The 139,823-nt window shown below is 49.5% G+C and overlaps 4 protein-coding genes, 1 long non-coding RNA gene, 1 other non-coding gene and 1 pseudogene across 14 annotated transcripts; 3 read left to right on the top strand and 4 right to left on the bottom strand.

Annotated features, from left to right (window-relative positions):
- The first annotated feature begins 7,875 nt into the window (after positions 1 to 7,875).
- Positions 7,876 to 8,091, top strand: LOC136390066 (U2 spliceosomal RNA; annotated as a pseudogene).
- Positions 8,092 to 10,619: 2,528 nt separating this feature from the next.
- On the bottom strand, positions 10,620 to 25,963 carry SPC24 (SPC24 component of NDC80 kinetochore complex). Its single transcript, XM_066345988.1, has 6 exons — positions 25,772 to 25,963; positions 14,993 to 15,189; positions 14,946 to 14,957; positions 13,465 to 13,565; positions 13,267 to 13,343; positions 10,620 to 11,826 (listed from the first exon to the last, which is right to left on the bottom strand). The coding sequence occupies exons 1-6, from the start codon at positions 25,929 to 25,931 to the stop codon at positions 11,723 to 11,725; spliced, it is 651 nt and encodes a 216-aa protein (XP_066202085.1). The 5' UTR covers positions 25,932 to 25,963; the 3' UTR covers positions 10,620 to 11,722.
- Positions 25,964 to 26,269: 306 nt separating this feature from the next.
- On the top strand, positions 26,270 to 33,955 carry LOC136389216 (uncharacterized). The gene is made up of 3 exons (XR_010748284.1): positions 26,270 to 26,308; positions 27,289 to 27,340; positions 33,860 to 33,955. It is a non-coding gene; the product is annotated as an uncharacterized lncRNA (long non-coding RNA).
- A 4,846-nt stretch (positions 33,956 to 38,801) lies between these two features.
- On the bottom strand, positions 38,802 to 70,196 carry KANK2 (KN motif and ankyrin repeat domains 2). 6 transcript variants are annotated; one of them, XM_066345937.1, is made up of 13 exons: positions 70,173 to 70,196; positions 68,184 to 68,409; positions 67,142 to 67,256; positions 65,536 to 66,759; positions 52,620 to 52,796; positions 52,421 to 52,523; positions 49,572 to 49,811; positions 48,904 to 48,991; positions 48,233 to 48,452; positions 47,209 to 47,351; positions 44,484 to 44,684; positions 44,319 to 44,408; positions 38,802 to 40,864 (listed from the first exon to the last, which is right to left on the bottom strand). In XM_066345937.1, the coding sequence occupies exons 3-13, from the start codon at positions 67,176 to 67,178 to the stop codon at positions 40,811 to 40,813; spliced, it is 2,577 nt and encodes an 858-aa protein (XP_066202034.1). In that variant the 5' UTR covers positions 67,179 to 67,256; positions 68,184 to 68,409; positions 70,173 to 70,196; the 3' UTR covers positions 38,802 to 40,810. The 6 variants fall into 6 exon arrangements, with proteins under 6 accessions (XP_066202034.1, XP_066202018.1, XP_066202023.1 ...); XM_066345921.1 differs by lacking the exon at positions 70,173 to 70,196 and adding an exon at positions 69,967 to 70,017; XM_066345926.1 differs by lacking the exon at positions 70,173 to 70,196 and adding an exon at positions 69,963 to 70,007.
- Positions 70,197 to 70,977: 781 nt separating this feature from the next.
- On the bottom strand, positions 70,978 to 113,175 carry DOCK6 (dedicator of cytokinesis 6). Of its 3 annotated transcripts, XM_066345900.1 has the most exons (50): positions 113,047 to 113,175; positions 106,643 to 106,730; positions 105,808 to 105,983; positions 105,471 to 105,539; positions 105,078 to 105,207; positions 103,610 to 103,822; positions 102,558 to 102,643; positions 100,769 to 100,835; positions 100,519 to 100,668; positions 99,550 to 99,630; positions 99,288 to 99,441; positions 98,968 to 99,095; positions 98,769 to 98,862; positions 98,215 to 98,377; positions 95,038 to 95,155; positions 94,897 to 94,967; positions 94,549 to 94,687; positions 94,362 to 94,463; positions 93,522 to 93,608; positions 92,895 to 93,126; positions 92,496 to 92,657; positions 90,992 to 91,155; positions 90,165 to 90,269; positions 88,119 to 88,211; positions 87,770 to 87,865; positions 87,004 to 87,144; positions 84,401 to 84,514; positions 84,118 to 84,288; positions 83,542 to 83,681; positions 83,286 to 83,455; positions 81,278 to 81,438; positions 80,952 to 81,134; positions 80,500 to 80,626; positions 80,121 to 80,205; positions 79,881 to 79,977; positions 79,610 to 79,744; positions 79,149 to 79,301; positions 78,851 to 79,009; positions 78,627 to 78,727; positions 77,363 to 77,555; positions 77,134 to 77,277; positions 74,820 to 74,951; positions 74,716 to 74,730; positions 73,304 to 73,429; positions 73,117 to 73,206; positions 72,573 to 72,809; positions 72,114 to 72,257; positions 71,925 to 72,031; positions 71,597 to 71,758; positions 70,978 to 71,199 (listed from the first exon to the last, which is right to left on the bottom strand). In XM_066345900.1, the coding sequence occupies exons 1-50, from the start codon at positions 113,088 to 113,090 to the stop codon at positions 71,157 to 71,159; spliced, it is 6,342 nt and encodes a 2,113-aa protein (XP_066201997.1). In that variant the 5' UTR covers positions 113,091 to 113,175; the 3' UTR covers positions 70,978 to 71,156. The 3 variants fall into 3 exon arrangements, with proteins under 3 accessions (XP_066201997.1, XP_066202001.1, XP_066201989.1); XM_066345904.1 differs by lacking the exon at positions 88,119 to 88,211; XM_066345892.1 differs by lacking the exons at positions 70,978 to 71,199; positions 71,597 to 71,758; positions 71,925 to 72,031; ... (4 more) ...; positions 74,716 to 74,730; positions 74,820 to 74,951 and adding an exon at positions 76,835 to 76,869.
- Positions 93,015 to 98,105, top strand: ANGPTL8 (angiopoietin like 8). Of its 2 annotated transcripts, none has more exons than XM_066345975.1 (4): positions 93,015 to 93,117; positions 96,931 to 97,092; positions 97,631 to 97,740; positions 97,842 to 98,105. In XM_066345975.1, exons 1-4 carry the CDS (start codon positions 93,091 to 93,093, stop codon positions 97,867 to 97,869), a joined length of 327 nt encoding a protein of 108 aa, XP_066202072.1. In that variant the 5' UTR covers positions 93,015 to 93,090; the 3' UTR covers positions 97,870 to 98,105. The 2 variants fall into 2 exon arrangements, with proteins under 2 accessions (XP_066202072.1, XP_066202065.1); XM_066345968.1 differs by lacking the exon at positions 93,015 to 93,117 and adding an exon at positions 96,360 to 96,758.
- An 8,085-nt stretch (positions 113,176 to 121,260) lies between the features above and the next one.
- LOC136390350 (U7 small nuclear RNA) lies at positions 121,261 to 121,323 on the bottom strand. The gene has a single exon (XR_010748753.1). It is a non-coding gene; the product is annotated as a U7 small nuclear RNA (small nuclear RNA).
- Positions 121,324 to 139,823: the final 18,500 nt, after the last annotated feature.

Genomic DNA, 139,823 nt, shown 5'->3' with positions numbered 1-139,823 from the left:
CTCCAACAAACATTTTTATTGGGCACCTATTATGTGCCAGGTCCTGTTCTAGGTGTGTAGGGCACTGCAGTGAATAAAAGACAATAAAAGTGACTAAGAGTCTGGGCCCTCAAGGACATGACATTTTAGAAGGGTAAACATAATATTACTATATTTTAGAAGAATGTTAAAGACGGTAACAGGACAGACAAATAGCTGTCAGGAAGGATTCTCTAAGGTGACATTTGAGCTGAGTCCAAAAGAGTAAGCACTGGCCATGCGAGGCTCTGTGGGGAGCAGTGAGTGGAGCTGAGATATACACGAACATGACATTTCTGAAGGGTATGTTCCTTTAAAGTTTCGGAGCCTCAGAGTGGTTGGCATGAGGTCATTTTAAAGGATAAGACAAAGACTAAAAAGGTGACTAGATTCATTGCTGAGATAAAAAATCAAGATTTTGCCTGACCAGGTGGTGGTGCAGTGGATAGAGCATCGGACTGGGACACAGAGGACCCAGGTTCGAGACCCCAAGGTCGCCAGCTTGAGCACGGGCTCATCTGGTTTGAGCAAAGCTCATCAGCTTGGACCCAAGGTTGCTCTGGCTTGAGCAAGGGGTTACTTGGTCTGCTGAAGGGGTTACTCGGTTTGCTGAAGACCCACAGTCAAGGCACATATGAGAAAGCAATTAGTGAACTAAGGTGTCGCAATGAAAAACTGATGATTGATACTTCTCATCTCTCTCTGTTCCTGTCTGTCTCTATCTATTTCTCTCTCTGACTCTGTCTCTGTAAAAAAAAAAAGAAAAAAAGAAAAAATCAAGATTTCACATCTCCAAATAATCCTGGGTTTGGAGAACCTGACTTCAGACTCTATATGAAAATATTTGTCTAGAGCTTTGAGGGTCCGTTATGCATGGTATGGTTCATCTCAGTACACTACACCCCATTCTCTTGTGCACCCCAGCTTTACCTGAGCCTGGGCCTATGGGCATTTCATATCCCTGTTGTAAAGCTGGTAGTTGTAGCCATGCAGATTTGCATTGAATTTGGAAAGATGGTAAAGAAACCGCGCAGGCAGAAAACGGTGAGCCATACCAATTTATTGGAGGCTCGCAAAGACAAGGCAAGCCAAAAGAAGAAAGAAGAGAAAAAATAAAGGAAAACCTGCTTTTTGCAGTGGAGGACAAGGTATCAAGAAACAAACAGCACCTATCAGTTGCAGGGTGCAATCTGATCTCATCACCCCCGAGGGGAAGCACTTTTATTCTTACAATAATGCTGTCACGTGTTCCTGCACTAATTGCACAAAGTGCTTGCAGCAGGTAAACCAGCAAGCAAGCCAAACACAGCTCTTTTCCTCACACCTGTCCTTGGGCATGGGAGTTAAACCACAAATAGTCCTGGTGTGTCAATTAGGCACGGTCAGAGCCCACAGCAGGTCTTTGGGCAAAAATAATTTAATACAGTGACCTAAGGCCTGACCTGTGGTGGCGCAGTGGATAAAGCGTTGACATGGAAATGCTGAGGTCGCTGGTTCGAAACCCTGGGCTTGCCTGGTCAAGGCACATATGGGAGTTGATGCTTCCAGCTCCTCCCCACCTTCTCTCTCTCTCTCTCCTTTCTCTCTCCCTCTCTGTCTCTCTCTCTCTCCTCTCTAAAATGAATTAAAAATAAAAATACAGTGACCTAAGTATAAAAGACAAATGAGGCAGACTATGAGAAGCCACCTCACACCCAATAGGATGACTGTAATAATAATAATAATAAAAAGTGGCCCTAGCCAGGTAGCTCTGTTGGTTAGAGCATTGTCCAGATGTGCAGAGGTTGTAGGTTTGATCCCAGGTCAGGGCACATACAGGAACAGATCATTGTTCCTCTGTCTCTCTCCCACCCTCCCTTCCTCTCTCGCTAAATCAATCAATAAAAATTTTTTTTTTCATTTTTCTGAAGCTGGAAACAGGGAGAGACAGTCAGACAGACTCCCGCATGCGCCCGACCGGGATGCGCCCGGGGATGCGCCCGACCGGGATCCACCCGGCACGCCCACCAGGGGCGAAGCTCTGCCCACCAGGGGGCGATGCTCTGCCCATCCTGGGCGTCGCCATGTTGCGACCAGAGCCACTCTAGCGCCTGAGGCAGAGGCCACAGAGCCATCCCCAGCGCCCGGGCCATCTTTGCTCCAATGGAGCCTTGGCTGCGGAAGGGGAAGAGAGAGACAGAGAGGAAAGCGCGGCGGAGGGGTGGAGAAGCAAATGGGCGCTTCTCCTGTGTGCCCTGGCCGGGAATTGAACCCCGGGTCCTCCGCATGCTAGGCCGACGCTCTACCGCTGAGCCAACCAGCCAGGGCAATAAAAAAAATTTTTTAGTGTTGGTGAGGATGTGGAGATATCAGAGCCCTTGTGCACTGTACATGGGAATGTCAAATAGTGCAAGCAGTATGAAAAATAGTATTATGGTTCCTTGGAAAATTAAAAATTAGAATTACTGCCTGACTAGGTGGTGGTGCAGTGGATAGAGCATCGGCCTGGGACACTGAGGACCCAGGTTTGAAACTCTCAGGTCGCTAGCTTGAGTGCAGGCTCACCAGCTTGAGCAAAGGGTTGCTGGCTTGAATGGGAGATCATAGACATGACCCCAAGGTCACTGGCTCAGCTTGAGGCCCCCCCCGCAAGGCACATATGAGAAAGCAATCAATGAACAACTAAGGTGCCTGATGCTTCTCATCTCTTTGTCCCTGTCTGTCTCTGGCTAAAAATTAATAATAATAATAATAGAATTACCATGTGATTCAGCGATTCTACTTCTAGATATATACACCCCAAAGACTTGAAAGCAGGGACTTAAACAGTTACTTGTACACCAATATTCACAGCAGCATCACACAGTATTCACAACAGCCAAGAGGTGGAAACAAGCCAAGTGTCCATCAATGAATTAACGGATAATGAAAATGTGGTGCATTCGTACAATGGAATAATATTCCATCTTAAAAATAACATTCAGACACACATTACATGAACCTTGTCCAATGAAATGTCAGTCACAAAATAACAAATACTGTCTGATTGTATAATAGTTATAGAGATCCCAAAGGAGTCAGTCAGAGACAGGAAGTTGAGGGTGGGTGCCGGCAGCTGTGGGAGGAGATAGGGAGTTAGTGTTTAATGGGGCAGAGTTCCATTTGGGAAGATAAGAAAGCTCTGGAGATGGTGGTGGTGGCTGTACTACAACGTGAATTGTACTTACTGCCACTGAACTAAACACTTAAAAATGGTTATGATGATAAATTTTGTTATGTGTATTAAACCACAATTAAAAATAGTGATAATTAGCCTAACCTGTGGTGGCAAAGGGGATAAAGCTTCTACCTGGAACACTGAGGTTGCCAGTTTGAAACCCTGAGCTTTTCTGGTCAAGGCACATATGGGAGTTGGTGATTCCTGCTCCTCCCCCCCTTCTCTCTCTGTCCCAGTAGAGCCCAACCTCTAAGTCTGGATCAGGCGTCCCCAATTCGACTTCCCCGTGCAGTTAGGACACTCCTGCTTATCAGCAGGGCTGGTGGCCTCTTCGAGACTACTTTTGAGGCAGCTATAAGGAATTCTACTTATTGGTACCGAGACCAGTTGCCACCAGAGGAAAGACACGACTGACATACAAGTTAGTTGCAAGAATCACACGGCCAGATTATTACTCACAAATCCTATGGCGTGCCTGGGTACAGCTTAATGTGGCCCCGTCAGCATCCTCCTCTCAGCTGTCCTTGGTCTGAGCGTCATCAGTCCACGCTTAATGTTGGAGTCTGGACGACTACCTGCAGCTGGGGCCCCTCGGTGTTAGTACCTTCTTCTGGCATAAGCCTTCTAACAGGCATCAATCTTCTATGGGATTATCACATCAAACCTTTTTTTTTGGAGGAGGAGTTCCTAGCAGAAAGACCTTTTTTATGTTAATCTACAGAATTGTCACATCAAGCCTCTTATTATCTACTGTATTTTCCCATGCATAAGACTCACCCTTACCTGGAATGCTGAGGTCACCGGTTCAAAACCCTGGGCTTGCCTGGTCAAGGCATATATGGGAGTTGATGCTTCCTGCTTCTCCCCCTTTTCTCTCTCTCTCTCTCTCTCTCACTCTAACTCTCTCTACTCTCTAAAATGAATAAATAAATAAATAAAATAAAAAAATACAGTACTATAGTAAAAAACAACAACAAAGAAAAACCTCACCCTTTCCTGAAAAATTTGGGGTCTAAAAATTGGGTGTGTCTTATACAGTGGTTGTAGATTTTATTACTTGCATTTCCCGCTTTTTCGTGTGGATGTGATATATAAATTTTATGAATAAAACTTTAGTTTAATAACTTTATGTAATACTATTTTTCCCTTCAAATTTTAGGCCTCAAAATTAAGGTGCATCTTATACATGGGAGCATCTTATACATGGGGAAACATGGTATATATAACTTCACACACACTAACTGGGCCCTGCCCAAAAGGCATAATCCGCCTGTCATATCTGTACACACTAGATTAGTTTCCACCCAGAAGATGTAGCCTTATTCACTTGCCTTAAAAACTTATTTATTTTTAGAGAGAAAGGAGAGAAAGAGTGAAAAAGAGGGAAAGAGCAGGAAGCATCAACTCCCATATATGTTCCGACCAGGCAAACCCAGGGCCTCGAACCGGTGACCTCAGCATTCGAGGTAAACTCTCTATCCACTGTGCTACCACAGGCCAGAATAACTTAATAACTTTTAATATTATATCCTAACTGCCTGACCAGGTGGTGATGCAGTGGATAGAGTGTTGGACGGGACATGGAGGACCCAGGTTTGAAACCCAGAGGTCGCAGGCTTGGGCTTGGGCTCATCTGGCTTGAGTGTGGGGTCACCAGCTTGAAAGCCAAGGACGCTGGCTTGAGCAAGGGTCACTTGCTGTGCTGTAGCCCCTGGTCAAGGCACATATGAGAAAGCAATCAATGAACAACTAAGACGCTTCAAAGAAGAATTGATGCTTCTCATCTCTCTCCCTTCCTGTCTGTCCCTATCTGTCCCTCTCTCTGTCTCTGTCAAAAAAAAACTATACCCTAACTTATTTATATATATCTTCTATATTTTTCTATATTTAATTACTGTAACAGTATATTACTGTAATACTCTATTTCCTCTCTCTAAAAATGAGTAAAATCTAAAAAATAAAAAAGTGATAATTATTTTGTTATTTATTAATTTTAAAGAAAGAGAGGAAGAAACACTGATTTATTGTTCCATTTATTTATGCATTTATTGGTTGATTCTTGTATGTGCCATGACCTGGGCCCAAACCTGCAACTTTGAGTGATTAGACAATGCTCTAATCAACTGAGCTATCTGGCCAGGACTGCTGATTGTTTTTAAAAGATCAAACAGGGAACAAAGAGGCAACTAGAAATACACTACAGCTGAGAAAAGGCTTGGCAGGACTCTGGAGCCAGTGACTTGGAGTGTTGGGGCCTTAGGGTGAGAAATCGCAGGCTGGAACAGGCTGCCTGGGTTGAAGTGGATGACCATGGGCCCATCAGAGCTAGTTTCCCCAACTGAAAACCAAGCCTCATGCCTCCTCCCCTGGTTCTCCGGTTGGAGGAGATGGCCAGGAGCCCAGGAACTGTTATCACTTCAGTGTCCACAGGGTGGCACTCCCTTCCTTCCGCCTTTTGTCTTGGGAAGGTCCCAGAATGCCTCTGGGGGTGAAAGCTGAACAGGCTGCACAGGAAGCATCAGGGGCCTGCACACAGGCGGTCGATAATTGGTTGATTGACTGATTCCATGCTCAACCATGTGGCAAACCGGACAAATGAACTTGAATGGTCTGCACACGGCAGGGGCTGAGGGATAGCTGGAGGGAGCTGTGAAGGGGCAGGACTGAGCACATGGGAGAGGCGAGAGGTAATGGGAGTTTCTGGTATCTGGCATTGGTGGTTTTGTTAAAGGACCAGTCACTATGGCCCTTTATCAGGTGCCCCAATGGCACTGACTGTGGCATTGACTGGAGTTAGAGCTTTGTGACAAGTAATGACAATCATGTCTCTGGGATTAACTCATCTGTTCCCCATAATGGTGGCCTGAGGAAGCGGTGACTGGTGCCCACTCCCTGGACCCAGACTCCCTTTGCCTTCTTCCACCAACAACCTGGGAAGGTCACCAAGGGGGTGATTCCCTTTCTGGCTGCAGTTCTCTGGGCTCAGAACAGGGTCCTTTAGTAAAAGGCGTGAATCTCACCCAAGTAAAATTCAGCCCTTGGATGTATGGCCAGCTCCCTGTTGGGCTTGGCATGCATGCCAAGATGCTGGTCCTGGAGAGGTGGGAGTCGCAGTCTGGAGCTTGGGGGCTGCCACCCCAAGTATGACATTCCGGCACATTGGGGTGAGTGGCAGAGGAAACTGCTCTCCCCAGCCTGATGCTCCCTCTCACGTCCTGATACTGCCTGCCACCCGCCCTGGCATCCCAAACCACAGCTGCCTGCGGTGAGTCAGGCCGGAGCCTGCAGGCCTGGGTCCAGGTCCTCTGGAGGGAAGGAGGAGGGGGACAGGGGAGAGTCCTCCCCTAAAAAGTGAATCTCTGAGATGATGAACTAGGCTGAGGCTGTGTGAGCGAGCACAGGTCATACCACCCACCCAACCGATCCAGGCAGCAGGCCGGGGAAATGGACTGGGAACAGCCCTCAGGATCCTGGATCTGGCCCAGTCTTCCCTCAGGCAGTTCAGCTTGAATTCAGGGCAGCTTCCTGCCCTCAGTGGAGGGGTTCCCTCCATTCTGAGCCCCGTCCTCCCCAGCACAGCTGCGCCCACTCACCCTGGCCTCCTCTCCCACGCTGCCTGGAATGAATGAAGGTAGCTTGGGGGCTTATAGTGAGACCAGCCCCCTCCCATCTGAAAATCCTCCCCATGTCTCACTGGACTGGTCAAACATGTTCAAACCCTGGGACCTCAGGGTTCCCTCCACACAAGCCTCTGTGGTCCCAGAACACCAGCCTTCCCCCTGCTGTTCCCTCTGCTTGGATCCTTGTCTCCACACTTTTGTCTCCTGGGCGGTCAGGTCTGGGCTCACATGATACCTAATTCTTGAGCCTCCCACAAAGCCCTCCCCGCAAACAGCATCAATATTTATCAATAACTGAAATGACCGCATTCATAGGTTATGGTTAAGTTCAAATCCTGGATCCAGTTCAAACCACAGCTCTCTGTCAACCATCAGCAGCGACCCCTTACACAAATAACTTGATCTTTCTGTGCCCCTATTTCCTTACCTGTCAGGAAACACGGAGCCCGGCACACAGCCCCTGCTCAGTCTTGGCTTGTCATGGCCTCCACTGGGGTATGGCTTCCTGAAGGGAGGTTTGCAGGTGACAGATGTACAAGTCACCTTTCTCAGTCAGGGGGGCCAACTCAGAGGTCCTGGGGCCACCGTTCAGGTGGACCAATGTGGGCCACACAAGGAGTCCCAAAAAGTCCAAACACCATTGTGTTGATGCCCAGAGACCTGTCTGCCTGACCTCTTCCCGTCTCAGCTCTCCAAGCTTGTCAGAGATCCAGGGTGAGGGGTTAGGCCTCTGAAATGTATAAGACCCCTGGCTATTTTCCCCAACACCACCAACTATCAGCCAGGTTGGCCTGATATCTGACCAGCAGTCTCAGACCAGGAATGACTTTACATGTCTAGAACCTCAACCTGCTTCTGTCACCCTTTAAGGCTTGACCAAGTGCAAGTGTTAGTGCTAGTTCTCACGTGGTCATTTCCTACTTGTATGACCTTGGACAAGGGCCAGACATCTCAGAGGCTACTTCTCATCTGAAAAACTAAGGGATCCTGGGCCCCACAGCTGGGGCAGCACTGTCCTGTGACTGTTTATAAAATAGACATATCGCTTCTCGGCCTTTTGGCTAAGATCAAGTGTAGTATCTGTTCTTATCAGTTTAAAATAGACACACCTCATTGCTTGGGATGGTGCTGGGCCCATGCTGGCCCCGGTGGTGCAGAATTAGGAAAGGGGGCAGTGGTGTGGGATGGACCCTCAGTTCTGCAGGTCAGTGATTTGGTTCCCCACTCCCTAGCCCTGGGGACATGAATCGTACTTTCCTCAGCAGGGCTGGGCCTAGTGCTCAGCGTGCCTCTGGCCAGCCTCCAGAATTCAGAAAAGCTGGTAGCTGCCAACAGAGTGGCTCTCATGGGCGGGGGCACAGGCTGGAGGCTGTGGGCCTGAGCCTATCCTGCCAGCTGTCCCAGGCATCCGGCCAGAACTGGGCAGTGAGTCAGGACCCAAGCATGTTAGGAGGACCAGGGCCTCTCCCAGCCTATGAGCTCAGCCACCTCCCTGAACCCACCCACCCGAAGGGACCTGGCCAGGCCCTAATCGCCAACTTGCTCACTCCTATGGGTCAGTCCCTGGGGCTTCCTGGAGAGGCTGGGGTGTGGGAGAGGACAGACATGGCCCCTCTGAACCTGGGTTCCCACAGCCTTCCTAGAGACCTTCTTCCTCTTAGGAAACAGCTCCAGGCAGGCAAAGGCCTTCATGGTCCCTCCTAGAACAAAGCCAGACTATTGCTTGGGGAGGGAGAGCAGGCCCTGGGCCAGGGAGGATAAGCCTCTTCTGCAATGGAAGCCAACGCCATGCCTCCTCTTTCTCCCAGGCACTCTGGGTCCCAGGGGGAAATATGCTCTTCTCCTGCCCCTGCCTTTCAACTGGGCTGCATCTCTTCTAAAAAGTCTTCCCCGACCCCGAATCCCTCCTTCCTGGAACCTATACCTCCTTCCCACGGTTTGCCCTTAGAAGCATGCTGGCTGCATCGCCCGAGCCTGATGCTGGCATTGGCGCTGGAATCAGCATGTGGCAAGCTCACCGTGCCTGCAGTCCGGGCACACGCTCTCTCCGATAAACATAACTACCCCCCACCCCACCCCACCCCACCCCGCCTAGAATACACACATACACACCCTCCGGTGCATGCAGAACCTTCCACCATGTTTCTTTGTGATGATGTAGCCAAAATAAAGTAGGAGTATCCAGGAATAAAAAAAGTCTTCAGGGCCCTCCAGAGCTGGGGCTCACTCCTGGCATCTCCACCCGCAGGTGGAGACCAGCTGTGTTAGTAGGAATGGCCACCAGGGTGACAGCTGTTACTCAGCTGACCATGGGCCAAAACCTGGCTTGTTCCTGGCTGAGGCCACAAGGCTGGTGGGCAGCCCGTGTGCAAGCCGCCCCAGAAATGCCAGCAATAGTCAGGAACATCTGTGGATGCCCTGAGGGGGTGCTCCTGGCATCTAGAGGGTGGAGCTCAGAGATGTTGCTAAATGTCCTGCAATGTCCAGTACTGCCCCCACCACACAGAATGACCAGCCCAAATTGTCACCAGGCCTGAGGTGGGAAAACCCTGATCTAGATCAAATCTGTCACCCTGGAGGGTGATGTTACAGTTGGGGGCTCTGCTCCCATTTACACCATAGGAATCTACTGACCTGCAAAACAGAAGCAGCCCAGACGGGTCCCGTAAACATTTACTTGAACACATAAAGCTAGGCACTGTCATCAAAGCGGGGCCTCTCAGGCCTGACCAGGCGGTGGCACAGTGGATAGAGCATTGGACTGGGATGCGGAAGACCCAGGTTCGAGACCCGAGGTCGCCAGCTTGAGCGAGGGCTCATCTGGTTTGAGCAAAAAAAAAAGCCCACCAGCTTGAACCCAAGGTTGCTGGCTCCAGCAAGGGGTTACTTGGTCTGCTGAAGGCCCGCAGTCAAGGCACTATATGAGAAAGCAATCAATGAACAACTAAGGTGTTGCAACGCGCAATGAAAAACTAATGATTGCCTGGCCTGTGGTGGAGCAGTGGATAAACCTTCGGCCTGGAATGCCAAGATTACCTGTTCGAAACCCTGGGCTTCTCTGGTCAAGGCACATACAACAAGCAAGCAATGAACAACTAACATGAAGCAACTATGAGTTGATACTTCCTATTCCATGCTCCCCTTTCTCTCCTGTCTCTGTAGAACCAATAAATAAAGTATTTAAAAAAACTAATGATTGATGCTTCTCGTCTCTCTCCATTCCTGTCTGTCCCTGTCTATCCCTCTCTCTGACTGTCTCTGTATAAAAAAAAAAAAAAAAGGCGGGGCCTCTGAAGTTCTTTTGGGAATCTTTGTGAGCTGAAGGTACTGGGGTTTCTTAAACTTCAGGGATTATTAAGCCCTCTTTATTGGGTCCATCTCCTTAGAGACCAACAGGTAGGCTTCCTTACCCCGGGACCTCGAAGGGTCATGAAATGAAGTAGACAGTGCCCACTAGATGTGCTCAGATGTTGCCAGAACTTACTGTTCTCTGCCCAGAATGCCTGCCTGATTAAAACACTAATTGTGCTTACAGTAACCAATTCAGTTGTCCAGTGGTGTATGGAACCAACAGCCATAGGTTCCTGTAACTATCTACTGGCTCCAGGCAAGGCTGTGTCCGGGGGCAACGGGTATCAGTAAGACTCTCCATCCCTCTCCACAGGCAGGCAGGCCACAAGCTTCCCACTTAGTCCCCAAATCACTGAGGATGAGGTTTAGATGACCACATGATTGGCCGACCCTGATCCAGGTTACATGCTTAATCAGTTAGGTTTTATTTTATTTGTGAAACAATAACAATCGCACACACCAGATTAATTTAGGGTCAACCCTCCTGCCCCAAAGAAGTCCAGAGCTGATGATACCAGCTCTACCATCATTAGGGAATCGGTTTCCTATCATCCTTAGAGGACTGCACCCCTCACATGTAGTGATATAGCTGTCAGGCTTCCAGCCATCACACCCAAATTCCAGAAAATAGAGGGGAGGAGAAAGGGTATATTTTCTTTTCTTTTTCTTTTTCACAGGGACAGAGAGAGTCAGAGAGAGGGACAGATAGGGACAGACAGACAGGAACGGAGAGAGATGAGAAGCATCAATCATCAGTTTTTCGTTGCGACACCTTAGTTGTTCATTGATTGCTTTCTCATATGTGCCTTGACTGCAGGCCTTCAGCAGACTGAGTAACCCCGTGCTCGAGCCAGCGACCTTGGGTCCAAGCTGGTGAGCTTTTTCTATTTTGCTCAAGTCAGATGAGCCCGCGCTCAAGTTGGTGACCCCAGGGTCTCAAACCTGGGTCTTCCGCATCCCAGTCCAACGCTCTAATCACTGCGCCACCACCTGGTCAGGCAAAAGGGTATATTTTCTTGCCCTTTAAGGATCCTTCTAGAAGTCTCATATAATACTTCGTTATATTTCATTGGCCTGAACTTAGCTGCAAGAGGCTGGGAAACTGTTTTGACCAGGATAGCTCCAGGGTGGCATCTGTTCACACTTGACTCCTCCACGGGCCGAAAGGATCCTTGTCACCTCATCTGTCTTGGGTACCTAGCACAGTCTGGCTCACTGGCACTCAAAGATATACCCTGAATGAATAAAAACAGGCCAAGTTTGAATAATAAATGGTGAAGACCTGGAATTTGTCATCACATACTATGTTGTCACAGACATGAAGTCACAGGCCTGGCAAGGTAAGTCAGTTCTCTATAGTTATCTAGCTCAGGTTAGTCCAGCATCTAAGGCCAAAATCAGAGGGAAAAAGAAATCCAGTAAAAATCCTATTTATGTACAAACATTTAATTTTAAGCTGATCTCACCACCAAGGCACAACCACACACTGCAAATGATTCCCGCTGTGTGCTGGGCACAGTGCACGAGACTCGGACTACTACTCCATGTCCACCAAACTCCAAAGATAGTCGCTGACGAATTTCTTGGAGAGCTGGGTGCTGTCCAGGTGAATGGGCTGGGCAACACTGGGGCCACCATGGACTGAGGAGGGCATGATGTAAGGAAACTGACACGCACAGCCCTCCCCATGACCCCTCCAGTAAAAGGAGACTGCCCTAAAAAACTTGTCAGATATTTAGAGCCTGACCAAGTCATGAGTGGTGCAGTGGATAGAGGCAGCCTGGGAAGTGGAAGATCCAGGTTCAAAACCCCAAGGTTGCCAGCTTGAGCCCAGGCTCACCAGCTTAAGCATGGGGTCACTGGCTGGAGTGCAGGATCAGAGACATGAGCCCATAGTCGCTGGCTTGAGCAAGGGGTCACTGGCTCAGCTGGAGCCAACTGGTCAAGGCACATATGAGAAACAATCAGTGAATAGCTAAAGTGCCACAACTATTAGGTGATGATTCTCATCTCTCTCCCTGTCTGTCCCTCTCAGTTAAAAAAAAAAGATGTTTAGAGATTGAGAAATTTTTGTAAAAAAAAATTCAAACTTGGTCTTGGCTGGTTGGCTCACCTGCAGTGTTGGCCTGGCCAGGGCACACAGGAGAAGTGACCATCTGTTTCTCCACTCCTCCCCTTTCTCTCTTACTTTCTCTTCTCCCACAGCCATGGCTTAAGTGGTTTGTACAAGTTAGCCCTGGGAGCTGAGGATGGCTCCATGGCCTTGCTTCAAGCACTAAAATAGCTCGGTAGCTAAGCAACAGAGCAATGGCTCCAGATGGGCAGAGCATCGCTCTGTAGGGGGCTTGCCAGGTGGATCCCAGTCGGGCACATGTGGGAGTCTGCCTCTGCCTCCCTGCCTCTCACTTAAAAAAAAAAACTGAACTCTAATGATGCACTATCTTTTTAAAAAATTGTGATAAAAAATATATATAACAAAATTTACCATCTTAGCCATCTTTAAGTGGTCACTGGCATTTAGCACATTCATATTGTTGTGCAGCCATCACCACCATCTATCTCCGGAAACTTTCCATCCTGTAAAACTGAAACTCTGTCCCCACTGAACACTAACTCCCAGCCCCTGGCACCCACCATCTACTTCCTGCCTCTGAACTTGACTCCCCTGTGGACCTCATGTAAGTGCAATCTTACAGTGTTTTCTTTTTGAGCCTGGCTTATTTCACTCAGCATGCCCTCCAGGTTTATCTATGTTGTAGCAGGTATCAGAATTTCCTTTTTAAGGCTGAATACTATTCCATTGTATGTGTACACTCCATTTTGTTTATCCATCCATCTCTCAGAGAATACTGGGGTTGCTTCCACCTCTTGGCTATTGTGGCCAATGATAGTATGAACATAAATGTGCGAGTATCTGTTCCAGCCCCTGCTTTCAATTCCTTAGTGTTTACACTCAGATGTGGGCTTGCTGGATCTCACGGTGACTGATTCCTTTTTAGGCTCCACCACTCTTCCCACAGTGGCTGCCCCACTTCACATCTCATCCCAGTGCACAGGGTTCCTTTTCTCCACAAAGGATACTGCCTTTGATCATCCCCGGTTCACACTCATAATCCCACTCAATTTTACTAATTCGGTGATAAAGTTGAGCCACATACCTATACAAGACAAAAAGAAAGAGAAAAGAAAGTTATCCCAGCGTCAACCGCAACAAAGAGCTGTAGCATTGAACACACACAGACACGGGCATGCACTCACACTGGCATTTATGGGACCTACGTGGCTGCAGGGATGGTGACCGTTGTGTCTTCATCAACTTCCTTCTCCTGTTTTTCAAGATCGGCCTCGATCTCCTTGAGGTCCTCTAGCTCCCTGGTGAGCTGAGTAAAATGAACAGTTAAGGATCCTTGGTTTTGCCTGATCAGGTACTGGAGCAGTAGATAAAGTGTAGGCCTGGGATGCAGAAGATGCAGGTTTCAAACTCCAAGGTCGCCTGACCTGTGGTGGTGCAGTGGATAAAGCATCAACCTAGAACGCTGAGGTTGCCAGTTTGAAACCCCAGGCTTGCCTGGTTAAGGCACATATGGGAGTTGATGCTTCCTGCTTCTCCCCTACTTCTCTCTCTCCCTCTCTCCTCTCTCTAAAAAACAAAACAAACAAACAAAAAAATTATTTCAGCCCTGGCCGGTTGGCTCAGTGGTAGAGTGTCGGCCTGGTGTGCAGGAGTCCCGGGTTCGATTCCTGCCCAGGGCACACAGGAGAAGCGCCCATCTGCTTCTCCACCCCTCCCCCTCTCCTTCCTCTCTGTCTCTCTCTTCCCCTCCTGCAGCCAGGGCTCCATTGGAGCAAAGTTGGCCTGGGCGCTGAGGATGGCTCTGTGGCCTCCACCTCAGGCGCTAGAATGGCTCTGGTTGCAACAGAGCAATGCCCCAGATGGGCAGAGTATCGCCCCCTGGTGGGCGTGCCAGGTGGATCCTGGTTGGGCGCATGCGGGAGTCTGTCTGACTACCTCCCTGTTTCCAACTTCAGAAAAATACAAAAAAGAAAAAATTATTTTTAAAAATGTTATTAAAAAAAACGCAAGAAACTTCAAGGTTGCCTGACGAGGTGGTGGCACAGTGGACAGAGCATCGGACTGGGACGCAGAGGGCCCAGGTTCAAAACCCCGAGGTCTCTGCTTGAGTGCAGGCTCCTCCAGCATGAGCATGGTCTCATAGACATGACCCCATGGTCGCTGGCTTGAGTCCAAAGGTCACTGGCTTGAGCAAGGGGTCACTCGCTCTGCTGTAGCCAACCCCTCCCTCCTCAAGGCACATATAAGAAAGCAATCAACGAACTAAGGAGCCACAATGAAGAACTGATGCTTCTCATCTCTCTCCCTTCCTGTCTGTCTGTCCCTATCTGTCCTTCTCTCTGCCTCTGTCAAAACAAACAAACAAACAAACACAAAGAACAACTCCAAGGTTGCCAGCTTGAGCATGGGATCATACACATGACCCCATGGTTGCTGGCTTGAGCAAGTGGTCACTGGCTCGGCTGGAGCCCCTGGGTCAAGGCACATATGAGAAAGCAATCACTGAACAGCTAAGGTGCCACACCGAGTCGATGATTCTCATCTCTCTCCCTTCCTATCTGTCTGTCCCTACCTGTCCCTTTCTCTGTCTCTAGCTTAAAAAGGAAAAAAAAAAAAAAAAAGGATCTCTGGCTTTGGAGGGAGGGTTGCCTATGTGTGCAAACACCAGCCACACGGGACCCAGGGCCTCTGGCTCTGGCTCAAAGCATTTTTTCTAGTGTGAATGACTCGCACTTCCCAGGCAAGGGTAAATGCCCAGCTGTTTTGAACAAGCAGCAAAGGATATAGGAGGCTGGCCTTCAGGTGAGTGTCCTCCTCACTGGCCTTCTGAAGCTTGGCTTCAATCTGCTGTAACTCAGCAACCCCCTGGCATGCCTGCTCCTTCGCATCAAGAAGACTTTGGGCCACATCCTTCTCTGCATCAAGGATCTCTGCAGGGTAGAAGAATGTTGAGCCTCAACTTTGGCTTCCCAGGGTCTGTCCTTCCCCTGGGAGAGCCTGAGAAGCAGACAGTGGTTCATCAGCCTATGACCTCAATTACCCCCCATCAACAATGAACATTCTTCCTTCCCTATGTACACCTCCCCGACAGGCTCATCCTATTTTCAAACACCCACTTGACAGCTGCACCTGGACCTTGCATAAACGCTGCCTTTCACTGAAACACAACTGAAGCCATAAATATATAAAATTTTAAAACCCTGTCCTTTGCATACTTAGTCTTTTTTTTTTTAGTTTATTATCTCATGCATTTAATACTTAATAATAACAATAAAAGAGGTATACAGAACTAGATTGTTATAAAAAATTATAAAATATTAATGAAAAAATATTAAATCTTAAAACTGTTATTTAAGATATTTCCACATTGCTTCTTTGTGTGTGTGTGACAGAGACAGAGAGAGGGACAGATAGGGACAGACAGACAGGAAGGGAGAGAGATGAGAAGCATCAATTCTTCGTCACGACACCTTAGCTGTTTGTTGATTGCTTTCTCATATGTGCCTTGACTGTGTCGGAATCCATGGGAGTCCAAAAGACCAGAGTAACAGGCTTTATTGAAAGGAAGAAAGGAACCCTGCCGGGCACTTCTCCCAGGGAGAAGAGCGTCGTTTCGACTAGGGGTGAGTTATATAGTGTTTGGGAGAGCCTGAGGGGATACTGAGGCAAAAGTCCTGGTATGTCCAGAATGCTCCTCCTTGGGGGGCTTCGAGCATGTGGGTGTTGAATTAAAAGTCCTGGTATGTCCGGAGTCCCTCCTTGGGGAGACTTGTCAGCTTTTTGGAATTCCTCTGTCTCAGGGGCAATAGTCCAGTAAAGGTGAGGTCTGACAGATAAGCGGAACATCAAGAGGGCAGTTTGGAATACACATATCTATCATTTCTCAACTCTGTGGTTACATATAAAAGAAAGGCAGTTATTGATTTTATAATATATGGTGAGGGGTGATGAGAAGAAAGAGGAGAAAAAATGGGAAAATTATTGCTTCTTCTGGAGAGAACTCAAGAAGGGAACCTTGCCAAGCCAAGTTCTCCATCCAGTTAAGGATGTCATCAATTTCCATGCTGTAAGGTCTGAACCAGGCGATGTCTCCGAAAACCTGAGTGAGGAAGTAAAAAAAAAAATTTGCGAGGAAATAATTGTGAATTCCTTGCTGCTAGTGCCAAGTGGACAGAGTGACATGGTGATACATGGTCTCCTGGATGAGCCTCATGAGACGTGCTGGTCTGGTTCCTCTCGAATGGGAGGACATGTGGAGATTTTTAGAGACAGGGAACCTGTTGGTGTAAGTTTTTAGAAGGACTGGGTATGTGTGGTTTAAAAGGAAGCGGGTTTGGAGAATATTCAGGAGGGAACTTCTTGGGCTGAGGGGCAGCTTCTTCCTGATGTCATCCCTACCTATTTGATATTTCCCTCGTGAAGTTCTCTTTGGGGTATTGGGGAGAGGAGTGTAGGAACAATTGATTGTAGGTAATCCTAGAGATTTCTCTCATCCGGGCCTGTAGGAACTTGATAAAGAAAGGGGCAAGTATTTGGAGATCAGGAATGCAGAGATAAGGAGGGTTGTATAGCTGGGGTGAAAGTTCTTCCATGGTAAAGTTAGAGATATTCTTTCCTGGCAGCCCTGGAGAGAGTAGTTAGTTTGAGCTAAAAGAAATGTTTCATGTCCATTTGTAGGCTCTTCTTCAGCCAAGAAGACCCAGCAATCTTGTCCCCTTACTATGTGAAGGGTAAAAACACTGAGAAGCATTAAGAGGTGAATGCTATTCATTTTCCTAGTTCTTCAGGGATATGGGAGAGGTTTAGGGTTAGGGGACCTGTAGGGGTTGAAAGATAGGATTTAGGAGGTTTGCTGATATAGGGTTTCAGATTTTTCTGCTTCACGAGGGCAGATTTCAGGGTTGATGTGTAGGGTTAGGTAGATTTTCCAATTTTCTGATTGGTGAAGGTCTGTATGTGGTTCTGTAAGAAACTAGTGAACAAACGTAAGAGGCAGGGTCCAAAAGTTAGAAAAATAAATAGGACAGTGAGTGGACTAATGAAAGGCAATAGTCAAGATACCCAGTTTGTGTGAAACCAGATTTCATGTTTACAAATTCGCTGGGCTTCAGAGAAAGAGAGAGTAGGAATAAGACAGAGAAGTGGCCAGTCCCCCTGCCCCTAGACCTACTTTTGTAGAGATTTCTAAAGCAACAAGAAGAGGGATTACCTGTACAGCTCGTTTGGTCCTTAGATTGACGGGTAATGTACTAAGAATTGAAAGAGTCTCATGGGGTGGGATTAGGTTGATATTTGGGGTGAGATAGATTAGGGTACAGGTTTCTGTCTAATTAGTATGGAGACACAGATAGGTGTTGGTCCCACATGAGTAGAAAGTTCCTGATTTGGTGAGGTAGGTTGAGAGGTGCAGTGGGAGTTGTTAGGATCACAGTCTGTGGACCTGTCCATGTGAATGTCAGTCCTTGGATGATGTAATGCTGGAAGCGCCTCTTGGACAGTCTTTGAACAGTTTGCTGAGTGACCTGTAAATCCTGCAAATACTTAGGGAAAGGGTGGTTACATTTCTACACTTTGCCATTAGAATTTTTTTTTTTAATCTAAGTTTTTATTGCTGTTTCTTTCGGTTATTTTTTTTTTAATTTTATTTATTCACTTTAGAGAGGAGAGAGAGAGGGAGAGAGAGAGACAGAGAAAGGGGAGAGAGAGAGAGAGAGAGAGAGAGAGAGAGAGAGGAGAGAGAGATGGGGGGAGGAGCTGGAAGCATCAACTCCCATATGTACCTTGACCAGGCAAGCCCAGGGTTTCGAACCGGCAACCTCAGCATTTCCAGGTCGATGCTTTATCCACTGCGCCACCACAGGTCAGGCTGCCATTAGAATTTAAGTCCTAGTGACCACTGCTTCTACCTGGAATTAGCAGCAGGTCCCAGCCTATAATAGGCATGGGGCATTGAGATAAGAGGAACAAAGGAGATACTATACATTAAATAAAGTAACAAACTCAGACTGTCAATACCCACAGTAGAGATCTTCGAGGGATAAATAAAACTTAAATATTCAAGCGAGGCATAGTAGATGGCCCTTGTGTTTACAAGAAATGAGACCAGTTTATCTGCTACTTGGAAAAAATACCTTAGGTTCGTGAATGATGTCCTTGGGCCTTCAGTGGCAATTCCCAGCATGCTGGGCAAGGTCAGGTCACAGATAGCTGAAACAGGGTTAGAAGAGACTGAACCCTCCCTCCATGGAGCAAGGGGGCAGCTTACCTTCTCGTGTCCCTCTTTTCCACAGCAGAGGTGTGTCCCTTGATGGGGCTAGGAAGCCTGGCAGGCTTCAGTTCAATGGCCTTTTTTCTACTCTTGAAGTAGGGCCCTGATGGAATCCTATGAAGCCCTTTAGGGTGCTGGAGCCAAAAGCTGGTATTTCCTGACTTCTTTTGGGCCTTATTTGCCTTTTCTGTTACTTCCTTGGCCATTATAGACCTTAAAAGCCATGCTCAGAAGATCTCACTGAGGGGCTTGACAAAGAGAGCAAAATTGGGAATTCAGTATTTAAAGAAGCCTATTAGACCAAGGAAAGAAAAGATTTGATCTGTGATGATAGGTGGTTGGAGACTGTGGAGGGTCTGAGTTTGATCTAGGTTGCGACTTCAGGTGGTGGGTGTTAAGGCGATGCCTATATAGACTAGGGACTGAGAATAAAGTTGAGCCTTAGCAGAGAAGACAGGATACCACTTCATAGCGAGGAAGTTAAGAAGGATGGCGGTGTGTCTCCTTGAGGCAGACAGGGAGGGACTGCAGAGGAGTAGGTTATCTACATATTGTAAGAGAGTACTAGTTTTGAGATTGCACGCTGTTAAATCCTGAGCTAGTGCCTGCCGAAACAGGTGTGGGCTGTTTCTGATCCTCTGTGGTAAAATAGTCCATGTAAGTTGCTGGGCTGCATTAGTGTCTGGGTCAGTTTAAATAAAGGTAAACAGAAAGTAAGAGTCAGGGTGTAGAGGAATGGTAAAGAAGGCATTCTTGAGGTCTAGGATTGTAAATGAGTGGTGTTTGAGAAAATGTGTGACAGTAACTTGTAGAGATTAGGGACCACTTGATAGAGGGGAATTACTGCCTCATTGATTAGGAGTAAGGCTTGTACTAGGCAATAAGCCCCTGAAAGTTTTTGAACAGGAAGGGTGGGGGTATTGCAGGGAGAGTCCATGGGGATGAGTAAGCCTGGTTTAAGACGTGGGTAACTATTGGTTTAAGGCCTTAGAAACAGACAGTTACACATTAAACAAAGACTTCAGATACACATTATGAATTAAGGAATTTAAATGAAGCACGCTTTACTTGTTTCAATTCAAATTATACTAGAGATATTTTCTGACAAAGAGAAAAGACGGATTACTCACATAGCTTAATAGACAATTTTGTTTTTTTAAGCTTTTCAAGATGGCAGGGAGTTGCCAGCATAGAGGGGAGGAAGAGAGAAAGCAAATGGATGGACAGTGTGAGCAGCTGGATGGAAAGAAGGAGGGTCAGAATCTGCAGGAGGAGGAGGAGGAGGAGGAGGAGGAGGAGGAGGAGGAGGAGGAGGTTAAAGTATTGGTGTGGCGCCACATAGTCAGAGGAGTCAAAAGCAAGGGTCCCCAAACTTTTTACACAGGGGGCCAGTTCACTGTCCCTCAGACCATTGGAGGGCCACCACATACAGTGCTCCTCTCACTGACCACCAATAAAAGAGGTGCCCCTTCTGGAAGTGCAGTGGGTGGCCGGATAAATGGCCTCAGGGGGCCGCATGCGGCCCGCGGGCCGTAGTTTGGGGACGCCTGATAGAGCTTTGGGGAGAGGGGATGGGGCGAGGAGGAAAGAGGCACAGTCACAGTTTGTAAGGAGGGAGGAGGGGTTGGAGAAGAGACAGACAGAACTGCAGTTTGTAAGGAGGGATCAGAGAAGAGACAGGCACCGCAGCCAGAGCCACAGCTTCTAAGGAGGGGGGAGGAGATGAAGAACACAGTGGAGAAGGGAGAGGCCCCTGGCCAGCAGGGGAGGAGAAAGAGAGACTGGTGAATGAGAAAACAGGATTTAGTGAAGGGAGGGGGCTTTCTGGAGGGAAGAGACTCCAGCAAAAATGATTTGCTAAGGGACTAGAGAGGGGTCCCGAGAGAGAGGGATGCCCCTGGGGGTCAGGCAGGAGGGAGAGAGTTGGGAGTTCGTGGAGAAGGAAAGATTAGGAGCAGAGGTTTTTTTTTTTTTCTTTTCATTTTTCTGAAGCTGGAAACAGGGAGAGACAGTCTGACAGACTCCCGCATGCGCCCGACCGGGATCCACCCGGCACGCCCACCAGGGGCGAAGCTCTGCCCACCAGGGGGCGATGCTCTGCCTATCCTGGGCGTCGCCATGTTGCGACCAGAGCCACTCTAGCGCCTGAGGCAGAGGCCACAGAGCCATCCCCAGCGCCCGGGCCATCTTTGCTCCAATGGAGCCTCGGCTGCGGGAGGGGAAGAGAGAGACAGAGAGGAAAGCGCGGCGGAGGGGTGGAGAAGCAAATGGGCGCTTCTCCTGTGTGCCCTGGCCGGGAATCGAACCCGGGTCCTCCGCACGCTAGGCCGACGCTCTACCACTGAGCCAACCGGCCAGGGCAGGAGCAGAGGTTTTAGGTGAGGTTTCTTTGGCCAAAAATGGCCTGCGTGTAGAACAGAAGGCACAGAAATTAAGGACAGGAGAGAAGAGAGAAGAAAGCCTGCACGTAAGGAATTTCTGATGCCCTCCCCGTCCGGTGGCAGAAATTGTCAAGATTTCTTAGGATATTGTAATCGAATGTCCCGTTTTCAGGTCAATGGGAGCCATTGTCTAATTTGTACTGAGGCCATGCCATGTTACAGAAGAAAATGAGTTTTTTTGGCTTAAGGGCAGAGAGGCCTAACTTAGTGAGGTTTTTATGAGACATCCTAGAGGAGTCTGGTCGGAAGGCTTAGACCCTGAAGAGCCCATAGTGGAGATAGGTGAGCAAAGGGGGAGTCCCCGCCTTTTGTCACTGTCCCAAGAGGAGAGAATCTCCGTGTGGGAGAGTCGACCCTGATAGAGGTCATCACCACCTGTCAGGGAGCTCCGAGGACAAGAAGTCCGAGAGAGTGGAGAGGTTTGGCTAGGCGCATAGTCTTCTGTGCAGTCCACTGAGACTGAAAGTCAAACCCCTCAAAACGTGAGGCGTGTCAGAGAAAACCGTCCGATCAGAAGGGGTGTTTTTAGAGAGAAATTTAGAGGCCAACCGGGGAAGGGGAAGGGAGAAACTCCTTACCTTCTGGTCCAGCAGGGGTTCAGGACAGGGTTAGACTGCCGGCCAATCGACCTACAATTACACATCCAAACAGAATTGGGGAGTAAGCCTGGGATGAGCTGCCGTTGCCCATTGCTTCCCTGGTTGTAAGTTTGGACAGCAAAGAGGGATCGTCCAGGCAGTTAGTACCCTGACTGGGTTTCTGCACCAAATGTTGGAATCCATGGGAGTCCCAAAGACCAGAGTAACAGGCTTTATTGAAAGGAAGAAAGGAACCCTGCCGGGCACTTCTCCCGGAGAGAAGAGCCTTAGTCATTTTTTATTTTTAAAAAGAGAGATTTAGTGATTTTGGAGAGAGGAGAGAAAGAAAGGCTGAGGGGAAGAGCAGAAAGCATCAACTCACAGCTGCTTCCTGCACCTGCCTTGATCAGGTAAGCCAGGGGCCTCAAACCAGTGACCCCAGAATTCCAGGTCAATATTCTATCCATTGTACCACAAGTCAGGCCATTTAGTCTTATTTATAATGTCCCACTCCATTTATTGCCTCAGCAAGAAGCTTGAGAGTGACTCACTTTCTGTACCCAGTTGGCCATCCAGGCTGGGCAGATCCTCCTGCCTCCTTGTGCAGGTCCTTTGTCCCTCCAGAACTGCCCTGGACAGCCTCCCTGCTGTGCCTTCCTACTGCCAATCTGCCGGTTCTTCGGCCCTCTGCCTTCCGAGTGGCTGTGCTAGAGGCCAAATGCGTAGTCACTCTCCTACTCAAAGAGCTCCCACTGTCTCCGGTGTCTCCAGGAAAAGGTCTAGGCCCTTTTGAGCATCTTCAGCGTCCGTGCTAGCCTCCTTTCTCCTTACTTTTTACCTCCTCACATGCTTTCCTCTCTGCTCTGGGCACAAAGATACCTCATTCTACAAACACCACATTTTTTCATAGTCCCAGGTCTCTGCCTGCCTGTCCTCCATGGGACACATCTATTGATAGATGTGCTGGGTAATGCCTAATTCGAACGGTAGGACACTCTACCTCCCAGGGCATGACGGTGCTCCTATGACAGCCCTTATCACATTGAATTACTTATTCCTTGTCTTTCTTCCTCAAATCAGAGATAGCACCTACTCAGAATAAACACATGTTGAGACTGACCAGGCGGTGGCGCAGTGGATAGAGCGTCGGACTGGGATGCGGAAGACCCAGGTTCAAGACCCCGAGGTCACCAGCTTGAGCGCGGGCTCATCTGGTTTGAGCAAAAGCTCACCAGCTTGGACCCAAGGTCGCTGGCTCCAGCAAGGGGTTACTCGATCTGCTGAAGGCCCGCGGTCAAGGCACATATGAGAAAGCAATCAATGAACAACAAAGGTGTCAAAACAAGAAACAGATGATTGATGCTTCTCATCTCTCTCTGTTCCTGTCTGTCTGTCCCTGTCTATCCCTGCCTCTGACTCTTTCTCTGTAAAAAAACAAACAAAAAAAAAACACTAACAAAAAAAAACATGTTGAACAAAACATCAGAAAAATTAAAAATACTTTAAGGTTACTGTGCTCTTTCTCATAGAGTTGGAAGAACCTGCCAACTCAGAGAAAGCACAGATAAACATGCGTCCCAGCTCTGGTCAGATAGCTCAGTGGATTAGAGCATCATCCCAATTTGCCAGGGTTGTGGATTCAATCCCCGTTTGGGACACATGCAAGAGTCAGCCAATGAATGTATAAACAAGTGGAACACTGGATCAATATTTCTCTCTCCAAAATTAATACATTAAACCAGTGGTAGTCAACCTGGACCCTACCACCCACTAGTGGGTGTTCCAGCTTTCATGGTGGACGGTAGCAGAGCAACCAAAGTATAAATAAAAAGATAGATTTAACTATAGTAAGCTGTTTTATAGAAATTTATTCTGCCAAACTTAGCAAAAATTCGACATAAAGTACTTGGTAAGTAATTATTATTATATGCTTTAACTTGCTGTAACTCTGCTTTATAAATTTTATAAAGTAAAGTTACTTCCCTATTTTATAAATCACCATAACTGTGGAACCGGTGGGCGGTTAGAAAATTTTACTAACACAGATATAAAAGTAGGCAGTAGGTATAAAAAGGTTGACTACCCCTGCATTCAACTTTTTAAAAATGCTTTGAAACAGTTGGTATTTAAGTGTTTACAAACTGAAATTAATTTTTAATCAAGGTATTATTATTATATATATATATGCTTGTGAAAATACACACACACACACACACACACACACACACACACACGCCCCTCCCTAAGCCTCTCCATCCCTCTGAGGCAGCCACTTTAAACACTTCACTGTTTTCTTAGGCACTGACCATCATATTTCTAAATAATGTGCTTATGCTGCTATTTTTTGATTTGCTTGCTTGAGATGGTGCCTGCTGATTTCCGGTTATGGAAGCTGAGGGTCTGGCTTTCTTATGAAGCCTTCCTGCCCCTTCTGCACTCTCCCTCCTTAATGTGTTAAGCGTGCAGGACAACCTGGAAAACCCTCAATGCGCTCTCACAACCCTTTGAGAGGGGCATCTTCCCCTTTCCCACCGTTTGAGAGGTGAAGAACAGAAGCCCTGAGAGATTCAGGGACTTGTTCACAGGCACACAGCTCCAAACCCTGGATGTGAACCAGGTTCATTTGCTTCAAAGCTCCAGCTCCCTAGAACACTGACTCTTCTCTCCGGCCCCAAATCCATCCATTCCACTAAAGCAGGCTGAGTGATAACGATATTCTCCCCACATCATTCCTGGAGGAAGAGTTAAAAGGAGAGAAGGAAATAAAAAAAGAGGAAAGGAGGGCCTGACCAGTGGTGGTGTAGTGGGTAAAGCGTCTACTTGGAACACTGAGGTCGCGTTCAAAACCCTGGGCTTGCCTGGTCAAGGCACATATGGGAGTTGATGCTTCCTGCTCCTCTCCCCTTCTCTCTCTCTAAAAATGAATAAATCTTAAAAAAATCCCACAAAAACCCAGACACAAATGTATAAATACTGCACAATCCCATTTATATGAGGTCCCTAGAAGAGTCAAATTAAGAGACTGAAAGAGAAGGGTGGGTGCCAGGGGTGGGCAAGGGGCAATGGGGACAAAGTGTACAAAGTTTCAATTTAGGATAAGAAAAAAGTTCTGGAGATGGATGGTTGTATAACAATGTGAATGAGCTTAACACCACTGACCTGTATTCTTACAAATGGTTAAAATGGTAAATTTTATGTTATGTCAGTTTTACCACACACACAAAAAATTTTTTGTAGCCTTAAAAACAAAAAACCGTGGCACTGAGAATAACAGTGACAATGCTATCAGCAGTCCCATTTCACAGATGTGGAAAAAGGTTCGAGAGGGAAGCCACCGGACTGACATTTCCTGGCTTATGAGTTTACAGCTGAAACCTAGGTTAGAGGCTCTGGGCCTCACTTGTGGCAAAGGCTGGATCTAGCTTTCTCTGTGGCATAGTCACACACTTATTAGCAGAACTTTTTTTCCTTACCTTTTTAAGAGTCTTATATTTGATGGTGTCTTAAATTCAACAAAAATTCATCCAGCGTTCTCTTCACATAAAGTAGGAGGCATTTTATCCACGTCAATTTATTTCATCCTCACCATAGCCCTGACTCCCTCCTTCACCTCCTTGGGGTTCCTGCTTAAACATCATCTCAGAAGGCCTTCACTGACCCAGCCCCCAAAACATCATCACTTCTCCCTACACAACCTAGTTTCTCTCCTTAGCCCATCACCTCCTGACATACCTATATATTTGTCTTATTCTGCGTCATTCCCCCACTAGCATATCAACTCCCCTAAGGGATTTTGTCTGTTTTGCTCCCTGCCGCCATCCCAGGGCTGGCACTATGTCTGAGACACAGTAGGTGCTCAGTAAAACATCTGAACAACCCTAGGAAATGGAGGTGCTGGCTTTCACACCTGGCGCTTTGACTCCTGTCTCAGTTTAAATCCGGACTACCCCAAATCCTGCTCACGAACACTCAGAATTGGGCCTGGCGCTCCAAGCTCCTGTATTTACCACTAAAATCCTGGAGGTGGCTGCCGTCCTAAAGCCCATATTACGGGTAGAGAAACTGAGGCTCAGAGTGAGCAGAGCCTGCCTGTTATTCCCATGGGAAACAGGCCAAGGGTAGGGAGCACCCGGGAGGGAGGGAGTTTCGAGGCCGGCGTGGCCGGACCCTCCGATCACAAAGGCCTGGGTCCCGGACGCGCCCCCGCGCTGGCCTCGATCCCCACCTTGCAGCTGGCGCTCGGCGCCGTCTTGTGTCTCCAGCAGCCGCTCCGTCATCTGACCGTAGCGCCTAAGCAACCGCCGCTGCTGCGCCTCGGCGTGGTTGGCGCCCAGCAGACTCAGCAGACCCTGGCACAACTCTTCCATGTCGCGAAAAGCCGCCATGACTACACAAACGCCAAATTTAATTCCGCGCAAATTTAACTGCTTGTGTAGCCCGCCCCTTTCTGAAGGGCCCATTTACATTGGCTTGATTCTCCGTCAGTCACTAGCAAATGGGGGACGGCCCCTTGTGACCTGGCCTAATACGCCTGCGCTGGGATCCTCTATCAGTCATCAACAATGACCAATCAGCGGATGGGGAGGAGGTTGCCTCCGTGATTTCTGCCTGATACGCTTGCGCAGGCTGGAAAGCCGCTGCAACAGGTTAAAGCTGTTTGTTTTTTTTAGATGGAGCTCTTGCTGCATGCAGGGCAGGTTTCGATGGGCGAAGCAGTAAACTTCTTCTAGTGGAGCTGAGGTTCTGCAGTATGCGTGATTCTGTAAGAGACTGCATAACAAGATGGAGTCTATAATCCCAGTTTTGCCACTTATTCTTGTAGCTGGGTTACCTTGAACAGGATCTTTTTAGAAGGAGAACCTGATATGAAGGCAATAAAGCAGGGTCATAGGATTGTCGCTAGATTTGGGGTGGGGGAGGGAGGTGACTTTAGGTCGTATGATCAAGCCCTGGTGGGGTAGCTTAGTAGAGCATGGTTCCAACATGGCAAGGTTGCAGGTTTTGGTCCTGCTCAGGGCACATACAGGAATCAAGCAATGAATGCATAAATAAGTGGAACAACAAATCGATGTTTCTCTCTCGCACTCTTTCTCTAAAATCAATAAAATGGAAGAAAAATAAAAGAAGCTTGTCCTGGCCAGATAGCTCTGTTGGTTAGAGCATTGTCCTGAAGCAGAGGTTACTGGTTTGATCCCCATTCAGGGCACATACAGGAGCAGCTCAATGTTCCTGTCTCTGTCTCTCTCTCCCTCCCTCCTTTCCTCTCTCACTAAAATTAAGTAAATAAATAAAAGTGATAGATACGTGAATTCCAAACTGCCCTCGTGATGTTCCGCTTATCTGTCAGACCTCACCCTTACTGGACTATTGCCCCTGAGACAGAGGAATTCCAAGAAGCTGGCAAGCCCCCCAAGGAGGAGCACTCCAGACATACCAGGACTTTTGCCTCAGTATCCCCTCAGGCTCTCCCAAACACTATGTAACTCGCCCCTAGTCTGTAACTGGTATGCTCTTCTTCCTGGGAGAAGTGCCTGGCAGGGTTCCGAATCCTTTCAATAAAGCCTGTTACTCTGGTCTTTCGGACTCCCACGGATTCCAACATTTGGTGCCGAAACCCAGGACAGGGTACTAACTGCCTGGACGATCCCTCTTTGCTGTCCAAACTTACAACCAGAAAAGCAATGGGCAGCGGCAGCTCGTCCTGGGCTTACTCCCTGATTCTGTTTGGACGTGTAATTGTAGGTCGATTGGCCAGCAGTCTAACCCTGTCCCGAACCCCTGCTGGAACAGAAAGGTAAGGACTTTCTCCCTCCCCTTCCCCGGTTAGCCTCCAAATTTCTCTCTAAAAACACCCCTTCTTGGGCCCTGGCTGGTTGGCTCAGCGGTAGAGTGTCGGCCTGGCGTGCAGGAGTCCCGGGTTCGATTCCTGGCCAGGGCACACAGGAGAGGCGCCCATCTGCTTCTCCACCCCTCCCCCTCTCCTTCCTCTCTGTCTCTCTCTTCCCCTCCCGCAGCTGAGGCTCCATTGGAGCAAAGATGACCCAGGCGCTGAGGATGGCTCTGTGGCCTCTGCCTCAGGCACTAGAATGGCTCTGGATGCTACAGAGCGACGCCCCAGAGGGGCAGAGCATCGCCCCCTGGTGGGCATGCCGGGTGGATCCTGGTCGGGTGCATGCGGGAGTCTGTCTGACTGCCTCCCCGTTTCCAGCTTTGGAAAAATGAAAAACAAAACAAAACAAAAAAAACACACCCCTTCCTGGTTGGACAGTTTTGACTTCGGACCCCATATCTACGAGTGGTCTGCCTCTACTCTTTTATGAACTTCTACGAAAGTCTAGGTGCACCTAGCGAGGCCCCTCTCCTACACCCGAGATCTCAGCCTTGGGGTGATGACCTCTTGTCTGAGACTCTCTTTCTACAGAGATTTTCTCCTCTCTGAACTGTGACTGAAGGCGGGGTCGCCCCCTTCTCTCACCAGTCTCCTCTACTGTGGGCTCCTCTCAGTTCAAACTGTCCGGCCAGACTCCCCTCGGCTGTGTCCTCAAAAATCTTGCCAAACTTGGCCTGACCTCAAACCAAAAAAACTCATCTTCCTCGGTAATACAGCCTGGCCTCAATATAAATTAGACAACGACTCCCACTGGCCAGAGAATGGAACCGTTGATTACAATATTTTAAGAGATCTTTACAACTTCTGCCACCAGCCACCAGACGGGGAGGACATCAGAGATTCCTTACGTATGCAGGCCTTTTCTTCTCCCTTCTCTCCTGTCCTTAATTTCTGTACTGCTTGTTCTACATGCAGGCCATTTTTGGCCAGAGAAACCTCCACTCCTAATCTGTTCTCCACGGATTCTCAACTCTCTCTTTCTCCTCCCCTGCTGGCCAGGGGCCCCTCCCTTCTCCACTGTGTTCTTAAATCCCTCCTCCCTCCTTAAAAGCTGTGTCTCCTGCTGCAGTGCCTGTCTCTCTTCTTAGACCCCTCCCTACTGGCTTCAGCTGTATTTTACCCATTTCCCTCTCCCCACCAGCTTCCGCTACAGCTATGCCCTTCTCCCCCTCGTCCTCTCCCCTCTCCTCAGAGCTCTAGCACTTTAACCTCCCCCTCCTCCTGCAGATTCTGACTCTCTTTCCATACAGCTGTTCACGCTGTCCATCTGTCTGCTTTCTCCCTTCCTCCCCTCTATGCTGGCAACTCCCTGCCATTTCAAAAATCTTTAAAAAGCAGAATTGTATATTAAGCTATGTGAGTAAGTAATCCGTCTTGTCTCTGTGAGAAAATATCTCTAGTATAATTTGAATTGAAACAAGTAAAGCGCGCTCATTTAAATTCCTTAATTCATAACTTTTATGTAAAGTCTTTGTTTAATATGTAACTGTGTCTGTTTCTAAGGCCTTAAACCAATAATTACCCGCCTCTTAAACCAGGCTTACTCATCCCCATGGACTCTTCCTGCAATACCCCCATCCTTCCTGTTTGAAAACCTTCAGGGGCTTATCGCCTCGTACAAGACTTACAACTAGGCCTGACCTGTGGTGGCGCAGTGGATAAAGCGTCTACCTGGAAGTGCTGAGGTCGCCGGTTCGAAACTCTGGGCTTGCCTGGTCAAGGCACATATGGGAGTTGATGCTTCCAGCTCCTCCCCCCTCCTCTCTCTCTCCCTCTCTGTCTCTCTCTCTCCCTCTCTCTCTCCTCTCTAAAAATGAATAAATTAAATTAAAAAAAAAAAAAAAAGACACCACTTTAAAAAAAAAAAAAAAGACAACTAATCAATGAGGCTGTAATTCCCCTCCATCCAGTAGTCCCTAATCTCTACAGGTCCTAGACCTCAAGAATGCCTTCTTTACCATTCTTTTACACCCTGACTTTTACTTTCTGTTTACCTTTATCCGGACACTAATACAGCCCAGCAATTTACATGGACTGTCTTACCCCAGGGGATCAAAAACAGCTCACACCTGTTTGGGCAGGCACTTGTCGGGAGCCGATCCACTAATGCTGGCTAACTAGGTCACAGCAGAAGAAGATCCACAACTGCTGGTTGACAAAGTCACAGCAAAAGAAGATAGAGTCACCGCAGTAAAGACCAACAGCTGCGGGTTGACAAAGTCACCGCAAGGAAAGGCACGATACTTCCCCCTTTAACTTTTTAAATTAATCTGGCCTTATATCCCCCCTTTTTTCTGGGTGTGTGCTATTAATTATGGCACAGGGATAATAGTACCGTGCTTTCCCTGTAGATTCATAGTGATTTCTTTGGAAATGAGACAGAGGGTGTGAGTTCCACAGAAAAGCCTGTAAGCCCCTTGAACTGGGCTCATAGACATAAGAGGCTGGCTATGATATCCCTCATAAAGGGTTAAGTTTGTAGGAGAACTCCTTCTTAATCATGTTAGAAAGAATAGATTGTGACTTGTGACTAGATAGGAGGCAGTGGCTGTGCACAGAGCACCTCTCGGCCTTCACTTAATTCAACATTTTTCCTCCTAGCCTTTTCATGTAATAGAGTAAAGAAACATTCCTTTCTTCTTGCTTATTTGATCTGCAGATAGTGATACACTCTGAGAAGAATAGAGGTAGAACTTAACTAGTGTTTAAATATAATAAATAAGTAATATTTGACTAGACAATAGTATCTTAGGTAAGGTATAATAGAATGGCCCATTGTGTGGCCTAGGATGAAAGCGCAGTCAGCAAGAAAAGAGTGTTTTACTAAGAGAATTGTCTTTTGACTAAAGGCAATTGCTAGGCTTTCTCAATGAGATGTTCTCATAAGATTTACATACTTTCCAAAATTCTTTAATAATGAGAGAAATGTAGGGAAATCCATAGAAGTAATAACAATTAATGTCTTATGTTGCTACTAGGCTATCTTGCAAGTGCACTCTGTATATCTTTGGGTGAAAGCTATTCTTAATGTTCTGTCAATTTCTTTATAGGCAAGCCTTTTAGAATCTTGTGAAAAAAAAAAGTAGGACACTGCTTAAACTCAAAGCTATTTATCTGAGCAAACGGTTGTCCATTGTTAGTCCTTAATAATCTCGTCTGCTAATCTCTCTCTGCCCCTTAACTCACAACAGCAGTAAAGTTAGTTAACTATTAGTACTAATACCTTAAAAGCTTTTACCGATGTTGTTATCACTATTCAAGTTATTTTGTATTTTGAATGATTTGCTACCTGGTTTGTAATTTATAGATATAAATTAACTGTTATCCAGAAACATGTAAACATAGTGAAACAGAAGCAATGATTAACACCATGTAATTGTAACTCAGTGTGTGTGTATAAAAAGGGAGCTATACTAGCATTGAGCAGAGATGCCTGGCAGTAAATGCTAACTAGAGAATAAAGAGAAAGAAAAGAATTCGGCTCTCTCACTCGATTTCGCCGACGCCGTCTCTTCCTGTGGGACCCCTGGATCCCCCCCGGGGCTGGACCCCGGCAGGCACTAGCTCAGGATTCAGTAGCATGCAATCTCAAAACCAGTACTCTCTTACAATATGTAAATAACCTACTCCTCTGCAGCCCCTCCCTGCCTGCCTCAAGGAGACACACCGCCACCCTTCTTAACTTCCTCGTTATAAAGGGATATCATATCTTCTCTGTTAAGGCTCAACTTCATTCTCAGTCCGTAGTCTATCTGGGCATCGCCTTAACCCCCACCACCTGAAGTCTCACCCTAGATTGAACTCAGACCCTCTGCAGTCTCCAACCACCTACCACCACATATTAAATCCTTTCTCTCCTCAGTCTAATAGGCTTCTTTAAACACTGAATTCCCAATTTTGCTCTCTTAGTCAAACCCCTCAGTGAGATCTTCTGAGCATGGCTTTTAAGGTCTATAATGACCAAGGAAGTAACAGAAAAGGCAAATAAGGCCCAAAAGAAGTCAGGAAATACCAGCTTTTGGCATACACTCTTAAAGGCTCCAGTGCCGTAAAGGGCTTCATAGGATTCCATCAGGGCCCTGCTCCAGAGTGGAAAAAAGGTCACTGAACTGAAGCCTGCCAGGCTTCCCGGCCCCATCAAGGGACACACCTATGCTGTGGAAAGAGGGACATGAGAAGAGTAAGCTGCCCCCTTGCTCCATAGAGGGAGGGTTCAGTCTCTTCTAGCCCTGCTCCAGCTACCTGTGACCTGACCTTGCCCAGCATGCTGGGAATTGCCACTGAAGGCCCAAGGACATCGTTCATGAACCTAAGGTATTTTTTCCAAGTAGCAGATAAACTGATCTCATTTCTTGTAAACACAAGGGCCATCTACTATGCCTTGCCTGAATATTTAAGTTTTATTTATCCCTTGAAGATCTCTACTGTGGGTATTGACAGTCTGATTTTGTTGCTTTAATTAATGTATAGTATCTCCTTTATTCCTTTTGTCTCAATACCCCATGCCTATTGTAGGCTGGGACCTGCTGCTAATTCCAGCTAGAAGCAGTGGTCACTAGAACTTAAACTCTAACTGCAAAGTGTAGAAATGTAACCACCCTTTCCCTAAGTACTTGCAGGATTTACAGGTTACTCAGCAAACTGTTCAGAGACTGTCCAAGAGGTGCTTTCAGCATTACATCACCCAAGGACTGACTTTCACAGGGACAGGTCCACACACCGTGATCCTGACAACTCCCACTGCTGCTAAGGGCGACTCTTTCCTCCATCTGGACCAGCTGGAGCTCAGAAACAGAGAAATGAAACCGACCCCTTGTCCTTCTATTCTCTATTCACCTCTCATCCTGTATCAACCAATCAGGGGCTTTCTACTCATGTAAGAACAACACCTACATGTGTCTCCTGACTAATTGGACAAAAACCTGTACCCTAATCTATCTATCTCATCCCAAATATCAACGTAATCCCACCCCATGAGCCTCTTTCAATTCCTAGTACAGTACCCATCAATCTAAGAACCAAACGAGCTATACAGGTAATCCCTCTTCTTGTTGCTTTAGGAATCTCTACAGAAGTAGGTCTAGGGGCAGGAGGACTGGCCACTTCCCTGTTTTATTCCTACTCTCTCTTTCTCTGAAGCCCAGCGAATTTGTAAACATGAAATCTGGTTTCACACAAACTGGGTATCTTGACTATTGCCTTTCATTAGTCCACTCACTCTCCTATTTATTTTTCTAACTTTTGGACCCTGCCTCTTACGTTTGTTCACTAGTTTCTTACAGAACCATATGCAGACCTTTGCCAATCAGAAAATTGGAAAAATCTACCTAACCCTACACACCAACCCTGAAACCTGCCCTTCCGAAACAGAAAAATCTGAAACCCTATATCAGCAAACCTCCTAAATCCTATCTTTCAAACCCTACAGGCCCCCTAACCCTAAAGCTCTCCTGTATCCCTGAAGAACTAGGAGAATGAATAGCATTCACCTCTTAATGCTTCTCAGTGTTTTTACCCTTCACATAGTAAGGGGACAAGATTGCTGGGTCTTCTTGGCTGAAGAAGAGCCTACAAATGGACATGAAACATTTCTTTTAGCTCAAGCTAATTGCTCTCTCCAGGGCTGCCAGGAAAGAATATCTCCAACTTTAGCATGGAGGAACTTTCACCCTCTCCACCCCCCACCCCCCCACAATACAACCCTCCTTATCTCTGCATTCCTGATCTCCAAATACTTGCCCCTTTCTTTATCAAGTTCCTACAGGCCCGGATGAGAGAAATCTCTAGGATTACCTACAACCAAATGCTCCTACACTCCTATTCCCCAATACCCCAAGGAGAACTTCACGAGGGAAATATCAAATAGGTAGGGATGACATCAGGAAGAAGCTGCCCTTCAGCCTGAGAAGTTCCCTCCTGAATGTTCTCCAAACCCCCTTCCTTTTAAACCACACATATTCAGTCCTTCTAAAAACTTACACCAACAGGTTCCCTGTCTCTAAAAATCTCCACATGTCCTCCCATTCGAGAGGAACCAGACTAGCACATCTCATGAGGCTCATCCAGGAGACCATGTATCACCATATCACTCTGTCCACTCGGCACTCACAGCAAGCAATGTACAATTATTACCTCGCAAAATTTTTTTACTTCCTCACTCAGGTTTTCGGAAACATTGCCTGGTTCAGACCTTACAGCATGGAAATTGATGACATCCTTAACTGGATGAGGGACTTGGCTTGGCAAGGTTCCCTTCTTGAGTTCTCTCCAGAAGCAATAATTTTCCAGTTTTTTCTCCTCATCACCCCTCACTGTATATTATAAAATTAATAACTGCCTTTTTTTTATATGTAACCACACAGTTGAGAAATGATAGATCCGTGAATTCCAAACTGCCCTCATGATGTTCCGCTTATCTGTCAGACCTCACACTTACTGGACTCCTGTGTGCCCTGGCCAGGAATCGAACCCGGGACTCCTGCACGCCAGGCTGATGCTCTACCACTGAGCCAACCAGCCAGGGTCCTTGTTTACAAGAAATGAGATCATTGCTCCTGAGACAGAGGAATTCCAAGAAGCTGGCAAGCCCCCCAAGGAGGAGCACTCCGGACACACCAGAACTTTTGCCTCAGTATCCCCTCAGGCTCTCCCAAACACTATGTAACTCGCCCCTAGTCTGTAACTGATGTGCTCTTCTCCTGGGAGAAATGCCTGGCAGGGTTCCTTTCTTCCTTTCAATAAAGCCTTTTACTCTGGTCTTTCAGACTCCCACGGATTCCAACAAAAAGAAGCTCCCAGCCTTTGTCTCATGGACCAGCTAAAAGATGTAGAAGTCATGACACTTGACTTGTTTCCTGCAGAAATACTGGTGTCTGGGCACAGAGCCTGATCCCCAGTTAGCACTCAAGGCCAGTGTTGCTCACTCTCCTAATGGCTGAGCATTGGATGCTGACATTGTTCTGTCACAATCAGCTGTGTGCCCTTGGTGACTGGGGCTTACCTTCTTGCATAAAGGCAGTGGGGTGGATTACTTAATAAAGCAGAGTGAACTAAAGAGGAGATAAGACCTTGGGTTCAGTTTCTACCTCTGCCAAGTGACCTTGGCAAGTTTTAATTCTTTCTAAACCATGGGCTAATGATAGCTCCCTTATCAGTTGGGGGTGGGTATATGAGATAAGCTATTCAAGATTGCACAACCATAGCCTGATGGATATAAATGCTCCAGTCAAAAAGGGTCACTCGGCCTTGGCCGGTTGGTTCAGTGGTAGAGCGTTGGCCTGGCATGCAGGAGTCCCTGGTTCGATTCCCGGCCAGGGCACACAGGAGAAGCGCCCATCTGCTTCTCCACCCCTCCCCCTCTCCTTCCTCTCTCTCTCTCTTCCCCTCCCACCACCGAGGCTCCATTGGAGCAAAGTTGGCCCAGGTGCTGAGGATGGCTCCATGGCCTCTGCCTCAGGTGCTAGAATGGCTCTGGTCACAACAGAGCAACGCCCCAGATGGGCCTAGAGCATCACCCCCTGGTGAGCATGCCGGGTGGATCTGGGTCGGACGCATGCGGGAGTCTGACTGCCTCCCCGTTTCCAACATCAGAAAAATACAAAAATAAAAAATAAAAAGGGTCACTCACCTCCCTTCCAAAAAGCAAAGCTAGAACCACTTCACAGCCATTAGGATGGCTACTATTAAAAAATTTTAAAAACCCCAGAAAATAACAAGTGTTGGCAAGGATGTGGAGGAGTTGGAGCCCTTGTGCATTGTTGGTGGGAATATAAAATGGTACAGCCAATATGTAAAACAATATATGGTTCCTCAAAAACTTAAAAAGAAATATATCACCTAGCAATTCCACTTCTAGGTATATACTCCCCAAATTGAAAGCTGGAAGTTGAAGAGATATCTGTATACCCAGCATTACTGACAGTAAACAAAAAAGGTAGAAACAACCCCGATGTGCATTGTTGGATGAATGGAGAAACAAAATGTGGTATAGACTATGGACTATTTATTCAGTCTTAAAACGGAAGGAAATTCTACCACATGCCACATGAATGAATCTTAAGGATAATATGCTAAGTGAAGTAAGCCAGACACAAAGGACAAATACTGTTTGGTCCTTAGAGTAGGCAAATTCAGAGACAGAAAGAATGGTGCCAGAAGCTGGAGGTGGGGGATGAAGAGTTCATGTTTAATTGGGACAGTTTCATTTTGGGAAGACGAAGAGATGGTGGTGATGATGCACAGCAATGTGAGTGTACTTAATGCTACCAAACTGGACACTTAAAAAATGGTTTAGGCCCTGGCCGGTTGATCAGTGGTAGAGCGTCGGCCTGGTGTGCGGGGGACCCGGGATCGATTCCTGGCCAGGGCACATAGGGGAGGCGCCCATTTGCTTCTCCACCCCCCTCTTCCTCTCTGTCTCTCTCTTCCCCTCCCGCAGCCGAGGCTCCATTGGAGCAAAGATGGCCCGGGCACTGGGGATGGCTCCTTGGCCTCTGCCCCAGGCGCTAGAGTGGCTCTGGTCGCAGCAGAGCGACCCCATGGAGGGGCAGAGCATCGCCCCCGGTGGGCGTGCCGGGTGGATCCCGGTCGGTCGCATGCGGGAGTCTGTCTTACTGTCTCTCCCCGTTTCCAGCTTCAGAAAAATACAAAAAAAAAAAAAAAAAAAAAGGTTTAGATGGTAAATGTTATGTATATTTTACAATTAAAAGAAATTGGATAGTGAAAAAAAAATTGGATAGTGGTGGGGAATGGGTTATTAAGCATTAGCTGAACAAAATTAACAAAGAGGACAAAATGGTCCCGGGCAATTACTTATGAAAAACAATTTTTAAAAAAAAATTTCGGCTTGACCTGTGGTGGCGCAGTGGGTAAAGCATTCAAACTGTAATGCTTGGCTTGCCCAGTCAAGGCACATATGGGAGCTGATACTTCCTACTCCTCCCCACCCCCCTTTCTCTCTCTCTCTCTCTATTTATTTTATTATTATTATTATTATTATTATTTTTTTTTTTTACAGAGACAGAGAGTGAGTCAGAGAGAGGGATAGACAGGGACAGACAGACAGGAACAGTGAGAGATGAAAAGCATCAATCATTAGTTTTTCATTGCGCGTTGCAACACTTTAGTTGTTCACTGATTGCTCTCTCATATGTGCCTTGACCGCAGGCCTTCAGCAGACCGAGTAACCCCTTGCTGGAGCCAGCGACCTTGGGTTCAAGCTGGTAGGATTATGCTCAAACCAGATGAGCCCACGCTCAAGCTGGTGACCTCAGGGTCTCGAACCTGGGTCTTCCGCATCCCAGTCCAACGCTCTATCCACTGCGGCACCACCTGGTCAGGCTCTCTCTCTCTCTCTCTTTAAAAATCAATAAACACAATCTATTTAAAAAAAACTTTTTTTTCCACCTGGCGCAGTGGATAGAACATTGGACTAGAATGCGGAGGACCCAGGTTCAAGATCCCGAAGTCGCTACTTGAGCGCAGGCTCATCTGGTTTGAGCAAGGCTCACCAGCTTGGACCCAAGGTCGCTGGCTTGAGCAAGGGTTACTCTGTCTGCTGTAGCCCCCGGTCAAAGCACATATGAGAAAGCAATCAATGAACATGAACAAGTAAGGTGTCGCAATGAAAAACTGATGATTGATGCTTCTCATCTCTCTATGTTCTGGTCTGTCTGTCCCTATCTATGACTCTCTCTGTCTCTGTAAAAATAAAAATTTAAAAATAAAAATAATAATAATTTTTTTTTTCCAAAGGCCCCTTCTTGGCTCATAAACCCCTCTGAAAAACTGACAAGTGTAATAGACTTTCTGCTTGGAAATGCACAACTTTGCATAAACTCCTGTGACTTCCTAAAACCTCTGCAAGCCACCCATCATCTGGTTGAACAATCCAGAGGTAAAACAGAGGAAATGAGAAGTCAGGGGAGCAGCAATCATGAGTCATCAATCACCTTTGGATGGAGAGAGAGGAAGGGGCCTGGGAACAGGGGGCCAGCCCAGGATGCTCCAGTTCCTGTCCTATGCTAGAGACATGAGGATGTTCAGTTTGTGAAAAACCATGGAGCTGTACATTTTTTACATGACTTATGCACAAAAGTGCATATTATATCTCAAAAAATAAAACAGCAAAACATTTTAAGAAAGATCCAACATATTAGAAAAAAGTTTGGCAAGAGATACTCTCGCCTGACCAGGTGGTGGCGCAGTGGATAGAGCATCAGACTGGGATGCAGAGGACCCAGGTTCAAGACCCCGAGGTTGCCAGCTTGAGCGCAGGCTCATCTGGTTTGAGCAAAAGCCCACCAGCTTGAACCCAAGGTCGCTGGCTCCAGCAAGGGGTTACTCGGTCTGCTGAAGGCCCGTGGTCAAGTCACATATAAGAAAGCAATCAATAAACAACTAAGGTGTTGCAACGCGCAATGAAAAACTAATGATTGTTGCTTCTCATCTCTCTCCGTTCCTGTCTGTCTGTTCCTGTCTATCCCTCTCTCTGACTCACTCTCTGTCTCTGTAAAAAATAAATAAAAAAAAAGAGATACTCTCAAGCGGTTGACAGTGGAGGGTGTTTAAATGGGACCATGGCACCCTCTACTATGCCAATCATTTCTGTATTGTTTGAATTTTGCCTTTTACAATTGCTATAAATTATTGTGTCACAAGGAAAAAGCAGTATGTAAAGATTTTGTTTAAGGTCTGCACTATAGCTGGGTTAGAACTTTCTGGCACAAAGGCAATGCTTTTCTCTCTCTGGAGCCCAATAGCCACCAGCCCCATATTAATTATACCAGGCACAAGTTAATTATAATTAACTTACATTTAAATGGAACAGCCATATGTGGCTAATGGTTACATTATGGGACCGGGCTAGGATAGAGCATAAGAGACTTTATTATAATAGTCTTGTCACTTTTCTTTGAACACAGCTTTGAACACTGTTCAAAATAAGTAAATTCTAGCCTAATCAGGTGGTGGTGCAGTTGTTAGAATGTTGGGTTGGGACATGGACAGCCCAGGTTCAAAACCCCAAGGTTGCCAGCTTGAGCACAGGCTCACCAGCTTGAGTGAGGGGTCTCTAGCTTGAGCATGGGATCATAGACATGACTCCAAGGTCACTGGCTTGAGCAAAGGGTCACTAGCTCTGGTGCAGCCCCCTAGTCAAGGCACAGATGAAAAAGCAATCACTGAACAACTAAGGAGCTGCAATGAAGAATTGATGCTTCTCATCTCTCTCCCTTCCTGTCTGTCTGTCCCTATCTGTCCCTCTCTCTGATTCTCTCTCTGTCTGTCAAAAAAAAAGTAAATTCTAAAAAAGGTACCGATTTTAAAGCTTAAAGAGGACTATACTGAAACAAAGATCAGACAGATGTTGACATTATCATAAAGTAGCTTTATTAAATTCCTTTACTGCCTAAAAAATGATTACAAAAAGGAATACTTCATTTAAATGTAATACTGTCTTTATGGACGTACCGTGGTTGGAAAGTAAAGTTAAAGGTCATGAATACACATGAGAAGAGAATGGGGACAAAGGCTGGGCCCCTGCAGCCTACACACCAAGCCCAGTGGGTACCAGGAGAGAGGGGGACACAGGGACAAATATGGATGTACTGAGGTGTGTGTGTGCAGGGGTCAATGAGCTGCTTCTAGAAGCTTAAAATAAACACAGAGCCTGGCTCTGGGCCAGGATATACGGGCACATAACTCTTTACCACTTCTCAGAGCTGCCCGAAGCTGCAGCCTTCCATCGGATACCAGTGGTCACCCTCACGCAGCTTTGGTTTTGTTTTTTTCTCCAACTTACACACACACAAACTCTCTCTCTCTCTCTCTCTCTCTCTGTCTGGGCTGCCTCCCTCCTTTGACCATCCAAGCTCTTTTGATCCCTTCGATCCAAATCAAAGCAAGCCAGATTCCATCAAGCCAAGAAAGCCACTTCTGTCAGAGGAAAGCCAGCCTTTCACTCTGTTGAATGGCCCTGTGAGCAGAGGGCCTGCTCTCTCCCCCTGTGGTCAACCCTGGCAGCCCGGCCCAGAACTGGACAAGGAAGGCGGGACACCCAGTAGCTAGGGGTCTTATACTCTTGTCACAAAGGCACTTGTGGAGGATCGGAACCTAGCCCCTTTCCTTTTTTGGTTAACAAAAGGAAAGAACAGGAAAGAATACTATGTTGAGATTCTGGGGACAAAACAGGCCATTAAGGAAACTGTGAGTGTCTGGCGAGCCCCATTTCCAGCAGGCTTTGTTCCAGGCAGCTCCGGAAAGCCTGTAGGTTAAAAAAAAAAACCCAGCTGGCCCCCCTTGTTTGGTTTTCAGCAAAGCCCTGCCTCTTTAGGTTTGTGCTGGGAGCCCTCCGGGGGCAGCCAACTTTTAATCGAGCACACATGGGGTTTCTGGAGCCGGCCCCATGCTCTGCCAACAAGTACATGGCCTGTTTTCTTTCCTTTGAAGAGAGAAATTCTGGAGTCTGGGGAGGATCAGGACAACCAGTAACCCCGGTTCTAAGCCCAAGGACTCAGCAGCCGCTCTGGGAACAAGATTCATTTTCTGTGTCTCTAGGTCTGAAGGATTTTCTAGGAAAATTAATATTTGCTGGGGCCTCCATATGGGAAGGGTTCAGATTTCGGGGCAACTTCTTGAACTACTTACACATCTCAGCTGCTGGGTCTTGAGCCATCGCCCCTCCCCGTACTTGAATGGGGGTGACACTTGGCAGAGGCAGTGAGAAAGCAGAAGAAAGGACTAAATTTCCTACTCCAGGTGACAAGGACAGAATCCATTTTGTGAAGAGATCAAAATTCCCCCAAGAAAGCTGTCTGGAGGGAGGGGGGGGGCATAAACACTATTACATACCAGACAATTAAATGTGGGGGGTAGGGGGGAGTTAAGCCACTCCAGATGCCACCCGTGCAAAATGACATTCAGGATTAAAATGAAAATATGCAATTCCAGTGACTTTCAAATCGGGCAACAAATATCCCCCGCCCCCGACGATGATTCAAAAATACAGTATTTTTTCCTCTCCTTCTCCTCCAGTCATCGTTGCCAGTAGATTGTTCTCAGTGTTCTTCATAAACCCACGCCCGAGCACCAGCCACTGGTGCCAATTTCTATGAGAACGTAGCTTTGGTCTGCACTGTGGCTGCTTTGAACTGGAGTACGGGGGTGGGGGAGAACCCGCTTTAAGCTGGAGTCTTGTCACTGTTGGGGGCTCCCCCTGGGAAGCAGAAGAAAAACCCACTTGCCTTTGAGACTTAGGCCTTGGTGGGTGTGGGGTTGGCCAGGGAGGAGACCAGGGACGAGGAACAAGGGAGAAGAATGGTTCACTCCGGGGCTGATTGGCGCCTAAGAGGAGGTGTCTCTGTTTCCCCATCATGGCTACTCTTCTGCGGAGGACGATACAGGACTTTCGTCATCTGCCATTGGGGCAAACTGAAATGAGAAGCAGAATTCCTTGTTTGGCATCCTTGCCTGTGAGGTGCTGGCTCTGTTGGCTAGCCGTGTGGCTGCAGTGAATGACCAAGAGGCTGTGATTTTCTGGCCTCAAGGCGGTGATGGTTTTAGGGGAGATGCCTCAAAGAAGCAATCAATAAATGCAATAGAGGACTGTCATCAGGGAGAAGGGATGGATGGGAATGAAAGTGGACAGTGGGTGGTTAGGGAGGAAGGTCTGAGCTGAGTGATGCTGAGAGGGGCCAGCCCAGGGCATTTCGGGCAGAGGAAAGGGACCATGCAAAGGCTCTGAAGCAGGAGCAGTGCTGAGGCCGGTGTGGCAAGAGCTCCGTGAGTTGGGGGTGGGGTGGGGGGAGACAAAGGAGAGTGGGGTGCAGGTGAGGGCAGTTGTTCAGGGCCTGAAGGGCTTTAAAGACGACTGGCTTTTTCTCCAATTGAGGTGGGAGCCACAGAGGGCTGTGAGTAGAGAAGGGATGGCCTCTTGCTGCTGTGGAGAGAACAGACTGGAGGGGACGTGGGGGCGGGAGCAGGTGGGACCAGGGCAGAGCCAACAGTAGTGGTCCAGGTAGACAATAATGGAAGATTGGTGTTCCTCCCTCAGGAGTCCCTGGGGGCAGGAGCACAGATCAGATCACAAGGCAGCACCGGCCTCATCACCCCCATCTTCCAGTTGAGGGAACTAAGGTCCAAAGCTGATCCCAAGATATACTGAAGCCAGAAAACCTCAGAGCCTCAGAAGAACCTGGGAGCCAGTGAAGACAGATGGTGTAGGTCTCTGCAACCTTCCCTCTCTTGGACCATTTGAAGAATGGCTGTGGTCCACACCCCCTATCATGCTACCCTTAACCCAACCCCAGATGTGCCTCGGGGCAGCCGGGGCAAGGACAAGGTGGGGCTGAGGAGGAAGGGACAGCGAGGCTCCAGGCGTCCCCAAACTACGGCCCTCGGGCCACATGCGGCCCCCTGAGGCCATTTATCCAGCCCCGCCGCACTTCCAGAAGGGGCACCTCTTTCATTGGTGGTCAGTGAGAGGAGCATTGTATGTGGCGGCCCTCCAACAGTCTGAGGGACAGTCAACTGGTCCCCTGTGTAAAAAGTTTGGGGACCCCTGCTCTAGATGTTGGGCTTTCATTAGAATGCCCCAGGGCCTCTGCCCCTTCCTGGTTGTGAGACCTTGAACCAGGGATGTAGCCATTCTAAGCCTAAAAAAGGCTTCACCACCTAAAAAATGTAAATAATAGTACTTTATGCAAACAAATCGGATCATTGTGGAAGGTTCAAGAAATCATGCCTTGTAGGCACTTAGCATACTATCTCCTCCATCATACAAGGGTATCACTTTGAGGCCCTGGCTGGTTGGCTCAGTGGATAGAGCATCAGCTTCGCATGCGGACGTCCTGGATTCGATCCCTGGTCAGGGCACACAAGAGAAGCAACAACCATTTGCTTCTCTCCCCCTCTGCTTCCCCCTTCTCTCCCTCTTTCCTTCCCATAGCCAGTGGCTTGACTGGTTCAAGCATTGGCCCAAGTGTTGAGGACAGCTCAGGTGATTCGAGCATTGGCCCCAGATGGGGGTTGCCAGGTAGACCCCAGCTGGGGCGCGTGCGGGAGTCTGTCTCATTATCTCCTCCTCTCACTTAAAAAAAAAATGGGTATTGCTTTGAGGACCTACAGGGAGTGGCCAGATCCCCCATTAGAATGGAAGGGCTTGTCTACTACACCAGACCAGAGGGACTTTTTCCTCTATCAAGCACTTAGGACACAACTAGTATCAATATTATCCTACTCTTATCCTTTGGGAAGAGTGTTTTGCTAACAGGCAAGATACTTTTAAAACTCAGATTTCTGGCCCTGGCCGGTTGGCTCAGTGGTAGAGCGTCGGCCTGGCGTGCGGGAGTCCCGGGTTCGATCCCCGGCCAGGGCACACAGGAGAAGCGCCCATCTGCTTCTCCACCCCTCCCCCTTTCCTTCCTGTCTCTCTCTTTCCCTCCCACAGCCAAGGCTCCATTGGAGCAAAGTTGGCCCGGGTGCTGAGGATGGCTCTGTGGCCTCTGCCTCAGGTGCTAGAATGGCTCTGGTTGCAACAGAGCGACGCCCCATCGCCCCCTGGTCGGCGTGCCGGGTGGATCCCAGTCAGGTGCATGCGGGAGTCTGTCTGACTGCCTTTTCTGTTTCCAACTTCAGAAAAATACAAAAAATATAAAAATAAATAAAACTCAGATTTCTGTGGTCAAATAAGAAAAATGCTGGGTTAAACACAAGTTAGATTAGGTTGCTTTACAACGAGACTTCTCAAGGCCTTTAATAGACTGTCATGCTTTAAATAAAAGCCAAAGTCTTCACTGCGGCCCACAATGCCCTGTGTGATGTGTGGCGTCACCTCCCTACCCTCATCTCCTCCTGCTAGGGCTCCTCCATGCACCACACACACACCAGGAATGCTCCTGCTTCAGGGCCTTTGCACCGTTTGTTCCTTCTGCCTAGAGAGCCACATGATTTCCTCTGTCACTTCCTCAAGTGTTGGCTCAAATGTCACCACTTCATCAAAGTTGAAAGTAGCTCCTCCATCACTCACTGTCCTTCATATCCTGTTTTATTTATTTATTTATTTATTTATTTATTTATTTATTTATTTTTCATTTTTCCAAAGCTGGAAATGGGGAGGCAGTTAGACTCCCGCAGGCGTCCGACCAGGATCCACCCGGCATGCCCACCAGGGGGCGATGCTCTGTCCATCTGGGGCGTTGCTCTGTTGCATCCAGAGCCATCCTAGCACCTGAGGCAGAGGTCACAGAGCCATTCTCAGCGCCCAGACCATCTTTGCTCCAATGGAGCCTCGGCTGCGGGAGGGGAAGAGAGAGACAGAGAGGAAGGAGAGAGGGAGGGGTGGAGAAGCAGATGGGCGCTTCTCCTGTGTGCCCTGCCCAGGAATTGAACCCAGGACTCCTGCACACCAGGCCGACGCTCTACCACTGAGCCAACCGGCCAGGGCTCATATCCTGTTTTAAATTTCTTCCCCACACTTCCCATCCCCTGGCTATGATATACACTAATTAGCTTATTTTCTCTTTTATTAGAATGTCTGGTCAATGAGGGCAGATTTTTTCTTCCTGTTTCCTTCAGTGCTGTGACTGCCAGGGCCTAGAATAGGGCCAGAGGCAGTTGGTGCTCTGTAAATATTTCTCAAATGACTGAATGATGATTAAGGACATGCACTTGGAACCAGATAGATCCAGGTTCAAATACTGTTATGCTGACCATGACCATACAGTCTCAGCTCTCTGTGACTCATTTCCTCATGGGCACCATGAAGATTCAACAAGCAGATGACTATTAAGTCCCTGGCTTGGGACCAATACACCATCAGCTCTTCATAAACATCTGTCCCCTCCCAGAGTCCCCCACCCTCTGCCCTGACAGAGTTGAGACTCACCGAGCACTTGATGTTCATGTGGGAGTACAGCATGGACGCAATTTCACTCTGCCCCGCGTCCAAGGCCACCATCAAGGCTGTGCTCCCGTCCTGTAAAGCATTGTTGCTATGACACCCAGCACTGAGCTCCTGCCCTCCCCGAGGTGCACCTGAGTGTTGACTTACGCGGTCAGTGAGAGAGATGTCGCAGCTGGGCACGGCCAGCAGCAGTCCCGTGATCTCCTTGTGGCCGTGCTCGCAGGCACACATGAGGGCCGTGGAGCCGTCATCATCTTGCACATTGACGTCTGCCTCGCAGGCCAGCAGAGCTTTGACCACATCTACTCGCCCATGGCTGACTGCCAGCATCAGAGCTGTCTGCCCTGCCTGGGCAGGACAGAAAAAGGCCTATGAACTTTGCAGGCCCCAAGGCATGACATCCCTGCTCTGGAATCTTACAGGGTTCCTGAGTAACCTGATGCTAACAGCACCCTCACTCACTGGCCTTCTTCTGTATCTCAAACCTTCCTACCACCGGGCCTTTGCACTTGCTGATCCCTCCTCCTCCTGCTGTCTCATTTTCACCCCTCAGGTCTCAGCTTAAATGTCTCTTCCTCAGGGAGGTGCCACTTGCCTCCCCACCCCCACACCTAACTCACAGGTGTAAACAGATGTAAAAATTTAACAAAATAAGATTTGTATACTTTTCTGTATGTCAGTTGAACCTCAATAAAAATTAAAAGTGTTCACCAGTAGATGAACAGATAAATTGTGGTAAACCCATGCTATAAAATATTATTCAGGCCTGACCTGTGGTGGCACAGTGGATGGAGCCTCGACCTGGAAATGCTAAGGTCGCCGGTTCGAAACCCTGGGCTTGCCTGGTCAAGGCGCATATGGGAGTTGATGCTTCCAGCTCCTCCCCCCTGTCTCTCTCTCCTCTCTCTGTCTCTCTCTCTAAAATGAATAAATAAAAATTAAAAAAAAATTAAAAAAAAAGAAAAAAGAAAAGAAACTCATTTCCTTCAGAGGAAATTAAAAAAAAAAAAAAATATATATATATTATTCAGCCTTAAAAAGGAATGAAGTATTAATGTATACTACACCATGGATGAACTTTGAAAACATGTGCAGTGAAAGAAGCCAGATGCTAAAGGACACATACTGCATGGCTCCAGTTGTATGATATACCCACAACAGGTGAATCCATAGAGGCAGAAAGGACACATACTGCATGGCCCCAGTTGTATGATATACCCACAACAGGTGAATCCATAGAGGCAGAAAGGACACATACCACATGGCTCCAGTTGTATGATATACCCACAACAGGTGAATCCATAGAGGCAGAAAGGACACATACTACATGGCTCCAGTTGTATGATATACCCACAACAGGTGAATCCATAGAGGCAGAAAGGACACATACCACATGGCTCCAGCTGTATGATATACCCACAACAGGTGAATCCATAGAGGCAGAAAGGACACATACCGCATGGCTCCAGTTGTATGATATACCCACAATAGGTGAATCCATAGAGGCAGAAAGGACACATACTACACGGCTCCAGTTGTATGATATACCCATAATAGGTGAATCCATAGAGGCAGAAAGCAGACTGGTTGTTCAGGGGCCGGGGGAGGGAGAGTGGACAGTGACTGCTAATGCGTGGAGGGTTTCCTTTAGGGGAAATGGGAATGTTCGGGAAGTAAATAGAGGTGATGGTTGTGCAACACTGAATGTACTAGATGACATTGAATTGTTCACTTTAAAAGGATTGTTATGTTAATTTCACCTCAATTAAATAAAAATGTAAACTACAAAAAAACACACTATTATTATTTTTTGAGAGAGCGAGGGAGAGAGATGAGAAGCATTAACTTGTGGTTGTGACACATTTAGTTGTTCTCATATGTGCCTTGACCAGGGTCTCCAGCCAAGCCAGCGACCTTGGGTTCAAGCCAGCAACCTTGGGCTTCAAGCCAGTGACGATCAGATCATTTTGATGATCCCATGCTCAAGCCAGCGACCCTGTGCTCAAGCCTAATGAGCCCACACTCATTTGTCCCAGGTCAACGCTCTATCCACTGCACTACCACTAGTCAGCCTAAAAACCTATTTTTAATTTAAAAAATAAAATCAATGTAAAAAGCAAGCAGAGTCTGCTCCTGTCCTGTGCCATTGCAGCACCCTGCTCCTCTCCTTCACTGTGCTCATGCCCTTGCAATTCCCTCCCTCCTCACTGTCCCCACTGGGTCTGACTGCCCTACTCTTCTGCTCCACACCAGTCCACGCCCCTGTTGCTTTTATTGTCTCCCAGCTTCTGCTCCCCAACATGCAGCTGAAGGGAGATTTCAAATCAGAAAGTGCGCCACACAACTGCCCTGATGAAACACCTCTAGTGGCTTCCTGCAGCCCCTAAGTCCAAATCCACTCCAAGCTGCCATACCGCCTGAAGTGCTAGTGGCTCCCAGAGCCCCTGCTGACTAGTGAGCTTCAGGAGTTTGGGGACTGTGCCTGCTTGTCCACCATTTGAGCTTCTGGCATCCACTTGCTGCCCAATGAATTACCAAGCAGCATGTGCGATGGTGTCAGGTTAAGGAAGGTTGAAGACCCCTATGTCTTCTTCTATCCCTCACCACGTTTCCACCAGAAAGATCCTGCATCAGAGGCAGCCTGACAGGCAGGTCAAAAGAACAAGGCTTTGAAGCTAGACCCCTTGGTTCAAATCCCGCCTCCTCTAATTTGACCTTAAGGAAGTGACAGCTTCTCTGAGCCTCAGTTTCCTTGTCTGTGCAGCAGGGATTCTCCCCTGGGCATGGAATGGATCATGTTTGGGCTTGGCGCACAGCCAGGACTTATTTAATGGGAAAGGCTTCCCAAGTCCGTAGCACCAAGGGCCTGTACCTGGCTGGCTTTGGCATTGACATCTCCAAGCCGGAAGAGCTGCACGAGAGTCTCGATGTCATCCTGGGTTTTCAGGGTGGCCAGGGCGGTAAGCATGATGGGGCTGTAGCCAGCACGGTTCTGCTTGTCCACCTGGCAGACACCTGTGGGAAGGAGGCAGAAGGACACAAGCCCTCAGACCCCGCTAACGCTGGCCAGGCCTGCTACAAGGTGGGGGGACGGTCCCCAAGGACAGGGACACATCTCTGCCATCAGACTAGGAGCCTTGTTCATTCTACTATGATGGGCACTGGGCATCGTGTCTCCATCAGTCTATGTGTGACCTAATTTCTCCCTTTTCTCAGACTGAGAATCCCATCCTGCCCCAAGTTATCTGTCTCCATTCTGACACCGTTAGATGAGTGGCTCCTCAAAATGGAGCCACGCCACTTATAAGTGGCGGCATCCCACTCCTCCCTCAGACTGGGGCCCCTGACACTGGCATCTCCATTTAGGGCTTAGAGTAGGAGCTGTGCCCCCGTTGTTCATCTGGACAGCCAGTCTCCTTCAGACTGGCCTATGCCTCCTCCATCAAACTGTGGGCTCTACCTTCTCTATCAGACTAGGAATCTGTGTCTTCGTAGTAGACTAGGGAAGGGAAAATATTTGCTGTTGAACTGAGCACCACATTGTCTCAATGAGCCCCAGACTGAGGACCCCTATGTCCTCTTCCACCCCTCACCCCATTTCCACCAGACTCTAAGAGGCCATGTCCATCCCTCAGACTAGGGTTCCAGAGATGCGAACTCCATTATACAGGGGTCTGTGTGGATGGTGGAGAACCACATGTCTTCTATAAGACCATGGCTGGCCTTTCCAGAATACTGGGGCTGTAGGAAGGACCTGCATCTCCTCCACCAGAGTGTGATGATGGGATCTCCTCTACTAAACTAGAAGAGCCATGTCCCCCCCATTAGACTACCTAACCAGGTTGGCAATGGGCCCCCTCCTCCAGGGCCCCCTTGTCCTGCCTGGCTGGGCTCACCGCTGTCTAGCAGCTGCCGCACCACCGGGAAGTTGGCATGGGACACAGAGTAATGCAGCGCAGTGTTGCCATTGCTGTCGGCAATGTTGACCACATAGTCCAGCAACCGTGACGACATGGCCCGAAACGTGACCAGGTGGCGCCGCACAAGCTCAGGGTGGGCATCACTGCGGCAGGCCAGGCGCAGCCATTCCTGAAGCACTGTGGTGTAGGCCACTTTCTGGATGCAGGCCGGAGAGGAGAGGGGTGTGAGGGTGGGACCAGGGCTAAGCCCAGGAGGGGAGTATGGGTATCCCTATCCTGAACCAGAGCCATGAGGGAGGAGTGTGGCCACCCCACCCCAATGAGGCCCTGGAGTCAAGTGTTGTATCCCCATCTTGGACAAGGGCTCTAGAGGGAAGTGTAGACACTGCAATCCAAGATCTACTCCCTGAAGTTGTGAGCATCTCCATCCTGGATATGACCCTCAGGAGCCAAGGCCAGGTTTGCCAGAACACCATCATTCTCAGGCCACTCCCCACTTCTCTGGCCCCTCTCCAATGCCATGACTTAAGCACACTCCCCCAGGCTCCTGGGGTCCCCCTGAGGCTGGCACAGGGAGACACTGTAGGTAAGAAACCAGAGTGTGGGGAAGGAGCCGCCCCTCACCCAGCCCCAGGGCCCCACGGTACCAGCTCCCGCTCGGTGAGGGCATTGGGGTTGTCCAGGTACTTTTCCAGGGCCAGGCAGGCTGAGATGAGGTCGGGGCTTAGCTCCATCCTGTCAGGGAGAGGGGGTTTATCTTCAGAACACCTCAGCCTCCTTACTTCCTGCATTCGGCTAGGGTACTCACAGAGGGCCTCAATGCTCCAATCCTGCCAGGGCTCACCTGAGTGGTGGAATCTCAGATGTCCTCTTCACCAGAAACAAATTTTTATGCTATAACCCCCGGGGCAGACATGGAGAACAAATAGACTCCAAGAGAAAGTAGACACACAGGCTACAGTCTCTTCCAAGTGGTCAGTGGTAGATGGAGAATATTTTCCCAATATCAGACTTTTCATCAAGGAAAAAAAAGAGATTCATAGGATAGACAGGTGGGGCAAACATGTCCCCAAAATGTAGGTGGCTCAAAGACTTGACCTGCCCTCTAAATCCCAATGCAACAGCTCAAACTGTCCCCATCAGGCTCTTCATCAAAGCCTCCAGATCTTCAAAATGCCCAGAAGAAAGTGCTTCTCTGCTAATTTAGCTTAAGGTGTGCATGACTGATGGGGTGTTCACTCAAAAGGCCTGGGCGGTGGGATTTGAAGTCACCCCACATACAGCCCTGGCCCTGCCTCCCACCCAGAAAACTGACCGAATCTCCTCCTCCACATTCGATCCTGATGCCCCCTCAGGTGTGGGCACGTGCTGAGACTCCCGAGATAGTTGGTACTCCTCCCGGCTATTCCTGGCCACTGCCGTCCCTGTGGGCCAGAGCTGGGGGGCTTCAGCCACACTCAGCACCCTCGCCTCAGGTTCTGGGGCCTCGTTCTCTGTGCTCTCATTGTCGGAGAAGTTCTCTGCCGTGCTGGAGTCCTCAGATGAGGACTCACACCTGGGGAAGAGGAATGCGCAGGGTGGGAGAGATGCTGCAGATGGGACAGGGAGTGGTGAGGGGGTGGGGGAGGGGCATGGGTCTCTGGTCAATGGACCTCGGTTCCCCCATATGTTGAATGGGGATAATACCAGTATGGACCTCAACAGATCTACAGGAATGTGGGTACAGCACCTGGCACACAGTAAGTGCTCATTAAACAATAGCCACGACTAGGATCACACTGAGGTGGGGGGGGGCAAGGAGGGACTGCTTCTCCCTTCTACCCTTCGGGACCTCTCACATACTTTGCTTCTTACTTGTGGGTTACTGATTCAGACCCTCGGCCCACCTCAAATGTCCGGGACCCTCCTGCATCTTGCTTCCTCTGGATGAAGTCTAAGCTTCCTGGCATTCGAAGCCCCACACTGTCCCCGACCATCGCTTCCCGTGCCTCTGCTTCCTTAGTCTTTACTCAGGGCAGGCCCTCCACCAGGGGAGCCCTCTCGCCCCCTTCTCCCTTCGAGAACTCCTGCTGTCTTGCAGTACACATGCTCCTCCTTCAGCAACTTCCCTGGGGAATACCATGCCTCCCAAGACCCTAAATGGCCTAAGCATCGCCATCATCCCCACTGTTGCTCCAACCACACTGCTGGAACCACCCGGCAGGGCCTGGAGCTTCATCAGGGCAGAGCTGAGCCTGACACCTTCTAAGGCGGAATGAGCATCGTGGTTACAGCACAGGCTCTGGAGCCAGAACTCTGGGGCAGGATCCTCAGCACCATGTGAACTCAGTGGTGGGATTCAGCCGGTTTGCATTGGTTCAGCAGAACCAATACCTAAATTTTTGTTGAGTTCAGCGAACCGGTTGTTAAAATGGCACTTTGTAATGAGGGTTCTCTCTAAGGTGGGTGCCTGGGCAACTGCCCAATGTGGAAATCACAAATTTGGCCCTGGCCGGTTGGCTCAGCGGTAGAGCGTCGGCCTGGCGTGCGGAAGTCCCGGGTTTGATTCCCAGCCAGGGCACACAGGAGAGGCGCCCATCTGCTTCTCCACCCTTCCCCCTCTCTTTCTTCTCTGTCTCTCTCTTCCCCTCCCGCAGGCAAGGCTCCATTGGAGCAAAAGATGGCCCGGGCGCTGGGGATGGCTCCTTGGCCTCTGCCCCAGGCGCTAGAGTGGCTCTGGTCGTGACAGAGTGACGCCCTGGAGGGGCAGAGCATCGGCCCTGGTGGGCGTGCCGGGTGGATCCCGGTCGGGCGCATGCAGGAGTCTGTCTGACTGCCTCCCTGTTTCCAGCTTCAGAAAAACACACACACACAAAAAAAAGAAAGAAAATCACAAATTTACACTCCTTACTTTTTTTTTTTTTTGTATTTTTCTGAAGTTGGAAACAGGGAGAGACAGTCAGACAGACTCCCGCATGCGCCCGACCGGGATCCACCCGGCACGCCCACCAGGGGCGACGCTCTGCCCACCAGGAGGCGATGCTCTGCCCCTCCGGGGCGTCGCTCTGCAGCGACCAGAGCCACTCTAGCGCCTGGGGCAGAGGCCAAGGAGCCATCCCCATCGCCCGGGCCATCTTTGCTTCAATGGAGCCTTTGCTGCGAGAGGGGAAGAGAGAGACAGAGAGGAAGGAGGGGGGTGGGGGTGGAGAAGCAAATGGGCACTTCTCCTATGTGCCCTGGCCGGGAATCGAACCCGGGTCCCCCGCACGCCAGGCCGACGCTCTACCGCTGAGCCAACCGGCCAGGGCTTCCTTACTCTTTTTTAATGTTCATCTGTGTAACAGCAAATTCTAAGTGCCCATAGTAATGTTAATTCCATCATAGGTGAGAAAAACTGCAAGTGAGGATGCCAATCAAGAAGCAATATGGAAATACCTTAAAACAACAGGTTTTTTTTAACCTTTTTTTTTTTTACAGCAACAGAGTCAGAGAGAGGGATAGACAGGGAGAGACAGACAGGAATGGAGAGATGAGAAGCATCAATCATTAGTTTTTTTGTTGCACATTGAGACACCTTAGGTGTTCATTGATTGCTTTCTCATATGTGCCTTGACTGCAGGCCTTCAGCAGACCGAGTAACCCCTTGCTCGAGCCAGTGACCTTGGGTCCAAGCTGGTGAGCTTTTGCTCAAACCAGATGAACCCGCGCTCAAGCTGGTGACCTCGGGGTCTTGAACCTGGGTCCTCGGCATCCCAGTCTGAAACTCTATCCACTGCGCCACTGCCTGGTCAGGCCTTAAAATAACAGTTTTATTGTTTTTTGTCAGGTGCTATTTAATATTTTTCATTAATATTTTAAAACTTTCTTATAATCTAGTTTTGTATACCTCTTTTTTTGTTTTTATTTAAGTATTAAATGCAGGAAATAATAAACTACCTTTTGGTATATTATTTTTTATACTTAAAACAGTCACTAGGACAGAGAACCGGTTGTTCAATTCTTTGAATCCCACCACTGTGTGAACTCCAGCAAAGACATTCAGCCTCATTGGGCCTCAGCTTCCTTACTTATTGTGCTTTAGTTAAATTAGTGAATCAAAGTGAGAGGCTTAGACTCGATCCTTGGTACATTCTTGGAACAAACAGGGGTATGAGAGCTGGGGAGTAGAGTGGGGGCTCCTCTCACCCGCCATTGACCCCCACGAACTGGAGGCTCCTCTGGTGGGCGATGGGATCTGCAGGCTCCTCTTTCCACTTCATGATGGATCGCATGCCCACCTGGGGCCCACCTGAGGGGAGGGGTAGTGTCACAAGGGGCTCCTACAGCCAGACCCCATGCCCAGGCCTCCAGGCCTCCATCCCTCTTAGCGGCCACTCCTACTTACCGGCACCGCTGGCTTCCTCTGGTTCCTGTGTAGCCGCTTGCCTGGGGGGCTCCCTGTTGGTAGTGTTGTGGGTGGGCACCCAGCCTGAATCCTTCTTGGGCTGTGCCAGGGAGGTTGCTGCAGACCCTGAGGGAAATGAGGATGACTCTGCAGGAGCCTGCGGGGGGCCTACCGGGGCTGGAAAGAGGTTGCTCACTGTGGGTAACGACAGCAAAGCAACAGCAGTAATACTGACTGCATCCTTGGGTCAGGGACACTGGGGGCTAATTCTTGCATTACTTCATCAAATCTTCCAAACCCCTGAGGAGAAGTTGGATTATTACAGATGAGCAACCAAAGGAACCAGGGGGTTGCCCAGTGATCAAGCAGCAGAATCTGATTCCAGCTCTAGTTTGTTGCCTGCCCCACATTGGTCAGAGACAGGGAAGACCCTGTGATCCCACGATGCTGGCTCATGACCTCTCTCTAACAACATACTAAGCATTGTCTGGAAACAAAGTTTGATCACAGCTGAGTGTGGTGGTCACTATATGTAACATCAGGCAACTGACAACCTCTCAATGCCTCTGGACAACAACATTCCTACTTCCTGGCATCTGATGCAGATTAAAGACAGTAGGTGGGCCTGACCAGGCAGTGGCGCAGTGGATAGAGCGTGGGACTGGGATACAGAGGACCCAGGTTCGAGACCCCGAGGTCGCCAGCTTGAGCATGGGCTCATCTGGTTTGAGCAAAGCTCACCAGCTTGGACCCAAGGTCGCAGGCTTGAGCAATAGGTCACTCCGTCTGCTGAAGGCCCGCGGTCAAGGCACATATGAGAAAGCAATCAATGAACAACTAAGGTCTCGCAACGAAAAACTGATGATTGATGCTTCTCATCTCTCTCCATTCCTGTCTGTCTGTCTCTATCTATCCCTCTCTCTGTCTCTGTAAAAAAGAAAAAAAGAAAAGCATATAGAGATTGTATTTAAGGAACAAGATAAAAATGGGTTCTGCCCTGGCCAGGTAGGGTAACTCAGTTGGTTAGGCATCATCCTGATATGCCAAGGTTGTGGGTTTTTTCCCAGTCAGGGCACATATAAAAATCAACCAATAAAGGCATAAGTAAGTGGAACAATAAATGGAGGTTTCTCTCTCCCTTCCTCTCTATAAAATCAATAAATAAAATTTAAAAAAAAATTATTTATTTTTTTTTTTTATTCTTTTTTTTTAAATTAAAAGTTTATTCAGAAAGCCACGGAGGTAGAAGAAGTGAGCCAAATAAGGAATGGTCTCAGGGAACAAGTTGCAGAGACAGAAGAAGGGCCCTTGGAGCTTAGGAGAGAGAGGCAAGGAAACTGTTGGGGTGGGTGGGAGGTGCTGGCGTGCTCCATAGAGAGAGCTGCACTGGGTCCTCCAGCTGGAAGGTATTTTATCTGGAGGTCTTACTGCAGGGTCCCAGCAGACTGTTCCTCAGCTTTCCAGGTGTGTCCTTGCAGGGTCACGGTTTCTACTGAGTGGTGGGTGCCAGAACAGGGTTATTAGTCATTGCAGCTGGTCCCATTTTCAACCACGGTGCCTCTTTTCTGCTTTTGCTGTTTTTCTGGGCCTGGAACTCACTTCATAGAGTCTACGTAGAGACACCCAGTCCAGATAAATTTTAAAAAGTTTTATTAAAGGAGGAAATTTTAAATATGCTGGCCGCATATGGCTGACACGGGGTATCTGGAGGCCCAAATCATGCAGTCCCCAAAATAGTTCAGGGGTTCTTTATATACTCGTTAGGCAGATTAAAAAAAAAATTTTAATGAAGGGTTCTGTGGTCTCGGTGTTGCAGGAAAAGACGAGAGAGAGAGAGAGAGAGAGGGAGAGAGAAGCGAGGGGGAGAGGTGGAGAAGCAGATGGGTACTTCTCCTGTGTGCCTTGACTGGGAATCAAACCCAGGACATCAGGACATCCATACCCTGGGCCGACGCTCTACCACTGAGCCAACCAGTTAGGGCTTCCTTTTTTACTTAATTCACAAATTTTTAGAAAATCCACCTATCTCAGTTTAAGGACAAAAGTGACTTTTTGGGTACCAGGCTCTGAGAGTGCCCACTGTCCATCTGGGAATGGAGTTAGTAGGAAGCTCCAGCCCAGACATCAGCCTGGAACGAGGAACAAAAGTCCAATCGCCACTGCAAATGGCTGTCCAAGTCTTAGAAAGGTCCAGGTCCCCCCAAGCTATGTGTGGCTTTTGTGTCATCACTTCCTCAGGACATCCCCATCCTGCCACTGGCCATGGGTTCCACAGACCAATTCATTTTAAATCTCTTTAACAATTAAAACTTTTTTTGACATACACAGTAACTACTTCAAGTCCCTGGGTGATACTCAACTTGAGTTAAGAAAAGAACAGAGAGTAAATATTTGGGACAAGCACATAGAAAAGATGACACACTTGGCCACAAACAGGCCAACAGCACTCCAGCCCAGGGTATGGCTTGGGCCAGGTTGATTCCAGAGCTGCTTTTTATGTGAATCTCCTGATTATTATTTTTTTTTTTTGAGAGAGAGAGAGAGAAACAGGAAGGGTGAGAGATGAGAAGCATCAGCTCACAGTTGTGGCACTTTAGTTGTTCATTGATTGCTTTCCCATACATGCTTTGATGGGGGGTAAGTTCCAGCTAAGCCAGCGACCTTGGGCTTCAAGCCAGCAACCTTTGGACTCAAGCCAGTGACCATAGGATCATGTCTATGGTCCCATGCTCAAGTCGGTGACCCCGCACTCAGGCTGGTGAGCCCATGCTCAAGCCAGTGACCTAGGGTTTTCAAACCTGGGTCCTCAAGATCCCAGGCCGACACTTTATCCACTGCGCACCACCTGGTCAGGCCTGATTATTTTTTATTAATTTTTATTTATTAATTTTTTTAGAGAGAGAGGGAGGGAGGGGAGAGGTGAAAGGGGAGAAAGGGAGGAAGAGAGAAACTGATTTGTTGTTCCATTTATTTATGTATTCACTTGTTGAATCTTTTTTTTTTTTTTTTTGGTGAGAGAGAGAGGCAGACAGACAGATAAGAATGGAGAGAGATGAGAAGCATCAACTCATTGTTGCAGTACCTTAGTTGTTCATTGATTGCTTTCTCATATGTGCCCTGACCAGGGGGCTACAGCTGAGCAAGTGACCCCTTGCTCAAGCCAGTGACCTTGAACTCAAGCTGGTGAGCTGCGCTCAAGCTGGAGACCTCAGGGTTTCGAACCTGGGTTCTCAGCATCCCAGCCCGATGTTCTATCTACTGTGCCACTGCCTGGTCAGGCGGTTTATTTAAAAAACAAACAAACCAACTTTTAATCAGTGAGTTATAGGGCAAATTATTTAAAAGAGAGACAGAGAGAGGATGTGAGAGAAGCATTCATTTGTTGTTCCACCTAGTTGTGCTTTCATTGGTTGTTTCCTGTGTGTGCCCTGACTGGGGATCAAACCTACACCTTGGCATATCGGGACGAGGCTCTCACCATCTGAGCTATGTGGCTAGGGCCAAGTGAATCTCCTGTGTTCTTTTAAACCTTGTCAGTAAATTCACATCAAACAAACAAAAACATTATGTGGCTGAGTGAATTTCATTAGGAGGCAGATGGCACAATCCGCATGTATGTCCCAAATTCACACCCCTGATTTAAATACCTGGAAGGGTAAAAAAATCAGGTAAAGCAGTATTTTGCTAATGAAATAAACCAGGCACGGGCCCTGGCCGGTTGGCTCAGCGGTAGAGCGTCGGCCTAGCGTGCGGAGGACCCGGGTTCGATTCCCGGCCAGGGCACACAGGAGAAGCGCCCATTTGCTTCTCCACCCCTCCGCTGCGCTTTCCTCTCTGTCTCTCTCTTCCCCTCCCGCAGCCAAGGCTCCATTGGAGCAAAGATGGCCCGGGCGCTGGGGATGGCTCCTCGGCCTCTGCCCCAGGCGCTAGAGTGGCTCTGGTCGCAATATGGCGACGCCCAGGATGGGCAGAGCATCGCCCCCTGGTGGGCAGAGCGCCGCCCCATGGTGGGCGTGCCGGGTGGATCCCGGTCGGGCGCATGCGGGAGTCTGTCTGACTGTCTCTCCCTGTTTCCAGCTTCAGAAAAATGGAAAAAAATAAAATAAAAAATAAAAAAAATAAACCAGGCACAACAGGATAAATACTGTGTGATCCCACTTACAGGAGGTAGCGAGAGGAGTCAGATTCCTAGAGACAGAAAGTAGAACAGTGGGTGCCAGGGGCTGGGGGAGGGGCTAGGGATGACTGCACACAATGTGACCACTGAATGTCACTGATCCGACACTTAAAATGGTTATGGCGGGAAACTTTATGTTGTATGTATTTCACCACAATTTAAAAAAAGTAAAGATAACAACAACAGGAAAATGGACTAGCACCATGGCCCATTCTGACCCAGAGAAAAGCAGGCCCTGCCTCCAAAAGCTTGGGTGCCTCCTTCCAGCAGGAAGAGGCCAAGGTCAGACTCTGCAATGCTAAAATAACAATAACAATACTAAAATTGATAATATTTATTGCTGTTATATCACTGGGGGATGGGGCAAACTGGTACCAAAATTTTTAGGGAAAAAATAAAGCCCATGACCAGCTAAGATAATTTTTAAAAATGGGTAGAGGTGGGAAATCCAGCGTAGGACAGAGTAAAACATATTCCAAAGCCAGAACAGTCCAAACAGTGGGATATTGTTATAAGAGATGGGCCAAAGGAATAGAAGAGAAAGAGCCTAGCTCAGCCCCTCTCCGGGAACTGGGATAAGACAGAGGGGTTTCCAAAACAAGTGGGAAAGGGTGGGCTCTGGGCTATGGTGTTGGGGAAAGCAGCTTACTCTAGCCAAGAAAAAAATCAAGCTGGAACCCCCCCTCAGGCCTTACACAGAAAACAAACTCTGAAGAAATAATATGAAGATACAACTATAAAGCCACAGGAAGAAAATGTAGAATATCAGGGGCCTCAGGAAGAGGAAAGATTCCTTTACAAATTCCTCAGCGTCTCACCACTATGTGGTACACCTGAAACTAATATAATATTGAATGACAAATGAAAAAAAAACACTCAACAAATGAAACTTCAAATAAAAAAATTCCTCAAAGCACAAGCCATACAGAAAAATACAAGGTGATCTCACTTATATGTGAAATCAAATAAAACTGAACTCATAGATAAAGAGAACAGATTAGTAGTTACTGGGGATGGGAGCGAGGAATGGGTGAAGAGGGTTAAAACGCACAAAATTCCAATTATAAGGAAAATAAACCTTTGCCCTGGCTAGGCAGCTCAGCTGGTTAGAGCGTTGTCCCAATATACCAAGGTGGTGGGTTCGATAAAGCAGCTTTAGACAGTAGGTAAATGAATAGGATTGGCTGTGTTCTTATAAATTTGAAGTTTGTATTATTTTGCTCATATCACAAAATTTTACTTTTCATATTGTTAAACCATTTAGAAACATAAAAACCATTTTTGGCTGTGAGCCATATAAAAGTAGGCAGTGGGCTGGATTTGGCCCATAGGCCATAAATTACCAATCCTTATTCTGGTATATTCCAGAAACTTCTCAAAATTGCCCAAAGAAAACTGGACAAAGGCTACAAATAGGTGATCCACAGAGGAATCTTATTAAACATGTATGGTGAGCCTGACTGGTGGTGGCACAGTGGACAGAGCATTGACCTACACTAAAGTCTCAGGTTCAAAACCCCAAGGTTGCCAGCTTCAATGGAGGCTCACCTGGCTTCAGTACAGGGTCACTGGCTTGAGTCCAAAGATTGCTGGCTTGAAGCCCAAGGTCACTGACTTGTGCCCAAGGTCATTGGCTTGAGCAAGGGTTCACTGGATCGCTGGTCAAAGTAGTATAAGAAGCAACTAATGAACACCTAAGTGATGCAACTATTAGCTGATGCTTCTCATCTCTCTTTCTCCCTTCTTCCCTCCCTCCCTCCCTCCCTCCCTCCCTCCCTCCAAAAAAACAACAACAAACCAAAAACAAACAAACCCATGTATGGTGATGCCCAACCTCAACAGAAATTTAAGAAATGCAGCCTGACCAGGCAGTGGTGCAGTGGATAGTGTTGGACTGGGATGCGGAGGACCCAGATTTGAAAACCTGAGGTTGCTGGCTTGAGCACAGGCTCATAGACCTGACCCCATGGTCGCTGGCTTGAGCCCAAAGGCCACTGGCTTGAGCAAGGGGTCACTTGCTCTGCTGTAGCCCCCCGGTCAAGGCACATATGAGAAAGCAGTCAATGAACAACTAAGGTGCCGCAACAAAGAATTGATGCTTCTCATCTCTCTCTATTCCTGCCTGTCTGTCCCTATCTGTCCCTCTCTCTGTCTCTCTCACAAAAAATGGATAGAGCGACGGACTGGGATGAGGAAGGATCCAGGTTCAAGACCCCAAGGTCGTCAGCTTGAGCGTGGGCTCATCTAGTTTGAGCAAAAAGCTCACTGGCTTGGACCCAAGGTCGCTGGCTCCAGCAAGGGGTTACTCGGTCTGCTAAAGGCCCGCAGTCAAGGCACATATGAGAAAGCAATCAATGAACAATTAAGAAGTTGCAACGCGCGCAACGAGAAACTAATGATTGATGTTTCTCATCTCTCTCCGTTTTTGTCTGTCTGTCCCTGTCTATCTCTGTCTCTGTAAAAAAAAAAAAAAAAAAAAAAGAAATCAAAGGAATGCAGAATACCACTGTGCAGCAGCACCAGATGGGCAAAACATTATAAAGACATATAAAACTATATGTTGGTGGGGATGTGGGGAAATGGGCATCTTGGACCTAAGCGTGGCTGGTGAGTGACAACAGGGACAGCCAGGATCAGACTGAACTTCTGAAATTGTGCGTTTCCTGTGGCCTACTGGGGAGCAGGTGAGGGTATTCCTAGCGTTGTTCAGCAGTTAGGAGTTGGAAATAAGCCATCTGCCCACCAAGGGAGGATCAGATAAGTAAAGTGTAGCACATACTAGGGCATTGAAAGTGATAAACCCAGGTAGCTCAGTGGATAAAGTGTCATCCCAGCGCACCAGAGATCATGGGTTCGACCCCAGTCAGGGCATGTACAAGAAGCAATCAATGAATGCACAACTAAATGGAACAACTAAGTGAAATGAGTTGATGCTCATTTCTTTCTCTATTTCCTTCCCAACCCCTCTCAAATCAATGGGGAAAAAATGTGAGAAACCAGGCCCTGGCCAGGTAGATCAGTTGGTTAGTTCATTGTCCCAATATGCCAAGGTTGTGGATTCAATTCCCATCAGGGCACATACAAGACTCAACCTATAAATGCTTAAGTGGAACAGCAAATCAATGTTTCTCTCTCTCAAATTAATCAATAAGTAAATAAAACAAACAAAAAAACATTAATAATGCCTGACCAGGCGGTGGCGCAGTGGATAGAGCATTGGACTGGGACGCAGAAGACCCAGGCTCAAAACCCCAAAGTTGCTGGCTTGAGCACAGGCTCACCAGCCTGAGCGGGGGGTCTCTGGCTTGAGCATGGGATCATAAACATGACTGCATGGTCACTGGCTTGAGCAAGGGGTCACTCACTCTGCTGTAGCCCCTCAGTCAAGGCAGTTGAGAAAGCAATCAATGAACAACTAAGGAGCTCTAACGAAGAACTGATGCTTATCTCTCTCCCTTCCTACCTGTCTGTCCCTATCTGTCCCTCTCTGTCTGTCTCTCTGTCTCTGTCACACACATACACAAATAAAAAATTAATAAAAAGTGACAAACCAGATTTATATATATTAGGATGGAGAGTTCGAAAATAGTGTGTACAGAGGAAAAAATTAGAATGGCTTTTTATCTAAAGCACAATACTATTTTAGGAAATTAAACATGCACAGGGCACATTTTCCAAGGACACCCAAATATCTAAATAAGCTTCTGGAAGGTAGACTGCCAGGAATGATACTAGGTAGGGTGGGGGAGGGGGATTGATGATGGATGTGTGTGAATGGTACATGGTAGAGATTGGCCAACTATGGCTCCCGGGCAGGTTTTTACATTTCTAAATGGTTGGAAAAACAATTAAAAGGATTTTATTTGGGACACATGGAAATTATATGAAACTGACGTTTCAGTGTCAGCACATGAAGTTTTCTTGGCACACAGTCTTGCTCGTTTATGTGTGTTTTCATGCTACAAAGGCAGGACCGAGGCACCAAATTCATCAAAATGTATACATTAAAAATGTACATTGTTTGTACATAATAGATCTTAATAAAGCTAGGGGAAAAAAGAACTGAGCAAAACTGAATTGTTGCAACAGAAATCATATGGCCCGCAAAGCTGAAAATATTTACTGACCCTCATCATTGAGGGCGGAGATGAAAGTGAAAAAAGAGTAAAACAACAGTGGTGTGGTTACCATGGGTAGAAGAAATTTCATTAACTCAGGTTTGAGCCTCTTAAGTCCAAAGAAATTGTTAAAAATGTAAATTACTCAAGGCCCTAACTGGTTTGCTCAGTGGATAGAGCATTGACCCAGTGTACAGATATTCTGGGTTTGATCCCTGGTCAGGACACACATGAAAAGTGACCATCTGCTTCTCTCCCTTTCCCTCTTCCCCTTCTCTCTCTTCCCTTCCCATAGCCAGTGGCTTGACTGGTTCAAGCGTCGGCCCCAGGCACTGAGAATGGCTGAGTTGGTCGGAGTGTTGGCCTTAGGTGCTGAGAATAGCTCAGATGATTGAGGCACATCCTAACACTTAAAAAAAAAAGTAAATTATTCAGCCACCCAGTGCTGGAAGGGAGTTGAGCCCATAGGGGAGTAAAGCAATTTGGTAACAGACATCAAGGACCTCAAAAATGCCCTTTCAGCCCTGGCTGGCTGGCTCGGTTGGATAAAGCGTTATCCTGATACGTAGAAGTTACCGTGTGGTCCCTGGTCAGGGAACATACAGAAACAGATTGATGTTTATGTCTCTCTCTAAAAAAAATCAATCAATACATTTTTTTTTAAATGCCACTTCAGAAACCTATGCTGAAAAAACATCAGAGGATATGAGGGGTTCCTGAGGAAGGACCTCTGGGTGGCACCCTTGAGAATAAACGATGTGATTGTTCAAAAATAAATAGCGTGGCCATGGCCGGGTAGCTCAGTTGGTTCAAGCGTGTCTGATATGCCAAGGTTTCAGGTTTGATCCCCAGTCAAGGCACATACAAGAATCAACCAATGAATGCATAAATAAGTGGAACGACAAATCATTGTTTCTCTCTCAAAAAATATTAAATAAAAATAAAAAATAAATAGCACATCCCAAGAATTCTTAACCCTTTGAGTAGTACAAACATTCATGTACATCCTCGTGCCTCCTGATCATCCAGAGTACGATCATACATGTGTAAGGCAACATTAAAAAAAGACAAATGTATGTTTTGTTTGTTTCTATAAATTGGTTATCAAACAAACATGATTTTAAGCCTGACCTGTGGTGGCACAGTGGATAAAGCATCAACCTGGAATGCTGAGGTCGCCGGTTTAAAACCCTGCACTTGTCTGGTCAAGGCACATATGGGAGTTGATGCTTCCTGCTCCTCCCCCTTCTCTCTCTCTCTCTCTCTCTCTCTTTCTCTCATTCTCACTCTCTCTCCTCTCTAAAATGAATAAATTTTAAAAAGTAATTATCCAAACATGATTTTAAGTTAATAAAACTGTAACTGGAACTAATTTCATTTTTTGAAAAAAAAAAACTCACTCCCAAGGGTCAGTGAGCATGAGAAAAACTCACTACTCAAAGGGTTAATAACATGAGATAATGTCCCTGGGATTTTCTAAAATCAAAGAAATTATAATCCTTTGAGAACTGTGGGCAAATATCTTAACCTGCCTGTGCCTCAGCTTCCTTGTCTATAACAAGGGAATTAAAAACACCAGCCCACCTAAGGGATTTAAGTAAGTTAAAATATGAAACAGGAATCAAACAATGCCTTGGTCTATAGTAAGGGCTGACTAAATGTTTTTATAAATAAAATAAAGAGAAACAACAAATTCCACCAGCTCCGTGTTGCCAGACTTGAGAAATAGTTATTATTTTGAGTTAAAAAATTAGGAAGGAAAGAAGCAGAAGTGTTGCCAGCAGTTGTGTTTGGGCAGTGGTAGGTTTATGGGTTTTTATTTTGTGCTCTGGATTTTTCTGTACTTCCCAAAGCTTCCATAAAGACTATCATTTGCTCTCATAGAAATATGTTTCAAATAAGAGCAAAGGAAATTTCAAAGGCTTAACGAGACCCCAGGGGTGCACATGCTTTCTTCCACTGATCTCTCTGTGGTGACTTTGCCAGGTTGGGGGACAGGACTTCGGGGTTCTCCAGGCCTCTAGTAGCCCTACCTACTTTTTTCAGCCTGAGAGGAAGATTACCATTCACCCTCCTTGCCCTTCAACTGCAGTGAGCAAATTCTACATAGCAGAGAGGTTGGGCTCTACCTTGCCTCCTCCTCCAGGGTGCCCTCCGTGACCTATACATCTGGCTGACACACCTAAGTGAATACACGGTCCCCCAACACTGTCAAGTCTTCTTGGTATCTCATTTTATTTCCTGTATTGTTCCCCCCCAGTCTACAAACCATGCAGGATCCACCCCTATTGCTCAGGCTATTCTGGACCTTGCTTCTCTGGTCTCATCCTATTCCAGCTTGTTCAGTGCCTTGGATGCACCCATTCCCCTCCTTCCCTCAGGGCCTTTCCCCCTGCTGTGCGCCCCCTCTCAAAAATATTTTCAGCTTTGCGGGCCATATGATTTCTGTTGCAACGATTCAAATACTCTCTTCCCACCTTTTTGCCACCTAGCTGCTTCTTTCTTTTGACATCTTGTTTCACAGCCAACAGCTAACCCTTGAGCACCCATTATGGGCCATGTTTAACACTTAACATGAATTGAAGCATTTAAGCTTCACATTGATCTGGTGACATCAGGCTGTCAGGACTCCCAATTTGCAAACGAGACACAGAGAGGTTAAATAAATTGTTCAAGGGCACAGAGCTATGGAGCAGGGAAACCAAAATTTCAGGCCATCACCCCATCAAACATGTATCTGCTTCAAACATGTATTTTCTGAAAATTATATTTCTTCACTTATTTATTGCTGTAGCTTTTGGGGCTTTTGTTGGTCTTGTGCACTGCTCTGTCCCCAGTGCCTAGAAGAGTTTGGTACGTAACAAGCACTCTGTAAACTTCACTTATTTATTGCTGTAGCTTTTGGGGCTTTTGTTGGTCTTGTGCACTGCTCTGTCCCCAGTGCCTAGAAGAGTTTGGTACGTAACAAGCACTCTGTAAACATTTGCCAAATGAGTAGACATTGAAACGAATTAGCACATTGGGGTTGGCTGCAGCAAGAGGGAGTTAAGTGAGACACAAGAAAGAACTGCTGGGGGGCAACTTGCTTAGCATGGGGACATTACTATGTCTGTGTCTCCTGTAGGCAGGCAGCCCCATGGCTGCCCTCGGAGGCATGTCTGGAATGGAGGTTGCCTCTCAGAGATCCTGAGGCTGGGCCAGGCGGGGTCCCTGGCTAGAGGCCAGAGGACCAGGGTTATGTGTTTGAAATAGACACAAAACAGAGGGGTGGTGCCTGGAGCTGGCCAGGAACAACATGGAAAAGCAAGAAAACACAGCTGGGTCCCCACCCTCCAGCTGTGCCCTAGAGTCCCACCATGGGGCTCTGGGCACCTTAGATTTGAGGCTGGGATGAGAACCTGGGCCCCACCTCTGAGACCTGCTGCAGGTTCAGGCCAACTTTGGTTTAGATCCTGGTTTGGCCACTTCCTGGCTGTGCGCCACAAGGCAAGTGCAGCTTTTCCCCAAACCCCCCTTTCCTCAACTATAAATAGAGTTGACGTGAAAATCATTAGCAGATGCAGAAGCAAGCACTGATTACTTACTGTCTGCGCTAATTCACTAGTGTACTAGAAGTGCAGCCCGTCATATGTCACTTCATAGATAGGGAAGCTGAGACCCAGAGAAGAGTTGGCTCACCCAGGGACACACAGCAAGAAGTGGAATTTCAGCCTAGGCTGCCTGGCTGCACAGCTCCCTGTCTTTAGCTCCAATATGGGTGAAACACTTAGCACAGCACCCGGCACCAGGCTGGTATCTGATAAAGAACAGCTGTTATTATTGTGAATCATTCTGGCAGCTTCTCCCAGGGTACTCAGGGCGACTGTGGTGGGGCAGCTGCCATTCGGCATATCCCACATCCCCTTTCTCAGCATGAGGACTCAGCACTTCCTCCAGGGAGCATCCCTCAGGACTAGGCCACAGGATTTGGGTGGGGCTCCTTCACCCTCAGGGACTAGAAAGTGAGGGCACAGTGATGAGTTCAGTAGCTCAATATTGGGCATGTAATCCAAACCAGACAATGAGTTCTACCCCTGGGATTTTTATTGGCAATATTTGGACTGAGGGGCTCCCTTTCTACTGAGCTGAAAGCATAGATGCCCAGAGCGGTGGGGCCACCTTTACTAGCCTGAGAGAAAAGCTTCCAGGATGCACAGAGGAAGAAAAACAGTGCAGAGCACCAGGATCCAGCTATGCCTGAAGTTATCACTGTTACAAGAGCAATACATTGTTTAAATTGGCCTGAGATTGGTTCCTGCTACTTACCGAATAAAAAGGGAGGTTTTTTTGCTCAGCAAACCAACAGTCTTGAGGACCCTGTCCCCCAAATCTTCTCTTTTCTGGATACTTACAATGTGCTAGACATGAGGACAGACATTTAACAGACACTCAATTTTCCAGCATGATCCCTACAGCAAGCACTGAGTTGGTGGCACAATTTTGTCCCCTTTTGCCAGATGAAGAGACAGAAGCTCTGAAATGGGAAGTGACCTGTCTGGTGGATGCCATGGCTGGTGTTAGACCCTGATGTTTAGATAAAGGGATGAGCCTCCACTATCCTCCCTTGCCCAGTATGGCTCACCTTGTGTCCCACTGCAGTTTCTCTCTGTGATGCTGATCTTCTTCACCAAGTGGACATTGCCAGTGGATGTGATGGGTGAGGGGAACACTGTCTCCACCACTTCATGGCTTCGGAAAATAGCAGGGCTCTCAGTTCCTCCAGATGTCGCCAGGGCCCGCAGTCCTGCGCCATAGGGCTCCAGACTCTGGGCCCGCTGTGCAGGGGCCCCAGCAGCTGTGCTGGCTGCCACCTCCACCTCCCGAGGCCCCTCTACCACGCGGACGGTGTCCACACGAACTGGGTTGTCTGGTGGTGGCCAGGAATGGGGTTGGGGGGTGGACTGGGGGTCAGCCTGTCGGGCCTGAGCTGCCTGCAGCTCCTGAAGCGCTTTCTTGAGCTGGGTCTCCAGCACTGCGATCTTGGCGGCAAGGGCCACCTCCCCATCGGGCACACCCAAGTCCCGCTCACGGACCCAGGTGCCCACGCTTCGGGTTTCCAGTGTTACCCGATCTTCGGGAGCCTCAGGGAGGTCAAGGCAGAGCTCGCTGCGGCCCCGGGGCCCTGAAGGGTGGCCCAGGAACTTTTGGCTCTTGAGCTGCACCGTGAGCTGCCGCTTCTCCTCTTGCAGCACAGACAGCTTCACCTGGAGCACAGGTATCAGCTTCACCTGCTCTTCCAGCTGCCGCAGCTTCCGCAGAGCCCCCGCCATCTGTTCCCGAACGTGGGCCAGGTGCCCTGCGCTAGGTGGCACTGGCGTGGACACTCCGGAGCCCCGTGGTGTCGGGGGTGGCAGCCCTACACCCACCAATGAGCTGGTGGAGCTGGCCGCGCTGGGGGTCAGGGAGCCCAGGGCGGTGGGCGCGGCCGCCTGGTCCTCAAGGCGGCGCCTGGCGTCCAGCAGGGTGCGCTCCACGCGAGGATTGAAGCCGCCGCGGGCCTCCAGGGCACCGTACTGCGGGTAAAAGCCGCGGCCACAGTAGGAATAGGCGGAGTGGCGGCTATCCCCGCTGGCGTTAGAGCACAGCGACTCGGTGGAGGTCCACCAGGAGCCAGGGCCGCGGGGCAGCGAGCCGAGGCGGGGCCGGCGCTGCACGGCTACCCGCCGCAGCGTGTGGCCCTTCTCAATGTCGTCCACATACTTGAGAAAGTCTAGGTCCAGGCGGTAGCCATAGGGCGTCTCCACGGAGTAGGGAGGGTCGGTATCCTTGGTGGGGAAGGCGGACGGGGAGGCAGGGCCCGGGGTCCCTAGGGCGGGAGAAACACTAGTATCTCTGAACTCTGCTGTCTTCTGATGCCCCCCAGGAGAGTCAAGATTTATTTGCCCAAGGGACGGGAGCTCACTGGGCCCTCAACTGCTCAACAGTGTCTCCAGTCTCAGCCATCACCCCTACCTCCAACATATACACACACAGAAGACCCGGCCTTGTCTCAGGTTTCAGCTCCTCCAGGGCAGAGCCAAGAGGCCTCAGTTCAGGCCCTCAGGGCAGGTTATGTTCCACCCTCAAACCTCATCCCCAATCCCAGGTAGGGCCATTTCTCTCCTCCCACCAGGCCTCCAGGACGGGCCCATCTCCCCGCCCCTTTCCCTCCCAGCCCTAGGCTGGGCCCTCTTCTACAGAAATCTGACCTGGAAAAGGGGCTGGCACGTGCAGGACTTGGGCCATTCTCCCCTCTGTAGACGCTCCTCAAGAGTCACTGGGAGACCCTGAGTCAGACTGCCTTCAGCACAGGCTGAGGCTTACCTGGGGAGAGGAAAAGATGGAGAACTGAGCTAGGAAGGGTCTACAGAGCTTCCTGTAGGGAGGGGAGGAGGCCACCACCCTCCACAGCTATCTTCCCCAAGTAAGGACCCACTCATAGGTGTACACCCAGCCAAGCTGTGGAAAGGGGTGCAGGAGCACAGCCTAGAACAAAGAAACCAAACTTCATAGCCTGCCTGCCCATCTGTCCATCCTCTGGACAGGCTCCAGCTGTTCCCACAGCCCCAGCTCCACAAGGCCCCCAGGCCAGGAGCCCCAAGCCCTACAGGCCCCATCTTTCCTATACCCCATTCTCTCAGATTAGGCCAGGAGTTGGCTATGGGTACAGATGGGGGCTGAGGTGGGCAGAGGGCAGGGGTGCTAGTAGGGGGACAGCCATCCTGCAAGGATCTGAGGAGACAAAGATCCAGAAATACAAAGAGAGCTACAGCTCAGAGTAGAGGACCCCAAAACAGAGCTGGGTCAGGGCAACTGGGGTTGAGGGGATAGGGAAAATTGTGGGGAGGCAGTGAGGAGCAAAGCCTTTCCCCTTTATGGAAACAATTTTCTCTAAAAATAAACAGTTTCACTGCTGGGCTACCCGGGAACTTCCTGCCCCCCCCCAGGACATGTCCGGCTAGGGAGGGGGGCCCAGCAGCTGGGTGGTGGCCCGGGAAGTCATGGGGGTGCACAGAGGAAGTAAGATGGGGTGCCTGGAGGTTGCAAAGGGGAGGGACAATCAGGGCATCTCACTAACTCACGCCCCCAACCCTGGAGTCCAGCCAGTGTCCTTTTGTCCCAAACCCTGTGCCTGAGCTTAATCAGTCCTTTCTACTGTTTGACCTCCAGCTACTCGGCTGCAGAGGCCCAGGCCCATCCTGCCAGCAGGGAGGGCGCTTTCCAGCCTGGGGGTGCCAGAGCAGTGGGTACCTGGGAGGGTGGGCCAGGCGGGGCACCTGCCAAGCATGAAGGTGGGGCTGGGGATCCAAGGGCTGGCAAGCTGGTCCTTCTCTCACACCTGGCGTGTCTCTTGCTTGGCGTCTTGCTTTATCTTTCCACTTCTCGTGTCTCTGTGTCTCTGCGTCTCTCTCTCTCTCTCTACTTCTCTCTCCCTGTCTCTCCACGTCTCTATCCTCACTTCTCCGTCTTCCAATGCCTGGAACACATGGTCACTGACTGTAGGAAATTTGATTTTCCACCTACCTGAAGGTTTACCTTTGAACAACAGTATTAAAAGTAAATTCTGGGGCCCTAGATGGATAGCTCGGTTGGTTGGAGCATTGTCCCAAAGCATGGAGAGAGGTTGCCAGTTTGATCCCAGGTCAGGGCACAGGAACAGATTGATGTTCCTGTCTCTCTCTCCCCTCTCTCTCTAAATCAATGAAATAAACATTAAAAAGAAATAAATAACAATGTCCTGGCCAGATAGCTTGTTGGTTAGAGCTTTGTCCTGAAGCACAGAAGTTGCCAGTTCAATCTCTGGTTAGGGCACATACAGGAACAGACAGATGTTCCTGTTTTCCTCTCTAAAATCAATAAATAAAAAATTTTAAAATAATAGAAAATAGAAAATAATAATTTCTGGGAACCCGAGAGACCAGCAGCAGGGAGGATTGGAATAGCCTGTGGGAGCCCCTGGAGGTAGACAAGGATGGGGTGAATAATAATAACTATGTAATGATCAGACAACCCCACCAGATGGGGAATCTTGGAGCACAGAAATGCACAGTGACTTGCCCAGGGTCACTGGACAGGGAAGTGGCTGGTCCTGAATTTGAACCCAAGCCTTGCAGATTCCCCCACTGCAGACCAAGCCACCCTAACCCCCACTCTACATCCCTCTACCCATTTTCAAGACAGAGGCTGAGGTCTGTGGGTCTCCAGCCATCTGACTGTCTTCAGTGAGGGCAGGTGACTCCAGGTGGAGAAAGACTGGAGGGGGGAATGTCTGGAGTTGAGACTCTATGGTACCCTTGGGGGACGGGTGTGTGTGTGTGTGGGGGGGGGACACACAAGATAGAGACAGAGAGAAAGGAAGACAGGACACTTAAAGAGACAAGGTAAGGGGGCTCATAGAAGGGGCGCAGGGTCGGGGACGATGCCCGAATGTCCGACGGGGTCTCCCTAAAGCCCCACTCGAAGACCAGCCTGGATGTCTCTGAGGTCTTCCCGCCCCGCTCCCCGCCCCAAAGATGGGGGTGAGGAGGACCCCACCCGTGCAGGGAGGGGCGGGGCCTGCGGGGTCCCTGGCTAATGGCAAACAGCTGCCGCTCCCCATGCCGGCCCAGCCACCAGGCCAAGGCCCAGCCCGGCCCGGCCGGACGCCTGGTCGCCTTCCCGCCGCTTGGGGCCTGGCTCCGGTCCGGTCGCAGAGTGCAAAGAGAGACAGAGCAGGGGGAAAGAGGTAGAGGAAGGTGGAGATGGGGAAGGGGGGCAGAGGGGAGGCAGTGATGGGGCAGAGAAGTAGGGCGAGAGATACAGATGGAAGACAAGGACGAGGTTAGGGGAAAGAAGCAGGGACGACGGTCAAAGATGAGAATGGGGCAGAGACACAGGGACCGGGACACTCAAAAGTCCGTAAAGTTTGGTGGAGTTGGAGGCAGCGGCTGGTCAAGACCCGCGAGGTGTTGTCCCGGGGTTGGGGATGGTGTAGGGACCACGCTGAAACCCGGACCCGGACTCGAACCCCGATCCAACCCCGGGTCCTACTCGCCTCCCGCGCTCCGGCCGCCGCCGTCCCAGCGTCCCGCCGCCCGTGCGTCCTCGGTGCGCCGCCGCCCGGCCTCCGGGCCCTCGGCGGTAGCTCCACCCCGCCCCGCCTCCTCCAGGCTGTCCCAGCCCCTCATGGCCTGCCCCGCCCCCCGTCGCCTGCGAGTAAGGCAGAGCTGTGGAGATGCGGCCAGGAGGACACGATCACACCTGGAAGGCAGGTGTGTGCGCGCGCGAGGGGGTATCCGGCCTTGTCTCCCTTTCCCAAGTCCTCGGGGCAGGGGCCTCCACCGCTGTCCTGTCCCGCCTGCGGCAGCTGGGCCGCTGCGGGGGGCGGGAGGGGGAGGGACTGGTCAGGCACCAGCTACTGTAGGGCGCGGAGGGATGGCGCGGCGGCGGCAGGTCACCCCACCCCCAGCAGGCCAAGGGCTGGAAGCGGCCCAGTGCAGGCCTGGTATACGGTGGCGTGACCGCCGCGGGGCGGGGAGGGGGCTGGATCAGTTCAAGGCTGCCCAGGCCATGGCTAAGGCCTGGGTTCCCTGGCCAGCCAGACCTGGGCTCCAGTCTTAGCTTCGCCATGCCTTTAAGTGCTCAGTGCCTCAGTATCCCCATCTGTAAGATAGGGCTAAGCGTATGCCTAATAATGGTGCTCAGAAGATTCACCAACCATGAGGCAGAGGCCAACTGCAGTTCCATTGGGCAAAAAGACCCATAAATGGGGCACTGTCTTTCTGGGAGCCTTTTAGCACAGGGGTGGGCACTTATCAAGGATTTAATAAATGTTACTTAAAAAAAATGTTACTGTGATTCCTAGTTTACATATATATGTGACATTTTCATTTTTGTGTTGCCTTCCCTACCAGAATGTCAGTCCCACAAGGGCAGGCATTTGTGTCTGTTGTCACTGCTGTGTCCTGGCACCCAATAGGGTCTCAGTGTCTGTCAAAGATCAGGGTGTGTGGATAGACGGCATACATGACCCAGCCCCTAGGGAGAGGGAGTACACCACACAGGCTGCTCATAAAAAACATTTTAAATTAAAAAAGGTAAGTATCAGTGCATAGACAGGAACAGAGGGCCCAGCACCATGTGCAATGTGGTCACCCCAAGTGGGTGGTGGGACAGACTCCCAGAAAGGCACATAGCTGAGGCCAGGGTGCTGGTTTCTCTGGGGTGGTTTCAGGCCCTGTGAGCTCAGAGGTCAGCCTTTCGGAAACTTGCTCTGTTCAAAGAGTTCCTGGAGGAAGAATGAGATGGGTCAACATGGACACAGGGCCCCCAACTACATAGTGCTCCCAGCCTGTACCCTCCTCCTCCTGCAGAGCTCCTTCTAGTCTTCCCTGCTCTTTTCACATCTGTTCTGATCCAGCTGTGGATTCATAGATTCTCTCCTGGAACCCACCACCAGAGTCTTATCTTGCCCATTTTATAGATGTAGCAACCAAAGCTCAGAAAGATGAAGTCACATGCCTAGAAACTGACCCACCAGGATCCTAAATGGCTACCCAGAGCATTCATTTGTACACATATCCAAGTATTCACATCCTTGTGTGCAAAGCCAAGTGCATGTGTTGACGTGCACAATTCCCATCCTGAGCCTGCCTCCTCTATAGTGGGGAGCCCAGGTCAGGCACCTGAGGCTAGCTGTGGTTGGTGCCATCAACTGGGGCAGGCGCTGGGTGAGCAGAGGCTGCAGAGACTCCCGTAGGCGGGCGTAGTTGCGCTCCAGCTCACGATGGTATTCCTTCTGGTCTGGCCCAATCAGGGCTTTGTTCTTCCGCAGTGCGTCCTCGCACCTGAGGGCCAGATGGTAGCATGGTCAGGGACTGGCACTCAGGAGAGAAAACAAGACCAGAGGCAGAGGAGTTCATGAGGTGGGGTCAGGAGCTAGAATGGGATATAAAGTAGGCCGACAGCCATGATGGAGGTTAGAGGGGCTCTAATGGGTGAGGTCAGGCCTACTTCTTGCAGAAGTCCTTGAAACAGAGCCGTAGTTTATTGTGATGCCTGAAGAGCTTGGGATCTTCTGGGATATCTGCCAAAAACACCTGGGCCACCTCCAGGGGACCCTGTGGGGTGAGAGGGGCTTGTGAGGGTGTCTGCATCAACCATGGGGCACCTCGGGCAGCCTGCATCCCCCACCAGCCATGCCTGGTTCACAGTAGGCCCCACAGAGCCCTGTAGCACCATCTGTAGCATCTTGGCATCAGGCGGGTCCTGCTCAGTGGCAAAGGCCAGCTCCCGTGTCTTCTTCTGCATGTCTTCGATGGCCACCTCCACTGGTGTCAACACTGTCTGCAGGGTCGGGGAACAGCATGCACTGATTGAGGCCTGAAGATATCCTGGCCCAGGCCAGCCCAGGGCAGCTGGGGTGGGAGGGGGTCTGAGCAGCTATGTAATGAACAGTGTGTGGGGCCTCCTGCCTGCCTGGGTCTGCCAGGGCCTGGCTCAGCTGCCTTTGTCTGGCACTGAGGCCTTTGGTCTGGTTGTAGTCCAGCCTTGGATCAGCTGGGTCTGAAGGTAGAGATTTGAAGCCAAAGATTGTGGTCTGGAGGTTGGAGCTTGCAGTCCTCTCACCTCCCCTAACCCAGGTTTGGGACTCCTACCTACCTCCTCCCGGTGACACACTCGGATGCGTGTCTTGATGTAGGGAAAGGCATGGTCTGTACTTAGCAGCGTCTTGCGCTTGTGTTGCTCATGCAACTCCCCATGAGCACGCCCATCAGGCGTGAAGGGTGTGCAGAACAGGAAGGTGCGCAGCCCATAGTTGCGGTCGAAGTAGGTCACCCGGTCCTTGAGCTCATAGGTGTCAAAGTGCGGTTCCACATAAGTGATCTGGATGTAGGCCTGGGGCGTGGGGTTCAGGTGTGAGGTTCCCACAGCCCCAACTTTCCCTTGGGGCTTGCCAGCCTCCTAGCAGGGCCCTTTCCCTGGAGAAAGGGGATTTGGGTCTCCATGGGTCTGGGGGTTTTGCATCTGGGATTCCCAGGTCTCCTTATGTTTGGGAATTACCTGAATTTGGAGGGTCCCCAGGGGAGATAAGCTTTGGAGTTTCCCAGAGAACTGGGATTTGAGGGTTTCCAGGAAATAGTACTCAAAGATTCCCTGACCTTAGAATTTTGGGGACCCCAGGGAGATAGTCAGGAGCCCTCACCTTCTGGGGGTCAAGCTTGGTCTTGTCAACAGGGTTTGAATCTTTGACAATCTCAACCACGTCTTCCCCAAACCTCTCCGTGTAGAACTCCTGGGGACACAGGGCTGACTCGGGCTGCAGAGGTGCAGCGCCTACTCCACCCCAGGGTAGCCTTGTACCCGATCCATCCCCCACCACCAGGACGTGCCTCTAGCCGGTGTGAGATCTCGGCCAGCTTTGTGATGGATGGCTCCTTGTACACAAACTCCTGCTCGTCCAGGTCACCAAAGCGGCCACCGTAGAAACCCACACGGAAGTAGGTTCCAAAAACACGCTGGGGCTGTGGGAAGGGGTTTTGTTGCCCAGGAGGCCCCGCTGGAGGTACCCCTGCCCCAGAGATGCAGGTCCTTGGGCCCAATATATGGATGAGGTAGGTATGGGGAAGCCACCCAGAGGACTTTGGGTGGCTATGTGAGGACCCTAAGAACATCGTATCACAGGCACAGGCTAGAGGGAATCTCTTGAATATTGGAATGTGGACCCAGATGACTGCCAACTGCCCACACTGTTGCTTTCTCCCTAGCTTCTTTCTCCTACCTCCCCCAAATCTTCCTCTTCATTTCTATAAGGCCCTACTTTCTCCCTTTCACCCCATGCAGTTCTTCAGAGCCCAGATCCCAATATGAAATGAGGACTAGGGCTATATTGCTCATAGCTGTGTCCTAAATGCCTGTGGGCTAGGTATGGAGCAGGTGCTCATAAATGTTTGGGACAGAGGCTCTGCCTCCTTTGTTCCAGGGCAACCTCTCCCCTTGAGCCCTAAGTTTGGAAGGGGGACCTCCCTACCCCCTACCACCAGAAGGGAAGAGGTGGCTCCATGTTCACTCACCAAGGCCGATCCAGGAGGGGTGGGGTGGGCATCAGGAAAAGGGGGTGGAGAGACAATGTCATGGGAGAGGTCAGAGATCAGAGCCCCCAACCCCCAGGATCCTAGTTACATTTCCCCATAAGAACCACGTGAAGAGCAGAGACCAGAGATCCAGGGAGGGAGGAGACCTCCCCACCCCACCCAGCCCCCACTTAGTCCTCCTGCCTCACTCTGGGTTCTTGCCATCTTTGGCCAGAAAATTCTCCCCAAACTAGGAGATGCCTAAAAATAGATCCAAGTGGGGAGAGGCAGGAGAGGGGGATTATTAAATGGCAATGAGCAGAGATCCTGGGGGAAGTTGGGGAGATGAGACAGAGAGGGCATGATCAAGACAGGGAGAGAGACGGAGACGGAGAAATGAAGGGAGAGACCAAGAGGTACAAACAGAAAAAGAGAAACAGAGACAGAGAGAAGGAGTCAGAATCCCCCCCTCCTGGGCAATGACTGAGCAGGCCCTGTCTGAGGGAGGGGTGTCCCTGGAGAGTTCCCAGCTGGGTGAGTCACAGGCTGCCGGGGAGATCTGGGCCAGGGAGGAGGATCTGGGGGAAAACAGTGGGGGAGCGTCATCACCCACTGAGCCCGGACTCCTATGTCCAGGCAGCTGTGCTCCTCCAGCGCCCCCTAGTGGTTGTCCCTGACCACCTCTGACTAGCTGTCTTGCAGGACCCCAGATGGCCACCAGGTTGACTTACCTCCCAGCCAGAGCTCTGTGGGGAAGAGAAGGGTCAAGATCAGTTGAGCATGGTAAGGGGGACCCAGGCCAAGGGCAGGGTGTCAGAGGGCATCCTGGACCCACCTGGTGCATAATCTTGGTGAAGGCCTCCTGCAGTTTGCCATGCACGGCAGCCAATTTCTTGTAGTCACGTTGGGCTTCCAGGATGGGGATCAAGGTCTTGTATACCTCGTTCACTGCCTCATAAAGCCCACCCTGGAAGTGGAGGTGGAGCCAGTCTAGATTCCCAGCAACCTCCCTGGTTTTCTCCTGCCTGGACCAGCTCTCCCCTATGCTCCTACACACCTTCCAAGGCTTTAGCCTCCATCACCTCCTCTAGGAAGCCCACCCTGACCACCCCCATCCAGATGAAGCACCAGCTTAACCACTTGTCCCCTACAGATCCCTCTGTGGTCTTCACCAAGTTTATTATGGACCAGGCACTGTGTCCTTTGCCCATATTCCTTCACTGGCGGGAGGAGGTGCTAGTCCCTCCCCCCACCCCATTCCTCACAACCTCAGAGACATGGAGGGGCTCACCAGGCCCCAGGTCCAAACACCAGCCCACCTGGCCTGGTACCTAAGACCTTCATGATCACTGCCTCATGGCACACAATAATGGCCACTCATGGGTGCCCCTTATACCCAGATGGTGCCAGCATCAAGCATAGCATACAGCAGGTGCTGTCTGTATGCTGACTGTCAGAAGCTATGTCTACCTCCCCCAAGGCCTTTGTCTGTGAGACTCCAGCAAAGTGACAATAACGAAAACATCATCACTAGGAGGGCTGGCACAGGAGAAAAGAAATCTTGCTGGGTAAACGGACCCTGAATTTGAGTGAGGCCCCAAATGTAATTACCAGTTGCCAAAAATGTGGGACCTAAGGAACAGATCAAGCAATAGCACAGGGACACAACCGGCCTCAGGCAGGCCAGAGACCCTTTTGAAACAAAGTCTCTTATCTCCAACAAATGAGATGCAGAAACAAACAATTGCTTTCACATAAACAAGCAAATTAGAGGAGAAAGCCCTTTATAACAATAAAAAATAAGTGCTCAGGCATCAACTTATCAAGAAAACCTCTACTGCAAAAAGAGGGGAAATTAGGTTTTTAGTCTGCATCTTCTTCTCTTTGATTAAAAAACTTAAGAGATCATCAGTCACAGCCATTTGTAGGTCTTATGTGGAAACTGATTCAAACAAAACAACTGCAAAACATGTTTTTGAGATAATTGGGGACATCTAACCATGGTCTGGTATTTCTAAAATTCCTGTTAATTTGGTCACACAGGGTAAGAGTCGCACCAAAGGTAGTTTCTCAGTGGGAGCTGCACACCGGTACTCATGGGTGTGACAGTGTGATATCAGATTTGTTTTAAGCTGGAATTTCTCTGATTCTAATGCATACAAGAATTTGAGATCTTGTTAAATGCTAAGTTCAGAAGGCTGGGCAGCCCAGGACTCCGTATTTCTAACAGCCTGGGTGATGTCCACACTATTGGTCCTCGGACCACACTAAGTAGCAAGAATTTACAAAAACTCCAGCGGTATAGTCATGTTAAGTTTCATTAATTTGTGAAAACCGGGATCTTGTTTTATCAGATGGTTAAAAAAACCACAGGCTCGGGCTGGTTGGCTCAGCAGAAAAGCATTGGCCTGGTGTGTGGATGTCCTTGGGTTTGATTCCCAGTCAGGGCACACAGGAGAAATGACCATCTGCTTCTCCCTCTCCTTTCTTTCTATTGCTCTCTTTGCCACCCGCAGCCATGGCTTGGTTAGAACAAGTTGGCCCTCAGCGCTGAGGATGGCTCCATGGCCTCACCTCAGGAGCTAAAATAGCTCGATTGCTGAGCAATGGAGCAACAGCCCCAGATGGGCAGAGTATTGCCCCATAGGGGCTTGCCCAGTGGATCCCAGTTGGGGCACATGAAGGAGTCTGTCTCTTTGCCTCCCTGCTTCTCACTTTAGAAAAATAAAACCCAAAGAAAACCCCCCAAAAAACAAAACCCAAAAATGCTAGAGATAAAGAAGAGATGAAACAAGATGATAAATGCTGCTGGTTGAGGAATCTGAGCGCTGGCTACGGGAGTGGTGGGAGTACAACTTTCTTTTTTTATGTGTGCTTCAAATGTTCTATAATAAAAAAAGTTGTTTTAATAGTAGCTAAATGTGCAAAGGCTTATGATATCCAGCCTGTGTGTCAAGGGTTTAACCAAGAGAAAGGCAGGTAATGGGGGCCTTTGAGGGTCCCCATTCTCCTTCTCTGCAAATCCTCCACTTGGAAAGGGTCAGGCAGAAGCTCCCCCTTGAATGACCAAGAACAGGCACTGGGCCATCAACAGATCTAGGATGCCACCCAGCCGGAGCCCTGTGTCCTGCAGCAGCCCTAGGCCTCACCATGGTGAAGTAGGCGGCCGCCTGCTCCAGCAGCCCCACCAGCCCCAGCTCTGTGAACTGCTTCCCGGAGCAAAAGCCCTCCTCGTCGGGCGACAGGATGTCATCAGAGATGGCCGACTCCTCCAGCACATTAGATGAGATGTTCTGAGGTGGGAGGTGGTGTCAGAGCCTGGTCCCTGCCCTACATGTGCCACCCCTGCCCTTGCCAACCACCCCTCTAACCACTCACCTGGAAGGAAACGCAGCCAACAGGCAGGTAGCGACTGTCCTCAAGCAAGGCGAGGTACTCGGCCACCAGCGCGGCTGCGTGCACCATGCACTGTGCAGCCTCTGCGTGGTTGCCCAGCTCTGCATGCTTTCCTGCCATGTTCTGCAGCCACGTCAGCCGCAAGTCTGGGGATCCCTGGTAGCCCCGGGCAATCCTGATGCCAAGGAGGGGGGGATGTGAGGAGGATGGGGACACACCATGCCCACCCTGCCTGCCCTCACCTGTCCACCCCCTTCACTTGTTACTCCACCCATCTGTCCCACTGACAAGCCATTCACTTGTCCATCCAGTTACCTGTCTCACCTGTCCACCCTTCACCTGTTTCCTCACCTCTCCACCCTTTACCTGTCCCACCTATCTATCCCCCCACCTTCTTCACATGTCCATCCTGTACCTGTCTTCTCACCTGTCCATCTCCTCACCTGTCTCACCTGCCCATCCGTTCTTCTGAACCCCATTCACCAGTCAATCCTTTTACCTGTTTCCTTACCTGTCCTACCTTCCATCCTTTCACCTAAATTACCTGTCCACCTCTTACCCCACCTGTCCATGCCCCTTTCTGTCTCCTCAGCTGTCCAGCCCCGACCTGTTCCCTTGCCTGTCTGCCCATCTGCCTGCCCATCGTCTCCCTTCTTCCCCTATTCACCTGTCTTCTCACTGATCCAATCCCTCTCTTACCCAGTCCTCACTGCCCATCCTTTCACTACCCCCACAAGTGTCATCCTCTCACTTGTCTTTCTGCTCACCTGTCTATTCTACCTGGAGAACCCTGCTGACTGGTCCCCTTGCACATGTACCATGGCATCTGCCTACCCAGGCCCATCCACCCATATGCCCCCTGACTGCCCTCTCTGCATCACTTGCCTCTCTGTCTCACTCCCCGGTTTTACTAAATACCCCATACCTCTCCTCCAGATCATGTACTCCCCTGATCTGTCACCACTTCACCCACTGTTTGTACTTCACCTGTCTTTCCCACCTGTTTCCTCTCTTGTCTTTGTTCTGTAGGTTCATCTGGTACCCTTTCCATCTGTTCTTAAGAGCCCTCACCCTACTTGTACCTTCATCTGTGTGCTCACTGGGCCCCTCTTCACCTGTCCCTCCTATTTGTTCCTCTTAGCACCTTTATGCTCACCTGCTCCCTCCTCACTTCTTCACATATCTACTCACTAGTCCCCTACCCTGTCTGGGTGCTAACGGCGGAAGGTCCCCCAGCCTTCCTCACCTGTACATCAGGTCAATGAGCATCTCAGGGTCCTCCTGATGCTCCTTCATTTTCACTGTGTCTGTCAGGATCATGTGCAGGTTGAACATCAGATCCTGGACCTAGAGGGAAAAGTGGCCCTCATTGGGAAATCACAGGGCCAAGATTGTGTGGTCAGGGGTCAAGAAGGGCAGGACAAAGACCCCTGGGTTACCGAGGGTAGGGCAGGGGCCTGGTGGAGTCACCTGCTCGGCAAAAGCACTGTCCCGCAGCCTCACGTCCTCCTCGGCGTAGGTGAGGATGGTCTTGAGTGACCGTCGCAAGTGCTCCTCACTGAAGTTCTGGGTCGTCCCCACAAGGGACGACAGCGACATGGTCACTTGCATCTTCACACGGGCAAAGTTCTGCAGGGGGCAAAGAGAGAAAGCATACCAGTGGGCCATGGCCTTCACACCCCAGGGCCTGCGCGACTCTTTGACTTCGCCTCTCTCTGCGCCCTCCCGCCCTTGCTCGCCCCCGCTTCGGTCATCCACCCCCACTTACGTTGCCAATCTCGAAGTTCTGGCGCATGAGGAGGTAGAGCGAGGCGCTGGCGTGCGTGCGAACGGTGCTGATGCGACTACCACAGTGTCGCAGGAGCCTCAGGCACAGGTCGGCGCACAGCTCTGTGTCCTCCTCAAACAGCAGCTCTGGGAACTGCCCCCAGGGCCAGGACAGACACCAGTCAGCCCCTCCCCGTGCAGGACCAGAAGGTCCCTCATGGGGACCTGGGCAGGGGCACCTGTGTTCTGCCTTCTTTGAGGGGGCTTTGGAGTCAAACCTGGGTTAAGCCCTTCCTGTGTGACGTTGGGTGAGTGACTTTGCTAATCTGATCCTCAGTTCTCTCCTCTGTGAGGTGTGACTAAGGAGTATCTGCCACATGGAGTTGCTGATCACACATTAGGTGCTCAATGACTGGGCTGTCACTATGACTCAAAGAGCCATAGCTGCCAATTGGTACTCACCTTGGACACGAGGGCTCTCTGTGTGGCCAGGCCATGCTGCAGGAAGAGGGCACTCTGGGCAGTACCCAGACTATACAAGACAACCTTCAGTACTGCACCCAAGATACTCTCCCGGGCCTCTGACAGCATCACCGTCTGCGGGGTCAGAAATCCAGCTGTTAGGGACTGGTTTGGTTATGGAATCAGGAAGGGAGAGGGATTCTGGAATCAGAGATCACAAGGTACTGGAGTGGGGGGTCAGAGGTCAGGAAGATGCTGGATCAAGCCCTACCTGCACAATGATCTCCAGTGTGTCCAGAACTACCAGGCTTGCCTCGGTTGCCAGGTTCCCCTCCACCAAGGCCTCATGTTCCATTTCATCCTTGGTCCTGAAGGGGAGAGGGTACTGGGGATTCCCTCAAAGCCAGACCCTACCCCATGGCTCAGCTCTCTCCCTCCCTTGGGTGCCCTGAGGTGCCAGGTCTCTGGAAACTAGTTTGACCCCAGCCAACTACTTCCAGCCCACACCCACTTGTCCACACGATCTGAGGTTTGTTTCCAGTGTGTGACGCTCTTCCGCCAGCGTACGTTCTCCTGGTTCCCAAACGGGCTTCTTTCTGAGATGCGTAAGCACATGGTCACAGACATGCAAAATCATAAGAACACATGTGACGGTGAGAAGCACACAGGCACAAAGATACAGAGGTGGGGAAACCCGTGAGGACACTAGGTGGTGTGGATGCTTACGGAGTGGACACATAGGGACACAGACAACCAGGTGTGTGGGGATGATGCATGGACTTCTGGGAAAAGTGAGTCGGACAGAGAAGGAGGAGTGGGCCCTGTTGGGGCCCCTCAGACCAAGGTGGAGCAGTTGGTGGGGTTGGGCATCGGGTACATCTCCGTCTTACCACGGCTCCGTCGCACCATCTCCTGTCGTGCTCCAATGGTGCCCAAGATGGCTTCCTCCAGTCGAGCCTTCATGTCTAGTGACTTCTTAAACGTGAGGCTGTTGATGCGTTCAAAGGCCTTTTTCCCCTGAGAGATCAAAGAGTAGGTTCCAGGTTGACTACCCTCTGCCATGGGGCCTGGGCTAACCTAGTCCCTCCTCTTCTGGACATATCCGACCTCTGGGACCCTGTGCTTGAAGACACAGCTCTTCTCTTTACTGCAAGCTCTTAGCACCTTCAAATTCTACTCATGAACACAATTCTCCCTTTTCTCTTTGGCTCAGCACAGAAATAGCCCACCCATTAACCCTTAGGAACTGGTGCACCCCTTCATGCCTAGACCACAGCACCAAGAGCCCTGTATGCACACTCAGCCTGCCTTGTACACCCCAGTCCCCTGCCCAGTCCTTGACCTTGTACTCAAAGGCAGCCAGGCAGAGGCACAGCAAGTCCAAGAGACGGCCTAGCTGAGGGAGGGACAGGTCGGCAGCCCAGTGCTGCAGGAGGGCTGGCTCTGCATTCTTCAGTACCCACAGCACACACACCAGCAGGGTCCGGCTGGACTCGGCAGAGAGGGTACAGCCTGAGCGAGAACCCTGGGGCCAGACGGATAAGGAGCTCAGAAGGGACAGAGTCAATTTTCATTTTTTCCATAGAAGATGAGAACGTATTTGAATCTCATTATATCACTTCTATTACCAGGTTGCATAGTGTCTCTGGAGACCAGCCCTGTACTCACAGTCGCTGGGCCCTGGGAGATGCTAGCCCGGGAGCCAGGGGCCAGGGGGCCACCAGCGATGGCCATGGCCACTGAAGGGTTGATGGTACCTCCAATGTCCCCTTCCCCTTCTGTGTCTGAGTCAAGCATTGAAGCCAGCCGTGACCGTTGACCTGGGCCCTCTGTGGGGGAGGAGCAGGTGGAGAGAAGAACAAGTCCTTGGTAAACGCTGTCCCTCTGCCTCAGATTTCAGCTCAAAGGTCACCTCCTCATGGAAACCTTCCCTGATACCCCCCCATACCAGGTTGGAGTCTAGTTATCTACTCCTGCAGCTTACTTATTGTACTTGTAATCAGATACATTCATTGCATCCACAAAGGCATGGACTAGATCTCCTCTGGCCACTGCTATACGCTGAATACTTAGAACATGGCCTTGCCCACAGGAGAAGTAGCTGTAAAGACGATGATGGTGATGACAACAACCACATATGCTGCTGCTATTATTAGAGAATCAATTGGCACTTACATAGCATCTCCTATCGGCCAGGTGCTATTCTAACTTAAAAAATATTAACTACTACTATTCAAAAAAACCTAGTAGACAAGTACTTTTATCATTCCTACTTTATAGATGAGGAAACTGAGGTTGATCTCTCTGTAGAGGTTAAGTTACTTGCCTAGGGTCACACAGTAGGCAGGTACATATATAGTATAGCTAGGAATTTAACCTAAATGGTCTGGTTCTAAAAGTCTATGGTCTTAAAACAGTATCTCTTTACTTTCCCCTCCCCCAAAATAGTCTCATCAGAAGAGGAGCAGCCAACAAATACAGAACAGGTCTCACCCTAGACAGTCTAGAAACCAAAGGTCAGCTGGGTCTAATTAAGCCCAGCTTAACCAAGCTCAATTTTTCAGTGCATTAAGTGGCCAGCCCCTTCATTCACGTGCCTGAGAGAGGGAAAGAGGAACCCTCACTAAGGAAAAATGATATTGCTTCAGTCCTGATGCATACAATACAGTCTTATACATACAATATCCAAAATACAATAAAAAAACTAGACTATGTATGAAAAGGCAGGAAAGCATGATTGGTAAGAGAGAGAAAGAGACAGTAGAAGCAGGTACGTAGATGACCTAAAGCAAACAAAGACTTTAAGATACAAAGTAGTGGAAAGATGGACTAAAAGGGGTAAAAGAGATGGAGAGTTTTAACTGGGAATTGGAATCTCAAAAAAAAAAAATTAAATTAAATAGATATTTTCTGACTAAAAAAATATAACATCTGAAATTCAGAACTCAATGATTGGAGTTAACAGGACACTGGACACAGCAAAAGACAGAAGTAGGGAACACAAAGACAGGTAAAAAGAAAATTTCCCAAGTAAAGTGCAGAGAGAAAAACGAATGTAAAACAGAACAGAGTATAGCAGGCACGTGTGACATGATCAAAAGGTCTAACATACGTGTGATTGAAGTCCCAGAAGGAAGGAAGCAAGAAAAGGAGGCAGGAAAAGAAAATTGAAAAAATAAAGACTAAGAATTTCCTTCAAATGATGAAGATCAACTCACCAATCCCACATCTGTGCTTCCCACCACTGTACACATGTCCCTAAGCTGCGCTGATGAATGTGCATATGACTGAATGCCCGTGCAGGGCTCCAACCGCCCTTTCATCCTAATGTTCCTAACCATCCCTCCTCACGTCCTCTCTTCTTAGAAGCTAACAAATATAATAATAATATCTCCCATTTATTGTGGGCTGACAATATCCTAACACTGAAGCTCCATAAATGTTTATATAGCTATAGGAAGTAAGTGCTACCACTGTCCCCATTTTACAGGTAGGAACTTGAGGCTCAGAGAGGTTAATGGCTTGGCAGGGCCCTGCACCAGCACTTGAACCCAATCTACTGACCCTAATGCCATGTTTTTCTAGTAACTATGTCCTCTCACCTTTCCCTACCTGAACTTTGTGTGTCAGTCAAGCCCCTGGATTGTGTGACTCCATCCTGCCCTGGCCTACTGACCAGAAAAATCATGCAGCCGTGGCAGTGTGTCCCTCGCAAGCGACAGCAGTGGCAGGTACAGCTCAGTCACACGGGCCTTCACCGAGGCCTCGGCATAACGGGGATCAACATCATGGCTGCAGAGCAGACTGTGGACGGCACTGATGGCCTTCTTGTGCAGCTGGGATGCCCTGTGGAGGAGTGAGGTGCTCAGGACCGAGTGGACACAGTGCCCCTGAACCTTCCCACCCACTGGAGCCAAACAGACTATGCTCACCCCTCAGCCTCAGGTTCCAGGGCCAGTGCCAGTTCTGTCAGCAGGAGCCCAGCCAGAAAGTGCTGCTGTCGGAATGGCCCACTCAGCTCGAACATGCTGGTCACCTTGGGGTCTGGGGCCTGGCTGGAAAAGGTGGAGCTCTGCATAGGGCAATGAGGGGAGGAAAGCAGGAACGTCAGGGGTCCAGGAGTCAAGTGTCAGAGGTGAGGGGTTAGTGTTAACACATCTGAAGGTGAGAGATTGGAATTAACTTATCTGGAGATGACAGTGGACATGGAGTTCAGGGTCAGAGGTAAGAGGATGAGGTTAACCTATCCGTGAGGTGAAGGGAATGGGGTTGAAAGTCAGAGGTCTGAGAAACAGCAGATGGAAGTCAAGTCTGTAAGTTAAGATTTTGGGGTGAGACATTAGAACCTAGTCCCCAGGAAACTACTGAGCATGACGGGTCAGAAGTGAAGGGTGTGAGATAAGGGGTTGGTCCCCCTGGCAGCTCAGTGTGAAATGGACAGAGACTAGGGAACCCCAGAAAATAGGCTGAAGGTGAAAGGTCATAGGTCAAGGGAGGAGCCAGCCCACCTGAGAAGTGGTGGAGGATACAGAGGGTGAAGGCGACGCCGGGGGTGACAGGGGGCAGCAGGGGAGGTTGAGGGTCACATAGTGCTCGTGGCTGCACAGGATGCGGGTGAAGTCCATGCGTAGGGTCAGCAGCACCACAGGGTTGGCAGCCGATTGCAGCCGTGTGGCCACCTGCCAGAAAGGAGGTCAGCGGGCAACATTTACAGTGTTTCTGCCCACCACGCCCACCACCCACCATGTCACTCATAGGTAGGTGCGTCATTCCCACCACGCCCACCCCTACCTGCTTGTAGTGGGCCTGGACCAGGCTGAACACAAAACCGCGGTCTACCAGGGACAGCAAGTCACTGAGGAAGAAGGCCAGGCTGGCGTTGAGGCGCTCAGCCAGCTCCGTGTCCTGGGAACACAGGGCCTGTCAACCCATGCTCACGCACCCCAATAAAGCTTCAGTCCACACACAGGGCCTGGCTCTCACCAAGGCAACCAGCAAACCCCAGGAGCCACATCACTGGCCCAGAGCCTGGGGTCTTCTTGACACACCCATCTTTGCGCTCCAGGCATTCCCAGTTGTCTTCTTGCTCTGACTATCCCCTCCCTTCCCCACAGTGAAGTGTTCACACCCCTCAGGTTTAGAACCTATTTCTTCCCTCTCTCACTAGATTTAAATAACACAATAGGGATGGCAGAGACTGGCTGCTGACTCCTGGTAGATCCTCTCTCCCCATCTCTCAGGGTATCAGAGTTCAGAGAACAGTGAAGACTACATTTCCTAGCCCCCTTTGCAGCTGAGACTAGCCATGTGATCACATTCTGGACAATGGGATACTATGGCCACTTAAAAGGAAGGAGCAAGTCGTTCTATTCCCACAGCCTGCCAGCCTGCCATGTCTGATATAGTGAGCACCTGGTGAACCTTGATGGCCAGGCTCACACTGTGGAGCCCCACAGCCCACTTATGCTCAGAAATAAGCTTTGGTCACATTTAAACCACTTGTAATTATGTTTAAGTCATTTCTGCCCTAACTGATAGCCCTCAGCAATCATTTAAAGAGCATGTACTGCTTGTACAGCTCACAGTGTGGTGTGGGGAAAGACACAATCAACCAAAGGATTCCAGAGAATTCTATGTGTCTTGAAGACATCTGAACAGAGTGTTGTTTTGAGAGAAGCCCAAAGGATGAAGAAAAAAGCATTCTAAGCAGATGAAAGAATAAGGCAAAGGCCCTGGAGCAGGATGTGCCCAGCAAGCGTGAGGACTGGCAAAGAGGTTGCTATGGCTTCAAGGCCCAGCTGCTGCCTGTTCTTCCCTCATGCTCTCATCAGTCACTCTGTGGCCTCACAAGTTAGCCACAGTGGGCCTTAGTTCCCTGCAACCCAAAGAAACAAAACACAAAACCCACTTGAGCTCTGAGTCCACAGTGGGGCAGGGGCTGGGTCTGCCCTGTACCCTGAGCCTGACGCAGCTGGTGCTCGATGAATGTCAAGGAATGAAACCACAGTGGGGCTGTCACCAATGCCCCACTAGCAGCTATGACGATGGTGCTTCTCTGGGGCATTGTTCTTTCCCGCAACCTCTTCTTTCTCAGGGAGGTTTCCTCATGATATGGGTCAGCCCCTGGGAATGTCAGCCCTGGGGGAGGCTCCAGTGGAACAAGGTCGAGACCTTTGAGACCAGCCCAGAGGAGGATTGCACAAGTGTTGGCTTGGGCCAGAATGGTGTTTCAAAAATCTGGAAAGTTCCCATAAAATCCAGAAGTCCCATTTCACTTTAAAAATCAGACATTCTAGGCCTGACCTGTGGTGGCACAATGGATATAGCATCGACCTGGAATGCTGAGGTCATCAGTTCAAAACCCTGAGCTTGCTTGGCCAGGGCACATATGGGAGTTGATGCTTCCTGCTCCTTCCCGACCTTTCTCTCTTCTCTCTCTCTCTCTCTCTCTTTCTCTCCCCTCTCTAAAAATGAATAAATAAAAGTCTAAAAAAAATATGTCAGACATTCTGGCTACAACTAATGAGCACATGCCCTCTGGTCCTCCAGAAGCTCTGCTTTCCCAACCGAAGCTGATGGTGTGGGCTCTGGACCCAGCGGCTTGGGTTCAAATCTCCAGTTCTGCCCCTTCTCAGCTGTGTGGTATTAGGTTGTTAGTCATTCTCTGCCTCAGTTTCTCTATCAGTAAAATGGTGACAATAATACAAACTACATGGGTTGTTGGGAGAATTTAATGTTGTGATTCATCTCAAGTGTTTAGACATATAGTAAGTGCTCAATAAATGCTCAGTATTATTACTATCATTATTAGTCTTGCCTGCCTAACTTGTGAGGGCATTGGAATGAATGATCCATGGCCTGGAAAATTGTCAAGGTATTAGAAAATCAATGTCCATTTATTGAGCACTTACTGTATACTGACACTGTGCTAAGGGCTAATGTATTTGTCACTTCTCTGCCTTCACCAACTCCCATTCCTGGTTTGCTCACTCCATTCCAGCTATATTCATCACTTCATTGCTCTAGACTCATGGTGAGACAACCTCTTCCCCAGCCCAGGTACCTCAGGGCCTTTGCACTTGCTATCCCCCCTGCCTGAAATGCTCTTTCCCCAGACATCACATGGATGTCTCCCTAACAGCTTCTCCCTAACAGTCAGCTCTACAAGGGTAAGAATTGAGGTCTGTTTTGTTCACTGTTGTGTCTCTAGCACCTAGCACAGGGAGGTGCATATAGTAGGTACTAAAGAAATGATGTTAAATGAACAGACCCATTCAGGAAAAGGGATTCATGGTCTCACAGCCAGAAAGCACTAGGCAGGACTGGTGTCCCTGCTTGGCTGATTCTATGTCCTCCCTCAAGTCCTTCCCTCGTTGAGGCCCTTTCTCCTTTACCTTATAGACCCGGGTGATGACCTCCAGGCCCACAGAGCCCACCAGAGCCGCGATGTCATCCAGGAAGCGCCCAGGGAAGCGAAGCTTGCGGGGCGTGTCCAGCCGCTGACTCAGAATTAGGTGCAGGACCATGCTCTTCACCTGGGGGCCGGGTGAGAGCCAGGGCAGGACTTGAGGGGCTGTTAGGTAGACAGGGCTTGCCAGATGGGTATGGGGCTTGAGCGGCAAGGGAGCTGAAGGTGGATGTAATGGGTCCTAGGTGGGGCTTGAGCCCATCATAGTTCTGAGCTGAGAGCAGGGCCTGAGAGGCTGTGGGCGTGACTTGAGAAGGCCATGGGCAGAGCCTGAGTGGGTCCCAGGCCGAGTGAGTATGAGGGGCTGAAGCAGGTCTCCTGGGGTCAAGTCTGTGGAAAGGACAGGGCTTGAGGGGTGGGCTTTCAGGCAGTATGGACAGATTAAGGTGCGAGCTTATAAGACAAGAGGGGTCTTTCAAGGCACTTCTTGACGAGTTTTGGTGATCTCTCCAGTAGTACCAACGGGGTGTGTGTGTGTGTGTGTGTGTGTGTGTGTGTGTGTGTGTGTCTTCTCTCTATGGAATGAGTTTCAGGAAGTCTCTCTCCAAGGAAAGACCCCCTTAGGTGTATGTTATCTCTCTCTCTCTCGAGGCCATTTCCCAGGAGTCTCAGGTGCAATCACAGGGGGCTTCTCTCCCCAAGGAGAGTTTCACACAGGGGCCTCCTGCTCTCAGGTGAGAAGGTTGTCTTACCATGAGTTGGAAGAAGAACCAGGCGTGCTGCAGGACGGTCTCGCGCACAGCACTGCTGCTGACCACCCACTGCAGGGCCAGCTCCTCATGAAGCAGCTGGAGGCAGGAGATTGGGTCACAGAGAGCAGAGGCCCACCCCTGCCCCCTCTGGAAGGTGTGAAGGGGAAGGATGAAGCTGGAGGGCTTGGGGTTAGAGCAGCAGGAGGCCATGCAGGAGAGAGGGGACAGCAGTCAGATGTGCCTTTTCCCTGGCCTCTGCAGACCCTGCTGGGTTCAGAGGATGGGAGCTCTGGACCCCTTTGCAGGCCCCAGACCAAAACTGCATCACCCACCCCCTGCCTCCCACTACCTTCCGCACAGCGGGCCTTGGCTGGGTGGCTGGTGGGGCCGAGGAGGAGCTCTCGAGGTAGGAGGAGGTTCGGCTAGAGCTGCGGTCGATGGCCTATGATGGGATGGAGTAAAGAGGGTGGGATGGCAAGGAGGGGTTAGTGTGGGCGCGGGAGAGTATGGACAAGAAGAGAGCTGGTTGGCACAGGCAGAGGAAAGATGTGTCTGGTGGACAGACAGTGTGGCCATGGATGGAAAAGGGAAGAGTACGATGGAGGTGAGAATAACAAGGAAGACACAATAAGGAGGTGACAAGCGGCACGAACAGAACAGGTTAGAATGTGGACCGAGAGCCCGTAGGCAGGGAGTGCAGAGGTGATGGAGCAGGACCTGGCAGGGACAAAGGGCAGAGAATGGATGGAGAGGAGTGTAGGTGAAAAGAGGTAAAATCATCATGGACGGTGAAGAGAGAGGATGGTCAGAGGAGGTAAGAGTGAGTGTGGACAAGGAAGTGTGTGTCAGTGAGTTCAGGGGTAGACAGAGAAGGAAGAGAGCACAGATGTGGAGGGAGAGCATAGACAGAAGTTAAAGTGAGGCTGGAGGAGGAGAAAGAGGAAGAATGATAGGACCGAGGAAGTAGATGGTGATGAGAGTAATGGGAGCACTGAGGCCCCGGGTTCCAGGCCTGGCCCCACTCCAGCCTTGCTGTCCTCACCAGGCCTCAGTGTCCTCATCTGTGAAACGGTTATAGGGGCTCAAGCTCCACTCTCTCCTCCTCCTTTGTTTGTTTTGTTGGAAGGGAGGTGAGGCTGCAGGCAGGGAGAACAGGTCCAATGATGGGGGTAGGACCTGCCCAGGACTCGAAGCACTGGAGGGCCCCACTAGCTCCCACAGTCTCAGCACGCACCAGATGGGCCACCCACTACCTGGAATGCCCACCCTCTTGTCACCTTATCACATACTATGTGACCTTCAAGGCCCAGTTGACACCTCAGTGATCTGAGGGCAGTGGGGCAAGTCCTGTTAAAAATGTGTGTGTGTGTGGGGGGGGGCTGGCAGAACCCACGAACTCAGATTCCCAGTAACACTGGCTAAAGTCTGTCCAGAAGTCCCCCAGCCCATGCTGCTAATAGTCCCCTGGACTGCCATGCAGTGCAGGTCGCCAGAGTGATGGCACAGAGCTGGAACAGGGCCCAGGCCACGTGTGCAGAGAAACCGGTCCCTTGTTATTCTCATCTCCGTCTTCTCGCTACCCTTCAGGTCCCAGCAAAGAGAAGTCCGTAGAGCATGCAGAGGGAGGCTGGTGGCCCCAGTGCTTCTGTTTCCTTGCAGGCATTTTCATGCTGTACCCTCACATACTGGTGCATGTATTTGACTGGTGTCTTATCTCCCCCACTAGCCGGCAGCCAGGGGTGAGGCAGGGTTGAGAATCTATCTCACCAACAACATCCCACCTGCAATGCCCTACTCTCTCCCAGGCTTGAGACTGCTATGCTCAGCACTTTACTCTGACTCTTTACCACATCTGAAAATTCAGAGCCTGGGGTACAGGGCAAGCCTGTAGCAGAGCTGAGATTCACGCCCAAGTCTGTCTGAAAGCAAAGCCCCCCATGTACTAGGCACCTGGGAAGGGGCCGAAGAAAGGGAGCTGCCTTTGGATGACACAGGATGGGGGAGCCCAGAGGTTCAGTTCTATCCCCTTGGGAGACCATTCAGGCTGCTATGTCAAGGGAACAGTTGAGAGTCTTCTGAACAGAGTGGATTAAAGGGAAAGAGGCCATGTGGAGCAGTGAGGTTATACTGGTTGGATTTGTGTATCATTTACATGCTATTTACATATCACCTATCCCTTCTGTCTGTGTGAGGCTGTGGCCTATGTGGCAGCAGAATGCTGGTTAAGATGACCCTGTGATGCCAACTACACTGACTCCACAGACCCAAACAAAGGCAGGAGGGGTCTGCCAGCTCCTTCAGGCAGCCCTTCTAGGTGAGTCAGCCGCAGCCAGGGTGTAGGAAAAGCTCATGCTGAGGTGGGTTCACATGCATGCAGGGCAGGGAGGTAGGGCACCTGTCTGGGGTCGGCCCCGCAATAAGGGGGTGCCCGGCGCAGCACAGCCTTGCTGCCTCCTGGAGCATAAGCAGAATTCACCCAGGAGTGTGAGCGGTCGACACCCTGGAGATACACAGGTAAGTGTAGAATCCATAGGCAGATGACAAAGAAACCAACATGAAAAACCAAGTGTGTACACTGTCCCAAACCATATGTGTGCCCATGTAGGTATCCACATGCAACCCTGGAAAACTGGCGTGCATGTATGTGCATGGGGTGCATGAGTACATGAACCGTGTTTGCAAGTACATGGGACACACACATATCTATACCATATGCACACGCACCAAACATGTATATGTACCTATGTACATACACACATGGATACATATCCATGAACATACACACAGCACACATATACATGTATTCCATGTATGTACACTCATGGGACACAATATTTGTGCCTGTGTATATATTGCACGGAGCACACATACATGCAACCGTATGAATGTTTATATGAACAGGGCACACATGTATGTACCCATGTGCGCACATGCATGAGGAACACATATGTATGCACCCGCTGCACTGTGTACATACTGCTCTTTTTACAACCAGGCCAAGCTCCAGCCACCCATCCTTGGGTCAGCCCCAGAGTGTGGAGCCCAGTGTAAACCCAAGTCATAGCTTCCAACCTGTGACAGTCACAGCCTCATTCTACTGCCCAGTGTCAAGCCAGTGTCCATGCTGTTGTTTCCTGGCCTCCATCAACACTGGGATACTTCACCCACCCTCCTGGCAACCATGCACTGAGGCTGGAGGGTCCAGGGTCTCCCTTGGCCTACCTTGCTGGCCAAGATGCGGGAGACCTCATCGTCCACAGAGCCAGGGGCCACAGCTAGGTCAGGGTTGCTGCTGCTAATGCTCTTAGAGCGAGCCAGGTAGAGGCTTGCAGGGCGACCAGGGCCACGGCTCAGCGTGGCGGGCTGCAATGTCACCGGAGGAGCCCCTGAGCGTGGAGGGAATGTGGTCAGCCATCTGCCCACCAGCCCTGATGACCTGCCCCTTCCCAGTGGGCTATCTTTGGTGGAGTCATTTTCTTTTTCTGAACCTCCAAGATCTTCAGCTTTAAAATGGCCATAACTGCTTCTGCTTAAAAATAATTTTGGGAAGCCTGACCAGGCGGTGGCACAGTGGATGGAGCGTCGGACAGGGATGAGAAGGACCCAGGTTCGAAACCCGAGGTTGCCAGCTTGAGCACGAGCTCATCTGATTTGAGCAAGGCTCACCAGCTTAAGCCCAAGGTCGCTGGCTTGAGCAAGAGGTCACTCTGTCTGCTGTAGCCCCTGGGTCAAGGCACATATAAGAAAGCAATCAGCCTGACCAGGCGGTGGTGCAGTGGATAGAGCGTCAGACTGGGATGTGGAGGACCCAGGTTCGAGACCCCGAGGTTGCCAGTTTGAGCACGGGCTCATCTGGCTTGAGCAAAAAGCTCGCCAGCTTGGACCCAAGGTCGCTGGCTCTAGCAAGGGGTTACTCGGTCTGCTGAAGGCCCGCAGTCAAGGCACATATGAGAAAGCAATCAATGAACAACTAAGGTGTCGCAACGAAAAACTAATGATTGATGCTTCTCATCTTTCTCTGTTCCTGTCTGTCTGTCCCTATCTGTCCCTCTCTGTCACAAAAAGAAATAAACAAACAAATAAATAAAAGCAGCATTTAGGGCCACGGCCTGATTAAGTTTATGAAAATCTTCCACCACTCTCCACAATCCCACTACCAGGCCAAATCAACACTCTTGTATCTCTCAAAATAATAATAATAATAATTTGGGTGAGACTGAAAAACACTAAGAATAGTGCCTGGCACATAGTAAGTGTCCACAGTGGGTAGTGGTAATTATTACTTATTTAGCAAATGAGAAAAAAATCCAACTTTATTGAGTACTCACTGTGCCAAGTACTTTGCATGGGTTACTATGTCATTTACTGTTCACAGCACCCCCAGGAGGGGGAAGCGCCATTATTATTGCCATTTTACAAATAGGAAAACAGGCTCAGAGAGGTGAAGTCACTTGACCAGGTTCACAGATCTTGTAAGAGGCAGAGCTGAGATTCAAACCCAGGTAACCCTGCTTGATCCCTGCTTGCTGATTGGCTGAATCACCTGCCAGCAAGTATACAGAGACCACATCCCTGGGAGGGAAGCAAAAACTTATATCTCTGGTAAGGTGCTCAAACCAACCAAGGCCTATGTGGCCTCAGGACCTTTGCACATGCTGTTCCCTTTGTCCAAGATGCTCTCCTCTCAGATACTTTCTGTCCTCCAGATTCTCCCACTAATACTTACCACCCAGAAGGCTAGGTTCAGTACCAGGCAGTCGGAAGGCATAGTAGACATAGGCAGCCAGCAGTAGGCAGTGACCACGGGTGTCTTGGACAGCCTCTAGACTCCGATGTATAAGGCTGATTATATGAGCCATTGCTTCAAAAACTCCACGACCCAGGTTCACTGTCAGGCAGAGCAGAGGTCAAGTTATAGGGCTCTGGGCCTCCTACCTTCCTGAGAGAGACTTTAGGTTCCAAAAAATCATGTGGCCATCAGAGTTACAGAGGACCAGCTCTCAGTCCAGTGGTTTGGGTCATTTTCCATATGGGAAAACTGAGGCCTGAGAGGTCACCCAGGACCAGAGGACTGAGGCGCCATTTTCCAGATGGGGAACTGAGATCTGAGGCCATGCCTGCTCACCAATCTGGCCGCTGATGATTGGGGGCCGCACGACCAGATGTATGAGCTTATTCAGCACATGGTGAGAGAAGGTGATGAGGAACTCAGGGCTTGTGAGGCACAGGGCCGCCAGGCTGGCCCGCAGCTCCTGCTCCACGGTGCCCTCACTCAGCACACCATCCTTTAGCCGGAATGGGAAGGCGCCCTCCTCCAGGACATGCACCAGGGTGAAGAACTTGTCCAGGTATGGGTCCTGGGTGGGGGGTGAGGGGTAAGTGGGGATAGGCCAGGGCCCCTGATCCAAGAAGTACCCAGGGGATTGAGTTGGATTGGGGGCTGAATAAGCAAACACTGAGGCCTGGGATCAATGATTTGATTAGGACAGGGATGAGACATTAGATGAAGGAAGGTTGAAGAGAGGGGGAGTAACCACAGAAATAGCAAGGGACAAATGGTGGGGAGTAGAGACCATGCAAAGGGCCAAAGCCCCAGCCGGAGTGGCCACTGGCACTGCCACCCTGCCTGAGTCAGCAGCTCCCTGGGAGACAGATCCAGCTGACTGATGTCAAGTCCATGGCCCAAGATCAGGTCCCTCCCTGGTCAGTGGGGACTGTTGCCCAACTCCTGGATTCCCATTCCACCACCTACCTGGGGGTGCACAGAAGACACAGCCATGAGCTCCACACTGAACACGCCCTTGTGGCCATCCACCCAGCGCATGCCCGGCAGCGCCACCTGTGGGAGGGACACCCCAGTGGGCACTGGCTGGCCCTCCCCCTCAGATCAGGCCACCAGCCCCAGCCATTTCAACTATTGCAACACCGTAGCCTGAGGACGGCCCTGCCTAGGGGAGCAACTGGGCACCCTACCCCCAGTCCAGCCCTGAGATAGGGGGTGGGGTGGGGGCAGTTGGAAGGGAGCACGATGGGGGTTCTACTGGGCAGGCTGAGAATGTTCAACCCAGGTTGAACATTAATTGAAGGGAATTAAATCAGGAAATAGCATAATGGCAGACTTGATTAATGTCCAGGGGCATTAATGAATAGCTCCAGGGTAAGTGGGAGTGACAAAGCATTTGTGGAGGGGGGAGGGGGTGGCTGGCCCTGAAGTACTCCTGGGGGACAGTGATCAGGGAAGCAGGCAGGGCTGCTAGTGGGGGACAATGAGTACAGAGGTAGGGGCACTAATGAGGCAGCAATAGTGGGGGACAGGGAGAGACACAACAGGCAGGACACACAGAGGCACTAACAGGGGTGATGAGGCAGTTAGGTGCCCTGGAGGCCCTAACAGAGGACAACAAGGCTCCCAGAGGTGTTGATGGGAAGAAAGTCAGGGCATGAATGGGGGACCACAAGTAGAGTGAGGAATGCTAGTGGGGTTGGCGAGACACGGGGTGTTGGTGGGAAGGTGGTTAATGCATGCCCAGGGGCCCATGAGGCAGGACCTATGGGGGTCATGATGGCAGAGATGGGGAGCCAGGGCACGTACGTCTGGTGTGAGCACGGAGTAGCTGGGCGGGGGCTGGTCCACAGACACAGGGAGGCAGAAGGGACCTGTCCTCAGGCGGCCATGTTGCAGCAGTGGGATCCACTAGGAAGAGGCTGGGGTCAGGGGAGGGGCCCGACAGAGGCCGGGAGGGCTCGGGAGGGGGCATGTGGGCTGGCAGGGGCCTCACAGTAAAGCCCACAGGAGTCTCCAGGGCTGTGCCAGGCCGGGGCTGGCAGCTGACATGGTAGAAGGTGAAAAGCAGGTGGTGGTTCTCAGTCACACAGGCTGGAAGATGCAGCTTAAACTCCTCGTAGAACTCAGGGGACCTGGCGGGGCCAGACTGGGGTTCAGCTTGGGGCTGGGTTCTCCCTTGCCTGCCACAGCCTCAGGTCACATGTCCCTCCACTGTGGCAGGCCCCACTGTGTCTGCTCTCTGCCTCAGGTTCCCCAACTAGCACTTCCAGAAACTGACCTTCCATCCCCTCCTCTTGCTCCTGTCCCCCCATCAGTGCCCCTGTTCCCCCATCCCACCTACTTGTTGTGGTAAACCACCGGCGTGAAGGCCTCGCGGGTGAATTCACTGCAGCTGGACTTGCCAAAGATGACCTGGGAAAGCAGAACCATGAGGGGCCTGCCAGGGACACCTCACCCACCTCTCCTGGGCCCAGCCACTGACCGGCAGGGCCTGGCTGGGGTCCTCGCCCGCCATGTACTGCACTCGCACAGTGAGGTTGCGCACGGAGCCCTGGCGGCTGCTGAAGTTGAGGCTGTGCGGGTACACATAGAGCAGGTTCCTGTGGGGACCGGGGCGTCAGAGCGACAGAAGAGGCTGGGCTACAGGAACAAGCCTGGCCTGGGACACAGGGCGACGGCCACATGGCTGAGACACTGAGGGCTGGGTGAGGGGCAATCAGGGGCTTGGTCCGGAAATGTGACGGACAGAGAGCTGGAGACAGATGGGCACCCTCAGAGAACAGATGGGGAAACTGTGGCAAAGGGTGGAAACACAGAGCTCTTTGGAGGCATTAATGAGGCAATGGTAGGTGGAGGACGGGGCACAAACAGGTGCTCAGGGCTGAGGTTCCAAGGTGGCCTAGGTGGCCAGTGGTCAGGCATAAGCCTTGCCTGGGCTAACCTGCCCCTCACCCACTCAGGCTCCTGCCCACCTCTTCCCCCAGGAGAGGCCACTAGTTATATGACCTGTCTCTCGGGTGAGAACCTGAGGCTAGAATCAGAGCAGGGGCTGGGCTGGCATCAGAGGTTCGCTTCCCTCCCCAGTGGTTACTGTGCAAGCTCCAGCCACCCTCTGTACTTCAGTTTCCCTATCTGTATAATGGAGGCATCAAGCCTCCTAGCTGAGCCTCCATAATACCACCAAAGATGATAAACAATAATGACACTGATTGCACCAATCACTAATGGGGCACCCATGTGCCAGGCTCTGTTCTAAGCACTCAACATGAAATGAGCAGCTTATGAACATGAAATGAGCAGCTTATGAAGCAGAACTAATGCCACCCCCATTTTACAGGCAAGGGAAGTGAGGCACTTGCCCACAGTTATCCAGAGAGAAAAGTGGCAGTTAGCATTGATCCGGGGCATGTGTGGGTCCTGAGGTCGAGCTGTGTGGCCTTGAGAGAGTCTCTGCCACCTGCACCTACACCCCCAGCTCTCAACCAGGCCCAGAAGACGCCCGGCAACACAGGCTGTGTGAAGGGTAGGAGATCAACTACTGTAATGGCTGTGGAACAGCTCTGAGGAAACTGACAGAACTCACAAAAGCCTCACTATTATTACCATTATTGTTGCACATAGCCACAAGTGGCAAAACCAAAGCTCAAAGCCTCAGAGTCCCCCAGCAGGACCTCTGCCTGTCCTCTCCCAGTGCCCCCAGCCCACACCTGGCCCCGAGCCCCAGTCAGCATGATTGCAGCGTGGCCCCACCAGACATTTGCCTGATGCAACCATCGTGCCACTGCCAGGCCCTTGCACAACACAGGCAACCGACTGGCTGGTTAACAATTGACCGGGGGTTAAAGGGGTGTTGGAGCATAAAAGGAGGCAGCAGTGGCGCGTGGCTGCATCCCCAGCTCTTTAGCCATACCCATGCTCACACTGTGTCTGCTGTGTGCTCTGCCAGTGGTGGCTGGGCTTGCCTCTGCAGCCCCCGTGGGAAGCCTGGAGCCGGCACAGCACGAGGAGCTGACCCTGCTCTTCCATGGGGCCCTGCAGCTGGGCCAGGCCCTCAATGGTGTATACAAAGTCACAGAGGCACAGCTGATGGAGGCCAGGCATAGCCTAGGCTTCTATGGCCATGCACTGGGCCTCCTGGGGCAGGAGGTCAGCCAGGGCCGAGACGCAGCTCGGGAGCTACAAGCAAGTTTGTTGGAGATGCAGGTGGGCACTGCAGTTGGGGTGTTGTGGGGTGGGTAGGAACTGCAGTGGAGTTATGTCTGGGTTTACCCAGGAGGAGGGGGTTCCTGCAATACAGTACTTTCAGTATTAAAATCAGGCATGTCCCAGGCAAACAAAGACCAGTTGGTCATCCTACTGTCTCACTATTGATCAGATGGAAGAGGATGATCTAAAGCTGCAGGCAGAAGCCACAGCCCAGACACTGCAGGAGGTGGCCCAGGGACAGCAGGTGCTACGGGAAAGCATGCAGCAGCTAGAAGTCCGGCTGAGAGGCACTTGGCTGGGACATGCTCGCCAAGAACTTGAGGCCTTAAAGGTAAGATGCTCCCAGCCCTGGGTGAGTCAAGACCCTGAATCCCAGCCAGAACTTGCTTCTAGAGAAAGTCCCAGAGATCCCACCCCTCACATCCAGGTCAGCCTCCCAGCACCATGGTTTCTCCCATGTGACCCAGGGCAAAAGCCATGTCTCTTTCTGTGTCTCAGTTTCTCCATTTGTAAATAAAGGTAACACTGAGGTCAGAGTGGAGCCAGAGACTCAGTGCAGATAAAATATTCAGCATGGGGCCAGGAATGTGCTAGGTACTCAATAAATGCTTATTTTGAATAACTGGTTACATTTCTTGATTGTCCAGTAAGTACCTAGCACTGTTTTGTGCCCTTTAGTAATCCATATCAAGCTCATAATTCCACCAAATGAGTTCCATTTCTTCCCCATTTTACAGATAGGGAAGTTGAGGCCAGAGAATGGCAGTGACTTGCAGGGTCACACAAATAGCAATGGAGAGGGAAGGCTTAGGATCAGGGGATAGGAGGTGAGGTGGCCCCCAGCTGAGCTTTCTGTCCTGACTCAACAGGACCGTGCTGACAAGCAGAGCCACATTGTGTGGGCCCTCACAGGCCATGTGCAGCGACAGAGGCGGGAGCTGCTGGCACAGCAGCACCGGCTGCAACAGATCCAGGAGAGGTGAGCCAGGATGTGATTGGGCATGCTGGAGAATTGGATTGGGGTAACGGGGAAGCTGGATAGGAGCCCCCCGGCTTGACTGAGCCTCATCTCCCTCCCAGACTCCACACAGCAGCGCTCCCAGCCTGAGCCTTCCTGGCGAAACTGAGGACCAGTCATGCACCAAGGGTTGCTTCCACGCCCCGTGTGGCCCTGAACAGGGAGGAGCTGCCTGTCTGGGGGATTGGCCAGGCTGCCAGGCCCCACTTCCGGCCACAGAGCAGAGACAGAAGCAGGTGGGGACGAAGGCAGAAGACATGGCCCCATTGAGGAGGGTGAAGGAAAGACATGTTTCCTTTCATGCCAAAAGACCCATTAAAGCAAGCAGCAGCATTTCACCCTGGGTGTCTGTGTGTCTGGGAGAAGAGGGGCCTCACTTTGCACGGTGCCTGAATGCCCCCATTCATGTGTCCAGCTGGGCCCCAGAGACTGTACCTGTAGCTTGTGTGGGGAGCGTAGACCTCACGGGCAGGGAACTCTAGGATCTCCTTGGTGGGCCGGCCCCTGGGGTCTGGGTAGGGCTTGACATGAAGCAGCTCAGGGGACAAGCAGAAGTGCAGGTTCTCTGGGGCCGGGGAGATGTCAATCTTGAGCTGAGCTGGGGAGGGCAAGCCAGTTTGCACCTGCCTGGGAGCCTTTTGGCCAGGCCCCACCCTCTATGGGCTTTGGGGTAAGGGCTCTGACTCTCCCACAATGCCCTCTGGTGGTTAAGGCCAGAAGTTGCCCTCAATTCCCATCTCTTGCCCCAATACTGAGCAGCTCTGCTCTCAGGATCCATTGTTTTCCCTGCCATTACATCTGCCAGTTGACCCAATATCTGTCTTAGTTACTCTGTTTCTAATCTGTGGCACCCACTGGAAGGTCCACCCCTGAAGTCAGGTCTATCATGGTCACTGTTGAGTCCCCAGGGCCAGACACTGCAGGTGGTCAGTGTGTTTGTTGAGTGACTGTGTGAGTGACATGTCCAGTTTATGGGTTGTGCCACGCACCGGTCACAGGCCGTAGACGCCGTAGCAAAGATGACGGGCGCCGCATATCAGCCAGGAACTTGAAGAGATCCTCATCACTGAGCCGCTCGGCTTCCTGCATCGGACCCGCCCCCATGAGCTGGCTCCCTGGGGCCTGTGTGGCCACAGGGGTTGTCCCTCAGCACCCTTACCCTAGCCCCCTTTCCTATGGCCACGACACCTGCTTAAAGAAGTTGGTGACAGTTAGTGTGGCAGGGCGGAAGCTAGAAAAGCTGCAGGCGTCGTCCCCGCTACTCATCCGATCTGAGGGCACCCGACGGCGGCGGTCAGTCCAGGCAGGTCTGCGCTCTAAGAGAGGTAGTGACAGTGATGGATGGAGGGGGACAGAGATGAGGCACGAAAGGACAGAAAAAACTTGGAGACTTAGCTTGGCACAGAGTACTGCCAGCAGAGGGCGCCCCATCTTTCCTCAGTAGCCCCGCCCCTGGGCCATCAGCCCACCCCACCCCCCAACCCCAGGCATCTGCCCCGCCTCCTCACCACCCTCTGAGTCCGAGTCCCTGTCAGGCTGCCCAGCGCTGCTCACGATGTTGGCTAAGTGCACAGCTGTCCAGGCGAACGGCATGCGGTAGCGGCCCAGGCGGGTGCAGAATTGCTCAGCCGCTAGGCGAAGCTTCTCCAGCTTCTCTTTGTTCTGTGGGGAGACCCTCCCGACACCCACAGCTCAGTGCCCCCCTTGAATGCAGGATCTGCCCTGCTGGGTGGCCCAATTCATCACCAGGTCCAGCCTCCACCCACTTACCTTGGCTGAGTCTACCTCCTTCATCACCATGTAGGGCTCACAGCACTCACTGATGTCCCCCTGCTGTAACACTTTCTCCAGCTGAGGGACAGGCAGGCCCAGTTAGACACTGCCAGACCCTAACCTCCCCACCCTACCCCCAACCTCCTGAACTCTCATGAGCACCCAGGCACCCTATTCACTTGACCTCTTGCTCCAACACCTCCAGTGGCTCCCACTGTCCTCAGGATTGAGTGCTAGCAGTTGACTTGCCTGGCCAGCTGCCCCTTCCCCACCATTTGAACCCATCCCAATGCCAAGGCCCCATATATTCCCTATATCTACAACTCTGTTAGTATAAAGAGAGGCCTCTCCAAGAACTGGACTTGAATCCTGAGGATTACGGGCTGTGGGAGCCTGAGCAGATCCCTTCCCTGTTCTGAGCCTAGGTTTCCCCATATGGAAAATGGAGCCATGGCAACTCCCACCTCCCAAGGCTGCTGTGAGGACTAAAGGTGGGACCCCACTGAAGCCTGTCTGACTGTCAGCAGTGCCTACCTACAGGCGCTCAGTTAATGTCATTAGCGTAACCCAACTGAATGTTTTAGGTAAGGAAATTTTAGCTCACTCCTGGAAACAGAAAATCCCAAATAAATGTGCCAACTAGGTCTTTCTTCCCCTAATACACTGAAAAATTCTCAACTTAAAAAAATATTTTAAACATGTCTCCTTATGCCAGCATGCCATTTCTCTATAGGCTTCCCACTCATGGGTCTTGTCTCAGCTGTCACCTCTCCACAGAAGCCCTTGGTGATTTCTCTCCACCTCAGTTGGGTCAGGAGCCTCCTCTGGGCTTGCCCGACTACCTGTTCTTCCCACACAAGAGACCTAATAATCCTTCTTGGGATATGTCTGTATTCTTCCATTAGAGCAGAGACTGTGCTCTTTGCATTTACCAATACCACCCCCTTGCCCAGCCTCCGTGGGCACCTTGATGACTAGGAAGATGTCAGGTGACGGATAGGTTACGGAGAAGATGGCGGAGCGGGCCAGGGTAGAGATGGCTGGGTGAGTGCCATGGGCCCGCAGCAATCCCTTCATGGAGTCTGAGTTCAGGTCAAAGTAGAAGTTCTCCGAGATCTGGGGGCACAAAAGGCTGCTGGGCCACCACCTCCAAGAAGCCCACAGCCTCACAACAAAGAGGGGAGTGAGGGAGGAAGGGGAAGAAAGGGGCTCCTACCTTCTTTTTCTCCCGTACATCGTACAGGGCCAAGATGCCAAAAATGGGCTCGATCTCGATCTCAAATCTGTAGGTGATTGAAGCAATCTGACAGAGGCCGTCCCTGACACTCCCCCCATCCACCCTCCCTACTCCCTCTTGAGGCCAAACCCAGCCTTGGCACAGCATGGAGGGGCATCAAATTCCCATTGGGCCACACAGAACAGCTATTTATTATTTAAGGCCTTGTAGAAAATAATAAGGCCATTTTGCAAAAGAAGAAACTGAGGCACTGATTTTCCCCTCCTCTGTCAGTAACTCACAGAGCCCCTTCACCCAAAACCATGGCCCTTGTTCAGCTGGCACAGAAGCAGCTTTTGGCACAAGAAACTCTCTCCCCTGCTTGAAATTCTTGACTCCTGGGCTCCCAGCCTCCCCTCTCTGGGGTGTTCTCTGCCATCTGTGCCACCCTGGGTTGAGTCTCACGTTCCCTCACCTGAATGGTCACTGTAACCACCTACTTGTCTTACTCTGTCTTGCTGGCCCCCACTTACCATGTCCCTTCTAAGGAAGCATCTTAAAACTTATACTTTGAGTCTGACCAGCAGTGGCACAGTGAATAGAGCATCGACTTGGGACACTGAGGACCCAGGTTCGAAACGCTGAATTTGCTGGCTTGAGCACAGGCTCATTGGGCTTGTGTGCAAGCTCACCAGCTTGACCAAGGGGTCACCAACTTGAGTGTGGGATCATCAACATGATCCCATGGCTGCTGGCTTCAGCCCAAACATTGCTGGCTTGAAGCCCAAGATCACTAGCTTGAGTCTAAGATTGCTAGCTTAAGCAAGGGGTCACTGGCTCAGCTGGGGCCCCCCAGTCAAGGCATGTAAGAGAAACAATCAATGAACAACTAAAGTGCCGCAACTGTGAGTTGATGCTTATCTCTTTCCCTTCCTGTCCCTCTCTTTCTCTCACAAATCCAAAAACAAAAACAAACAAAACAAAAAAAACCCTTAAAATTTGAGGCTTCCCTGAGAACAAATTCCTGCACAGCTTAGTTGCAACCCACCTCTTGGCCTCATTTTTCCCCTTTCCAGACGTCACCCCACCCTTATGGATGTGTGGCCACCACCTAGAGAGCTCTGTCTGGTCATCCCATGGTTACATGCCCTGTACATAGTAGGTACTCAATGAACGTTGAATGACTGGATGAGCCCACAGAGCCAGTTCCCAACCCTTGTGCTTAGGGCAGGTGGCCCACCCGGGCCTCAGGCCAGACTAGGCCTCTCTTTCCTGTCCCCGTCCAAGCAGGAACTCAGGGTGGGGAGGGGCAGGGACAGGCTCAGGTCCAAGGCCACATCCTGTTCAGTTCTATTCCCACGCACTTCTGGCTGCTCCCTGGAGGTCTGATGTGGGGGGGGGGGGCTTCAAGCCCCAGGGTCACCAGCACCCCTTCCACCCACGTCCCAGCAGCAGAGTGGGTACATGCTGGACTCTGGCTTCACAAATTGTATGATTTTGGGCACAATGACTTCATAACTCTATGCCTTGGATTCCCTACTTGCACCAACTTCACAAGGTTGTAGAGTTAACATACATGAAAGGATGAGAACAGAGCCTGGCACGCATTTAGAACTTAAGGCTTGGTGGCTTTGACTAATAAATAAGGAAGTCTTATTTCCCACCTAAAATGGGTCCCAGGGCTGCACACGGTAATGGCAGAGTTCTTGCAATGAGCACCAGGGTGCCACACCACAACCTATCTGGTCCCCTTACATGTCTGAAGGGAGAGGCAGACAAGCACACTCACTTAAGTGACAGACACTTGACCAGGATCCTTTGTCCAAAGTGTTCGTGGGGCGGCTCCGGGTGGCTGCAGCGTTCCACAGCCTCATCCTGCCAAGAACCAGGGGGCAGCTGGGACACATCCTCCAGAAAAGACTTGGAATGTACAGCCTGAGACCAGCTCTACCCCTAGCCTGACTAAACTTGAAGTCCCTTGCCTCTGAGCCTTTGCAAACGCTTCTCCCCTCCTCCTTACTTTCCATTTCTTCCAGGAAGCCTTCTCTGACCCCTAAGGCCTCGATAGGCACCTCTTCCAGGTGCTTACAATGCCCTGTTACTCTGGGCCATGTGGCTGGGACATCAAGGGTCATGTGAGGGACAATTATCAGTACCTCATTTCCTGGGTGGAGCATGTCTCTTCCACTAGACTGTGAACTTGGGGGGCGGGCAGGGATTGGGTCTATCTTGTTCATGGCTGTATCCCCAGTGCCTGCCATACAATAGGCACCCAAATATGGTGGTTGAATAAATACAGAGGTTTACAGTAGATACCTACTAAAAGTTGAATAAACAGATGTATACAGAAAGCATTTGATTGATGCTGATTGGACATATATAGACATAGATGTTAGGTACCCAATAAGCATTGACTGAGTGAATATAGGAGTATATAATAAGTACTCAATAAATGGTTGAATGAAAACATAAGTATATATACTAGGTATACAAAAGAGTGGGTTGGATAAATATAGGAGTATATAGGAGGTGTCTAATAAAAGCCATTGAATAAAAATAAAATGTATACACTAGGTGCCCAACAAGCATTGGTTAGATAAATATATAATCAAAAATTAGTCACTCAATAAATTGTTTGATTAAAGAGAACTATACAGAAGATACATAATAAATATTAGTTGAATATATATAGGGTTACCTATTAGGCATCTAATATAAGCTACTGAATAAAAATACAGGGTACACAGTAGGCACCCAGTACATGTTGGTGGGATAATATAGGGTACATGTCAGTTGGATGGGTATTGGCCTTAGGGCCTATGCAGGCCTGCAGGCACCCACCTCGTCAGGCGCCGGGTAGAGGGTGAGCAGGGTGCGGGGTCGGTGCTGCCTGCGCAGGGCCTCATTGCGCTGGTCCACGTCCTCGGGGGCCACCCGCTCCAGCAGCGAGGGCAGCAGTGAGTCGGCCACCAAGTTCCTCAGGTCAAAGATGCCAGAGGCACCGCTGCTTCGGGGAGTGTCCTCCGGGGAGCCCAAGGAGTGCCGGAGGTCATCCTGCCAGTGAAGAACGGGCAAGCACGAGTCACCACAACAAGGGCCACCTAGGAGCTTTGCTGCCCCTGCTAGTGAAGAACGGGCAAGCACGAGTCACCACAACAAGGGCCACCTAGGAGCTTTGCTGCCCCTGCTAGTGAAGAACGGGCAAGCACGAGTCACCACAACAAGGGCCACCTAGGAGCTTTGCTGCCCCTGCTAGTGAAGAACGGGCAAGCACGAGTCACCACAACAAGGGCCACCTAGGAGCTTTGCTGCCCCGCTTCCTAGAAACTTCTGTTTGGGGAGCCTCCCTCCACTACCGTTGTTGGGAAGACTACTCCTACCCATACGCTCTGGGATTCACAAGACCTGCGTCTGACCAATCAGTGTACAACATCTAGTAGTCTCAGAGACTGGCTCTAAAGGAAGGACATCCCTGGGCTGGACCAATGAGAACTTTCCCTGACTCTGCTCACTATTGCCAGGGGAGGGAGCGTTCTCCTTACTAGGGTTGTCCCTGGCCCAGAATCTTGTTTGACTTCCCAAACAGAGCTATGGTCAGAGCCAGACCGCCCTAGTTCAAATCCCAGTTCAGCTTTGTGACCCCAGGTCGAGACCCCAACTCTAAGGGCCTCTATAAATAATAATAAAAAAAACAATAACAATAATTCTTGGTATAATTATTATTGGTATAAAGTAGCTGCTCAATAAATGTTTGTTGATAAACTATAGGCTAGAGAGCGAGTGGGACAGTGAAGGCCCTCTAATCATCTTGCTGTGCCTCAGCACAGCGATTTGGGACAGACCCAGTGGGGGCAGGGATCCCCCAGTCCCTCAATTCCCTCAGCAGCGCTTGGAAGGAGGGAAGGAGAGAGCAATGCAGTTGTCTGGGGGAACAGTGTGCCAGGAAGAGGAAACACCAAGTGCAAAAGGGCTCTATGCTCTGACCATGGACCCTTGTTCCTTGAGCCAGGACTATGTGATCCCCAGGGAGGCCCCAGAACTGGTCCCTGTTTGTTTTTTTTTACCTGTAAAATGGATGTAATGATTCCTCTTACTTACAGGATAAAAGATGAGGCAAGTATTAAGCATTTAGTATACACTAAGCACTTAATAAATGTTAATAATTATCCTTAACTTTTCACTTATGGGGCCAATACATTTCCTTTTGAATTCAAGGCTATTTGGGTCATTCCCCATCTCATGTGACTGAGAGCTGGAAACAGAGCCCACACACATACCCCTGCAGTGACCCCACCCACAGTTTCCTCACCGAGTCCTCCAGGCCGGATTTCTCATCTCCAGAAGCATCCTGTTCAAAGACCTGGTGGCTGAGGCCCTTCTGCCGCTCTCGCTGGGTCTCTATGGTGATGGGACTGTATGCCGCACTCAGATGCTGGTACCTAGGAGGAGGCAGGGTTGAGTGGGTAGCAGGGATCAAGGCTCCCCAATGCACCCCAACACACCTGAAAGACCCCAGGTGATGCCTGCAAGGCCATCCACCTCCCCTGTACTCCATCACTGAAGTCCAGCTGTCCTTGCAGGGACAGTGGGTAGATAAGCAGGAGGACCAGCCACAGACGATAGGCTCTTCTGGGCTCAGACCTGGCCTCTTGACCCTCTACCCTCTTGAGGTCTACCCTGAGCTGCACCCAGCCAGACCCACCTTCTGTGGGCGATGATCCAATCCTCTGTGTACATCTCCACTGCAGCCCTCACCTGGGCATCTAGTTTTCTGTTCAAAATAAAATCAGGGTAAACAGAGGCAGGGCCCAGTGTTAGTCCTTCCAGTGGCCTGTGAGGTGGGGCAGGCCCTTCTGCCGGTTTCAGAGATACGGAGATGGAGGCTCAGAAAGGGAGGATGACTTGTCCTAGGTTACACACAGGAGGGAGATTCGAATTCAGGGCTGTTGGGAGTTTGATGGGAAAGGGGGTGTTGATGAGGGGTGGTGCATGGAGGCAGAGTGGAGTTATGAATGGGGAGGGCTTGTGGTTGCACCCACTCATCCTTGGGGATCCCAAGCTCTGTTGTCCGGCATTCTCGGGCTTGCAGCAGCAGCTCCAGGTCATCAGCTGGAAACTCAACCAGGTCTCGGAGGGGCCCGGGCTCAGCATCTGGTGGCTGACTCAGCAGTACATCCTCAAAGTCCAGGGGCTCAATGACTTCAGTCAGTGGGACCTGGGTCAGAGCAAAGTAGCTGTGACCTTTGTTCTGGGCACTAGGCATGGGGGAAGAGGGCAAGCAGGGGCATGGGCTGGCCTCAGACTTGAATAAGAGGGCAGAACGAGCCATGGAGGGTGCTTGAGCTGTAGAGGTTTCATGGACAGTGACCTCAGACTCCTCTCTCACCTCAGCCTGGCCTGCCTAACCCCTCTTTCCAGGCAGGAAATCACACCCTGTGCCTGGAAGGGCAGGGAACTAACGGTGGAAGGAAAGGCCTATTGATTGCAGCAAAGAAACAGACAATTCCTAAGGCCCTGTGGCAAGACGGCTCCTCCCCCTTCCCTCTGCCGCTGGATGTAACCCCCATCCTCCAGGCCACCTTCCCCCCCATCTTCATCTTGGTGGTCCAGGCAGCAGGAGGGGGGCTACACCAGGCTGGAGCCTCTTTCCCCCGCCCCCAGGAAGCAGCTGCAGAGAGGGGGACCACCTTCCCCACTCACGGGGAAGCAGGAATGGGGAAAGCACTGGGGCCAGGGCAGGAACCCCTCCCTGCCTCAGCTTCCGCACAGGACCGGGCACTATGGGGTGGGATGGGTGAGACAGAGGCCAGGCAGGAAGAATTCCACCTCTGTCAGAGGGCCCGGTCTTAGTGCAGGCATGTCCCAAATACCTACCCCCACGGAGCTGCTGCAGCGCCTGCTGGAGTGGGGAGAGCCACTGTATTCCCGGGACACCTGCTTCCGCACCTCGGCTGCCACTGTCCTGTGGGGACAGGAAAGGGACCGTGAGGGCAGGAAAACTTGGGCAGCAGGGCCCTGACAATCTGGGCTTTGGGGCCAACAAATTCATTCTACGAGAGGAAAATCCAGGCTATAGCAAGAAAAAAAACAGACCGCAAGGCCAAGAGAACTCGGGCTTCCACATCCACAGCTCTCACGCTGTAGGCCATTCCGACCGCCCCCCCCCTCCATGCACAAATGGGGGTAACTGCCACTGGGAAGGGCCTGAGGGGTCACAGAGCCCTCTTCTTCCAACCCTCACCCTACCATGCCAGCCCGCTGGTCTCTGCTTTCTCATCTAAGGGACCTCTGCCCACCCTGGGGTCTTTCAAACACATCTCACTGTGCAGCCTATCTCATATGTGTGCTTGCTAGGGGGCCTTAGACAGGTCACTCCTGACTCTGAGCCTCATTTACACATTTATAGTTGCCCTGACCTCGCAGAGCTGTTGTGGGTAGCTGAGCAGGGGCCTGGCATTCGGAAGGCACGCCACACGCGCACATTCTCAGAGAGCCTGAGATGAGCCTGTAAGAGACCAGCATAACCCTCACAGGGCAACCTGCAACCAAGGTTACGGCTGTGGCCTTCCTAAGTCACCTAAATATGCACTACCCTTCCAAGTCAGGGAGGGACAAGACCCCCAGGGGATGAGACCAGCAGGGGAATTTGGGACAGACCCAGTGGGGGCAGGGATCCCCCAGTCCCTCAATTCCTTCAGCAGTGCTTGGAAGGAGGAAGTTAGAGAGCAATGCAGTTGTCTGGGGGAACAGTGTGCCAGGAAGAGGGAACAGCAAATGCAAAAGGCCCCGAAGCTGGGCTCTATGCTCTGACCATGGACCCTTGTTCCTTGAGCCAGGACTATGTGATCCCCAGGGAGGCCCCAGAACTGGTCCCTGCATATAATAGGTGCTCAATAAATGGGTTTTGATGGAATGAGTGAATCCCTCCCAAACACCCACCTAGCCCAACTGTCTTAAATCTACTGTAAGTATGGGGAAACCCCAAACCTTTTAGCTGTGTGGCTTTGGGCAATAAGGACACCCTCTCTTAGCCTCAGTCCCTTTTAAAATTGAGAAGGCAATTGCCTGAGTATTCAGGTCTCCCTTTGGCTTCCCACTTTTCTGTGTGCTTGGAAGTTTTCGTAATGAAAAGTTGGGCTCCCCAAAAGCACTACGCTAAGGATTGCAAACTTGATGGCCCACAGGACACCAATGTCTAGATAGATGTGTGCAGTGGGCCCCGGTAAGACAGGGTGGGGGTGGGGGTAGGGGATACTGGGCCAGCTGAGAAACTTAGCCCCATCCAGAAGCCTCAGATTTCAAATAGTGTGGGTCAAACAAAATTTGACCATGACCCTGATCCAATGTAGGGGCCTCCAGTTTGGGATGCCAGCTTCACTACTTTTCTGGCCCTATATTCTATTTAATTTCTGTCATCTGCTCCTGAGTCTTGCTTCTGTTGGCTGGGGGGTGGAGTGAAGCTTCTAGGAAATTCGAAGGGTATTCAAAATTAGGGATTTGTCCTGAAATTGCGGCTGCTTCTTCTGGAAGCTTGAGCACACAAAGACTTTGGATAATTTACGAAAGATGCAGGGACAGGGGGCCTGCCTGTGTCCTCGTCCCAGCTGTTCTGCAGCTGCTTCCCCAGAGCAGGGAAAGGAGAGGGGGAGAGCTGGAGGTGCAGCTTCATTTTGTCATAGGCTTATAGAGAGTTCCCTGCAGTGGGAAAAGGATGTGTCCTCAACACTATGGCCATGGGAGACAGACACTGAGTCACGAAGCCGGGGCTCTGTGCTCGAGCTGGCCGTGCATGGGTGAGTGACGTCCCCTCTGTGGACCTCTGGGCTCAAGGGACAGTGTCTACTCCTTATTGAGCTGTTTTGAGTGTAGGGCGTGGCACATGGTAAGTACTCAGGTAAGGCTCGCTGTCACTATGTGGCCTCAAAGAGGATCTTGGGTAACTGGAATGTTGGTCCTGTTTTTGACAACCAAAGGTAAGGGAGGTTCAGGGAGAAGGCGTGACCCACCTAGGGCTCCTGGTCAGCTGGAGGTCAGAGTCCGTGCCCCGCAGAGCTAGGCACTCCCTGTGGCCCATGATGGGGAGTAGGGCCAAGAACAGAGGCTCCAGAACCTACCTCGTCCCTGTCCTGTTCAGCTTTGGGGCTTTAACATCTTCTAAACACTCAAGAATCCTCAGGTCCATCCTATGCAACACCTGTCTCTTTTGTGTGCCATGTGGGGGGTTCTTATAGGCGTCCTGCATGCAGCATGACCTTCACCTGCCCTTCCATGGTCTCCCTGTCTCACTAAGGGTAGCCTCATGCTCTCAGGTTTTGGACCCCATCCCAGGTGGTCACCCCCAACTCCTTTCATTTACCTCCAAACCAGATGCCCTGATATAGTGCATGTTCCAAAAAGGCAGGCAAACTGTTGAGCTGAATTTAGTGATTTCCTTTTTTTGTGTGTGTGACAGAGACAAAGAAAGACAAGAGAGAGGGACAGGTAGGGACAGACAGACAGGAAGGGAGAGAGAGAGAGATGAGAAGCATCAATTCTTTGTTGTGGCACCTTAGTTGTTCATTGATTGCTTTCTCATATGTGCCTTGACTGGGGGGCTATAGCAGACTGAGTGACCCCTTGCTTAAACCAGATGAGCCTGTGCTCAAGCTGGTAACCTTGGGGTTTCGAACCTGGGCCCTCTGTGTCCCAGTCTGATGCTCTATCTACTGCGCCACCGCGTGGTCAGGCTGAATTTAGTGATTTTCTAAGGAAGCAATCTCACAATGACAATGAGGGAAACTCTAAAGATCGAGTGGTGGGTTATAGCTATCAGTCAGATAAATCCTCTGAAGGTGAAAAATCGACAACCCTATGTGACATGAAAGAGATGCTCAGAAGAGAAAGATGGAGTATCACCGGGGATTCACGTGAGACTGTGGACCTTACCCTAGGGCTTGCCGGATTAATGGAGGTCTACCCTCATAGGGAAGGAGGATGATAAAACCAGAACAAGAATGACAGAAGCTCTGAATGCTATGTGCTCCCACTTGTGTAAAAAGTGAGAGAAGAAAGTGAATCCAAATAAAACTACATAGAGATTGCTTTTCACATTCTACCCCACACCCCTGGGCTAGAAGAAAAATGTAAAGACAAATATGAATGCCAATGATGATGTAGAATGGTTAACTCACACACTGGTTGTAAAACGCCCTTGGAAAACCACCTGTAATTATCAAGGAAAGCTAAAGACATGCCCATCCAGCAATTCTATTTGGATGCATAGATAATCAGGAGGAAACACGTGGCCGAGAATATTCTCAGTAGCCCCGATGGTGACAGCCCCAGAATGAAACAACTCACATGCTTCTTGACCAAAGATAGAGAAGGCACAGGCAGGGGAATACGATATAGCAATGTAAAGGATGAACCTGACTACAGGCAACAGGACAGATAAGCCCTGACATTATGCTGGGTGAAAGTTGGGTTTGAGGACTAGACATCTGTCATAATCCCATTTATAGGATCTCTAAACAGGCAAAACCAACCCCCAGCAGCCTGGAAGCTATCTAGGGTGGAAAACCATAATGCAAGTAAGGAAAGGATGGCAGCTGCCATCAGCATGGCAGTTCTGAATGGCACAAATCTGTGTAGCTCAGGAGGGGCTGCTGGAGTGGGGAGGCCCAGGAAGGAGACAGCTTCCATCCTGACCCAAGTGATTTTTTCCTTGGCATTTGTTTTATAATTACTCTAAACTTTGCACTTTGCATGTCTTACATAACAATTTTTAAAAAGGCAATAATATATGTGTGTGCTCGTGTTTGCAGATATATTTTGGGACAGGACAGGAAGGAGCCATTTCCTTGAAATCCTAGAGGTTCCTTTGGAATTCTGTCAATGTCTGTTCACAGCCCTCCACCAGTCCAATGAATCATTCTGAGAAATACAAGCTGCCCCACACCAGACCACTGAGGGGCAGAATGAAGACGCTGCTGTTAGATGCTCAGGAAGAATGAGTAAACATGCTTAGGGATGTGTGGTGGCAGGAAGAGGCAGAGTTTCCAAGATTGTTCTGGGATCTGGGGCCACACATTCCTGGGCTCACTTTCCCACAAGAGACCCTCAACAATGACCTAACCACTTTGAGTCTCAATTTCAACAGGTATACCTATATCAAGGGGCTCTGGTGACAATTAAACAATAGACATCCCAGATGGAGACCAGCATGTGATAAACATATTATAAGCACTGGTCATATCACCATTCCATATTGTATTGTCAGAGCACTTATAAGTATCAACCAATGAATGGATAAACAAGTAGAACAACAAACTGATGTTTCTCTCTAAAAGTAAATAAATAAATAAAAATAGTGCAAGTGAAAAACTGAACAAATTATATTCCATACAATAACACTTGTTCATGTTATTTACATTTGTAAGAGTTTATACTTTTCTCTTTTTCTCTGTTTTCTTTTTTTCTTAAAAGACTCTGTACCTTTAAATTGTCCTCCAAAATTTTGTTGTTTTTCCTAGAATCTGTTCATTAGGAAACTGGGGGACAATCTTATGTTAATATGGTATTTGTGGAATGAAGGAAGGGAGGGAGGGAGGGGAGGAAGGAGTGAATGAATGAATGAATGAATGAATATAGGTCCAGATCTGAGTATGTAGACACCTGGGTGTCCACCAAACAGCTCTGGAGACCTAATAAAAGAGTGGCTTGAGCCATTTGCTTGTGGTTCACTGGGGCCCCACGATATTTCTCGGCTCTTCTTACTCTGGGCTCTGTAGCATCTGTTCAATGATGGGACCCATGACCCCTCTTATTCCCATAGTGGAAGCCAGGACCCAAGGACATAGGTACCAAGAGTCAAAGAAACAAGCTCAGAGACACAAAAATTTCAAAGACAGAGAAACGGTTCAGAGACTGAGATGACAGACAAAAAATTGCCCCAGACACCAGGTCACGTCTGTTTAGAACACTTTCTGGCTCCCATCTCACTCAGGATAAAAGTTCAAGTCCTCCCCACAACCCAAAAAGCCCTGTATGATAAGTTCCCACTGTCCCCTTCCTCACTCCCTCCAGCCTGGCTGGTCTCAGATGATCTGAGCACACTACGCCTTTGTGAACACACAGGGCCTTTGCACTGGCCCTTTCCTGTGTTTGGGCCATTTTCCCACATATGACCATGGACCCCTTCTTCACCTCTTTCAGATATTTATTCAAACGTCACCCTCTCATCCAGACATTCCTGACCCACCTCTCATATCTAAAATAGCCCCCACCCTCCCTATCTGCCTTCTCTGCCCTGTGTGACCCCATAGCACTTGTCACTAATGAATAATCTACTTTATTGTGCTTCTCATCTGTCTCCCCTATTGTATCTGCCTCCAAGGGTGGAATCTTTTCTTGTCTCTCTATCAGGCCAGTGCTAGACCCACAGGCTGGCTTTTCACTTGGGGGTGGCCAGGTCCAGTCTTCTAGGGAGAGAATCACCAAACAGATTTTTACCCCTCTGTGGAGGCAAAAGCTCCAGCAAGAAAGAGGCTCTTCATCCCGAGTCTGACATCCCTCTCCCAGGCATCTCTCACAATCTTCAGTGGCCACGGAAATGGATCCCCCAGCGCCTGGTGCCTGTCCCCTCCCCCATCTGCCCACCAGCTGGTCTGTCCCCAGCCCCCACTCTCCCCGTTCAATCACTCATCCATCTCTAGCCCGTCCAGCCGGTGCTAGGAGAGCCTGAATCAGGGCAGGGGTACATCTACAGCTGTCCTGCCCCCCAGACAGCTGGACACGGGACCCTGCTGTCCCGTGGAGCGGGCTGTTATAGTACGGGAAACTTCTCCATAGCCTTCTCTAAAAGCTGTCAGGAGCACTAACCCTGTTCCCCAAACCTGGAGCCCCAAACCAGGCACAGAGGATGGAACGCAAAGGTTGCCCCCCACTCCCGCGCCCTCGGGCTCGGGGACCGGAGAGGGGCCAGGAGGTTGAGAGGGGTGCAGAAGACGCGGGGCTCCGTCTTTCCCTGCACCACCGCCTCCAGGAAGGCCCCTGGGACACGCCCCCACGGTCCCACAGCTCGGAGGGTGGAACTTAGCCGCCATCGTACTCGCTGCGGGGATGCGACCCGCAGCTCAGACTCCGCCACCCTCCCGCCTCCCCCGGCCCTGGCGGACCTGGCGAAGACCGAAGGGGCTTCAATGGGGGGGCGCCCAGGCAGGGTTGGGCCAGACCGCCCCAGGGCGGGGCGGGGCCCCGGCACGTGGGGCCGTCAGGAAGGGACCCGGCGGCTGTGCTACCTGTTGATCTTGTGCGCGAAGGCGCGGCGCTCGGCGGCCGCCATGGCGCCCCGCTTCCCAACAGCCACCACCGCGCGGACCCTCCGGGTCCTGGCCGCCACCACCGCCTCCTGGATCTGGGCAGCCGGGCTGGGCTGGGCGGGGCCGGGGCCGGAGGAGGGGCCCTTCCGGATGTCCCGGGCCGCTCTGTGCTGCCCCTGCCGGCGGGAGGGGCACGGGTCCCCGTGTCGCTCCGCTCCCTCGGGGTTGGGGTGGGGAAACTGAGACTCCGAAGAGAGAGGAGAGGGGAGGGGAGGGGAGGGGAGGGGAGAGGAGAGGAGAGACGCTTTTAAAACTGAGCCAGGGGGTGGGCGGTGGTCCTCGGATTCCAGAGAACGCTTTTTCTGCCATCTGGCTAATAATTGCCTTAATCACCACAATAAGTATAATCTTGAGTTTATTAAGCATAGCCTTACATTGACATTTACGACAGGAACTAACATTTCTCCCATTTCACAGGTGAGTAAACTGAGGCACATAGGTGTTCGGGCATTTCCCCAGGCCTGAGTGATCACAAGGGTCGCTGAGCCCTCCACAGGATGTGCCCCAGTCTGGGGTAAATGAACCTAGCGGCTCCAGCTACGCTCCAATGTGTCCAGAGATGTGAGTCAGGACCTGGTGGTGGGACCTGAATGAGCCAGTAGAGAAGGCTGGACTGGCCAGGCAGCCTTCCCCCCGGGGGGAGGACAGGCGAATGTCTTGGTTAATCTGTGGTCTCAACTCTCCCCCAGTAGCCCCTCTCTGAGCCCCACTACAGGAGTCCTAGACAGTTTCCGGTCTCCACTCTTCCTCTGGATGTGCCAATTCCTTGCTCACCTCAAAGCCTTTGCATAGGCTGATTCTTCCTCCTGATGGCCTTTCCAGACCCAGTCTAAGGGAGAATTTGAGGCTGAAAATACCAGGACACAACTCTACCTCAAGGCCTTTACATGTGTTATTTTATTTCCACTGTATGGGTGCTGTCATTATCCCCCATTCATAGATGAGGAAACTAAGGCCCCGAGAAGCAGAGTGACTTGCCCCAGTTGCCCAGTGGATCAGTGTCATGGTTCAGCCACAATAAGTCTATTACGGCGTCCTCGAATGGGAAAAGGTATGGAATTAAGTAAATGATAGAGAATTAAAGATATATACATAGGCCCTGGCCGGTTGGCTCAGCGGTAGAGCGTCGGCCTAGCGTGCGGAGGACCCGGGTTCGATTCCCGGCCAGGGCACACAGGAGAAGCGCCCATTTGCTTCTCCACCCCTCCGCCGCGCCTTCCTCTCTGTCTCTCTCTTCCCCTCCCGCAGCCAAGGCTCCATTGGAGCAAAAATGGCCCGCGCGCTGGGGTTGGCTCTGTGGCCTCTGCCTCAGGCGCTAGAGTGGCTCTGCTCGCAACATGGCGACGCCCAGGATGGGCAGAGCATCGCCCCCTGGTGGGCAGAGCGTCGCCCCCTGGTGGGCAGAGCGTCGCCCCCTGGTGGGCAGAGCGTCGCCCCATGGTGGGTGTGCCGGGTGGATCCCGGTCGGGCGCATGCGGGAGTCTGTCTGACTGTCTCTCCCTGTTTCCAGCTTCAGAAAAATTCAAAAAAAAAAAAAAAAAAAAAAAAGATATATACATAAAGATGGGTTCGGGAGGACCGCACAGCAAACAGTCACTAACTACTGTTCCTAAGCCGATGCATTGACGGCCCCCAGAAGCACATCCATCATTATTCAGGGGAAAAAACGTGGTCCATTAGCAATTCAATTGTTTCCAAGACAACTCAAAGACACCCCCCCACCATACCATTTAGATCTAACTTTACACCAATAAGAAACTAGCTTCCAGCCTCTCCCGGAGAACATGGGTGGGACAAGTGAGAATCAGGTATAGCTCTTTGTTAACTGGGCAGGTGAGGTGGGGGGTTAGGCCCAGCACCTCTGTCCCCTGGATATCCAGATTGTAAAAACACCCTGTTTATATTTCGGTCCCCAACAGATCAGTGTCAGGTCCTGAGTCCACAGGAGGGAGACCTGGATCGGAGGCAAACCCTCATACCCGGCCACTTTGACCCAACCCAGTGAGGGCACAGCAGAGTTGCTCCCAGCTTGACATGTGACAAGTGCACATGTGTGTCAGCAGCCCACAAACCTGCCCAAGTGGTCCAACCACTTTGGTGTGGGAGACACCAAGGGTGACCCCACCCATGGTCCCACCCCAAGCCACCCTCACCCAACGTTCAGCCTCCTGGGCTAAAAGTCCATGCCTCGCCTGACCAGTCGGTGGCACAGTGGATAAAGCGTCGGACTGGGATGCGGAAGGACCCAGGTTCGAGACCCCGAGGTCGCCAGCTTGAGCGCGGGCTCATCTGGTCTGAGCAAACGCTCATCAGCTTGGACCCAAGGTCCCTGGCTCAAGCAAGGGGTTACTCGGTCTGCTGAAGGCCCGCGGTCAAGGCACATATGAGAAAGCAATCAATGAACAACAAAGGTGTCACAACAAAAAACTAATGATTGATGCTTCTCATCTCTCCGTTTCTGTCTGTCCCTATCTATCCCTCTCTCTGACTCTCTCGCTGTCTCTGTAAAATAAATAAATAAATAAATAAAGTCCATGCCTCACCTGTCACTGCTGCTGGGAGCCAGGTTGGGCAGGAAATATAGAGATGAAATGAATAAAGATTGGCAGATTTCTCCTCTCCCCTCTGCCTTGTTTCAGTCCAGCCATACCCTACCTGGTTTCCTGTTCCTGCCCTCACCCCTCACAGTTTGTTACCCCTTCAGTGGCCAGAAAGAGCCTGGGAATCCCCAAATCAAGTCATGTCCACCCTCTGCTTAGAATCCTCCATGGCTCCCACCACATTCAGGATAAAAGCCAAAGTCCTCACCATGGCCCACAAGGCTATGCATGATCTGCTCTTGTCACCTCCCTGTCCTTCCCTCCTCCCACTCTCTCTCAATCACTTCACTCCAGCTGCTCATTTCCTAGGACACAACTCTGTCTCAGGGCCTTTGCATGTGCTGTTCCCCTCCCCACATGTGGGTGCCATCATCATCTCCCTTTTACAGATGAGGAAAATGAGGCCTAGAGAGGCAGAGTGACTTGATGCATTTTACCCAGTGAATCAGTGTCAGATCTGTGATTCTAGATCTGTGACCCAGGGAGCCGGATCCCAAATTGGTGTCTAAATACCAGCTGGGTCTCAATCCAGGCCAGACTGTGTATTCCAGGATAAGTCTTTCAACCTCTCTGAGTCTCTTTTTGCTCATCTGCTTTGTGAGAGCTCATGGTCAGACACAGCATGAGGCACAGACATTGGGAACACTGCGCTCCAGGTCTTGTGGGAGCTGATTCCACACTGGAGCCAGTGGGAGGCTATAAGCCCAGCAACTCCAAGCCTTGTCTTGGTGGAAACACAGCTTCAATGATCCCTCCAAGTAAAGGCCCTGCCCAGATGCCTGGTGCCTGCCAGACCTGATTGGTGAGGAAGTTGCTCATCAGGATACTGCAGGCCTGACTCAGCTGGGCAGGGCCGGGGTGATCTTGACACCTGCTCAAATAGAGGCCAAGCATGGTGGGGACTTTGGCCTCCTTTAGCTGCTGTGGGAGAGCAGACTATGTGTGAGGGTGGGGACCTGCAGGCCTGGGAGGAGGGTCTGCACTGGTCCAGGTGGGGAATAACTTGGCTGGGTGGGAGTGGGGCCAAGGAGATGGCCAGAAGTGAATGGGTCATACTTGAAGATCGACTTGCTGGCAAGTGGAGCATCTGTGATCAGTGGAGTGGAGTTGGAGGCCGTCTCTCTTCATATCAATGTCCAAAGCTGTTCACTCCACCTAGAATGTTGTTTCACCACCTACGCCTCCTCTGACACCTTCTCTAATCCTTAAATCTCATCTTGGATGCTGCTGCCTTCCACAGCTGCCTGTGTATAGCTCTGATCACACTGTGTCCAGGTGGCTAGGTTATCTGTTTTCAAGAGGTTCCCAGCACCTGGCACATAGTTGGTACTCCACAAATATCTATTTCTGGCCTCTCTCTTCTGTTTTCCTAATCTACTGTTCAGTGCTTGGTTCCAGGACCTCACAATTTGAATCAGTGTAGCATTATGATGTGTTTTTTTGTGTGTGCGTGCAGACGGGGGGTGCATCTGCTTACAGCCAGACCTTTGCACAGGTTGTATTCTCTGCCTGGAGCACTGTTTCCCCTACTTTACCTGAATGAACTTTTTTTTTAAGAGAAAGAGAAAGGGAGAGAGAGAGAGAGGGACAGACAGACAGGAAAGGAGAGAGATGAGAAGCATCAACTCATATTTGTGGAACTTTATTTATTCATTGATTGCTTTCTCATACACGTGCCTTAACCAGGGGGCTCCAGCTGAGCTGGTGACCCTTGCTCAAGCCAGCAACTTTGAGCTGAAACCAGTGACCTTGAGCTCAAACCAGTGAATCATGTCTATGATCCCATGTTTAAGCTGGTGATCCCATGCTCAAGTTAGATGAGGCTGTGCACTCAAGCTGGTGACCTTGGAGTTTTGAACCTGGGTCCTCAGCGTTCCAGGCAAATGCTCTATCCACTGTGCCACCGCCTGGTCAGGCCTGAATGAACTTCTGTTCCTTCCTCAGGTTTCATGCTTCCTGGAAGCCTTCCTTGACCATCTCTCTCCCCTACGCAAGATGAGCCAAGGGCTCCTCTGGTCCCCCTCCCCCAAACTCCTGGGTTTTCTCATCACAGTTCTGACCACCCTCAGTTATAGCCTACTGGTTTTGTGGTATTCATTATCCCACTAGAATGTTAAGCTCCATCAGGGCAAGGATTTTTTTCTTATTCACTGTTGTGTCCTCTGTGCCCAGCAGAGGGCTGTGTATACAGTAGGTACTCAATAAGAGAATGAGTGAGGCAGAGTGGGACAGGGGTCCAGTGGCCAGAGGACCCTGATGCCTTCCTCTCCCCTGTTGCCTCCCATTTCCACCATCAGTGTGTTGGGAGAAGTGACAGATGGATCAATTTCCACCATCAGTGTGTCCAGCCTGGTGACAGATGGATCAATTCCTCTGCTTCCCAAACAGGTGCGTTGGTAGCAGGAGGACACATAAGGATGGGGACTAGGGACACAATGGGGGTTTCCATGGTGGGGATAATAAGACCAGTCAGCCCAAGGCACTTGTTCTGCCCATTGGCAGGGAAACCACACCATGAGGTGAGTGGGGGGAGAAGCAGAGAAAGCAGGGTAGGGAGTGAAGGGTGCAAGGACATCCACTCAGCAAGCGTCTCCTGAGCGCCTGCTGCAGGCAGGCTCCAACTAACCACGGAGTTGGTGTCATCACCCCAGGTCATCAACCTTCAGGTGCAGGAAACTGAACCTAAGAGAGGAGCAGCCACTGGACTAAAATCACACAACATTTGAGTCAGGGATTTGAACCCGGTGTTGGGTAAACAAGTGTTGTTGTTTTTTAGGTTTGCTCCCTTTTATTGAGGCAGAGCCCTGTGTGTGTAGTCTGTGGAAGGCTGCGGTGCTTGCCCTCAGGGCAGAAGATTGCAAATTGTGGATTGCCTTCCTGCTGGAGAGTGGCGATGGTTTGCTACTGGTGGCTGGAGAAGGGGTATTTCCCCAGCCAGTTTTGCTGGAGTGCTGAGAGAGAGGGAGTGCTGCGGGGTCTGGGAGCCCTGATTTCCACCCAGCCTGTTGGCTGGGGTCTGCTGAGACTGGTGGGGTCCTGAGATGGGAGAAAGGGGAGCAGTCTTCCCTGCCTGTTTGCTCTTTTGTTGCTACGAGACTTTAATAAACGGAATGGCCCACGAATTTCTGGCTCCACAGGTGTTTTACTGTTTGCTCGAATCCAGTGGGAACCTGCATGGCCACTGGGGCGGCCCCTGGCTTTACATCGTGTCTGCTGTGTTCATGGAAACCTCTCCCCTGGTTTTTCACGTGTGTTTTGATAACGCGGTAAATCACTTGATAATGAATGAGTGAGTGAGTAAATGAATGAATGAATGGGTATCTTGCAGTCAGTGGTGAACTCAGTAAAAACAGTCACAAGCAGGTCTTAGAGTCCGAAGAGACCTGGATTCTAGTCCTTGCTTAGCCACAGCCTGGCTGGGTGACCCAGGGCCACCCTAGGCCTTGGTTTCCTCATCTGTGAAATTTGGACAGTACTCTGGGAGCTGGCCCTATGGGACTGTAATGGGGCCCCAGAGGCATTGTCAGGAGAGCACAGAATCCAGGAGACGCTGAGCACAGAGCTTGAGGAGAGACTGCCTTGTCAGATTGTTATGACTGCTGCTTCCGCTTTGGAAGCCAGAACCAGGGAAGGAAGCTAGAAGCCAGCTGGGAGTGTTCTGCCTTTGGAAGTTTAAATCAAAAAAGGTTGGGCCCAGACAGGCCAGAGGGGCAGGCCACATGGCTTCCTGTTTGTCTCTGGACAGATGTTACAGCTGCCTGTCCCCTGTTGCTTGTGTGCCTGGACGCTTGTTCATTATCCCTGGAAACCACTCCTCTTGGTGAATGACACCTCTGTCTAGTTTGCTTATTTTGCAGATGTTCTCACCACATCCCAATGTTTGGGGAGTTTTTATCCAAGTCCCCAGATATCCAAGAGATCTGTAAATAAAATTCGGGGGGGGGGGTCCTTGAAGTTGGAGGAGAGAAACTTGCATTGCTCACGCTCCCCCTGCTTCTTCAGTCTAACGCTCTCCCAACTGAGCTATTTCGGCTGCTGCTCCCCCTGCTTCTAATGACAACAGCCATTAGACCTGTGGCTCTGCCTCACTATTTAGTATGTTTAGAAAGATGTGGCCCTGGCTGGTTGGTTCAGTGGATAGAGCTTTGACTGGCATGCAGACGTCCTGTTTGATTGCTGGTCAGGGTACACATAAGAAGCATCTATCTGTTTCCTTTCCCCTCCCTCTCCCCCTTCTCTCTCTCTCTTACCTTCTCACAGCCAATGGCTTGATTGGTCCAAGCATCAGCCTGGGCACTGAGGATAGCTGGGTTTATTCAAGTGTCGGCCCCAGACAGGGGTTTGCCAGGTGGATCCCATCGGGGTGCATGCAGGAGTCTGTCTCTCTATCTCTCCTTCTTTCACTTAAAAAGAAAAAAGAAAAGGAAGATGCACAAATTTCATCATAATTAAAACATATTTTGATAATTGTATCCCAATATAGTGGGTTTGTAATTGGGTTTCCTTGTAATTGGGTTTACTCTCGAGGTGTGTTATTTTATACACTTACAAAGCCTGCTATGGTTCCACATTGCTGCAGCAGGGAGACACGACCTTCCTTCTGGCCTATAGATTTTGATCTGGTCATCTGCCCATAAGCCTGTCCCTTCCCCTTTCTACCCTCATTCATTCATTCTACTAGCATTTATTAAGCACCTGCTGAATGCCAGGCATGGAGGCTTCTGGAAGATAAGCCTGAAGTTAAAGTGAGTGTCAGCAAGGCAGAATCAGAAAGAGAGGAGTTCTAGGCAAAGGGACCACGAGCAAAGCAAACCTCGAGAAAAGTCATCCATGTGGGGGTTAGGGAAGAAAGGGTGAGACTTGAGGGTGGTAGGTTTTCAGGCCAAGGTCCTGCAAGGCCTCCCAGTGGGTTCCTGAGTATTGCCCTGTGTAGCAGGGAGCAGTGGAGGAGTGATGGGCAAGGGCACTCTCTGTTTCAGGAAGATCCAATTCTCATATCCATTGCTGGCAGAAGTGTCCTTTTTTTTTTTTTTTTTTTTTTTTTTTTTTTTTTATTCATTTTAGAGGAGAGAGAGAGAGAGAGAGAGAGAGAGAGAGGAGGAGCAGGAAGCATCAACTCCCATATGTGCCTTGACCAGGCAAGCCCAGGGTTTTGAACCGGCGACCTCAGCATTTCCAGGTCGACACTTTATCCACTGCGCCACCACAGGTCAGGCCAGAAGTGTCCTTAAGTAAATGTCAACTAGAGGACAAATAGGCTGTTTCGAAATTACAAGCCCATAAATCCTTTTATATAGAAAATGATAAGGAGATATGTGTGTGTGTGTGTGTGTGTGTGTGTGTGTGTGTGTGTGTGTGTGTGTCTGTGTATCCTCTTGTTCTTCTTCTTCTGTTCCAAGTGAGAAGAGGTAGCTAGAGAGACAGACTCCCGCATGCACCTCAACTGGGATCCACCCAGCAACCCCTGTCTGGGGCCAATGCTCTGCCCATCTAGGGCCATGCTTACAACTGAGCTTTTTTTTTTTTCTTTTTTAGGGGCCTTCCGGCAAACACCAGAAGACCTACTAGACAAATTCAAAAAGAGCTGTAAGCTCTACAACTGAGCTATTTTTATTTTATTTATTTACTATTTTCTAGCAGGAGGCGGTGGGGACAGACAGGAAAGGAGAGAGATGAGAAGCATCAATTCATTGTTGTGGCAATTTAGTTATTCACTGATTGCTTTCTCATATGTGCCTTGACCTGGGTGCTCCATCTGAACCAGTGACCCCTGCTCAAGCCAGCAACCTTTGGGTTCAAGCCAGCAACCTTTGGGTTCAAGCCAGAGACCTTTGGGCTCAAGCCAGTGACCCCTCACTCAAACTGGTGAGCCTGTGCTCAAGCCGGGTGAGTCTGTGCTCAAGCCTGCAACCTGAGTTTCAAACCTGGGTATTTGGTGTCCCATGTCAACGCTCTATCCACTGTGCCACCACCTGGTTAGTTCAACTAAGCTATTTTTAGCACCTGAGGCCAGAGGCTCCATGGAGCCATCCTCAGCACCTCTGGCAATGCACTCGAACCAGTCAAGCCATGGCTGTGGGAAGGGAAGAGAGAGGGATAGAGGGGGAGAGGGAGAGGTGAAGCAGATGGTCGCTTCTCCTGTGTACCCTGACTGGGAATCAAACCTGAGAAGTCCACATGCCAGGCCAATGCTCTACCACTGAGCCAACTGATGGGCCAGGGCTAAGGATATATATATGCACACACACACACACACATATATCTTTTTTAAACTAAGTGAGAGGCGGGGAGGCAGAGACAGACTCCCACATGTCCCCTGTGGGAGGGGAAAAGAGAGAGAGAGAGGAGATAGAGATAGAAAGAGAGAAGGGGTGGGGTGGAGAATCAAATGATCACTTCTCCTGTGTGCCCTGACTAGGAATTGAGCCCAGGACATCCACATGCTGGGCCGATGCTCTACCACTGAGCCAACCAGCCAGAGCCAATTGTTTGATTTTTAGAAAGAGAGACGGAGAAAGAGAGAAACATCGTTTGTTGTTTCATCCATTCATGCCATCATTGGTTGATTCTTGTACATGCCCTAAGGATTCAAACCTATAACTTCAGCGTATCGGGAGGATGCTCTAAAAACTGAGTTACCTGGATAGGGCGCTTTATTGATTTTATAGATAGAGGAAGGGAGAGAGAAAGAGAGAAGCATCAGTTTGTTGTTCCATTCATTTTTGTATTCATTGGTTGATTCTTGTATGTGCCCTGACAGAGGGTTGAGCCCACAACCTTGGGGTCTATTGAGATGATGCTCTAACCAACTGGGAAGTTGTTTAGATGTGGACATTTGTGGCAGTGTCAACTAAACAGCTAAGATTGGTGATGACTATCTGCATGGGGCTGGCCCCACTCTGCATAGTTGAATACTATGCAGTCCTGGAAAAGAATGAGACTTGTACTTCAATAAAAGAAACAATGACAATAAAAGAAACAATGAGAACAACATCTATGTATGCAGTGCATGGAATGGAAGCCACTTTTTGTGTAAAATTTTAGGGAAATATGTACATACCCATATGTTGGGCAAATGAGTTTTTAAAATTTACGTGTTTTTTTTGTTTTTGTTTTTTAATTTTTTTATAGGGACAGAGAGAGAGTCAGATAGAGGGATAGACAGGGACAGACAGTCAGGAACAGAGAGAGATGAGAAGCATCAATCATCAGTTTTTCGTTGCGACACCATAGTTGTTCATTGATTGCTTTCTCATATGTGCCATGACCGCGGGCCTTCAGCAGACTGAGTAACACCCCCCCCCCCCTCAAGCCAGTGACCTTGGGTCCAAGCTGGTGAGCTTTTTGCTCAAACCAGATGAACCCACGCTCAAGCTGGCAACTCGGGGTCTCGAACCTGGGTTCTTTCGCATCCCAGTCCGATGCTCTATCCACTGCGCCACCGCCTGGTCAGGCGAATTTATGTTTTTTGAGTTTGCTCACATTTATTGTTAAAAATGGTGCTGGGCAGCGCCAGGTATGTGATCTGTGAAATTGCAAATTACCTTTCTGCTTGGGAAGGGCCATTGTTTTGCTAATGTTGAGGGAGGAGGGCTCTTGGTGGGCCCAGGTAGTTTAGCAGAAAGAGCAGAGAAGGAGGAGGAGAGAGAGAAGCCAAGATGGCAGGGATAGAGAGAGAAGCCAGTTTTGCAGAATAAGAAGCCATGTTGGCAGATGGGGAACCAGAGGTGAGGGGTTTTGGGACTGGTGGGGCCTTTGATTCTAGGAGGAACCGGAGAAGATTCTCCTGGTTGTGGAACTGGATAATGTGTCAGTAGCTTTGTGAGCTCTAAATAAAGAGGAAAATGTGTTTTCCCTGTGTGTTTCTCATTGGTCGGTGCAAGACCTGAGTAAAGGAATGGCCCACCATTCTCTGGCTCCACTGTTTCTTTACTGTCTGCCTGAGTCCAGTGGGAACCTGCACCTGCACGGAGACGATGGCCGCGACTACTGGCCCTACACCATGTTCACTTGAGTTTCCAGGTATCTTCTTCAAAGAATTCCAAGAAGATGATAAGGCTGGGGGGGGGGGGGGGGAGGGCAGGAGAGACATTTTTCCTTCTTTTTTAATGAATAGGTGTTATTTTTTAGAGAAATTTCAGTTTACAGGCAGATAATACAGAAAGTTCCCATAGGTTCCTTCATCCCACATACACCTACACAGTTTCCTCTATTATTACTGTACTAATGGACCAAAATTGATACTTTCTTTTTTTGTGTGTGACAGAGACAGAGGGACAGATAGGGACAGACAGACAAGAAGGGAGAGAGATGAGAAGTATCAAGTCTTCACTGTGGCACCTTAGTTGTTTATTGATTGCTTTTTCATATGTGCCTTGATGGGGGGGGGGGGGGTTGGGAGGGCTACAGGAGATCGAGTGACCCCTTGCTCAAGCCAGTGACCTTGGGCTTAAGCTGGTGAGCTTTGCTCAAACCAAATGAGCCCGCACTCAAGCTGGTGAACTCAGGGTTTCAAACCTGGGTCTTCCTCATCCCAGTCTGATGCTCTATCTACTGCGCGCGCACGTGTGTGTGTGTGTGTGTGTGTGTGTGTGTGTGTGTGTGTGTGTGACAATTCAGTGCATAAAAGGAAGTGAGACCAGGAAGGGAAAACTGCTAGTGAAAGGAGTGTAAAGGCTGTTTAGCTCGCTGGCAACAGAGACCTCCGCAAGATAGCCCGTAGGACAGGCACCTGTAAGGCAGGGCCGCTGGAGGTTGATTCAGCAGCCCCCCACCCACCCAGCCCCATCAGCCACAGACTGAGGGCTGCTCCCAGGAGGCATTAATTGAGGGGTCCCCAAACTTTTTACACAGGGGGCCAGTTCACTGTCCCTCAGACCGTTGGAGGGCCGGACTATAAAAAAACTATGAACAAATCCCTATGCATACGGCACATATCTTATTTTAAAGTAAAAAAACAAAACGGCAACAAATACAATATTTAAAATAAAGAATAAGTAAATTTAAATCAACAAACTGACCAGTATTTCAATGGGAACTGTGCTCCTCTCACTGACCACCAATGAAAGAAGTGCCCCTTCTAGAAGTTCGGCGAGGGCTGGATAAATGGCCTCAGGGGGCCGCATGCGGCCCACAGGGGCCGTAGTTTGGGGACCCCTGCATTAATTCTTAGGCACTTCTCTCCTGCTCTCTGCAGCCTCCAGAGAAAACTGTCTGACAACATCATCTAGAAGTTGGAGCAGAGCCTGTGAGGATCTCAATGACAAGGTCCGCATCTACCAACCTTGTATTCATCCCTCAGCTTTCAGTGTCACCTCCACGGGCAGCCTTCTTTGATATCACCACCCTTATTATACGAATTCATCAACCCCAGGCCTATCTGATCCCAGAATCTGAGCACCGAATCCTGTGCCACAGTTATACGCAAGGTGACATCAGAAGTAAATGACCACTTCTCCAAACCTTGGTTTTCTCATCTGTAAAATGGGAGTGATGGACCAATGAGAGATTAAATCTTGTTTCATAGCACAGGGCTTGGCTTGGCCCTCTCTGTATGACAGTATGGGAGGTGAGGGCTGGAGGAGCCAGGGAACCAGGGCAGAAGTGACCACAAGTGCATGTGAAAGGTGAAAGAGATTGGCCTAAGGTGAGAGGCTGAGGAAGAGAAGAGAAGTGTTTAAATTCTGGTTAGATCCCAAAGGCAGAGCCGACAGGCTCAGCACTAGGCTGTCTGTTGGGGGTCAGGGGTACCTCCTATATCTCGTACATGATCAATTATAGATGTTCCTGGTGAAGGAAAACTTTCAATCACATTATCACTAGCATTAGCTTTCACCGCAGCACATAAATAAGCAGGGCAAGGCAGGGCATTACGCTGCTAATTTTTGCAAACCGAGTAGCTGTAAAGTGGTCTCTTGTTTAAATCTGCATGTCTCTGTTCATTGGTGAGTGTGAACATCTCTTTGCAAGTTCATGCACCTTCTTGTCTTCCTTTTGTTAAATCACTTTAATTGAGGTATAATTGATATACAAAAAGATGTACACATTTAATATCTACAATATGATGAGTTTGGTGAGATCCTCTTTTGTGATTTACCTGTTCCTGTTCCTGACACATTTTCTGTATAAGGGTGAAGAGCTGTCCTATTCTTGTGGATCTGCTGAAGTTCCTCAGGCCTTGATTGCTTTCAGACCTTGCAAATGTTATCTCCCATAAAACAGGCCCTTCGGAGGCACTTTCGATTAAAAAGGACTCACCAGGCCTGACCTGTGGTGGCGTAGTGGATAAAGCGTCGACCTGGAAATGCTAAGGTCGCCGGTTCAAAACCCTGGGCTTGCCTGGTCAAGGCACATATGGGAGTTGATGCTTCCAGCTCCTCCCCCCCTTCTCTCTCTGTCTCCCTCTCTCCCTTTCTCTCTCCTCTCTAAAATGAATAAATAAAAATTAAAAAAAAATAAAAAAATAAAAAGGATTCACCAGCCTGACCAGGAAGTGGCGCAGTGGATAGAGCATCAGACTGGGATACAGAAGGACCCAGGTTCGAGACTCTCTCCCTCTGTCCCTGTAAAAAAAAAAAAAAGAAAGACTCACCCTTTCTAGGTTGCTACCAATTTTTTGTTTGGATGTTTTAAGACTTTTTAATGGCTTTTAAAATTGTGGTAAAATATATGTAACAACATTTGCCATTTTTCCTTTCTTTTTCTTTTTTCTTTTTTTTTTTTTTGACAGAGAGAGAGTCAGAGAGAGGGATAGACAGGGACAGACAGACAAGAACGAAGAGATGAGAAGCATCAATCATTAGTTTTTCATTGCACGTTGCAACACCTTAGTTGTTTATTGATTGCTTTCTCATATGTGCCTTGACCGCGGGCCTTCAGCAGACCGAGTAACCCCTTGCTTGAGCCAGTGACCTTGGGCTCAAGCTGGTGAGCTTTTGCTCAAACCAGATGAGCCCACACACAAGCTGGCAACCTCAGGGTCTCGAACCTGCGTCTTCCGCATCCCAGTCCGACGCTTTATCCACTGTGCCACCACCTGGTCAGGCATTTTCCTTTCTTTTTATTGATTGACTTGAGAGAGAAAGAGAGAAGCATTCATTTATTGTTCTAGTTAGTTGTGCACTCATTGGCTGCTCTCTGTATGAGCCCTGACCAGGGATTGAACCCACAACCTTGGCATTTCGGGATGATGCTCTTACTAACTGAGCTAACTGACCAGAGCTCATTTTCACTACTTTTAAGTGTACAATTCAGGGGCATTAGTTACAGTCACAATGCTGTATGACCATCTAGCTATTCCCAAAATTTTTCATTGCTCCAAGCAGAAATTCTATACCCATTTAGCAATAATAACTTTCTCCCTCCACCCCTGGTAACCTGTATTCTGTCTCTACAAACTTGCCTATTCTAGATATTTCATATAAGTGGAGTCATAGCACAGGCTAATTTTTATGATGAAAAATGGCCAGACTTCATTTTGTTTTTAAATAATGAAAGCTAGACATTGGTGCTTGCTGCTCCATTTGTCCACATTAAAGACATAAAAGGGGCCGGTGATGCCTCAAGGGCCTTCTGGTTTTCAAAGGGCCAAAGGCAAAGGGTCAGAGGCTACCCCTGGCAGACTCTGGAAACCAGGTTCAGGAGGAGGAGACAGCAACACAGATCTAAGGCTAGACTTCCAAGTGGGATGGCTGTGGGCTTGATGTCCCGTTAGCCTCACGGAGGCTTGAACACCTCTCAGCTCAAGAACAGGAGCCAACCAATAATGAACCATGTTGCTTTGACAGGTAGTGAGATCCCTGTCACCCGATGTTCTCAGAAAGAAGCCAGGCCCAGTAACTGCATTGTCTGTTTATACAGCTGGGTCCATAAAATATCTGAGTTCAGAATGGCAGATACTGCATCTGTCTTGTTTGGCACAGTGGTTGGCATATACTGGGCACCCCAACGGATGCTCGTTGAATGAATCAGTGGATGGGCAGACACCATCCATCAGTAAGAAGCTCTGACTTTGGACTCAGAAGAACAAGTTTCAGATCTCAGCAGTGTGACCTGGGGCATGAGGTTCTCCCACTGTGCCCTAGTTTTCCATCTGTATATTGGGTACAACCACAACACTTACCCCCAAGGATGGAAGAAAGATTCCAGACTATTTGTTAAGTGCCTGGCATGGAGTAAAGGCTTCAAGAAATGTGTACATCAACTAGTTCAGATCTTTCAAAGGAGAACCACAGAAAACAGTCTGAACTCAGCCTGCAGAGGAAATTCTTGTGCTGGGCAGGATTGTTTTCCTTGACCCCCAAGGTCCTGACTAAGTTTCACATCAGCGCTGGTTTTTGTTTCTGAACATTCTCTTTCACTTGAGGTCATAGCTTCCAGTATCCAGCTGGGAACAGCAAGGAGCATCCCCTGGGATGGTGAGAAAACCCCGCCAAGAATGCAGAGGCCCCAGCATCTTCAATCCTTCAATCCTCTGTTCCTTTTTGTTGTTGTTCTTTTTCAGTGAGAGAAGGGGAGCTAGAGAGACAGATTCCTGCATGCACTCCCACTGGGATCCACCCAGCAACCCGCATCTGGGGCCATGCTCCCAACCAATTTATTTTTAGTGCCTCTATGGAGCTATCCTCAGCGTTGGGGCTGATGCACTTGAGCCATGAGAGAGAAGGGGGGGCAGAGGAGCGGAGAAGCAGATGGTCACTTCTCCTGTGTGCCCTGACTGGGAATCGAACCCAGAACATCCATATGCCCAGCCAATGCTCTACCACTGAGCATACCAGCCAGGGCCCATCCTTCCATGCTTTAACAATTGTTTTTCCTGTGTGCCAAAAGAATATATGCCCATTATAAATAATTTGTGAACATTTTCAGAAAGGACTACATTTAAAAAATAAATTGCCTTAACGCCCACCAATGCTGGCATTCTTGTGGATTCCCTTCTGGCCATTTTTATCTATAAGACAAGTATCTGGGCTAATTTTTTAAAATTGGGGTTGTTCTGAAAGCACAACTTTGAAACCTGCTCCATCTTCTTAGCAACACCTTGGGATTATTTTTTACACCATTGAACCTCCAAGGCCCATTGGGTTTAGGGCCCAAACTCATCCTAAATCCAAGTTAATTTCATCTTGAGATTCCTAACTAATTGCATCTGCAATAATCTTATTTCCAAATAAGGCCATGCTCTGAGGCTCCAGGAGGACATGAATTTGGGGTTAAACACAATATTGTACCCAGTGCACTGCCTGCCCGAGGTGACGGGTGCTGGAGATAAAATTCCACAGTAGCTTCAGGCAAAGGGCTCTGTGCTCAACCCTGCCATTTCCACCTCTCCCTACCAGGAAGCCTCTATTCTAGGTACACATAAAATACAGTCCTGGCTGGGCGGCTGTTGGGTAAACAAGTGTGTTTAGGTTTGCTCGCTTGTATTTTGCATTGGTGCGGGGGCAGTGCCATGTGTGTATAGTCTGTGGAAGGCTGTGGGTTCTTGTCCTCAGGGTGGCAGATTGCAAATTGTGGATTGCCTTCCTGCTTGGGAGGGGCCATTGTTTGCTATTATTATTGTTTGCTTAATAACTGGGGCAATAATAGGTATTGCTATTGACCCAGATGGGCAGAGCATCAGCCCCAGGCAGGGACTGCTGGGTGGGGGTGCATGGAGGAGTCTGTCTCTCTAGCTCCCCTTCTCTCACTGAAAAGAAGAAGAAAAAAAGGAGGAGGAGGAGGAGGAGGAGGAGGAGGAGGAGGAGGAGGAGGAGAAAAGGAACCGAGCATTGGAGGATTGAAAATGCTGGAGCCTCTGCATTCTTGGCAGGGTTTTCTTACCATCCCAGGGGAGAATGCTGAGGCTAATGGGGGCCTGTGAGTCCGGTGAGTCCAGAGGGGGTCAGGGCTTGGGAGCCCTGAGTGAGAGGGAAGCGGTCTTCCCTGCCTGTTCACTTATCTGTCATTACAAGACTTTAATAAACAGAATGGCCCACCATTTTCTGGCTCCACAGTTCCTTTACCACCTGCCCGAATCCAGTGGAAACTGCACGGCCACGGCGGCAGCCACTGCCTTACAGCAGCTCAGTTGGTAGAGTGTCAGCCCGATCTGCTAAGGTTATGGGTTTGATCTCCGGCCAGGGCACATGCAGGAATCAACCAATGAGTGTCTAGATGGGTGGAACAACAGATCAGTGTTTCTTTCTCTCTCTTCCCTCCTCTCTTTCTAAAGATTGGTAAATAAATTTTTTAAATTAAAATATAATTATGGTACAATATTATATAAGTTTCAGGTATACAGCATAGTTATTCAACATTTATATACCTAGCAAAGTGATCACCATGATTAATCTAGTAACCATCTGTCACTGTAGTTATTATGATATTACTGATTATATTCCCTGTGTGGTACACTACATCCTCATGAATAACTGGTTTTATAAGTGACAGTTTGTATTTCTTAATCGCTGCAGTTTTTCTGCCCTTCCCCCTCCCACCTTTCCCCCCTCTGGCAGCCATCAGTTTGTTCTCTGTATCTATGAGTTTGTTTTTTATTTTGTTACGTTTTGTTCATTTGTTTTGTCTTTTAGATTCCACATATAAACAAAATCATATAGTATTTGTTTTTCACTTAGCATAATACCATACATTGTGTTGCAAATGGCAAGGTTTTATCCTTTTTTAGGGCTGAGTAATACTCCACTGTACATATGTACTACAGCTTTTATTGTGTAAGCTGCCCAGTCTGAGGCACTTTGTTAAGGCAGCACTAGCTGACAAATATACACTTGTCGTTTTTATAGGACATACGCGAGCTCACTCCATGCTCCCTGGAGCTTTAGCACAAGGAAATGCCCTTGTTGATCAAGCTACCCAAAAGAAAATTATTTGGAGCAACCATGACAGATCGAACAATTCAGTCTCATACTATTCATCACTAGAACGCTGCAGCCCTGTGTAAACAGCTTCAACTTTCTCGGGAAGCAGCACGGCAGATTGGTAAATCCTGTCCAAGGTGTCCTATACTACAATCTGTCCCTTCATTTGGAGTTAACCCTCAAGGACTCCTACCAGGACAACTTTGGCAAATGGATGTTACTCATATGCCTTCATTTGGCAAACAGTCCTATGTCCACGTTACAGTGGATACATATTCTGGATTTATATACATAGTAACCTCTGCCAGAACAGGAGAGGCTGCTAAGCAGGTTATAGCTCATTGTCTGTATGCATTTTTCTATTATTGGATTTCCTAAACTGGTTAAACTGACAATGCTCCTGCATATGTAGCAAAAGCATTTACTGTATTTTGTCAAACCTTTCGAATTATGGGTGTTTCTTACAATCTTTAAAGTCTAGGTATTATTAAAGCAAACCCAGCAAATATTTTAAGGTCAATTTAAAAAAAAATTAAAAGGGAGGAGTCATATCCTGGAACTCCTACGGGTATACCATATCATGCTTTTTACTTAAAAAATTTTAAATTTCTTCTGAATGCTGATGAACAGGAGACGCCAAATCTTCTCCTGCAAACTTCTACCTTCTTTTATTTGATCCAGCTAATAACACTGTTTTGTCTTTTTCCAAATAGCTCTAGATATATGGAAAAGGTTTATATAGGCGGATGGGGATCCTCAAACCCCTCAGCGAGATCTCCTGAGCATGGCTTTTAAGGTACCAAGAGGCAGAAAAAGCCCAATAGAGATCAGGTGAACTACCAGCTTTTAGGATACACCCTTAAAGGCTCCAACGCCCCAAAGGGGTCTCATTGGAATCCATCTGGGTCCTGCTTTAATAGTGAAAAGGAAGGTCATTGAGCTAAAGCCTGCCAGGCTTACATGCCTTTGCTGAGAGGAAAAAGGGACACTGGAAGGTAGGCTTCCCCCTCACTCCTCGAAGGGAGTGTTCAGTCTCTTCCAGCCCTGCTCCAGCCACCTATGACCTAACCTTGCCCAGAATGCTGGGGTTTGCCACTGAAGGCTGAAGGTGCCCAGGGCCGTCGGCCCCATCTACGACACTGTGGATGAGCCTAGGGTATTTATTCCAAGAACCAGGTAAACTGATCTCATTTGCATAAGGGCCACTTAACTATGTCTTGCCTGAATAGTCCGGTTTTTTATTCTTCCCTCTGTTGTGGGTGTTGATAGTCCTATTTTCTGCTGCTTTGTTTAATATATAGCGTTTCCTTTATTCCTCCTACCTCAATGCCCCACTCATATTTCAGGCTGGACCTACTCCTAATTTAGAGCTCCCTCTCTCCCTTTTGCCAACTTCTATTGTGAATTTACCTTTGCCACCCAGTTTAGTGTATCCCAAGGTTCTCTTTACCACGCCACAGTTGCAGAGCTCCAGGGAAAAGCACCCTGGTCTCATCTCTCCAGGCAGAGGAGAACAGAGGCTCCATCTCCACACATGCTGCAGATGGCTTTTCCAGTCTACCTGAATCATTACCAGCTAGAAGCAGTGGTCATTGGGACTTGGACATGAGCTGCAAAGTATAGAATTGTGACAACAATTCCAGTGCCATGCGGACTTTTCCTGGATGTGGACTTTTCCTGGACTCCTGCTCCTTGTGACAGCTCCTAATGGACTGAACTGGGGTTGGGTTGCATTTGCAGGGATTTGGAATAGTGTTGGTGCCAACTTGGACTGGGTGAACATGTTAAGGACACTAATCTTTTATGGATTCTTGTTGTATTGGCCAAGAGTTTGCTTAAAGGCTTTAATCACTGTAAAAAAATATATAGAGAAGACTGGATAAAGAAGATGTGGCACATATACACTATGGTATACTACTAAGCCATAAGAAATGATGACATCGGATCATTTACAACAAAATAGTGGGATCTAGATAACATTATATGGAGTGAAATAAGTAAATCAGAAAAAACCAAAAACTACATGATTCCATACATTGGTGGGACATAAAAATGAGACTAAGAGACATGGACAAGAGTGTGGTGGTTTTGGGGGGAGGGAAGAAGGGAGAGGGAAAGGGGAGGGGGAGGGACACATAGAAAACTAGATAGAAGGTGACGAGGACAATCTGACTTTGGGTGATGGGTATGCAACATAATTGAATGACAAGATAACCTGGACATATTTTCTTTGAATATATGTACCCTGATTTTATTGATGTCGCTCCATTAAAATTAATAAAAATTTATTTATAAAAAATAGGCACTTGTTGTTTTACTCAGCTTATTTTCGAAGCTCACCCGTGTTGAGTATGTGTCAGAATTTCTTTCCTTTTTAAGGCTGAATAATATTCCATTATAAAGCTATGTGCTGCGGGCCAGCCACAGCGCGTTTATTCAGGTCTCGAGTGGGAATGGTATGGAATTGAAAATAGACAAAGAATTAAAGACATATAAAAGATAGGTTTCAGAAGGGCTTTACAGTTCCCTGCTAGCAGACCGCAAAACATGTCTGCCCTCCAGAAACTGCATCCTTCTTTATTTACTGGGCAAAGTGGAAACTAGCAAATCAATTACGTTTCCAAGGCAACTCAAGAAAACCACCAAGGGTAAAAAAGCCCACCATACTAAACATCCCAACCTTACACAAAGAAGTAGCTTTCTTCCAGTCTTTCCAGGGAACACGGGAGGTAGGATGAGCAAATACATTCCAGCACAAACAGCCTTTTGCAACTTAACCAGGCAGGTGAGGAGGGGGGTTGGGCAGACTGTCAGCTTTCAGTCAGCTCCCAGCACCTCTGTCCCCCAGATATCCAAACTCTAAAAATCCTGCTGGCTTTTTTGGTCTCTGACACGTATGCCACATTTTGTTCATCCAGAGTGCGGACAAAGAAGGGACCACATACTACACCTGACAAGGTCAGGGGAGGCCTTCCTGGGGGCCTTACAAACTCAGAGACCTAAAGCAACCACACAGGAAGGTCTGAAATTAAAATCGTCTAAATAAATGCTAGTTATAGTGGGTAGCCATGTCTTAGGCTGGACTCTTTCTTGAAAAAAAGTCCATTTTTTATCTTAACTAGGCCTGTCTATTGTTTTGGGTTTTTTTCATCTACAATAACATACTTTTGGAATGTCTGGGTAATTTCCACTTTCCAGACCCCTCAGGGTGTTAAGCCAAATTTGGAGGGACCCAAAACATGAAAGACAGGAACAAGGTCCGTTGTTTGCACATCAAAGCTTTATTGTCTAGCTTGGCCAAGCGGCAGCAGCTCCGACAGAAATCTGAGGGAGAGTGCACCGGCCCTTTGTTCTACTTAGTTTTTATAGTTTTGTAAGTGGGAAGTACAGAAGCAAAAATTGTAATTAGGAGCCCTTTACCATTATTGGTTATAGTCATATGTCCTTTAACATGATAGGACCATGTTCAATTTTGCAAGCCATACATCATGTTGGAGAAAACAAAATTTCCAAATCAACACAATGGTAGAAAGGTGTCTCTTTACATATTAAAAGGCCTTCCTATATTTTCTAGTGTTCACCCGCTATCTCTCTGTCCAGAGTCAGACGTATTAACCACATGCATTCATATGGGAGAGGTAGTTTCCGGGGACAAATGCCCACAAATGGCTCATTACTATAAGAAAAGGTTTATTTTGGCTTCTCTCTTCCTGCACCTGGCTAGCCATTCACTCCTTTCCCCACAGGTGTGGTGGAATGTCCGGGAATCCATGTTTTCCTTACCTTTGCATTTACAATACAATGCCAAGGGCCATCCTGGTTATGCCAATCACACAGTACAGAGACTATTCTCACAATTTTTCTGCACACCTTAACCCAGGGGTCCCCAAACTTTTTACACAGGGGGTCAGTTCACTGTCCCTCAGACTGTTGGAGGGCCAGATTATAAAAAAAAAACTATGAACAAATCCCTATGCACACTGCACATATTTTATTTTAAAGTAAAAAACCAAAACGGGAACAAATACAATATTTAAAATAAAGAACAAGTAAATTTAAATCAACAAACTGACCAGTATTTCCATGGGAACTAGGCTCCTCTCACTGACCACCAATGAAAGAGGTGCCCCTTCCGGAAGTGCGGTGGGGGGCCGGATAAATGGCCTCAGGGGGCCGCATGTGGCCCGCGGGCCGTAGTTTGGGGACCCCTGCCTTAACCCAAATTAATAAAATGTTCTCCAAGCCTCTTATAATATTAATATTAATTCTGTAGCCTTTGGTACTTTACAACACCTGCGGGTGAAGTGGCTCAGTGGCTCCTCAAGGGTACCATCTCCCACCAGAGCAGAGCGCACAGAGCGCCTCTTTGTTATCATGTTAGCTGTTAATTATACGATACCCTCCTACGTAAAAGAAGTATGTGTCCGTTCGTTTTGTTTTTCATCCAGTCCCAGAGATTTCCCCACTTTGCTTTCTCCTGCCTCCTATAGCCAGTGGATTTCATGTAACCCCCATTTGCCTCCTCCTTTGATTGTGACGTATAAAATAAGCTGCAAAACTACCATTCTCTGGAACATTTTGTTAATCTGTTGAAATTTTGCTTCCTGGTGATTGTTATCAGTTTGGCTCAATAAACTCACAGAAATTCTCTGCAGGTTTGGATGTTTCTTACACGGACACCACTCATCCACGAGTGGTGTCACTTGGGGACACTTGGATTGTTTCCACCTGCGGCAATTCTGAATAGTGCTGTCGTGAACACTGGCGTACAAATATCTGAGATCCTGCTTTCAATCCTTTTGGGTGTGTAACATAGGAGTCGACTTGCTGGATCATGTTAAGCCTAATCCTGAGGGACTCGAAACATTGAAGATACGAACAAAATCCATCGATTACACACCAAAGCTTTATTGTCTAGCTTGGCCAAGCAGCGGCAACTCCGACAGAAATCTGAGGGAGAGCACGCCGGCCCTTTGTTCTACTTAGTTTTTATAGTTTTGCAAGCGAGAAGTATAGAAGCAAAAATTGCAATTAGGTGCCCTTTACCACTATTTGTTATAGTCATATGTCCTTTGACATGATATGACCATGTTCAATTTGCAAGCCATACATCATTTTGGAGAAAATAAAATTTGTAAGTCAACACAATGATAGAAAGATGTCTCTTTACATATTAAGAGACATTCCTGCCTGACCTGCAGTGGCATAGTGCTACCCATCGACCTGGAACGCTGAGGTCGCCGGTTTGAAACCCCAGGCTTGCCTGGTCAAGGCACATATGGGAGTTGATGCTTCCTGCTCCTCCCTCCCTTCTCTCTCTCTCTCTCTCTCTCTCTGTCTCCTCTCTCTAAAATGAATAAAATCTAAAAAAAATAAATAAATAAAAATAATTTTTTAAAAAAGAGACATTCCTATATTCTCTAATGTTTATCTGCCATCTCTGTCCAGAGTCACACACATTAACTATATGCATTCACATGGGAGAGGTAGTTTCCGTGGGGACAAATGCCCGCAAATGGCTCATTACTATAAAAAAAAGGTTTATTTTGGCTTTTCTCTTCCTGCACCTGGCTAGCCATTCACCCCTTTCCCCACAGGTTTGGTGGAATGTCAGGGAATCCATGTTTTCCTTCCCTTTGCATACAATACCAAGGGCCATCCTGGTTTTAGGCCAATCACACAGTACAGAGATTATTCACAAAATTTCTCTGCACACCTTAACCCAAATTAATAAAATGTTCTTTAAGCTTCTTAAAATATTAATATCGATTCCGTAGCTTTTGGTACTTTACAACACCTGCGGGTGAGGTGGCGCAGTGGCTCCTCAGAGCTCCTCAGATCATATAGTAATTCTATGTTTAATTTTCAAGGATCAGGCCTGACCTGTGGTGGCGCGTTGGATAAAGCATCCACCTGGAAAGCTGAGGTCGCTGGTTTGAAACCCTGGGCTTGCCTGGTCAAGGCACATATGGGAGTTGATGCTTCCTGCTCCTCCCCCCTTCTCTCTCTCTCTCTCCTCACTAAAATGAATTAAAATTTTTTTTGAGGATATATTCCTTTCTAAGACAAAAGATAAACCATCAGATTCATTCTGTGATGAGAACAGGCCTTGAAAGAATATTCACGACATTAAAAAGATGATAATTCTGGCTGGCATTGGCTGAGGGCTTGTCACATACTAAGCCCATTGTGTGAAGCATATCTGGGAAGCCCTACAGTGACCCTGGGAGGCAGATGCCATCGTTATCACCTTTTGGCAGGTAAGGAAACTGAGGCCCTGCCAGGTGAGTGCCATGATTAAGTCACTTGGCCAGCCAGTGGGGACACTAGGATCTGAATAAACAAGTATTGAGGCCCAACTTCCTAACAATATGGCCTCCTTCAAGGATTCACAACAAGCTCCATCTACCTGTGGTTGTTTGTTTGGGAAGGATCAAAATGTTTCCGCTTTTATGGGGGAGATCAGGGTCAGATTTTTTTTTATTAAGGTGAAATTTGTATATATCATATAGACCACTTTAAATGTAAAATTCAGTGTTATTTAGTACATTCACAATGTTGTGCAACTCCACCTCTATCTGGTTCCAAAATATTTTCATCAACCCAAAAAGAAACTGTCCTTATTAAGCAGTCAGTTCCATTTTTCCTCTCCAGCCCTTGGTAACAACAGATCCACTTTCTGCCTCTACAGATTTGCCGATCCTGGACATTTCTTATTAATAGAATCACACAACGCATTGCCTTTTGTGCCTGGTTTCTTTCATTCAGCATGGTGTTTTGCATCAGAGCTTCATTTCTCTTTATGGCTGAAGAATATTCCACTGTGTGGATAGATCACAATTTGTTTATTCATTTCTGCTTTGCATACATGTGGCCTTATACCTTATGTTCTCACCTAAGAGACTGTCATCACTCGGAACTCTTCTTGTGCAGGCATCTGAGCACTGTGGTACTCAGCACTTATTTTCCCAGCCACAGAGCGTCCCCTGGGTCTAAGTCAGCGTGGACCATTGTATTATAGCAAAACACCACATACTGTGTGGGTTAAACAACACTTACCTTCTTTTGGTTAGAAAAACAACATTTATTTTCTTTTGGAAGCTAGACATCCAAGATCAATGTGCCAGGGTCGATTTCTGATCAGAGTCCTCTTCCTGGCTTGTCTTCTTGCAGTGTCCTCACTCAGCATTTCCTTTGTCCTTTTTTTTTTTTTTTTTTTTTTGAGAGACAGACAGGAAGGGAGAGAGATGAGAGGAATCAATTCATAGTTGCAGCACCTTAATTGTTCATTGATTGCTTCTCATATGTACCTTGACCCTGGTGGCTCCAGGTGAGCCAGTAACCCCTTGCTCAAGCCAGAGACCTTAGGTTCAAGCCAATGACCTTGGGCTTCAAGCCAGCGACCTTTGGGCTCAAGCCAGCAACCTCGCACTCAAACTGGTGAGCCTGCACTCAATCGGCAACCTCGGGATTTCGAACCTGGGACCTCAGTGTCCTAAATCCACATTCTATTCACTGTGGCACCACCTGGTCAGGTGCATTTCCTCTGTCCTTGCCTGGAGAGATCTCTGATGTCTCTTCCTCTTCTAATGAGGACAGTACTATTGGATCAGGAGTCCACCCTTATGACTTCATTTAATCTTAATTACCCCCTAAAGGCTCTTCCTCCAGATAGAGTCACATTGCAGAGATTTGACTATATGAATTTGGGGAGACACAATTTAGTCCATAACTCCTTTCTATGGTTGGATCCTTTTATATTTAACCAGTCCCCCTGTGAATAGTTCACATTCATTCACCAACTCAAACTAGGCTTTAGAGCAGGTGCTGGCAAAACCATATCCTGCCAACTGTTTATGTAAACAGCATTCTCTTTGTTGTTTACTATGGCATGGTCACACCCATTTGTATACTGTTTATATAAACAATATCTATGCTGTAATAGCAGAGTGGTAACAAAGATGGTATAGTCTAATAAACCAAAAATACTTACTCTCTGGGTTTGACAACTCATGGTTTATATGGAATTGAATAAATCTGTAGTAGAATTTTCTAGAAGGGAAAAAACTCATCAAATACTTAAAAAATCCCACTTGCAGTTGTTATACGTCCCATCTGAGACATTAGCAGAATTTCTGAAAGCTATTTCTGAGCTTTTTAGTGGAATGGGAACAGTTTGGCTGCCCAGAAACCAGCCACCAAGTCAAGAGAGGAGATTATACCCCAAGACCCACATGCTAACAAAAGCAGGAGCCCCGTCCTGGCCTGATGGCTAGGTTGGTTAGAGCGTGTCATCCTGACACACAAAGGTTGCGGTTCTGCCTGACTAGGCGGTGGCGCAGTGGATAGAGCATTGGACTGGGATGCAGAGGACCCAGGTTCGAAACCCCAAGGTCACAGGCTTGAGCACGGTGTCGCTGGCTTGAGCAAGGGGTCACTCGCTCTGCTGTAGCCCCCCAGTCAAGGCACATATGAGAAAGCAATCAATGAACAACTAAGATGCCACAAATGAAGAATTGATGCTTCTGATCTCTCTTCCTTCTTGTCTGTCTGTCCCTATCTGTCCCTCTCTCTGTCTCTGTCAAAAAAAAAAAAAAAAAAGGTACGGTTCAATCCCCAGTCATGGTGCATATAGGAACAGATATTTTTGTTTTTCTCTCCCTTCCTTTCTCTCTAAAATCAATCAATAAATTTAAAAAAAGCAAGCAGAAACTCCCTTGAAGAATGTCACCTGCACCCACTGGTCTAGTGACCACTCTGCCTGAACTCCGATCAGGATCTCCCAAGTCTCCTAGTCCTTGACATCACTGAGATCCTCTGCTCTGTCTGGCTCATTACTGTCTAGGAACTGTTTTATGGCTGAATATTTGAATATCATCCAAAATCTCTTGGTGTTCCTTAGTTTAATGCCCCACTTTTCCAGAAGCTGAGTCTCTGCTGAGCTAAAGGAGTAGAAATTCCAGATTTGTATGTAAAGAGAAAGAGGACTTGAGTTATGGGGGCCTCCCTGTCACCCCCTCACCCTAATCCCCAGGCCCCCCAGCACTCAGAGCACAAGGCTCAAAAATAAGTCAGAATGTGAAAAAGATTAAATAAATGGAAAATTTAAAACTAACCAGCAAAACAAAAAAAAAATCCCTAATGGTGGAAACACTGTCTGCTTCTTTTTCAATCGGCAGCAATGATTGATGCTATGATCCTCTACTGTCTCATCAAAAATTTCAGCCAACAATGTCAC

Source organism: Saccopteryx leptura, chromosome 1 (assembly GCF_036850995.1).
Source record: "Saccopteryx leptura isolate mSacLep1 chromosome 1, mSacLep1_pri_phased_curated, whole genome shotgun sequence".
NCBI lineage: Eukaryota > Metazoa > Chordata > Mammalia > Chiroptera > Emballonuridae > Saccopteryx > Saccopteryx leptura.
This window is presented reverse-complemented; position numbering and strand designations above follow the sequence as displayed.

What these genes read in the sequence shown, in the direction of transcription:
- SPC24 (XM_066345988.1), bottom strand. Translation starts at nt 25,931, where the DNA reads ATGGCGGCTTTTCGCGACATGGAAGAGTTGTGCCAGGGTCTGCTGAGT. An exon ending in GTCACCATCCCTGCAGCCAC is followed by an intron (nt 13,344 to 13,464) that starts GTAGGTCCCATA and finishes TGTCTTGTATAG; the next exon opens with GTATGTGGCTCAACTTTATC. An exon ending in ACCGGGGATGATCAAAGGCA is followed by an intron (nt 11,827 to 13,266) that starts GTATCCTTTGTG and finishes TGCCCTCCTCAG; the next exon opens with TCCATGGTGGCCCCAGTGTT.
- KANK2 (XM_066345937.1), bottom strand. Translation starts at nt 67,178, where the DNA reads ATGGCCCAAGTCCTGCACGTGCCAGCCCCTTTTCCAG. An exon ending in TTCGTGGGGGTCAATGGCGG is followed by an intron (nt 49,812 to 52,420) that starts GTGAGAGGAGCC and finishes CCTCTTCCCCAG; the next exon opens with GTGTGAGTCCTCATCTGAGG. An exon ending in ACATGAACATCAAGTGCTCG is followed by an intron (nt 40,865 to 44,318) that starts GTGAGTCTCAAC and finishes TTCTCATTTCAG; the next exon opens with TTTGCCCCAATGGCAGATGA.
- ANGPTL8 (XM_066345968.1), top strand. Translation starts at nt 96,468, where the DNA reads ATGCTCACACTGTGTCTGCTGTGTGCTCTGCCAGTGGTGGCTGGGCTT. An exon ending in CAAGTTTGTTGGAGATGCAG is followed by an intron (nt 96,759 to 96,930) that starts GTGGGCACTGCA and finishes ACTATTGATCAG; the next exon opens with ATGGAAGAGGATGATCTAAA. An exon ending in AAGAACTTGAGGCCTTAAAG is followed by an intron (nt 97,093 to 97,630) that starts GTAAGATGCTCC and finishes CTGACTCAACAG; the next exon opens with GACCGTGCTGACAAGCAGAG.
- DOCK6 (XM_066345900.1), bottom strand. Translation starts at nt 113,090, where the DNA reads ATGGCGGCCGCCGAGCGCCGCGCCTTCGCGCACAAGATCAACAG. An exon ending in ACTCCGTGCTCACACCAGAC is followed by an intron (nt 93,609 to 94,361) that starts GTACGTGCCCTG and finishes TCCCTCCCACAG; the next exon opens with GTGGCGCTGCCGGGCATGCG. An exon ending in AATCATCAGCGGCCAGATTG is followed by an intron (nt 92,658 to 92,894) that starts GTGAGCAGGCAT and finishes TCTGCCTGACAG; the next exon opens with TGAACCTGGGTCGTGGAGTT.